Source organism: Podarcis muralis, chromosome 7 (assembly GCF_964188315.1).
Source record: "Podarcis muralis chromosome 7, rPodMur119.hap1.1, whole genome shotgun sequence".
NCBI classification, from domain to species: domain Eukaryota; kingdom Metazoa; phylum Chordata; class Lepidosauria; order Squamata; family Lacertidae; genus Podarcis; species Podarcis muralis.
In genome coordinates this window covers 41,516,255-41,647,149 of record NC_135661.1, presented here as the reverse complement: position 1 = coordinate 41,647,149, position 130,895 = coordinate 41,516,255, and the positions used below count along the sequence as shown (strand labels likewise).

Here is a 130,895-nt window from a genome sequence, read left to right as displayed (position 1 = left end):
CATTGTTCCCAATATTGTTAGTCTCTGCAATGTTGTATGCAAGCAGAGGCATACCTAGGCTCCCTTGTGCCCTGTATTGGTGCCCCCTCGTCCCCCCACACCAGCAACTAGATTCCTCCAAGGCACCCAGAGAAGCTTGTGCACCTTGCCTGGCAGCCCAGAGCAGTGGAGGAATGGTCCGCAAAATGTGCAGAAGGACTGGTGGGCTCTAGCCACACCATGCCTGAGTGGAGGGATATGGTTTTTGCACCCCTACAGGACCTGTGCCCTTGGCTTGGCAGGTGCAAACCTGGCCAACCCCTAGATGCAAGTTATATTCTTTTTTTTATTGCCACGTCTTAATAGGCAGCTTCTCTTTTTTTATTTTTTTCCCCTCCCTAAATATATTTGGCAGTAATAATTCTTCTGAAGAAGCATTAATGTTTCTTCTGGGTCAGAGATCTGGCAATAAATAGAGTGAAACTTTAAGCCTCCCATGAGGCAGCAGAGACCTTTTATTAAAGAAGGCCATCTAGCAGTTCTTGATTTTATACTCTGTGGAAGAATTTAAAGGTTCCTATAAGTTAAAATTAAATCCTCACGAGGGTGGATCTTTCTTGTTCAAGGATGAGTGCATGTGGAATTCATTACTATAAAAGAGTCTTGAGGCATCTTTAAGATAAACAGATTTATTGTGGTGAAAACTATGCAGTTTACAATCTGGTTAGCTATGTCTACTCAGAAGTTGTTGGCATCTGTCTGTCTCAAGAGACAATGGAGTGTGCCTCCGGGTGTGAAATCAACCCACTGTGTTAGCAGCACCAAAGTGACTTATTCAGGGTGCAAGCCTGGGCAGTGTGTATAGAGGTCCTGGGCTGCCCAGAAGACAAAAACCCCATTTCAGCCTCGCCTATGTGGTCCAAAGGAAAGCAGAGCAATACGTTTGGTACTAGTTTGGCTGCATGAGTTGCCATAAGTGTACAAGGAGCCATCCAACTGTTTTTGGGACTCTACTCCGGAATTGTGTAGGTTTAATCTTTAGCCTTTTATTGTCCCAAATATATCCTGAAAGACAGGGTTTGAGACTCATTGGCTACCCACACATAGTTTAGGTAGCCAGAATGTAACAAGGACTGAGAGATTGGGGGGGGGGGGGGCTCATGTAATCTCACTGTAAACATGCGGTACAGTGACAATAAAGTATATTTTCTATTAAGCCATTTCCTGGGGTGTGGCCGCTGTTTTATGCAGACAGTTTCTAGGAGCCATAGGTGTCAGCTGAGTGCAAGGTTGACAAACTACCCCAGAGGAAACAAGACATGTCCCCCTGCAAAAGTACTACCCCTCCCCTAACACCCCACTTAGAAGTACTATTTAATTCAATGAGCCTTACTTGCAACCCTAACCCCGCTTCATCCCATGCATTATGTGCTACCTCCAGTTAACCAATCTACATAGATTATCAGTAGATAATACAAAATGTAAACTGTGAGGCCAAATGGTTGTGAAATGCAGTAGTCTGATAATTTTATGTAAAGCTTAAATGTATTTAAGATGCTAAACATTCCTAGCAGAAATAATAAATGATACTCCAATCTTCCTAGCTTTATTGTACTAATTTAACATTGTAGTGTGAGCTTTGTTGCCAACTCAGTTTTAAAAGTAGGTAGCTGCATATGGGAGAGGGAATGAACAAGAGAAGTGCCTGGATATGAATTTTTTTTCACAATGAACTGATGTCCTAAGATAAAACAGCTTTCTGCTTAAAACTTTGCCTTCTTTATAGCAATGTGAGATATTTATAAAACATGAGAGAAAACAGAGTAGACCTGGCATTCTTTAGAGGCAGACTATCTAACACCTTTGCAACAGATGACATGCAGCCCAATCCTATCCGTTTTTACTTGGAAATAATTTATGTTGGTTTAAATGTAAAGGTAAAGGTACCCCTGACTGTTAGGTCCACTCACGGACGACTCTGGGGTTGTGGTGCTCATCTTGCTCTATAGGCCGAGGGAGCCGGCATTTGTCCGCAGTCAGCTTCCGGGTGATGTGGCCAGCATGACTAAGCCACTTCTGGCAAACCAGAGCAGCGCACGGAAACGTGGTTTACCTTCCCGCCGGAGCGGTACCTATTTATCTACTTGCACTTTGACATGCTTTCAAACTGCTAGGTGGGCAGGAGCTTGGACCAAACAATGGGAGCTCACCCCGTCGCAGGGATTTGAACCACCCACCTTCTGATCGGCAAGCCCTAGGCTCACTGGTGTAGACCACAGCACCACCTGTGTCCCTGTTGGTTTAGTTTGGACTTATTGCCAAATAAAGATTGTAAACTTAAAAAAATCATTTTCTGTTAAATCTTCTCTAGTTGCTGTCAGCACAAAAGGCTTTTATTAAATATTTAACTGGAAGTCATCTTGTTATTTTAATAAGTCACTTTACCCTGATGTCACAGAATCATTCACTGTGTGACTCGTTGCTGTTTAGTCGTTTAGTCGTGTCCGACTCTTTGTGACCCCATGGACCAGAGCACAGAGGAGTATTAATGTATGGGAATTATGTTCTGCCAAACTGACTTTAGTTTATTTACTAACTAGTGTATATTGATAGTGAACATGGCTGAGAGTTCGTGAATAGGATTCTGTGGGGAAGTGGGTTCCCCCTTCTGCTTTTAATTGTCCATCTGTTACACTGTAATAATATACAGGTCTCCTCAGTAGTAAGATCTGTTGAGTTCAATGGAACTTGCTCACAGGTAATTGTACTGTATAAGATTGCAACCTTCCTCACTTGTAGCTCTAGTTGCACAACGTAAAGCACAATGTAGTTGACTGTGTTATTGATAGAGGCAAACAGGCTCCTGTGGCTAGGTAAGCATCTTGATGTCTATTTTCTAAGCAGGAGGCATTGATCGTGTGATGGTCTCCTATTTCAATCGCTATTCTTATGCCACCAAATTATGTACCTTGGTTGGTTTGGGTGCAGCAGACTTACAAGTGCTTATTCTGACTTGTCTGCTGTCTATAATCTCTGAGACCCTTACATTGCATGAGTGGCAGTGCCATGAAATTAAACATGAAGTTCAGGCACTGGCATGAGTAAGGGTTACATTTATTGTCAAACAGTAGCTTCCTTTTTGCCTGGTTGCATCTCATCCTATACAATGTGTACCTTTTATAAAGGAAAAAAAAAAGCATAATTAGGGACAGCTGTAGAAACTGGCATCTGCCTCACTCTTAATGATCTGCTTCAGATTTGAAGCCCATTAACTGTCCATAGTGCCTCTGTCATAAAATATGTCGATTAAAGTGGCCCCATATGAAGACAAGTCTTTAGGATTTAACTTTAATAATCAATATGTATTCTTTTATATTTACAATATGGCTTATATTTATAGCTTCACCTGTGAAATGTTTCACACGACTGTTGCAGGTAAATTATTCTCATGACCAACTCCGTCCAGCAGCAGTAAAATCACTTTCAAAACACTGCCCTTTCCCCACCAATATCTTCCAATGATGTCATAGCTGGAGAATATCCCAGTAATGCCAGCCTGGATCAGGCTATATCTGTGTTATCTGAATACTGGATATGTTCCCAAAAGAAACCTTATTACCATTCAAATGGCATTGAATTAAGTCACCTTTTTTCAAGGTTGCATTTCACATGTTCAAATAGTGGATGCTAATGCTTGCAATTATGTAATCCATGTAGTACATCTCCAGCTATATGAATTTGGAACTGTTGCTATTAAGCTTTGTTCTGGAGCCAAAACAGATAGTACTCATGAGATGTTAGAATTACAGGCCTAAGTCAGGACAAGGTAGAAGGCATTATGAGGAACCTGGGATAATTGAACCCTGTTTTGCTTAGGGTTTTGTCCCAATTGCTTTAGCATGCTTCACATATGCCAATGCCTCAATGTTATTTGGGGCTACCTGGACATCCAAAACTTGATTTTAGCACCACACACAAAAAGTGTTGTGATTGTGAATACTGCAGTTCATGAAAGGTAAAGGGCCCCTGACCATTAGGTCCAGTAGCAAAAGACGCTGGGGTTGTGGCGCTCATATTGTTTTACTGGCCAAGGGAGCCGACGTTTGTCCGCATACAGTTTTCCGGGTCATGTGGCCAGCATGACTAAGCCGCTTCTGGCGAAACCAGAGCAGTGCACGGAAATGCCATTTACGGTACCTATTTATCTACTTGCACTTTGATGTGCTTTCAAACTGCTAGGTTGGCAGGAGCTGGGACCGAGCAAAGGGAGCTCACCCTGTCACGGGGATTCAAACCGCTGACCTTCCGAACAGCAAGCCCAAGAGGCTCAGTGGTTTAGACCACTTGTTGACTAACAAAATTATTATTAAAAAAAAATCCTGTTTCTCTAGATAAATGTGTTGTGTATGCAAAAAAGTATTTGTCTGTTGAACTTCATATCTTCTAGTACTAGATATTTGTGGTGGAGGCAGAAGAGTCATATTTTTCAACTCACCTCCAGTCAAGTAACTTGCCATCCACCCCCATTGTTGGACCCCTAGCATTAGTAATGAAAAGGCACTTCTGTCATACCAGTTATAACTAAAGCATAACATGGAAACTAAAATAATCCTGTAATATTAAGGATGCTCACTTGAAAATAACCTCCAGCAAAACCAGTAAAATTTACTTATGAAAAAAAAAGGTGTGAATGCAAAATACACTATATTTTCCATAACTCTTAACATGTGAGGCAACACTCACATCCCCTTGTCCCCACCCAATGCACATCCATTCTGTTCCCCAACTTAATGGTTTTATTGTGCTCCCATATTTACCGTAATGTCTCACATTTCAGCAAATCACATCCCAATGTAGGGATGCAGATTTTGTCTGGCTACCAGAGTTTAATTGTAGCCACTTGAATTTCATGTCTATGAATGAAGCTGTTGGTCAGTTAAGCCAGTAATACTGACTTCTAATATGATACAAAAAGGTTATTTAGTAACAGACTCCTAGTTTGATTTGAAAGTTTACCCAGACACATCCCAGAGGAAGCCAGTTAACATCCTGGGTGTGTCTGTGACAAATATGGTCACTGAGATACTTCAGTGGGAGAAGTGAGAGTTTTGCAACACTATTGTTGTTTGGGAGTGATTGTTGCTATGTTATCCCTACAGAAAATAACTTGTTTAGGGAAGAAGAGTCTGACAGCTTTCTGCCAGTGAAATTGTGAAAGCCTCACAGCACTGCAGACCTGTTCTTCAAGCAAATTTAATGGTTTTAAATTTGTACACGGAAGCATACCATTAACTTGAAGGTGACATCAGTGATCTTATATCTCTATCAACAGCCTTGTTCTGTTGCTCAACTCTTAAGAAATGTCTCCTGCTTACCCAGCTTTTTTTTTAATAAAAAAATTGCAAATTTAATCTCTTGCTTTTTCTTCATTTGTTTTGGGGGCCCTGGAGGGATCGAAGGTGTGTGTGTGTGTGTGTGTGTTTTGTGTGCAGGTTCAATAGGAGCCTCTGAATGAAGCTAACACCCTTTTAATAGCCCACATGTGCCCTACATGCGAATTTAAAACATACTACGCCCAGTGTGGGAACCAGAATTAATATATGTGTTCTGTGATGCTGAACCTTCCCACTTCCTGTATTTAAAAAACCACCAATGTACTCTCTTAGTGTTGTTTGTTTTTCTAAAACTATTATAATTTTTCATTTTCTTCATACTTTATGATCCATTATCTGTTGTGCACTTTTAAACTTCTGACAGTGTGTGCATAAAACTATACATGCATGTCAATGTAATTATGATGACAAAGTAAATATGATGCATCATTAAAGCAAAGCTTGTGAATAGCAGTTATTGTGTCCAAGAAAATGAAGCAAGGTTTTGAAATCTGGTTCTCTGCTTTGCCACACACTTTTGATCTGAATGTACAAACCATGGCCTCTAGAAAGCTAGCTTTCAGCCTAGTTTCAGGATTAGAAAGCAGTGCCTGGCTGATGGAGTAGTTACTCGCCTTCACATAGCTATCTGTAATGTGTGCAGCAGCAAATTTCTAAAAGGCGGTGATATAGAGGATATAGTGTGTAGTCAGAAATCTATTTAAATCCAAGTACAGCAGCTTAATCGGTTTGTGTATATTTCATCAGTGCGGTGTCAAGTTCAAGTCACTGGGGAAATGCTGCTGCTATCCTAGTTCCACAAATAGGCAGCTGAAACCACCTTCCTTTCACAAATATAGCTGAAAAACAACTTCACGCTTATTGAGCTGAAAGCGTTACAGAGTCCTAAACTGTCAAAGATGCAGTAGGGGAACAGATTGCAGAAAGAATGTACGATTTTGTCCCTTCGGTTTTATTCTCATCCTCAGATGACTGGAATTTAATGTTAAGTCTTAAAAAACAGTAATAATGACGAGCGAAACAGCGATGTCCAGATATCTCCCTAGCTCCTCTCTCCCCCCTCCCCCCGGGTCAAAAAGAAGAAATGCAAGTTTTGAAAAGTGTGTCTGAGGGAAGGCGGCCGCACTTAAAAGAGTCATATTTCTGGGCCGAGCGTGGGCGAAGTTTGGGACCCGCGTTTCCCTCCAGCCGAATTTCCCATTAGGTGAGAACAGCCAGGCGCGGCCATCTTGGGAGCGGGCTACGCTGAGCGGCTGCCAGCTTTTAAGATGGCGGAAGCCGCCTCCTTTCCAGCCTCCGCTCGGCTTTCTCGCCAGGCCCCCGCCTGGATCTCACCGTCCGCACTGGGGAGCTGAACAGCTCGGTGCCTGGACCATGACCGGGGCGGTCTCCTTGCTGTTGCTGCTCCGGAGGAGCTGCCGCCGCGCTCTACGACTGGCGCCGCGGGCTTTCCCGGCGGCCGAGCTCCGGGCTCTGCAGAGCGGCTGGCCCAGGATCTGCACAGAGAGCGGTGGCGACGGCCTTCAGGTAAGGCTGGGGCGGTGAGGCACCGAGGTCTCTTAAAACTGCCTCATCACCCGGGAGGAAAGCCCCCCCCCCGGCCTGAATCCTCTAAACCTGCCAGCTCCTGGTGGTGACAGTCATGAGGGTTTTTTCTATTAATCACCCCCAGTTTCCACAGAACTTTCTGCAGCTGCACAACCAGCAAATGAGAGTGCAATCCTTTGCACATCTGTCCAAGAGAAAGCCTTATCAAGCTCAGTGGGACTTATTCCCAAGTAAGCGTGTATAGGATTGTAACCCCTGCCTTGGTAAAAAGTAGGATGTGGGTTGTACAGTACCGAAAAAGCGGGGGGGGGGGGGACAACGTGATATAGCGGAGAGTGTTCCTTTCGGACTTGGGTTCAAATGGTCTATCAGCCCTGAGATGCAATGGGTGACGTTAGGCCATTCACTCTCTTGCAGCCTAACCTACTTCACAGGGTTATTGAGAGGATAAAACGCTGGGTGTGGGGGAAGGATGGGATAGGAAATGATAAGGCTTTATTCATTTACATTTATATCCCACCTACCTTCCGTCATGGAACCTAAGGCAGTGCATGTTCATGCACAAAATAAATAATAATACCAAAAAAGTGTCTGCACCCAGAAAATTGGCGTATCAGGGGGAATCATTCTTACGTAAGCTTTTCCCTGACGTGCCAGTTTTGTAGATTGAGGGATTGGCTTCTTGCATCTTTGTTTAGAGCGCTTGTCTCTGACTGTTCAGAAATTAATCTCCTCCAGAATCAAAGTTTAACCATTTAAAAAATGCAGTCGTATAGCATGAAGCAAGAGTGTCAGGAGCAATCAAATAATAATAATAATAATGTATATGAAACATAATACCGTATCTCTAAGGGCATGAGCAATTAAAAAGATTCCAAAAATCATTGACTCCAAAAAGACAGCAGAGTTGGTGGCAATCAATAGTTTGCAGGTCTCACAGCGGAAAAAGCCCTATTGTGCTCACCATCCACCTTCTGGAGGTACATTCAACTATGCAACTCCTTGCCTGCAGCCATAAGTGATAGCCCTCACTCAGGCTTACCACCATGTCTAGGAACTAGGCTTGAGAGGACAGAGCCATGTCACATGCGTTTTGCCACTGATTCTTACAACATCTCTTGTAAATGTAATTAATTATTCCTATGCAGGATTGTAAGGTAGTTATTTTGCATTTAGTCTGGTATTGGGCATTCTAATATATACACCAGATATTCTCAGGAGGAGGAATTGGTAAACCCTGCTTTTGTGCTAACCACTCCTAGTGTGGCCTCCTGGCCTGTCAAAAAGTCCATCAAACTCCACCCTAGAAAGCCCCTGACTCCACCCATGACTTCATTCCCCGGTATCTATCCATGATTCCCTGTAACCCTGTAACCCTTGCACTGTTCTGTTTCCTCCTCAGAGCCTTCTGTCTCAAGTGCTTTCCCCCACACCTGGAAGACTTTTTCAGTCAGTAGCAAAAAGCCAGTTTATCCCCTTCCGACTCTGGACATTTCTGGGTGAGTAAAGAAAACTTGACAACAATAGTGCCTTTACTGGAACTCATTCCTGCCATGGCAGTGACCAAAATGTTGGCCATTGTTCTATTTCTTCCCCACCCCCAATTTTCTTGCAGTCTTAAGTGTATCGCTTCCTCAATTACTCAAAGCTGGGTGCACAAACAGAAGCCAAGTCTGAAGCCATTGAAATGCAAATGTTGAGCTCTGAATACATTGGTGAAATGAATCGCTTTTTCCAAAGTGTGAGGGTTACATGGGAAATCACACTAGGCAGCTAAGGGGTGGGCTTTTCTTGGGTCCCACCCATGTGTGACCAGACTCACCCCAAAGAGTTGTGCCTCAGGCTAGGCTCAGACATTGTTCCCCCCATCAGGCTTTCCTGATACTCCCTTTAAAATATATATATATATATATATATTTTAAACAACTAAGTGCAGTACAGCCATCTTCTCAGAAAAACTCTTCACAAAGTTCAAGAGGTCAAGACACAAAGGCCTTAGCAACTAATCCACACCTAATGACCCACCTAAGTGGTACTCAGGATATCACTCAAGAAATCACTCAAGATATCCCTCAAGTAATTAAGGAACAAAAGAAGAAAAGGCACACTAGCCTGGGAACTTCCTCTCTGCCCAGAACATTGGAGGCTATACACCACACCTCCTCAACAGTATTTATAGGAACTCAAACACTGAGATCCTGCTCTGTTCCAGTAACAAGAAGCCGAAAGCACCAGCCTGAAGATGACGAGTGAGACCTCGTCGAAACGTCGCCTAGACACCCCATCTTTTACACGGGAAGACACCCGAGGACACCAAAACCTGCATTCCTGTACCCGTGAAAATCTACGAAAGCAAATATCTCACCTCTACGGGGAGGAAACCTTCCAGCTGACAAGAACCTACGAGAAACTAGAAATCCGAAGAGCCACCATCTTATGTGATCTCTTGTTCCTACGCAACTGCCGAGACAACAACTTAATTCCCACATGCTTCCAACTTAAATTCCACTCCAAAACCCCAGCTACCGAAAGGATCCTGAAACGAACTGAACTATCCCTAATCAGAAACGAACTACACAAGAAAAGATACCTACTAAACCAAACCAACAAAGATATGCTCACTCTTCACCTCAAACTCTGTAACAAAATCCACCCTGCACTCTGGGACAAATGCAAACAACTAGCCGTCTGGAGAGCTGAAACGGAGACCTCACATAAGACAGACACACACACCAACAAACTCCACAAACTAGAGAAACGCCAGAAGCCCAGCCACCCTCCACAACAACCCATGAAACAAACAGTACATAACATATCAGACAGGATCCTCACCTCAACTGAAACCAAAGTACTCTCCAAAGGTTTCAACTTTGCAGTCGCCCCGAGACGCATCCCCACGGAAAACATCATATGCGGAGTCGAAGCTAGCCTAACCAAAATCAACCCAGATGAAGCCAATAAAATCAGACTTGAAGTCACCAACATCCTCTGCTCCAGCAAACCACCCAGAAGCAATTTACACAAAGAAGAACAGAAAGCACTCACCAACCTGAGGAAAGACAACAACATAATCATTCTCCCAGCAGACAAAGGTAATGCCACTGTTGTGATGAACACATCGGACTACCAAGCAAAACTATCAAATCTACTCCAAGACCCTACCTATCAACCTATAAAAACAGATCCCACCACCTATCTGGAAAAAACCACCAAATCCAAAATAAAAGCCTCTCCTATCAGTGAAGAAATCCAGCTAAGAATCATCCCCAGAGAAAAATCATCCAGATGCCCCAAACTCTACGGCCTCCCCAAGATACACAAAGAAGGAACACCACTCAGACCAATAGTCAGCTCCATAGGCTCACCTCTACAAAATCTCGCTAAATTTCTCGCCAAGCAACTTCAGCCCTATGCAGAATCCATCTCTTCACACGTTCCAAACTCCTTCCAGTTCATAGAAACAATAAAGAAGCAAAACCTACATCCCAATGACCTACTTGTGAGCTTCGATGTTGTATCTCTCTTCACACAAGTGCCCATTAATGAAGCCTTGACAGCCATTCAAAACAAATACAATCCCCCCGAATACATCTTGGACCTGACCAACCACTGCCTAACCAACACGTACTTCATCCACAATGGACAAAGATACAAACAGATAGAAGGAGCACCTATGGGATCACCCCTCTCACCGGTCATCGCAAACCTGTACATGGAACACTTTGAAACCAATGCTTTAGACAAGTCAGAACACAAACCCAAACTTTGGCTCAGATATGTTGACGACACCTTTGTAATTTGGCCACACGGGAAAGAAAAACTGGATAGCTTCCTCACACATCTCAACAGCCTACACCCCAAAATACAATTCACTATGGAAATAGAAGCCAACAACCAACTTCCCTTCCTTGACGTCCTAATCTACAAAAAACCTGATGGCTCCCTAGGACACACTATCTACCGGAAAAAAACACACACCAACCGCTACTTACATGCACAATCACACCACCACCCTGCACAAATAAACTCCGTAGCCAAGACTCTCATCTCCAGAACCAAACGCCTGGCTGACAAAGACCACCTGACAACTGAGTTACAGAATCTCTCAAATGTGTTAATTGCCAATGGATACCAGCAAAACAGGGTTATGAAGCTAATCCAAAAAGAAACACCCCCCAAAAACCAAGACACAGAAGAAAACAATGGCATGGCCCTCCTTCCTTATATCAAGGGCACTACAGATAAAATTAGCAAAATCCTCCATAAACACAATATCAAAACAGCCTTTTGCACCAACCAAAAAATAGCCAATATCCTCAGAAACCCCAAGGATAAAATCCAGTTGGAAAACCAAGGGGTCTATGAAATACCCTGCAAAGTCTGCCCAGCCACGTACATTGGACAAACAAACAGACGAATAAATGCACGTATTGCAGAACACAAGAATGCCGTCAAAAAAGAAGAAAAAACTTCCTCTCTTTTCCAACACATGAAAGAAACAGGACACGAAATTAATTTTGCAGATTCCAAATTGCTCTTTAACATGGAACATCACCACAAGAGAATAATCATGGAAGCCATCGAGATAGAGAAACACCCTCACAACATGAACAAGCGTGACGACACATCCCGCTTGCCAGACATCTGGAAATTAGCCCTCCCCACAAAAACTGACACCAGAGCCAGAGGCACACAGAACGCCATCACCAATCAACCACACCAGACCCAAACCCAGACCCTCTCCACAGATAAATTACAGACACCATCCAGTAGCCAAACCATGGTGGCACCTCCGGATGCTGCACCCCCCTGCAATCCCTACACAGATCTGGCTGGCACAGGCCACAAAACCACAGCTCGCCCCTATACACGAAGCCAAGCCAGAGCACAACTAAGTGCAGTACAGCCATCTTCTCAGAAAAACTCTTCACAAAGTTCAAGAGGTCAAGACACAAAGGCCTTAGCAACTAATCCACACCTAATGACCCACCTAAGTGGTACTCAGGATATCACTCAAGAAATCACTCAAGATATCCCTCAAGTAATTAAGGAACAAAAGAAGAAAAGGCACACTAGCCTGGGAACTTCCTCTCTGCCCAGAACATCGGAGGCTATACACCACACCTCCTCAACAGTATTTATAGGAACTCAAACACTGAGATCCTGCTCTGTTCCAGTAACAAGAAGCCGAAAGCACCAGCCTGAAGATGACGAGTGAGACCTCGTCGAAACGTCGCCTAGACACCCCATCTTTTACACGGGAAGACACCCGAGGACACCAAAACCTGCATTCCTGTACCCGTGAAAATCTACGAAAGCATATATATATATATATATATATATATATATATATTCCCCAAAATACAAAAACAAATATTTTGAAATTGCTAACAAGGCAATGTATATAACACATTTCCCCTCTTTATATGTATGTGAACATAAATGTAAGATCTATTTGCAACTTGGAGCTTTTTGTATGCTTCATCATAATATTACAGTTTATACTTTTCCATAATCTGAGGAAAAGCTTAGGATAAATGTTGCTGAATTTGTATATGAGATAAAATCATGCCACACTATATAAAAATCAAATATTTTGAGCTTTGCCTTAGCTAATTTAAGTTGGTAAATCAGTTTTTCTGCCATGGCTCTTTGCCACAGCTTAATGTGCCAAGTATTCAATGTAAACAGTTCAGCAGTTTTCCAATTTTTGGTTTTTGTCCTGTGATCAGCCATCAACAGATTTTATTAGTTCCTTAGATATCACTTTCTTGTCCATGCTGCTGGTTTATGTTTTGAGGAGAACTGGCCTACAAGATGTAAACTTTCCCTTGGTTGCTGTATCCTGTCATTACTTTCTTTTTCTCTTTTTCCCCCTAGCTGTTGCATGTCACAAGTTCAACCCCACCCATGAAAGATTTATTGTGCTAAGTCCACAGAAGCCTTGATTATTTATTAGAAGTATTTCACCCCACACTTTAGCTGAAAAAGCTTCTAAACCAGCTTTATATAAGATCAATAAAAACAGGACAGTCTGTCTGAAAACTGATAATTTGAAAGACACAACATGAAAGGAAGAGGGGATGGGAGGGAAAGAGGAAAATAACCAAACAGGCAGAAATCACAGAATTACATGATAGTTTTAATAATGGTGAGTTGGAATGGAAACAGCTGAGGGAGAGAAAGAGCCTCATGGAGACACCCTTCTTCCCATCACTCTTTGTGCTTCAGCCTGTCTGAAGGAATGTATGCTTCCAGGTAAAGCAGGGAGAAGTTCTGTGAAGCTGGGCTCTTAGCAGAGTTGACAATTAACAAATCACTTTGAGATCTAACTCAACAGACATTATCAATAAATTGTATAGGAAAGTTTGAGAAATTTAAACCTTGTTTATTACAAGCTGAGATGCTCAGAACTCTGACTGTAATCTGTTGACAGGTGGCACTGACTATTTTTCTACCTCTGGTTCTCATCGTAATGGCAGTGGTGGTGAAGGATCCAAAGGGAAATCTCCAGAAGAAGATGAGGGTAAGTACAAATAGCAGTTTTGCTCTGAAGCTTCCAGTCAGAAGTGACTACAGCAGAGGTGGAACACCTTTTTGGCTCCATGGACTGGGCCCTTATCAGCGTTGGTCTTATAGACCAAATTTGTCAGGTGATCTGACGGGGGGGGGGCAGGATACCCATTTGTCAATCACAGGACATCATTATTCTCTCACATGAATGCCAAGTGGGCGTATTAGCCCAGCTGTCAAAATTCCTCAGGAGGCTTTGTGAGTCTTTCCCCTCCCCCTGTGAAACTGGAGATTTAAAAGGGGAGCACAGGGAGACTTGCAAAGGCTTTAAGACTGTGTCCACACTCCCATCTCAGCCTCCAGAACTTGGTTGCAGTTCTTTTGAATATATACAGCTTTATGTATTTCAGGTATTAAAGCTGTTTAGAAGCCAATATTAAATGGATGCCTTATTTTGGAGCAGAAACTCTTCTACTGAGGCATGTGTTATTGATCCAGTTAAGTTTTTCAGAGTCTACACAGGCAATATTCTCAACCAATTTGCTTTTGCACAGATGTAACATTTTTGGAGTGACTTTCAGCTTGCTGCCTCAGTGGTTTTAGCATCGCTCCTGCTTTGGGTATCAAGTAACCATGCAAATATAATGAAGAAGGGGAAGCCTTCATCAGGGTGGAGAGAGCCATGCTGCTGGCAGGGAGGCAGTTAATATATTTTAACATTTAGCAGATGTTGGCTGTGTTAGAGGAGAGGGGAATACAGTGTTCATTGAAGAAGAAAGTTTTTTATTTTAATTAGAAAATGATATTGAAATATGCAGATGGGAAGGGATAGTCTTGCTAAATTATTTTTCTAAGGGGTACATGCATGTTTGTGTTTATCAGCTGCTTATTATTTACGTGCCTTTACCCTAAGGATCCAAGCAGGGTTGGAACAATTAAAAAAAGTAAATTAAAACAATTTAAAACAGCTTCCTAAAAATATACATCTCAGGGGTCAAGTCAGGGTAAAGAGTATTTTCCAAAAGCTGTATAATGAATATGTCAGACTTTCCTCCATGCAGATGCACCCATCATTTTACTAGGACATTTTAAAACCTTTGAAATTTCAGGGAAACTGTTATGAGGATGAAGAATATTGGCTCTGGTGATATTATATGTGGCACAATGAGGTGGTGAAGTGGACTGCACCACTTTAAAGTGCAAAGGGGTTCTTCCATTTTTGAATGCTCCTTTACATTAAAAATATGTCAATAAAGGCCAACACTGCAGGCAAAGGGATGGGATTATTGATGTATTGCAGTGTAATCTAGCTATGTCTACTCAGAAGTAAGACTTATTGAATTCAACAGGGCTTACTCATAGGTAAGTAGGGTTAGGATTGTAGCCCAAGTCTTCTGTTTTGCATAGAACTTTTACATGTGTGGGTTTTCAAAAACCATATCCCCTATCTGTGGGAAATATAGCAGCCCTATTCAGGTTTTATTGCTCCCCATGATTCACATTGTACAAGGACACAGCAGGGGCCCATTCGCTGACCCCACTGCATATCTGCAAAGAGGAAGCCTGCCAAATACCCATAGGCTCTCATTTTGAGTGTTAATCACACAATGAGAATAACACCTAAACAAGTTGAGCATTGCAGTTCACTCCACCACCTGATTCTGTTGCATGCCTAGATCTAGCCATGTGCACCTGAGTATTTAACCTTTGTCTCCCTTCTAGGGAGAGGGCATTGGCACTTGTCAGGGAAAAGCATTCTGAAGATTGGCAAGGCATTTGAGCAGAGTCTGTGTCAGGATTTGGGGGCCAGCAGGAGTATGCATGTGCCTCTTGCAGTGATAGTTCTGTCCCGCCACCCCCATCTCTCTGAAAATATTGCAGAGAGCTCCTTTAAAATTTCCTCTTCTGAGCTATAAAAAGATCACAAGGGCCTCCCACAGATGCTTAGCTTCAGAATAGCTTGCCCTCCCCCCCCTTCACACAACCTGCATTTTGAGGCTGAGCTGACCTGACAGTGCCCCCAAGTTTAACATCCCTCCCTTGGAGCTTTCAGCAGATTTCATAGATGAAGCTAAACAGCCGCAGTGGTGGCTGTATTCTGCCCCTCCTCTTTTTTCCTCCTTGATGTAATTTGACTCTGCATTTTAAAAAAGGGAAAGACATATCCTCCATAGAACAAGTGTGCATGTGTGCGTATCCCAGTGCTGAGAGACCAGAAGGGCTTCTGGGCAGGGAGCAGGCTTGCACTTTGGCTGCCTTGTGGCTGCAAACTCCTAGTGCTGCTCTCTTGGATAAAGGTGCTGGAAATGAGATGCTTCCTGCTCTTTCATGTGAGCCTGCAGTGCTGGTAAAAAGGCAAGAGGAAGCATCTCCTCCCATTGTTCCTTTGCTTTGAACACTAGCCCTTCCTTCTGCTCTGTGTGCAAAGTGCAACAGTAGATGAGTGTCTCTTGTGGTCCAGAAGGGGATAAACAAGCAGCTTGTTGCCACTGGACCCAGGTGGTTTCAAGCTAATTTCTTCTCCAGTAAACCCATACTCTGTATTCGAGGCTAATGATCTGCCATGTCAGATCTTAGTTTTTAGTTTCTGCCCCTTAGTATGCCACTTCACTGTATGCATTGTGTATTAAAAAGTGCTTAGACCTTTACAGTTCTTGCTGTACTTGCTAAAACAAAAGCCCTCTGAGGCGGTTGTTGCCATTCCCATTTTACAGATAGGTAACTGAGACAGTGTGTGTATGGGAGAGAAAGGAGGAGGGAGAGAGGCCAGGGCAGTAGTGGAACATGAATCTGAATCTGCAAAATCCAGGGCTAGTGTTGCATCCAGTGAGCCAAACTGCAGGATTCAGACGGAACAGGCAGTGTCAGGTTAGCAAGGAGATATCTAGATGCTGTAATGTGCTGGCTGTCACAATGCAGTCCCAGTTCACACCAGTCAGCAGTTACTTCAGAGCAGGAATAGGGCCTGTTTTCATCATGACCCTTCTCCCAACCTCTGAGGAGAAAAGACACCTTCCTTATACTATAGATTGAGCTATTTACTATGGAGAGTCTTACATTTGTTGCAAGGTCTTTCCAGGAGCTCCTACTATGAGTATGTTATGTTATGAGTATGTCCTTTCCAGTGCCTGAAAGGCTGCACAAAATAATATGCAGCAGTCATCTTGGCCAGGAGGTGTGGGTTTTTTTGACTTGACTTGTGTACACCATGACCTACTGAGCGCTACAGCCTTTCCCCGCTTGTAATGGATGGATAAGTTGACTTTGCGAGGTGGAATCCTCCTCTGTGTCTTTGGGGGAAAGATCATCCCAGCAGTAATTATTTACAAAGAGTCCTGTGGCCTGTCACTGCAGCCCCTGCAAGCTTTTAATCATGGAGTTCAGGTTTGGGGTTAATGGCAAATCATTTCTTCATGAAGGCTTTCTGAGGCTGGAATGGGTCCCACAGCTGCTGACAAGAAGTGTCTCTTCCAGCTAGTATATGACTTATTTATGGAATGATTAGTGTGACCACTCTGCAGTGTTGGGAGGTGAATGTGTGTGCTATTTTGCTAAAAGTGGGGTCCCTTTGCTGGTAGCCTGGCAGAGCTGGGTGGCAGAGGCTCTGAGCAACTGGCAAGGATGGATGGCAAAGGGGGGCAAAATGCAGAGCAGTGCAGGCAGATCTCTTCATCTGTTCCTCCTGCCGTTTTCTGGTGTACTTCTATGGCCAGCCGGCATCTCTCTGAATTTTCCCACAGCAGCCTCTGAGTTCTACCTCCACCTTATGAGAGAGGCCCAAGTGATGGGGGAAAGCCTTTTACAACTCTGATCAAAGAACACAGAGGGCACATCTGTTTGGATTGCCTCTGAAACCTAGGAGAGAGCAGTTCTTTATTAGGATTTCCTCTGTCAGTGAAAAGAGGTCATTGCTTGCAAAAAGAAGTTGATTAGACCAAGACGCTTTGCTGGTATGGGTCCTAAAAATTGTAGAGCTCTGAACCCCATGCCTGACAGTGCCGGGGGCTCTCAAGCCAGAAAATACTACTGCAATAGCTTTCCAGTTGTCTCCTAAGCCTATGGGGAGGTTAATGAACTTAGAGCTTTATATGTAGGGTATAATTTGTGGTAATCAAGATAAATGACATTAGTGTGTTGATGCTTTTTATGGACTGGACTTGGTAGGTTAAAGTTGGTGCAAGCTTTCATGATTCGCAGAACACCTCATCAGACAAAATATGTCTTTGGATCCTGGAAGCTCTTAGATGGCATTTTGGTTTTCTGAAAAAAACCTAGTAAGCTTGGGTGCTAAGTACCGGTAGATTTCCTCTTGGCCAAATGTGGGTGGATTTTTGTGTGCATATGCAGAAGTTCAGAAAAGCAGGTATTAAAGTTGTCCATACCTGTGATCAATAGAATCCCTTTTCCTTTTCCCTTTCCCTTTCCCTTTTCTTCTTTGATAAATTGTTTAATGCATCCTTAGTATACACCTGGAACCCAGAAAGTAATCTCACCCCATACTCTGTATGTTGTGGGAATCCTTCCCCCGAGTTAAGTTTCTGTGGGTTGTTGGGCTTTATTTTTATTTTTTACAATGTTGCTTTTTAAAAATTATTTGTTGGGCACTTGCTTGCAACTCCTGTGATAGATTTTCTCATTCTGCTGTAGCTGGGCCTTTCTGATATAACAAAGGACTGTGAGATGGTAGGAGAAGACAAAAGAGGTGTGGGCAGGGCATAGTTACTAAGATACTGGTGTTTGGTGAATGATGGCTTTATCTGAGAAACACTACTTTCCTCTAAGGGTGGGGGGGTCATTGGATAGTCAGGACAGAGCAAGCCATGAGTGAAATATGGTGCTGGATGTCTGATCAGGCAGCTCCAGCTTGGAATTGTGGATGAGGCTGGATCTCTGTACAGTGGGGTTTTTCTTTTTCTTTTTGCATCTGCTTTAACTGGTAGTGCTTGCTGATAAATGCCTTTGTTAACATAAATCTAATCTTGGCTACAGCAGATAGATTTTCCAACAAAACAGCCATGATTTATTTGGGAGGCTTCCTTAATGGCTCCGATGGATGATGCGCCATTGGCAGAGATGGGCAGCAGTTAGGCCATTCAGGTTGGATCAAAGAGCAAGGCAGGATAAAATGAGACTTAGAATCCAAAATAAGAAGAGCCTGTAGGATCAGGCCAGTGACCTGCAGATGCAGCCACCAAGATGGTTTTCTGCAATTTTAGGAATGCCCCTAGCTCTAGGACAGCAATGGAAAAACTTTTACGTGTGGGCCTATTCAGGCCTGCCAGGTCTTCTCCATTTGGCCCACAAGGCCATATTGGGGAAGCCACAGACACTTTCCCTACACCTGACATCATATATGTTGGCAGGCAAAGACAAGGCCAGGCCCGGAGAAGTTTGCACCTGCAAAGCCTTGTGTGCAGCACTTTACAAGCACCAGCAGGCGGCAGATCACTGAGCCTTCCATGCACAGTGCTATGCAAAAATGGGTCAAACGTGGCCTGTGTTGGGTGTAGGGAGATAAGTTCCCTATCCCTGCTCTAGGAATACTGTACAGTTGTCCTGGCTGAGGCTGATGGAATGTGGGAGTCCAAAGTCTCTGGAAGGCACTAGGTTGGAGAATCCTGCCTTAGAAGGGGCTTAGAATGCTGGAGAGATGGACTATACTTTCTAGTCTTGGCAGAAGTTGCAAGCTTTTGAGTGCTGCTACTGTGCAGTTTGCCTCCATTCATTTCAAAGGGTAGGAGCCCAATTCAGATCCCACATCCGTTTGAACCAAGTGCAAGTTATGCAGAGCAGTAGGACCGGGTGAAGGCTGAAGAGCTTTCTCTGCATGATTCAAACGGGTTTTGCAAATTGTTCAATTGGTGCAGAGCTGCATCATTCATTCTGTATTTGTGGTAGTGGTGTGACAGAAGGCATCTTGCCCATGTCTAGCCTAGCGTTATCTGGTTGAGTATTTAGGACCCTTTCTGAGAAAAAAATGGTTCCTCCTGCAGAATGTGAGCTGATTTGTACATGCTGTCTGGGCTGGCTCATGAGAGAGAACTGCTGAAACAGGCTAAATGTGGAAAGCTGGAGCTGGGTAGAGCAAATATTTGCTGGCTAATCGAATGCAAACTTCCCCTTTCCCTATGTGTGTTAATGTTGGAACTCCAGGTAGGCAGCTCCGTAAACATGCTCTGCTCCTGAGCTGTTGGCCTAGTTTGAAGCAGGCATTTTACACGCAGCTTTGCTGTGTGACCTTGCTCTTGGTCTCTCCTCATTCAGTCCCTGGAAAAGGGGGCTGTAATGTGATAGCACACTGCAAACCAGATGCTGCCTCTCCTAGCCCAGCTTAGCTTTCCTAGGAAAATGAAATGTGGAACAAAAAACAGACTGTGTGGGGGTCTGTGGCTTGGGGCATAATCAATCTGCTCTCCAGCTCGTAATGCTAATCTTGATGTGTTCTTATGTTTCCTCTCTCAAGAGGAAAAGAGACGCCGGGAGAGGGAGGACCAGATGTACCGGGAGCGCTTGAGGACCCTCTTTCTCATTGCCATCATCATGAGCCTGCTAAACTCCTTGAGCACCAGTGGAGGCAACATATCCTGGAATGACTTTGTAAATGAGATGCTGGCGAAAGGGGAAGTGCAGCGAGTTCAAGTGGTGCCGGAGAGCGACATTGTGGAAATCTACTTACATCCAGGGGCAGTTGTGTTTGGACGGCCTGTGAGTGTCTTTTTCAGCAAGATCAGTCCTTAAAGTATTGCAAAGTAGGTTAAGCAAAGACTTCTCCATTTGGCCAACTTTGATTGATATGGGAATGTAGGCTTCAGGATTGGTATTAGAAATTCCGCACACATTTAAGTTTCACAGATTTCTCTTGGTGTTGTGCCTGCCAAACAGTTGTGTGAACCTCCAAATGCTTCCATAGTTCTTCACCAGCCCCTAAACTGGCCTGTTGTCTTGGTCGACTCAGAGGTGGTTCTTTGAAAAATAATCTTGTTTTTCCCTAATCTGCTTCTTCTCCTCATAAGCAGAAAGCTGTCAAACTTCTGTGAAGTATTCCTATATGGATATCAATATTAAGAATGCTTTTCTGATTGTTTTCATTTATCTGTTCATCTCCTTGTTCAGACAAGGAAGATAACATAATATCTATGCTGAATTTTTAGGTAATTCAAGTTAAGGGTGGGAAGACTTCAGACTTGCAGGATCTACTCTTGTTTTGTTACTAGAACCTTGAGGTCCCCCAAATGAGCTTTGGGTGGAAGGATGATGCACACTTAGAATTCAGACCATGGTACCTCTGAGCACTTGCCTAGCCCCAGAACTTGTTATTTGTACTAGAATTGAACTTGCAGGAGTTTCACACACAAATCAAATTATGGTTTTCCAATATGTGCTTTGTTTCAGCAGCTTCATTTTAGTTGAGAGTTAGGCTTTTCGGTTTTGCTATTTTTATTTTTAAATTGGAATAAGAAATCTTTGCTAATCAGCTTAAGGTCACCCAGAGTTCACCTAGTAGATCCTGAAACATCTTCTGCCCATCCCTGCGTTAAATGATTTGAGGAACAGAGAAATCTCTCACTGACTTCAGTGGAGACCTTTAAGGGAAAGCAGCTGAAGTTGCCTATGTAGAATCTAAATGAAACTATCACAGTGAATTTCATTGTCTTGGTTTTAAATGCAAAGTTTAAGCATAAGTCATCCTGATGACTTTCATAAACTGTTTGTTGGAAAACTCCACATATTTATAATACAGTATTAGTATTTTGTGAGCAGTTTTTTTGCTTTTTCTGGAACAATTTGCATACTATCCTGAACATGCTTGATCTTGGCTGATCCCAGAAGCTAAGCAGGGTCAGGCCTTGTTAGTCCTTGAATGGGACACTGCCTGGGAATACTGGGTTTTGATTCCTGCACTGAAGAGGGTTGGACTAGATGACCCTCAGGGTCCCTTCCAGCTCTACGATTCTATGATTTCTTCTGACCAGAGTACTCTCAAAGTGGCTAACAATAAAGAAATATCCAATAATAAATGCAATTCAAAACCAAAAGACACAAATAGCATGACAGATAATGAAAACATCTAACTTTAATATGCAGCCCTGTTTAGGGAAGTTTTTAATGACTGATGTTTTAATGTATTTTTAATCTTTTATTGGAAGCCGCCCAGCCAGATGGGCAGGGTATAAATAATAATAATAATAATAATAATAATAATAATAATAATAATAATAATAATAGGCTTGCATGAGAAAAACTGTCTTCTCTTGATGGAGGAGGTTTAAAAGAGAGCATTCCAAACTTTCCACAGCAGAGTGTTCCAGAATGTGGGTACAGCCACAGGAAAAATCCTCTTGTGTGTCCTGACTAACTTAGCATCTGCCCCATGTGAGGCTGCAGTGGGTGGCCCTTCCATTAGATTCAAAATAACTTATTATAATACAATAAAATAATTCTGTACTGATTACTGGTACCCATAACAATAGCAGTTGCCACAAACAGTGAAACTTGCATGGCCTTGTGAGTTTTCCAGGTTGAGAGAGAAGGCAGCTAATATCGGTAAGAATGGGTTGCCTGTTGATTACTTAAGCCTCTCCTCTGACTCGTAGCAAAGTGCACCTTTGTCTGTGCTTAAGCCAACCTGAGATTTTGGCAAGCTTAAGAGGTCACGTAGCTTTTAATTCCTTGCCCAGCAGCCACTTTTCATCCCCCTTGGAATTCCCCCACCTACTCACACATGACAGGTTGTGGCCCTGAGCAGTTTTTTTTCCACCTGTGCAATTCCCAGTTGATCAATGTCCTGAATCTGGCCTCAGCGTTGTTAACGTTGCTTTTGTGTGTCTCCAGAGGCTTGCCCTGATGTACAGAATGCAGGTAGCGAACATTGACAAGTTTGAGGAGAAGCTGCGGGCAGCTGAGGAAGAGCTGAGCATTGACCTGAAGGACAGGATCCCCGTTTCCTACAAGCGCACTGGCTTCTTTGGAAAGTATGACATATTTAGAAGAAAGCTCCTCCACCATTGCAAGGCACTGTCTGCCCCACCCTCCATTTCTTGCCTTCCTCTCTCCACCCCACCATGCCCACTGTGCTTCTTCCTCTTGCTTGCCGTGGCTGTGTGTACAGTGTCTCCAAGCAGCCTTCCCTGACCTGACACTTTTCAGATGCTTTGGACTACAACTGCCATTAGGCTCAGCTAACAGAACTGTGCTGGCTTGGGCTGGCAGGAGTTGTAGTCCAAACTATCAGGAGGGTGCCAGCTTGGCAAAGCATGTCCTGAAAAGACTTGGTGGCCTAGATTGGGACACCAGCAGCCACCACCAACCACAAATGTGTGAAACGCATGACACACACCACTTCCTGCGTTTAGCCAGCTAGGAGGTGACTTTGCCTGCTTCGGAACTTAATTGTATGACTTAGCTCTGTGAGATTTTCCATGGGAATAGCAAGGGAAGGGGCTGTGGATTGGGGCAACCACAACCCAGCCTAAGCACCATAGACTTACAAAAGTATTTTCTTGTGAAAAGTGTGCCAATCAATTTTCCCAGTGAATACTGCAGGGTGGCTTGGTGAACATGGCAGTGATCATAGTGTGGGGGATCCAATGGAGATAATGCCTTAACAGCCTGAGTGAGCCTCCCACACGGTATTATCTTTGGCTTATAAAAATAAACTCCCGAGCGTTTGCCCATTAAGACAACAGCCGACTGTACCTTTGGCGGACACTGACTCATAGGCCCCATGCTGAGCAGAAATGTTTTGCTAATCAAACCCCAAATGTCAATGTGAAGCAAGTGCTCCCATTAAACGTATGGACTTTGTTATGCAGAACCCCACATCCTTTGTCACAAGGATTTTGCAAAGGCTAAAGCTGTTAATACTGATGTAAAGTCAGAATGGGAATTGATGCTGAGAACAGGAGGAGGGCAGAAGCTTCTAAAGATGCAGGAATGCTGGCTTGGAACGTTTGTTTCTCCTTAATGATGGCAAGAGCCAGCTCTTCTTGTGGTCTTCTTTCTGCTGCTGCAGCAGCTTTTATCCACAAAAAAACGATTTATGGAATCTTGTCATCTCTGGCTGACGAGCTTCTCTTGTAATAAGAATGGAAGGAGGCCTATAAACCATTCTGTTCCAGGGCCAGGTTTGGCTTTCTGAGGAGACTATGAAAAGAGTTTCATGGGCAAAACATTTCTGGGTTTGTGGGGAGGAAGGTTTTTTATTCACTCTCTCCATTGTGCTTTACTTTCAGAGCTGACAGGCAAACTAAATTATTGACTGACTTACATAGGAAGCTGCCTTAAACTGAGTCGAGTCACACCATTGGTCTGACTGGCAGCGTCTCTCCAGGGTTTTAGGCAGGGGTCTTTCCCAGTCCTACCTATAGTTGTCAGGAATTGAAACCTGGGACCTTCTGCATACAAAACAGATGCTCAGCCACTGAACTATGACACTTCCAGGAGCCAGGATGAAGAACGTCCGAAGTCCTCTCCATGGATCCCTTCAACATGAGCTACTGGCTGCAGATCGATTGATGCTTTCTTCCACCATTACCTTATTTTCCATTTGGAATGTAAACTTTGTAGAAGCTACCCTTGTGCTGCTTTCACTGTTGAATCTGTGCCTTAACCACCACATGTAATTATTTTTGGTGGGTATTTTAAAAAAATAACTTTTGCTTTAATCACTTGGCAATCTTGCATTGTGAAAGGTTGGTTATTTACCTGAAAGTTGCAGTCATTGAGAGTTGTGACTTGAATGAGGATGGTATTAAATCCTTTGGCCACCTCTAGCACTCCCAGCAGCCCACCACTTTCCCTACCTATGCCCACTGAATCTCAGACACCTGAGGACATTGTCCTACATGCTGGCCTTGAGGCCTGCTTTCCACGACAGTCGCTCAGAGGAGCTGGTCTGAAGCACTTCCTTGACTTGGGGAAGGGCCTTAGCTCATTGGTAGAGCAACTGCTTTGCATATGGAAAATTGTAGGTTCAGTCCCCACTGGTGTCTCCAGGTAGGGCTGGAAATGACCCTGCCTGAAATACTGGAGAGATGTTCCCAGTCAGTGGAGACAATTGAGCTAGATGGGCCAGTAGACTCTGAGTAAGGCAGCTTCCTAGGTTTCCCTATGTTTCAATGGAGCAATCTACCCAGAGTCAGAGACAACACATATTCTCTGTTAGCGACATTTGTTTGGAACCCCCCCAAGCTTTATTGAAATTAATGCCAGCTGCACATTAATGCTTGAGAGTGAGAGCACAGAAGATGCCCCTTTACACTGCCCCCAAAGCTCATTGGGCTCTTAACCTGTTCTTTGATTTAAACAGGCTCCTTTCCCTCCCCCCAAAAAAGCTGTACTCCAGATGTTACAAGACTACAGCTCCCATCATCCCTAACCTGGCTGATGGGAATTGCAGCTGAAGCGCCACAGCTTTCCTGTCCCTGCGTCTTGAAACATTGCCATAGCTGCACTCCTGTCTCACAAATACAGTACTGGCTATATTTTTGTCCGTTCATAACCGATACAGCAGTTGCTTAGGTCTGACCCTGGTTTGCTGTTGTCTTTGCAGCGTCCTCTATGCCCTGGGGATGGCTGCTGTGGGTGTTGGCATCCTGTGGTACATCTTTCGCCTGGCCGGGATGGCAGGAAGGGAAGGAGGCTTCAGTGCCTTTGTAAGTAGTTCTCCCTCCTGCTTTGTTTTGGGTGGGCCTGGCTTCTTCTTCCCTCCCCCAGCAAAGTCAACAGCGGATGAGAATTAAGCTGTGCCAAAGGCTGGGCGGCCCTGTGCTATGTCTTGCTGCTTTTCCTATCAGCTGACGGAACTTTACAGTATTTGGCCTCATGGGTGGGGTGGTGGAGGGGGGGGCGTCCTCTGTCCCTCTAGGCTGGGAAGGCTGAGCTCAGGGAATCTGCAGGGCAGTTCTCTGCTGTTTTCAGGGCTCACTAATGACTTGCAGCTGGGAATGGCATTTCTTTTGCTTTTGTCTTGCCAGCAAATCTCGCATGCAGCAGCGAACACAAATCCCTTGCTTTTAGCAAAATAACTTTTTTCAGTCTTTAAAGCTGCCTAAGCTTTTTGGACTGTGCTGTGAGCTGGCCTTCATACCTCCTGTCACATGCCTCCCTCCCAGCATCAGCCAAACCCCTGCCGCTCGGTCAGCTGAGGGGAAGGATGGTGATTTCTGTCTGCCTGCCTGCCTGCCTGCTTGGGAGGGGCTGGGGGAGGTGGCAGTGGGCTGAAAAAAATGTTCTGCAGTTCAGTAGCCCAGCCAGCTCTGCCCTACTCCCTTTACTTCATAGCTGTGGAAGTTCCCAAGGCTCCCTCTGTACTTCCTTTAGGTGGGTGATACCCCTGGCACTTTTATTGATGCACTTCCAAGCTTGTGGCCTGCTGTAAGCTTAGTTGAAAAGCCAACATTAGTAGCTGTTTTCAGCAAAGGATAATGAGCAGTTATGCAGAGGCTGTTTAGCTAAATTGTTGTTTTGTCTGTCGCTGTGGTTTAATGGAGGCTAGAATGCAGTGCCTGTTGCTTTTGAGGTCCCTGTTGTTCTGTTCGCCCTCTTCTCCCCCTGCCACCATAAAAAAAAAGCCCCACCACCAAATCTCTTGCATAAGCAACATTCTGAAAGCCAGGGAATTGAGTGGATCATGCTGCCATTTTGGTGGAGTGGTCGCCAGCCCGGCTAGCGAAACTAAAATTACAAGAGAGGAGTTCTAGAGAGCTCCTTCCATCTGATTTCTCTGTCTGTAGATAGAGGGTGGCGGCAGCAATTGTTTGAGGCATCCCTCCAGCTTGCTACTAACATTAAAACCTATATCAAGATAGCAGCTGAGTGAGTGGAACCACAGCCCTACTTACCTAAAGCAGAAAATAGAACAGAAAGGCAAATAAATGGTCTGCCCTGTGGAGGATGGCACATGGGCCCTGCCAAATGCAGCGCGAGCACTTCATTGCTCAGTGAACTGCTCTTCCTCCAAGCTCATAAGAATCAGGGCTTTGTATAACCCCTGCTTTTCCTTATTCGGCCATATCTTTCTCTCTCTCTCTCTCTCTCTCCCCTCCACCCTGCCCACCCCTCAACAGAGTCAGCTGAAGATGGCCCGCTTCACTATTGTGCATGGGAAATCTGGGAAAGGGATCAGCTTCAAGGATGTAGCAGGAATGCATGAGGCCAAAATGGAGGTCAAGGAATTTGTGGATTATCTGAAGGTAAGACAAGTGCTGGCAAGTGCAGCTGGGAAGTTGGGAATGGGAAGGATTGAGTGGGCAATGCTGTGAATCCAGTAATGCAAGTGTGCGGAACCTTTGGCCCTCCAGGGGTTTCGGCACTACAACTCCCATCATCTGTTGGCTATGCTTGCTTGATTTACCCTGTGAGTGGGACCTTTTATTTGTAGCGTATTTGTTTTTTTGGTCACACTTGCCCCAGGATTCTTGGGGATGGGGTATCCTTTTTCAAATAGCACTCTTTTCATTATGCCTTTTCCATCACACTATTAGCTATAGGCCTCATGAGTAGTAGTGGGCCTGCTTCTTTGTGGTGCAGGGGCAGAGGGCCCGTCTCTGAGCAAGGGGTGTGGTGCGGCTGAATGGGCAACCATCTTGTCTTCCCAGCCACTAAGGGACATGAGGGGGTGTTTCTTTTTGCATGCTGTCATACATGTGGGAAAGAACATCCGTGGAAGTTTGTGATTTGCTTCCTCCAAGAGAAGATGCAGAATGAGTATGCAGCTTAAAGAAAGTTTTTTTCTCCTCCCACTCCTAGAGCCCAGATCGTTACCTACAGCTTGGTGCTAAAGTTCCCAAAGGTGCCCTGTTGCTTGGACCACCAGGCTGTGGCAAGACCTTGTTGGCAAAAGCTGTTGCTACTGAGGCCCAGGTGCCATTCCTGGCGATAGCTGGCTCTGAGTTTGTGGAGGTGATAGGAGGTAAGTCCTGGGGCGGGGAGGCTGGATTCACTTAGAGGTGGTGTGTGTGTTTTTATTTTTTTTAATCTTTGCTTCTTCAGCAGTCAGCTTTGATTTATTTAACAGAGCCAGCTAGGTGTGAGGCATTGTACAGAAGGAATGTGGTCCTTGCAATCTGTTTCTGTGGAGCAGAACTTGACTCGGGGCTCTCAACCCCCAGGAAGGCGGCCTGAGCAAGATTCCAGGCATCCACTCAAGGGGAAACGCAGTAGCTGAATAGGGATGGTGTATATCTGGGTAGATGTAAACACCTTCCCTCCCTAGCCCACTACAGTTTCCTTTCCACAGTTGATCAAAAGGCAGAGGGGTCTCTCTCCTTGGTGAGAGCTGGAAGGAGGACTCTGTGGGAGCCTGCTCAGCTTTCCCCTGAAACAAGCAAACAAACAAAAAGTGTGTTCCTGTGGGCTTAATGAAAATGTGGCTTACCAGGAAGAAAGCTTTGTTCTCAGTTAGTTTATTTGTAGGAAACTTTGAAGCCCTCTCACAGAGACTGTTGCTTGTGTCCTGGGGCAGTACGGCATTTTCACTGACTGATCTAATACATGCATACATACATACATACATACAAATACACACAAACACACACACACACAGACAGAGAGAGAGAGAGAGAGTTCCCCTCTTGACACCAATTCTGCTGCTCTTCCTTTCTTCCACTCTGCTCAACTTCTGACCCTGGAACTTTCTAACCTAGTCCAGTCAAAGGCACCCTGGAAAAAAAGTTGGGGGCTTCTTGTTTCCTGGTCTGCTGTTAGGCAGCAAATATCCTCCTAGTTCAATTTGGTTTCTTGTTGCTGCTGCGATCTTTGCTCGCACCTGAAACCAGGCAGCCCTCTGATAACCTACAACATAATAGCATATTTGAGCCCTGCTGGATCAGGCCAATGGCTCATCTAGTTCAGTATCCTGTTCTCACAGTGACCAACTAAATGCCTATAGGAAGCCTGCAAGTGGGATTCAAGCACCAGAGCACCTATGATTTCCAGCTACTTTTATTAGCAACAAGGGCACTGTAGGCCTGTTGGACAAAGCACAACCAGCAGCCTTGGGACATATTTAAGATTCACCCTGGCAGAAGCTTGCGAGGGCCCAGATTCAGGAAGCAGAGCATGAAGCTATTTATTAGAATGGATTTGTTCTCTCGTCTCCTTCCCCCCTCCCCCTGCTCCCTTCTGTAGGACTTGGGGCTGCTCGCGTGCGGAGCCTCTTCAAAGAAGCCCGAGCCCGTGCACCCTGCATCGTCTACATTGATGAAATCGATGCTGTGGGGAAGAAACGCTCCACAAACATGTCTGGCTTCTCCAACACAGAGGAAGAGCAAACCTTAAACCAGCTGCTAGTAGAAATGGATGGTCAGTAGCTTAGGCGCATTCTCCAGTCTTGCTTTCTTCCTTGGCTTGTGGTCAGAAATATTTCCCCTTTCTCCACTCCAGGAGGAAAACTCTCCTCCTACTGTTGCCATGGTATTACTCACAGAAGATGGCAGCTCAAGCATGCCCCCCCCGCTCCCTGCCTTTCTCCCCCTTTTTTCCTTCATTGCTAAGCTTCTCTCTGTTGCCCAAGTACTCCCAGATTCTCCAAAGAGTTCCAAACTCTCCTTGTCACATTTGATGTTGCCATCCCCCCCCCCCCCACTCTCCAGTTTGACTTCGGCCTGCATCCAGAAAGGGAGGGTCACAGTTGTAGGTTACAGGCAGGCCACTCCAAATAAGATTAGTTAGATGTGGTAAGCAATGATATAACTCTAATAAATGCATAAAATTTTTCCCAAGATGGGTAAGTTTAAAGCCTGTTTACTTGGAAAAGAAAGATTGGATGCAGAGGGGCAGAAGCAGATACAGTTAGTTCCTTCTGCTCTTGTCTTTCTGCCTTCAGTCCTTCAGCCAGTGCAATCCCACCCCCACCCCCTGGTAAGGAAGAGCAAAACTTTGGCCACTCCCACTGCTCTCTTCTCCCAGCTCTGCCTATTGTCTTTCGGACCTGGCAGCAAGACGCAAGAGAGATTCTCGTTTGGTTGCTAGGTTTCTTTTGGTTGCTTATTGCATGCCTTGTGTGTTACTGCTATCACTGGGTCTCTTGGTAGGGACTCAAGGTATTGAGACTGGACCCATTGGTGGGTTCTTAAAACTCTCTGAAATGTACCACCTGGCTGGTTTTCCGCTTGTGTGCACAAGTGTGTGCACGTCTGTGTCTGTAGCTCTAGAATTTCCTGTTCCCTAAGCTCTATTGGGGAAAATATTTTCAGGTACTCCCTAGGGCAGGGATAGGGAACCTGTGGTCCTCCAGATTATGTTGGACACTAACTGCCATCAGTCCTAGCCAGTAATGGACAGACATGATATCCAGCAACATCTGGAGCTCCACAGGATCCCCAACCCAGCCTGAAATAAGTACAACATTTAGGGGGAGGCCGATGCTAAGAAGCACCAAGTGGTGCAGGAAAGGTGGCCCAAGACTTCAAGCCTTAGCTAGCCTTTTGCTTCAGCTGGTGTCTGTCTGGGAGAAGGCCTCTTCAGAAGTGCCTTGGCTGGGAGCCAGCCGAAGCTTCTTCTGGCCCAAGCATAGCAGTCTGCAGTGTGCTTGACAGACCCAGCCAGCGCCTTGCTTTGTCTCTAATATTGATGCAGCCACTCTGTACTGCTAGTGTAGCTGAAACTAGATGAGTGAGGTTGAAACGATGTGCTTTTAAAAGAGTCTCTGCTAAAGCACGAAAGCACCCTCTTTTGCTTCATGCTGGCTGATCAGAATGAACCGAGCTGAACTAAGGAACATGAGGAAAGCAGCTCCTGTGAGGAACAGTTGAAAGAGCCAAGTATGTTCAGCTTGGGGAAGGGAAGGTTGGGGGAAGACATGATCGCAGTCTTAAAATATAGGAAGGGCTGTCATTCAGGAGAGCATGGAGCAGACTTGCTCTCTTTTCCTCCAAGGGTGAGGAGGTCTAGAACGAATGGGCAAAAAGTACAGAGATGCAGTTTTTAGCTGAACTTTAGGAGAAAGTTCTGAATGGCAAGAGCTGTTTGACAACAGAACAGACTCTGCCTTGGGAGGTGGCAGACTGTCCTTCTCTGGGCATATTGAATTACAGCCTGGGTGGTCACCTGTCAGGGATGTTGTGCTTGCATTCTGCATTGCAGGTCCTGGATTGAGCCAGAGGGGGACTAGTCGACCTCTAAGGTCCCTTCCATCACAAAGATTATATGAAGAGTGTGTGTATGTGCGCGCATGCTCACATGCAATGTTAACTCTGCCATACAGCTTTGAACATGATTGGTCCATTCTCCATGCACATACTGATCTTGGGCTCTACTAAATCTTGGATTTGAGCCTTGCTTTTCCCAAAAATTGAATAATCTTCCACCAGATGGTCAGAAGCCTCCCTGCTCTCAGCTAAAGTGTGCAAGCAGTCGACCACTCTTCATCCCGGAATAGAAGGTTGCTTGCTTTGTTAAATTTGCCATACTTTTGGGTGGAAACAGAAGTGTATGCATATCCCAGTAGGTTGAGAGAGCCTGGGTAGTTGTGTAACAGGGAGAGCACCTGTCAGATCCAGAATTGCTTCCTTTCATTCTGCCCTTTGTGCCCTGGGAGTGGGGGAGGCAGCTCCTCTCCGGGAGTCTTGTTGCCTTAATCACTCTCCGTTGCCAGTTCAGTCATGTTGAAGCTAGGGGTGTTGATTTGGGGGAGGGCGGAGAATAGATTGACAAGGGGTCACAGGATTATAAAAGGCTCAGTCTGGAGCCTTGCACTCCCAGGCCTTGTTCTGATGGTGTGTCTTTGGCGAGCACTGGAAAGCTTGTTGTGTTTGGTGATGGATCTGCTGGTTGTCTGATCTATTTTGGGAGCACTTCTTCCCAGGAGCAAAGCAGCTAATGTTCTGCTTGCACTAATCTTGCCATAGGAATGAAGCTGCTTAGCCCACGTGACTGACTCCCAGCGCCTCTATTTCCTTCCTTCTTGCCTTGCAAAATACCCTGACAGACTGATGCACAGTTGTGCTTTGTTGTCTTCTGGAATTTGCCTCCACAGCATCCTGCAAGGAGGCAGAAGTGAGGCTCATTAGGTAGCAGCATGCAGTAGGAGAGTGGACCTCTGGGTTATCTGGAGGATAAATCCCTTGGGTGAGCTATTGTGCTCATCTCTTGGGCAGCGTGGGGAGACTATGCCCCTGCTGCCCCCACTCTAAGGCAGCAGTGTGTGCTTCTGCAGTTCAAGCAAGGAAGAAGCCTAGCTATATCTGCCTCATGCCAAGAGCTTCCTGTGTAGCTTTGTATTTGGCTGGCTGCATTGCCCCACAGCTGTGGTCATGCCATTTAAAGATGGCAGTTCTGGCAAATGCACGCTGCCGCTAAAATGTTATCTTCAGTATACTGACAACTGCTAGAATGCAAACTGTTAACATAATTGTGAGAGAAGTTGCATCAATGGTTGTATGAGTGCGGGTCACATTTGAGTCTAGCGGGCTTCAGTGTCTTCTGCAATTCAGGGATTGGAATTGTAAGGACAGGACAACTAAAAATATATATTTCTGTGTGTTCTTAGTTGTATAAAATGTGCAATAAACCATTTAAAGGAGGAAATTGTGTCCAGATCTCTAGCGTTCTGGCATTTATATAATCCACATGAGTCAATTTTCGCTAGATAGGTCCATGAGCACCTGCTTGATTGCAGCCTCTCCTTTCCCCGCCCACGACCTTGCATATTAAAGCATGTTTGTGTACCTCTCATGCAGGGAAATGTCTCTCTCTGGAGCTTCTTGCACAGGTGGCACATTCCATTCACTTCTGCTCTTCACATTTTTCTCTGTTGCAGGCATGGGGACCACCGATCATGTCATAGTGCTAGCATCCACCAACCGGGCAGATATCTTGGACAATGCTCTCATGAGACCTGGGAGGCTTGACCGCCACATTTTTATTGATCTGCCTACTCTGCAGGTATTATTTGGACCCACCTCTGCTGTGACTCTTGGATTCTGTGGTTAAGGTATTGGGCAGTGGATAGTGGACACTTTTCTTCTTTAGTATTTGACTCACAAGTGGTGCACTCAATCCCAGGAACTGGATTCACTCCATTGTTGGTTTTCTGCTATAAGGGTGTTTCTGTTGCTTCCTGTTGGAGCTCTAGCAGAATCTCGGCTTTGTGAATGGTGCGTTCAGATTGCAGGCCTACATGAGCTCAGTAAACCTATAAAACCAGGTCTGCTGGGTTTATGTTGACCCACAATTGGAAGAGCACGAACCATAAAGTTCAGTAGTCAGTGTCAATTGGACAGTCAGGAACTGTGAGGTTTTCCACACAAGGTTACTTAAAACAACAACAACAACAACAACAACAACTTTTGTGCTAAGGAAAGGAACTGGTTATGCAAGAGGCACCTTTACTCCAGTAATAGTTCTCAGAACACGACCCTTGTGCCTTTGCTGTGGTGCTTTTAAGCAAAGGACCAAATGCTTTCAATCAGATTTGTGTGTGTAGATGGATGCAGATTCACACGGTATGAATTTTTGCATTTAGAACTCTTAAGGCAGGCTTGGCCTGACTTCAGTCTTGCGTGGTCTGCTTTTTAAAAAAACACACACACAACTGAAATCTCTGTGGTTCAAGCATGTGGTTTTTTTAAAAAAAAACACCACAGAGCTTAAAATAGCTCACTGCTTGCATCCCTAGGTATTTGACTGCTAGCCAGGTAGAAAAGAGTCTTGCGTGTTTCCAGAAGACATTTGGGGCTTCTTGTGATCTCAGTAGGCAGAGTTAAGTGCACGCAGTGGGAAGCATAGAAAACAGCCCAAAGAAAAGGAACCTCCTTGTCCTCCTCCTCCTCTCCCCTCCATTAATCCTATGTAAGGTTTCCTTCTCTCCCCACTGCCCTCCCCGGAACAGCTCATAAATGGCTGCATCCGCTTGGGCGGTAAGCAGGACCTAAATTGAGATGAGGGTTTTCCTTTTTAAACAGCACCAGCATCCCCTCCTCCCATCTGGGGCTTCGCTATCCTCCTGCTCCTCCAGGTTTTCGCTTAAAATACCTCAAATGCCTGATACGATCTGGCACCGGAAAAGTGAGCTGTGCAGCTGCCTTGAAGGAGGAAGGAGAAGGAAATCCTGGCAGCTGAGCCCACTGCTTTAATCAGGACCGCCTGGACCAGCTGAATGAGTCACTTGCTGGCTTGTAGCCAGCTAGATCTGGCCCCCTCACCCCAATTGCAAATTGCCTCTCTTCATTCAAGGAGAGGGGAGCATCTGCAAAGCCCCAATTCTCTCTCCCTCTCCCTCTGTCCGTCTCCCCACCCCCCACCCCCGCCCGCTCAGTCATGGCAAGTGCTATGATGATAGAAACATTAAGGAATAAATCAAAATTAATAGGAGGGGGGTATAGTGAGAGGAATGACCTTTGGATGGAAGAGCCAATGACTTCTTGCAATGACTTCTTTACATCTGTCCTGCATTTGAAAGAAGCCGTGGAAATATCCAGAGCCTGGAAAGATAGGCAAGCAAGAGAGACTCTGCCCCCTGGTGGTTTTGCCTTGTAATAATCATGGCTTTGCCAAGCCTGGCATCTTCCGTTGAGTAGAGATTCCTTCTTTCAGAAATCCTGCTTCTGAAGCCTTGTTGGGGTGGCAATCTACTCCAGATCCTCTTCAGGCCTCTCTCAAAAGGCATCTTGATTTGAGCCTACAACAGGGGTAGCAGCCCTGCCTCGTATTGCTGGTCTGCAACTTGCGTCATAAACCATTGCCTCTGCTGGCTGAGGCTGGCAGGAACATCTGGAGGGCACTCTGTTCACTACCACTTGCCTACAGTCTGTATTTTCAATAGAAACTACTCAGGTTCTGTGGGGCAGCGTGCATTTTTCTACACACACGGGCACACAGGCTTTTAAAAATGCTTTAAAAAATCTTATATTTTTAGACTATGTTGTGGACTCCTGTCCTTTTGCCTTGCCACTTCTCTCTCTCCTTTCAGTTGCTTTATCCCAAGCTAAGGAGGATGCTCAGTGTTCTCAAGCCAAAGCCCACGTCCTAGTGAGACTACCCACTACACCACACTGGCTCCAATAGTTTTTGGATGGTTTATGCATGTTTTGACATAGGGATGATAGCAATCTTCTGTAAAGTCTAGAGAAGCAGTTGCAGGGGTGGCTGAAGGTCTACCTGGTCCATCATTCTTTGCAAGAATAAGTAATAAACAAATAAGAATAAATAAGCAGGAAGGCTGTGAACCTGGGACTCCCTTCTACCCACCCTTCTGCTTTTAGAGGACAAGGTGATGTCAGCATCTTCCTTTCTTCTTATGCCCATTTGTGCCCTTCAGCATCAGCTGCACCATGCAAAACTGCTCTGTCTTGTTCCTTGCAGGAGAGGCGGGAGATCTTTGAGCAGCACCTGAAGGGCCTGAAGCTGTCTCAGGCTGGCACTTTTTATTCCCAGCGCTTGGCTGAGCTCACTCCGGGGTTCAGTGGTATGTAAGAGCAGCTGTTTGTCTGGTTTTCCTTTGTTTTGTTGTTGTTGCTGTTTGCATCCAGCCACATGTTAGCAATCTCTGTAGCGCACTTTGGTCATGTATGGCTTGGCTACCTTCCACCCGGCTGCTTCCTTCCAATGCTGCTGTGTGTGATATGAAAGAAAAGAGGGCCAAAGCCCCCCCCCCCCCCCCGGTGCTGTAGTTATGCTGGATGGAAATTGACACACAGACTAGTACCTAGCCTGGTTGTGCTAAATCCATGAATCAGCCAGTTTTCCAGCATTTTTGTTAGTTTTTCTTCCAATAGAGGTAGTAAAAAACAATTCGTGCTTGGCGTGTGTGACCCAGATTTTTGTGGGGTTGGAGCTGCTGCTTCTGGTTGTGCCTGCTGGAAACTTAGTAGCTGGAAAATCAGTGCAATTATCTGGGGAAATGTTTCTGCAGTCTAAAATATTTTAACTGAGCAGTTCAGCATTAGATTAGCTTGAGAGAAACGGGTAGGACATTCCTGCTTTCCTGAGCCTCTAGTCCATCTCCGAGCTCAGAACAAAGCTGTGAATTTCCTGTTTGTGGAGTATCCTCTGTGAGTTCCCCGCTGGTGGCCCCCGCTCTGCCTCTTCCGTGATTCCTTTGAGCAGCCCCCACACCACCCACATGCTCAAAACTCAGAACAGATGTGCCTTCTCCTCCCTGGAGAAACTTGTGTGATTGTGGTCAGAAGAGCCCCAGCGGGCAATGCCAAGCCCAGGCCACCCTCTCCTAAGCCCAGTTTGAGACGGCGCTTGATTAACTCATTGCTGTCTACCATGAAGCCTCTCCTTGAGGGTCACCTTGTGGTTTTGAATCTAGCATACGGAGCACAACAGCGAGAGGCTTGCAAGATCCTGCTTATTTCTGCTTTGCATAACAGCCCCTTCCCCCCTCACTTCCTGATTTCCCCTCCTTTGTACTCTGCTTTTTAAAAACTCTTATTTGCAGAACCACTTTTTTTATTACAGTAAACTGTGACAAAGGGAAGCTGATTGAAAAGAAATTCATAGAAAGCACTAATGGTTGCCAGTAGTACCCCTAAAAAGATGTGGCAACATTCTTGACAACAGGAAGTCCAATTCAGGGAAAATAACAGAGTTAGAGATCAAGTATGTTACGTAGCCAGAGTGATAAAAAAGGGATATATTGTGCCAACAACTACATAATAAATACACTGTTAAACCTTTCAAGCCTGGAATGTCGGCTCTGCCTCTCATTACCTTGACTAAAACAAAACAATCTAGTTTTTTAAAACATGTCATAGAAGCAGCTTAAAGAAGCAGCTCTGTCAGATACTAAAAATGCCCACACTTTATCAAGCAATGCTACTGAGGTTTGATACTGTTCTGTGATTTAGGGGGAAAAAGTTGCCACTGTAAACAAGTGGGCTACAAGAGTCGAAGCAGGTACACATAGCTTCTTTACATAACCTAACAATGCCACAGGGGTGTAATGTGGGGGCATTGCATGTAATGGATTTGAAAAGTTGCAGAATCTTAACCCCAAACGAGCAGCAATTTAGGGCATCACATTCAGGTATTGAAGAGGAATCTCTTGATGCAAGTGGAGAGCAGTTAACATTCAGGTGGCATTGGACATCAGGCAAGGTGGTGCCAGCACCTCAAAGGCTGCACTGCTTCATCTTCTTTTCTTGCAACCTAAGAAAAACTGGTGGCTAAAGACAGGAGGACGTTGTTGCTGTAATTATTGTTATTAAAATTGTATACCAGCCTCCCTAGGGAGCCTAGGTTGGCAGACACACAATCAAAGCATTAAAAAAATGCTCCAGTATAGACACAGTCAGGGAAAAGCCTCCACTTAAAAGGCTTGTTGGAAGAGGAAAGTCTTCAGTTGGGTAGAACTGGGCCCAACCTGGGGTTTGGGAGGATGGTACATCATTCTCAGGGTCCAACTGGTCATATTTTGAGGTGTTGGGAAGGAAATTTCATCCCCTCCTCATAATGGCAAGTGGTGACTTGGGCAATTTCTTCCCCTACTCCTTCCGAATTGGTGTTACAGGTTGGCTCGTTTGCTTGATTCTCCTGGAGTCACTACCTACCCTTCAGGTGCATCCTTGGGTGCAGAGTGCTGTATCATTTTTATACACCCTCTTTGAGTTCCATGGAGGATCATTGCTTGGGAGAGCATGTTGGGCTTGATAGTTACCTGCTCTGTTCCCGCTCCCTGATCCCAAGAAAACCCAATGAGTGTATGTTGCTCTGTCTACAGGAGCAGACATAGCCAACATCTGTAATGAGGCTGCTCTCCACGCAGCAAGGGAGGGGCATAAGTCCATCGACACATTCAATTTTGAGTACGCTGTGGAGAGAGTCATTGCAGGTAAGGTTTCTTTTTGGGTGATATGTTGGTCAGTTTTCTTGTCTACGGTAAAGTGTCACATGATAAGGGGTTTTGCCATCATCGCCAGTTTAACACAGCCAAGCTGCCAGTGGACAGCTGCAGGGTGGAGGAACATAAATGGAGTGGTGTGAATCAGGTCTGCTTAATTACAGACCACGAAGAAGCCTCTCTGTTTGGGTGTATATGTTTTACAATACCTCGGCTTTGCTGGCCTTAATGGGGGCTTTCCATGTATTGTTAGGGTCTTGCTTTGTGCATAGCCACAATCTCTGAAGACTGCCTGGTGAGTGGCAGGAGATTTTTGTGTGTTGATTTTTATCAAGGGATACATTGCTGGAATCCAACCTTTGCCTATATATTTCAGCAGTTGCCTTCTCCAGAGAGAAATCTTAAGGGCTTGCCCTATCCTACATGGACCATTTATATACTCCTGTAGGGCCAGAGTTTAATAGGCTGTTTAAAAGTGGTATCAGGGTCTGAAGGATGAATTGACAGACCTGTGTTATTGCAACTATCAATGCAATAAAGAATTGTTGCTGGCTCTCTTAGGCCTTGGATCATGATAACGGAGAGTTCTCTGACTTACAGCTGAGTATAGTGCATAAGGGGCAGAGAAAGCCTTTTCCCTTCTCAGCCTTGCAGATTAAAATAGTGGTGCACCTTAGTAGCATATCCTGGGAAATGGAATTTATGTCCTCCGTCTGCCCCACAGGGACCGCTAAAAAGAGCAAAATCCTGTCGCCGGAGGAGCGGAGAGTTGTGGCATTTCATGAGTCAGGTCACACACTTGTAGGCTGGCTGTTGGAGCACACAGAGGCAGCGATGAAGGTAGATTTGCTCTCTGCCCTGAGCTTGGGACATGGGACATGGTAATCAAGAGCAGCTGATGCCTCTTGAACTCATTCTCTGCAATACAAGTTGGGCCTCTCCTTTTTTCTTTTCTTCCCTTCCCACTATCTCACAGGTTTCCATCGCTCCTCGCACCAATGCTGCCTTGGGCTTCACCCAGATCCTGCCAAAGGACCAATACCTCCTTACCAAGGACCAGCTCTTTGAGCGGATGTGCATGGCCCTGGGAGGGAGAGTTTCAGAAGCCATCACCTTTAATAAAGTCACCACAGGTGAGGAAGCCAAATATGTGCTTCATCTTGTTGACCTCCTGTCTCAGTTGTGCTGCAGGCTTCTCTTTGTTAAATGTCCTTCCACTGTGCTTGAGCAATGAAGCCAATGAGCTTGCATAGACATTTCCCCCCCAGAATAGGAGGGGGGTATCTTGACACTTCTGATGCATGTAGCACCACCCCTTAAGTTCTTTTTTATCCATTGCTTACTCCAGGGGCACAAGATGACCTGAGGAAGGTCACCAAGATAGCCTATTCAATGGTGAAGCAATATGGGATGGTGCCCAATGTTGGATACTTGTCCTTCCCAGAAAAGGAAAGTACCCCAGGGATAGGACGTCGTCCCTTCAGCCACGGACTCCAGCAAATTATGGACCATGTAAGTTCTCTTCATGGATATAAAGCTCCAACAAAAATGCTTGCCTGTTCACAGGTTTTAAAGGGCCTTGAAGCAGAGCCGTTTTGTTATGTTCCAGTTTCCCAGGGAGAATAAGGCTAATTATCTGAGACTGTAACCACTAGCCCAGAGGAATTTGCAGTGTGAATGCCACTTTTCGAAGGAGAGGGCTTTGTTGCCCAGGTTGGCTTGTGTTGACCCTTGTAAACAGGATGCAAACAAGATTAGCTTGGCACTGCAAAGTGTGTGTGGTTATAGAGAAGGAGGCCAACCGCCAATTCTGAAGTCTAGCTGAACACCATCCCATGTCTTCCTGTACATTTTTGTTGCTGCTAGCAGCATCTTTGCTGTGCTTTTCAGTTGCTTCAAGGGTTCTAGTCTTGGATAGGTCCCAGTCCTAAGGGGATGATGCTGGTAGAATTCTAAACCAATAAAGACCCACAACTTATTAAGTCACTGCCTTCCTTCCCCAAAGTGGTCCCACACAATAAAAGCCGCTCATTGAATTGACTTATGGCAAGTGCTAGAAAAAGGTTAGGACTAATCACTTGAAGGAAGCATATAAACAGAACTGGAGGGGAATAGTTAGGCTGAACATTGCCTAGTCCTACTTTAAATGTGAGATGTGCCATCACACTCTGCACCCAACTAAGCTGTTCTTTACCTATGAGCTGTTCTTCATTAGGATCTCTGGGGCTCTGTGACTTTGCTGAAGGGGCATGAACTGCAGCTCAGAATCTTCATCTCTCTTGGCTCAGCCTTGTTGCTATAACTCCTCCTCTGGTTTTTGTTTCCCTTCTAGGAAGCAAAGATGCTGGTGGCCCAAGCCTACAGGCACACAGAGAAACTGCTGTTAGAGAATCGGGACAAACTGAAAGCAGTAAGGCTTGCAGAACACCAGAGGGATTCAGATTGAATTGGGGGTGGGGGTGACTGGGAAGCGGGAGTGATCCAAACTCAGAACCCTGCTCTGCTATTGAAAGTTCAGTGGCTGGCCATGGGCAAGTTGCTTCTCTTTAGCCTAGCTACAGGGTAGCTTGTGAGGCTTCAAAAAGTGCTTTGAGCAACTTGGCAGGGGAGGACTGGTTTTTTTAAAACAAGGTAGCAGCTACTCTGCTGAGAGCCAACTAAGAGAACAAAATGGACTATGGATAAGATGATTCCTCTGCAGAGTCTTAGATACTGTTTTGGTTGCTACTTGTATTGGGAAGCACAGCAGCCCTTTTCCTTGGCTGATAGTGGCAAGAAGCAGTGGGTTGTGGCGCATTTCAGCTCCTTGTGATGCCAGGAATGTGAAGGGAGAAACTCTTAGAGCTGCAGGGTAGGAGGCCTGATGTAACATTCCTCAAATGGCCCCACATGTGCACCCTTGTCCCTTTCTTTGTACATTCACACCACTGCCATACTTTTTTCTTTCATAGCTACATACACAATACTTCTCTTAATAGTTATCTTTGCTCTATGCAATGGCACCTGGCATGGGAGAAGAGAGGTCTATGTAGAATGCAAGTTCTTTCCTGCATGTGATAAACTGTCCTCAAACTGTTGCTTCCTTTTAAGATCGGGGGGGGGGGGAATCCTTTGAATGGAATGTGGTGTCCTAAAGCAGGTGCAGGAAACCTGTGGCGCTCCAAATGTTGGATTACAACACCCATCATCCCTGACCTTTGGCCATGCTGGCTTCAGGGACAGATGGGAGTTGGAGTCCAGCAACGTCTGAAAGATCTTAGGTTTCCATCCCTGTCCTTGAGAGTGCTTTCCTTGAGGTGAGTTGGTCCTTGCTTCAGCCAGTGGATGGCTGAGCCCCAGTGTATCCTATTTCCATGGCCTGTGTGTGCATGCAAATGCTTACCATCTGTCACCTTTTCTGTGTCTAGCTGGCCGATGCCCTGCTGGAGAAAGAAGTCATCAACTACGATGACATAGAAGCCTTGATTGGGCCTCCTCCACATGGGCCCAAGAAAATGATTAGCCCTCAGAGCTGGATTGAGGCCGAGAGGGACAAACAAGATACGGGAGATGAAGAGGCACCTCAGTCACCCCAGAGCCGAGAGGAGGAGGAAGAGTTTGACCAGAGACCAGTTTGAAAATGGCCAAGTGAGAGAAGGGACTGAGCAGCTTCCTTTCTGAACTAGAGGCGCAAAGAGAGTTATTTCATGCCTGTGTGTAGGCTGCTCTGCTCATATTTTGTGATGGGCTGTGAGCAGGGTCCAGCTTCCCCTGCTCTAAAAATGATCAAGCTGTGGTTGATGTATGTGTATGGGCTCATCAAGGCTCATTGGGAAGGGTCCCAGTGCCTCTGGGTCACCAGGTTACAGTTATGGGAATGTGTGTGGTCAGTCTGGGCAGAACCAGCCATTGTGTCCCAGTCCTCCCACAAAAGCAGCTGCTGTGCTCTGCTTCGTCTTCTTCTTTTTTCTGGTGCCACACACTGCAACCCTCCTTTGACATGACAGCAATAGCTGCATCACTAGCATCCGGAGTTTAATGCTTCTCCCCAGAACCAACAACACAAATATTTCCCTGATTTTTACACATTTCTCTTGAGGTGTAGAAAGTCTGATATGGACAATGGAGATGTAGATTTCCTTTGACCTATGTCACCATGATATAGGTCCTTTGACCTATGTAACTCTGGCCACAAAGATAGGGGCAGGCACAACCTCTGAATGCTGGTGGGGCTCCCTGGAGTGACTTGGAAGGGAGAGATAATTCTCAAGCCTTTCAGAAAGTACTCTGGCTGGCTGGTAGCTTGTGGTTCTTACACACAGGCCTTTAGACTGAATGTGTCTCTAAAGCAGCTTGTAACAGGAGTTGGGTGGGGGGAGGGATAGACAATTTCCTGCTGTACAATAACAGCTGAAGGGAGGTGGAGTGGAGAGAGAAAAGGGCTAGCTGCATTTTCAAACACACTCCATAGATTATTTCCATGAGGACTATTGTCTGTATCCTTATACAACCCTTGTCCAGATTTTCCTCCACTCCTGCCAATATTTAATTGGCAGTTCTCAAAACTGCCTCTTTTCTGAGACTACCCTCGTGCATAGATGGGATGAGCGTGCACACATTTGCTCTCTGAATTGCCTCAACGTGAAGAGAGTTTGCTATTTAGAACTGCAGCTATCAAAATCCCTGGAGATATGATCCTCCTGAATATGTATTTCAACATGTGATATTGCACTACGACATAAAAGAAAACCAAGCATTTCAGCACTGGTCTGTAAACAGTCCCTTTCTCCATCTCCCCCAGTGGGCCTTGAAAGAAAAGTCATTGGTGATCTGTGTGTACCACCTAGTGGTCTATTGACAAATTTGTACCAAATTGCTGTATATCTGTGACAATATCTGTGGGGCAATATGCCAAGTTTCTGAATCACAGTGGCAGTAATTTAGCCCATTTCCCTCCAAGAGGGAGCCAGACTCGCCAGACTCACTGGCAGTAGCTAAGCTTTAGCACAAGGGTGGTTAATGCTTTGGCTCATGGAATTGCAGAGGTGAAAGGGATCCCAAGGGCCATCTAGTCCAGCCCCCTGCAATGCAGGAATGTTAGCTAAATCATACATGACAGATGGCCATCTCGCATCTGCTTAAAAACCTCTATCTATAGTGGCATCATATTGAAAGAAATTCTGGAGCAAGAAAGTCATGTTAAATTTAATTGTGCTGGGTCTTGGCATCTGAAATGGCTGGTATGTCTTTCCAGGTGGGTATTTCTCAAGAAAATGAAATTTGAAAATTGTTCAATTGAAGAAGTTGTCACTGGGGGAGGGATGGTGAGAGAGCCACAAGTGTTCCCCACCTTGATTTTTCCACTTTTCTTATCTTTCCAAGAGTTCCTGCTCAATGTATTTATAAACCATGACCTAGCACAAACTGCAATAAATCTCTATCATCTCAGCTGCTTGTACCTTTGCCATCTATTAAAAAATGAAATAAACTTTTACAGAACTCAAATACCACTCACTTGTCATTTATCGTCATTCTCAATGGGTATGAGTCATCATTTAAACTGTTCTATTACTGCAAATACAATCTATGGCATTAATACGTGCCATTTTCAGTATATGCAACTCACTGTAGTCTGTTCAATGAAGTGCAGTGTGTTCTCTTGCTTAAAATGCCACTAGTGGGGAGTCTCCTATACCTGATGTGATAAAAAATTCTCATTGGCCAAGCTATGCCAGTGCTCAATAGTGCCTGGCTGTTGGGGAGCAGGATGCTGAACTATCTTTATCAGAACCTACAGAGCTTTTCTTAAGTGTGTCACACTGTTATTCGGGCTACAGTGTTATGCATGCACTATTGCTTGTAAGCCCTTTTAAGCTCAGTAAGACTTTAGATATGTGTGCATCAGTTCAGGCTACTGTAGGCTCAGGTTACTGTAGATGCTATCCGTGACATTAATATGTGCCATTTTCAACATGTACAATTCACTGCAGTCTGTTCCTTTTAGTGGCAATAGGGGAGAATCTCCTAGATTTGGCCCAACAGAGAATCTTATTGGCCACAGTTAAGGCAGTGCTCATAGTGCCTGGCCACTGGGGAGCAAGGTATTGAACTCTGATTTATCAGATCCTGCAGAACTTTTATTAAGTTTGTCACAATGCAATTGGGGTTACAATTCTAAGGACATTAGAACAGCATGCTGGATTTTGTCCAGAATTCTGTATTCTGAGTGGCTAACCAGATGCCAATGGGACACCAGTAAGCAGGACTTGCGCACTATAAAAGTGGTATGTTGGGTTTCCTGTGTAACGAGCACATTTCTTCAGAAATAGAAGGGGACTTGCAAAGCCTGCAGTTCTCTTCATTACTTCCATGGCTGGTTTCAGAGTAAACCTTGCCAGTTTCAGACAACCCTGAAAGGCAAACAGGCATACTGAGGGGGATGGCAGCCAACTGAGCATCATCCAGCCACCTCCACTGCCTTCTGCCTGGCAACTTCGTCCCTCACTTCAGCCTGCCAACTTCCACTGGCTTCCACCCATGAATATCCACTGGTTCATGTATTCACCCTGTGCCAGGAGGGCGGCTTCCAGAACCCCCTGAATGCACCCAGACACACACCATTCACCTCAACCAGTTTACATCCACAAACATCAGCCTGCTCCAGCCTTTCAGCATCCACTGGCTTCTGAATGCATACCTTAGCAGCTTCCACCCAGCAAACCTGCCAACTTCCACCAAGTCCATCACCAGACACCAGTCAGCTGCTGCTTTCTGTCGGCCACTTCACCTCCATGTGGAAGGAGGTCACCCAGTGCTGAATGATACAGCTGTTGCCTACCATGTTCTCTTCAGGAAGGTTTATGCCTTGGTTCTCCCCTTGGCCCATCTTTATATCCAGTCAGTGGCTATGTGCTTTTGGGACATGGGTGGTGCTGTGATCTAAACCACTGAGCCTCTTGGGCTTCCAGTCACATAGTCGGAGGTTCAAATCCGAGCAACGGGGTGAGCTCCCGTTGCTCTGTCCCAGCTCCTGCCAGCCTAGCAGTTCGAAAGCAAGCCAGTGCCAGTAGATAGACAGGTACTGCTGTGGTGGGAAGGTAAATGGCATTTTCGTGTGCTCTGGCACTCATCATGATCCTCCACCCACCAGCAGCTGTTTAGTCATGCTGGTCACACGACCTGGAAAGCTGTCTGTGGACAAACGTCAGCTCCCTTGGCCTGAAAAGTGAGATGAGCACCGCAACCCCATAGTCGCCTTTGACTGGACTTAACCATCCAGGGCTCCTTTACCTTCTTCTACCTTTGCTTTTGCGGGAGGTGAGTTCTTGTGCTTTTGAGCCAACCCAGGCAGTAGCTGGTGAGGCATCATCATCACCTCCCCACCCCTCACAATGGTGAGTGCAGTTTCAGCAGTAGTTTGTTCCTTTGCATTACCTATGCCCTCATGTGCTGATACCAAGGAAAGACACATTATAAACCTGTTGGGAGAGGGGCATTTTTCAGCCCCATGGCTGCATTTTCCTCTGGCCAACCTTTAGGGACTACATCCCGATGGTGGGTGGGGTCAAATACCAAACGGAAAGGAACAGTAAATGAGACTCTTTGAATAGGAGACTCCCTTCCCACGCCCCTCCATCCATTACGAGCCGGCAGAATTGAACGGCCGCGGTACCTTTAAGATGGGCGCCATCTTTGTTACTGGCAAGACAATGTGTTGGACATAGCGGCTGACGCCAGTGAGGGTAATTCTCTCTCCCTGATTGGCCGCGGACGGAGCGTTTCGCGTTTCCTGAACCGGGTCACGCACGGCGGCTCAGATATCCCAGAGTTCCTGGCGAGAGTTCTTTCTTTTTCCGGCCGGCCATTTTCTCTCCCGGGAGGTGAGTTCTCGTGCTGGGGGAGGCCTGGTTGGCTATCCGCCTTCATCCGTTGTCTGCGCGGGGATGGGGGACTCCGGGGGCGGACTCCGGGGTTCTAGAGGGTCTTGTGGACGTTACGGAAAGGTTATGGGGTCCCGGTGGGGAGACTGATGGGCTCTTGCCTGGTTGTTAGAGGCGATCCTTTGCGCTCCATGGAGCTTCTGGATCAGCCTCGTTATTTAGAAAGGCCCAGCCAGAGCTCAGAAGTGGAGCACACAGGCTTTGCACGCAGGCGGGCCCAAGCCCAGCCTCTGGCGCCTCGGTTAGGACGGCTAGCGGCCTTCGAGGGGCTGGTGTCACCAGAGCATCCAGTGGTGGGTAAGTGAAGCCAGCGTCCCGGGGGCACCCGTAGCTCATTCATATATCGTGGTACCAGGTTCTGTCTCTGGCCAAGAGTTATTGCACCAATCAATAGGATTTGTAGCCCTGTTAGTCAATCTACAGCTACAGTATTTCGGAGTGATATTGGCTAGTGAAGAACGACCTATTACAACTCATTAACTGTAGTAGTTTTGGCTAAAATGCAATGTCCTGAAGAAGTGCAGGGCATTTGTTTTGCTGGGTGCTTTCGTGTTCATTGAGGATTTTATTATTGACTCTGCAAAAATGGTTTCCCCTTTATGGGATTTAGTCAAGTGTAGCTCCCTCGGCCTGTAAAGCGAGATGAGCGCCGCAACCCCAGAGTCGTCTGCGACTGGACCCAACTGTCAGAGGTCCTTTACCTTTACCATTGTATCCCTGAATGCTAATGAGCTTTTGAACGTTTTAAACAAGCAGTTTTAAAGCCACCAGCTTTTTCTTATTCATAGTGAAATAAACCATTATTCTTAAGCTTAACAGGGTTTGAGTCAGCATGAGGTAGGTTCCTGTGTGGGGATGGAGTCTAGTTTAGTGGGTGTAACGCAGACTTTGCCTGCAGAAGGCCACAGGTTTAAGCTGTTGGATAGCAGGACGAGGAAGATTTTGAAGCCAGCCAGATCAGTCAGTACAGTATTGGGCTCAGTGGAGCAATGTGCAGAATCTGAATGAAGGCAGCCTTGTAAGTTTGGCTGATATGACCCTATATTTTACCATTCAGATAGGGCATTGGCAAGAGGCTCCAAGTTAGATCTTTAGTATCATTAAAAAAAATGAAGTCTGTATCCTTCATACAATGTGACAAGTCAGTCACATTCAGAATGAGACATTACTTTGAATAGGAAGTATGGGGTTGAGGGATAAGACAAGAGTGAGGGGAGGAAGGGGGGGGGAGAGATATTTAGTATCTTGAATGCCTTGCTAGGGAAGACTCAGTTTTAGTCTGAACTAATAGCCTGATCCTGTGTATTTCATATGTAAGGGAGGGCCCCATAGTTCAACAGGAGTATATGTAGAAGGTTCATTCTCTGGGATCTCCTGTTGAAGGGTTTTGAACCTGGAAGGGCTGCTGCCAATCACTGTAGCCAGGACCAGCCAAAATTAAGCAAGTAGGTAGCTCCTTATGTTATTGTAAGGTCTCTTGCAGAAGAGATGCTGCAGAGTTGCATGTTTGATACTGTTAAACAGAGTGTGGGATATTTGATGAATGGATCAAAGTTCTTCCTAATAAAAGTAAAAGGTTTCCTGCATCATAACTGCATTCTGCCTGCAAGTTTCCAACCTTTGGCACAATTAGGAATCCAAATGCTAGGTCTCCATTGGGCTTAGAAGGGCATGACATTATGTGTCTCCAGTATACTTCACAGAACTGTTGCAAGGATAAATAATATTTTGTATGCTGAAAAGAGATGTTAAAATGGAAATCATAAGGAGTCTAATCCATACTGTTTGTATTTTCAGGGACATAAGGAGCCATGGCGCCCAGCCGGAATGGCATGATCTTGAATCCCCATTTTCACAAAGACTGGCAAAGACGAGTGGCCACATGGTTTAATCAGCCTGCTAGGAAGATCCGCAGGTGAGGTCTGCTGAGCACCTTGCATTTTGTGTTCTTTGTGTCCAGTGCTCAGCTAACATACAGCTGTCTGGATAATGCAAAGGGCAAGCAAATGTGAGCCTTGCCATTTTTGGCTTTCTGCAAGACACTTGTTTAGTTCTTCAGCCAGATGATGAAAATTCTCCGGAATCTCTGTACCACATTGATGACCCTTTGAACCCATATAAGCTGATGGCTGTAGCTTTTTTTATTTCTATCTACTCAGTTAAAGGATTGAAAACGGAACTGTCTTAATGCCTTTATATAAATCTCTGGTGTTACTGCAGTTTAAATACTGTCTGTAGTTCTGATTTCCACATCTCAAAAATGATATTGTTCAGCTGGAAAAGGTGCAGAAAAGGGCAACCAAAATGATTAAGGGGTTGGAGCAACTCCTATAAGGAAAAATTAGATTTGCAACTTGTAGTTTGTGGTGGGAGCGAAGGTGAGTAAGGAGGGACATAAGAGGCATAAAATTATGCATGATTTGGAAAAAAGAAGTCATGTTTTTTTCTCACATAATACTAGAATTCCAGGTCTTCCAGTAAAGCATACAAAAGGAGCATAGCTTCACACATCACATTGCTCAAACTATGGAATTTATTTGCACAAGAGTGGTGCTAGGATTTGATGAATTCATGGAAGATAAGGCTATCAGTGGCTCCTAGTTATGGCTAGTTCTGCCTCCAGAGGCAGTATGCTTCTGAATAACAGCTGCCAGGAATTACATGAAGCAGTTGCACTGGGGACCTGCTTGCAGGCTTCTTTTAGGTGTCTGATTGGCCAGGTTGCTGGACTAAGTGGGTCTTTGGTCTGATCCAGCAGGACTTCCTTTGTTCTTATGCTTTCCTTATGCCTCCTTCCTTTGCAACCAATCCCAAGTTTATCTGTAAGGGGAGCTCAGTAAGGGTTATATTTGGAGAGAGAACAGGTTTAACATAGCCCTTTTGTACTTCTTTCTGCACCCAGGAGGAAGACCCGTCAGGCGAAGGCCCGTCGTATTGCTCCACGTCCGGTATCTGGACCAATCAGGCCAATTGTGAGGTGCCCCACTGTACGTTACCACACAAAAGTCCGTGCTGGTAGAGGATTCAGCTTGGAGGAGCTGAGAGTAAGTAAAAAAGCATAGGTGTCTCTTAACACATGAGTGCCTGCCTCTGAAATACAGTTTGTTTTGGCTTGTGGCATATGATATGTCAGCTAAGACATATAGGAATCTGATGTGTTTTGTACAGTGGTTGGTGGGGCTTCCATATAACCAAAAAACTTCATTGAATCAGATTTCTTGGAGGATTAGTTTTTGTATTTATAGTGGAAGTTCTTGAATTAAACAGATGGAGAGTTTTATAGCGATAGTACAGCTAATCCCTGTTCCTTCAGAGTGGGTTATACGAGGATCCTTAGGCAGTTAAAAATTAAAACCCACACCCTTCTGTTGTCTGTTTCTAATTGCTTAAAGGACAAGAGTTTAGCCTTACATATTTTTATTCGGTATTTTGGTGGAGATTTCTTTTTAGGTACTGGAGAAAAATTGTTTGGCCAGGTACATTAGCATCCTACCAGAAGGTCTCTCTTTGTTGCCCTTGCAAGCCACTTGCCATTTCTCTGAGAGCCTTTCAATCAGACGATGGCTCTGTCCCTGGAATCTCAGTACTGTGATTACTTACGTTTTGAAGCTTTCCTTCTCTTTGTAAAAAAAATAATTATTAAAGAGTTTCAAAACAAATATTTTGTTAATACATTAACAGAAAAACAAAGAAAACATAGGGCAACAACAATTTTTGAAAACATTGCTATACTATTATATAAAGTATCAATATTGTTAAGTAGACAAGTAAGAAGTTTTCCAGCTGATGACTGTTCTGCCGCCATAGCAGGTACAGGGCTGGCAATGTACAAGTTGCTTTTACTTGTGGCTTAGGTTAATATGCTTTCCCTAGATGGCTGGCATCAACAAGAAGTTTGCCCAGACAATTGGTATCTCAGTGGACCCCAGGCGCCGGAACAGGTCAACAGAAGCCCTGCAAGCAAATGTGCAGCGGCTGAAGGAATACCGCTCTAAGATCATTCTCTTTCCCCGGAAACCTTCTGCCCCTAAGAAGGGCGACAGTGCAGTAAGTATATAGGGGAGAATTTCAGGGGAAGTAGGTGTTGCAGGAGAAGGGAGCTTTATTTCTAATAAGTCTGGTGGGGCGAAAGCTGTGCTGCAAAGCACACTATAAAGCTCCCAAGGACACAACTTCCAAGGAGTACTTGATTATGACTGGGGCACAAAAAAGCTCGCATCCAGTATAAGAGGCAGAAACACTACCTGCTTTCCATTGCTGGTGGTCATATGCTACTTCAGCCACAACATCACAAGTTTATTCCAATATAGCCACCCAAAGACAAGGCCACCCCCAATCCCCTCACCACCAAGGAAATGTGACAAGCAAATAGATAGATAACCCCCACAAGTGACGCTGACACAAAACCACTAAGTAGAAGCATTACCACCCCACTCACCACCCCCTCCCCCTCTTTTCTTCCCAACCCAATACTGCATGCAACACTAATGTCTCACAACAAATGAAACTGATCTGTAGAAAAGGCAACTTGAAAAAAAAGAGGATGCATGTATATTTGTAAACTAAGAAATCTTTAATAAAAAATATTTTTAAAAAAAGTTTGTTCCAGGGCCCTCTTCCTTAGTTGCTATGATTCTCAAAGTGTGTACATACATCTTTAAAGACCTTGCAGTTACCTGTATTGGAGAGAGAGCAGAAGTGTTGAGGAAAATTGAAATGACAGCAATATAAGGCTAAACTGGAAATTTTGGAAAATTGAAATGACAGCAATATAAGGCTAAACTGGAAATTTTGGTATTCTTCTTCTTCAACTCTGCCTAACCTTGCCCCTACAGTAAGATTTTTAGAGGCTCCCTCAGCACTTGTATGACATAATCCAAGCTAGGTTTTTTTTCTTGCTGTCCGAAAAAGGGAGGTGGAATAAATAGTTAAGTTAATTCCTGAACATTTTCTTCTCTCCACAGGCTGAAGAGCTCAAGATGGCCACACAGCTCTCTGGACCAGTTATGCCCATCAAAAATGTAAGTGACTTCCATAGATCTTTCCTCTGAAATTTATAGACTTTATAATGGGAAATTTCCTGCTTCCAACTTCAGTGAAATGGTCTCTTGAGAGCGGCTGTGTTTCCTGGGTGTCAAATGATGTTCTGTGACTTAACAAAAAGGAGCAGCTTCAATGTTGAGTTGGCTACTTCTCATTCACTCAAGCATAGTTATGTCCTTGGAATCTTGCAAAACACAAGTTTGCAATCAATATTGAAGGTTGTTGGTTGGTTTTTAGAGTAAGTTGCACACGAAATCTGAATAAGTGAATGGTGGTAGTTGCGATGCTACTGAATTTCTAACAGAAATGGAATATTAAGCAGTCAAGTAGGTGGTTAGCCTTGTGGAGTCCTGCTGGGGATGGTTCTCTTCTAAAGGCCTTACTTCTCACAGTGCCTCTGGGAAGCCCAGCAGCAGCAGGGCTTAAAGAAAACAGCCCTCTGCTCTTGCTTGTCCTCCAGCAAGAGGTACTCAGTGCTGTATTTCTGGATATGGGCGTTCAATTTATTTATTTTTGTTTTGTTTTATTTTATTGAAATAAGGTGACTGCCCTGGAAATCCAGTATATTGAGGGGCAGTATGTAAATGTAAAATAAACTAGTATAAAACTACAGCTAGAAGCCACTGACTGTCTCCTACCACATGAATTTGTCTCATCTCCTTTGAAAGCCACCTGATCCAGTGACTATTGTCACACCTTGTGGCAGTGGGTTCTACAAGTTAATTAGTCATTGAGTAGAAAAGGACCTCTTGTCTATCTTGAACCTACAGCCAGCCAGTTTAATTGGGTGACCCATGAGCTCTAGAATTATGAAAGAGGGAAGCTAGCTACTGTGCTTCTCCCCACCCCCTGAAAAGTCCCAAATATTTTAGTCTTCCCACATAATAGAAGATGGGTCATTTTGGTTGCCTTTCCTGACTCTTACGTCCTTTTTGAGACTGACTGGCCATAACTCTTCCTCTTATTCCAAAAGTGGATATCCTCTATGTTTATATTCAAGGCCTTATGCTGCTGACCATCTTCATTTTCGGTCCCTCTAATTGATCACTAGATTCTGCTAGTGATGCAGAAAATATTTTCTGCCTCATTTTGGCAGTGAATTTTTCCTGTGCCTGGACTAGCCATGAGGGTTCCAACTCCACTGTCAGTATGTCTCTGAACTCCAGTTGCTCAGAATCACAAGTGAGAGAGGGTGCTGTTATGCTTAGGTTCTCCTTGTAGGCTTCACATTAGGGCATCCAGTTGGCCGCTGTGAGAACAAGATGCATGACTAAATGGGACATTGGCCTGATCCAGCAGGCTCTTCTGGTGTTCTGAGTGCTGCTACAGAAAGGGGCTGTCTGCATACATATTACATATATTGAGCACATTTTGTCGCGAAAAGAATTCTGAGCACTGCAGTTTGTTGAGGGTTGCTAGGAATTGTAACTCTGGGGGATAAATTACACTGCCCAGAATTCTTTGAAGGAATGAATGTGATTTGGGTGTGCTTTAAAGGTAAACTGTATATACAGCCTGTGACTTAAAAGTGTTAGAATGAGCCGTAGTATGGGTGAATTTTGAATCAGAAATTGGAAGAAAGCAGCAGCTTTTTGGTGTGTGCTGATTGTCTGGTTCTTTCCTTAGGTCTACAAAAAAGAGAAAGCCCGAGTTATATCGGAGGAAGAGAAGAATTTCAAGGCTTTTGCCAGCCTGCGCATGGCCCGGGCAAATGCTCGGCTCTTTGGCATCCGGGCTAAGCGAGCCAAGGAAGCAGCAGAGCAGGATGTGGAAAAGAAGAAATAAACTCTTTGTTCGGAGCACCTCAATAAAAGATAGATTTGGAACTATGTGGTGCTTGTTTTAGAGATGTGGGGAAGAGCAACATGGGCTGGGAATCCTGGCACTTGAGCAGAGCCCCTTTACCATCTCCATCTCATGCCCACTCATTTTTTGTGGGCGCTCCAGTAGTTTGGCAAGGAGGCTGGTACCTCTTGGGTTTTCAGTATTGAAGCAGCCTGGGGAATGGAAGGCAGTGCTAGTTGGATCCCATTTTATATTTTTAACCCCCTGGTTGGGGGATGAAAGGGGCGACCTACCATTCCTTGCTCACTTAGGTTCCCTTTTGGCAGATAGAGAGCTGGGTAATTTGGGTATTTAGTAGAATAGAAGGTGATAAATGCAAGTTCCTCATATATGTATGGGGAAGAACCATAGCTCAGTGGTAGAGCATCAGGTTTTGGATGCAGAGGGTCCCAGGTCAAGCCCCTGTAGGGCTGGGAATGTTGCCCATCTGAAACTCCATGGAGCTGCTGCCTGTCAGTGCAGACATTACCAAGCTAGATGAACCAATGCTCTGACTTGGTACAAGATGGCTTCTTAAATTTTTTTACTCTGAATCTTGCAAGGGATTCACCGGAGATACCTGATTCTTACCACAGTGCCATTTTGGTGTCAACTACTTACTGGATTAATGTAGACCAGGCGTGGTGTTTTCTGAGAGCAAAAGTGAAGACCAAACAAGCCACCAGAGAATCCGATGCAGTTATTTTCCAGGAATACACTTTCCAGGAATGTACTCTTTACTGTCCGGATGAACTGCCTTTTCACCTCCACTGCATCCCATTGAGGAAATGAATGAGAAGTACTTAGTCGATTAATAGAAGCTGGGCTTGGTTGATCACTCAGCTCTGCTGGAAAAATTGAGTGTGTGTTTAATGTGAAGTGCAGAGGATCCTATTTACAATAACTAGAGGGTATCTATGGGAGTGGATGGGAACCACAAGTCTGGTTTAGTTTTACTAGCCAAGCCATAAATTTAGCGTCGCCACTAATCTACCCATCCCCATAGGTCATCTGGAGATGAGATTAATTCTCTTGACATGCTACAGATCTGGAGCAGGTAAAGTTACAAATCCCCCCTCATGCTTCAGCAGTCCATTCTGTGAAATTTTGTGGACACAGAGCAGGTAGGTGTCACATGTTGCTCTGAAGAAGGGCTGACTTGGGAATGAGGTATAGGTGTATGCACACATTAGCTGGCATCCTCCTGTCTCTAGAGACGATTGAGTGTGCCTTCGGGGGTGAAGTCAAACCACTGTGTTGGCACTGAAGTGACCCCTGGGGCACAAACCTGGACAGTGTGTATGGAGGTCCTGGGCTGCCCAGATGACAAGATCCAGCAATATACCTGACACCAGCTTGGCAGCAGGAGTTGCTGGAAGGAGGTATACAAGATGCCATCCAACTGTCTTGACTCTATTCCAGATTTTTGTAGGGTTTGCTCCTTAGCCTTTTCCCCCTGAAGATAACTCCACAAAGCAGCAGAGGTTTAGGACCAGAGTTTTCCTTCTTGATGAGCTACCTTCACAGGTTGACATGCCCCATCTGCCCCTCACTTCCCTGTACAGCGTGCGCAGAAACCACCTTCTTGACTGTTGGATCCACTATTAGTTTTGTTTCACTCAATCCACCGGAGCCTGTCTGCATGCAGAGAAAGTCCCTAACTTTCTGAGGGTTTGAGACCCATCAACTGCCCTCACCTGGTTTAGCTGGCCGGTTGAAACTGGCAGCTGCTATAGGTGAGAGCTGAGTACATGGTGGGGACCGAAGGTGGACAAACTACCCCAGAAGGAGCACAATGTGTCACCTACCAGAGGTTCTGCCCCTCCCTTAATGCTCCATACACTCCATGTGTGCATTGCTCCAATAGTATATTTGGGAGGACACAAATGCATCTCTTGTTTGGCTCAGGGAGATTTCACAGCTTGGAGTGGTGCTTTTTGTTCTGCAGTGGGAGCTTGCACATGAAGTCTCTGTACTGTTTGAAATCCTGCCAAACTTTAAGTGTGGTTTCGTTCAACCTCTTCATACTAGGCTTGCATGTGAGGATGGAAGCTGAGGAAATCTAATTTTAACTAATTTCTAAGTACAGGTTCAGTCCTCTGTGTCTCCACATATGATCATGTACCGGGTGCTGGGGGTAAACTGCTTGACAGTCCAGGACAGCCATTGCAAATCTGCTTCTTGCAACTGAGAAAATGGGTTCTGGCCCATGAATGCTTGTGCCAAAATAACTGATTTCATATGTAGCTATCACGTTTCTTGTTTTGACCACTGTGAGAGAATTCATTTTTAACTAACAAGTTTAATAAATCTGCCTCTCAAAGCCCATGCCAATGCCCTGGAGGTTCTTCTTTTTTGAAGAGGGAGGGGTGCACATCTGGACCATCTCCATCCCTTGCCTGAGTTGTTAACTAACCCAAAGGAGAAATCCTCTCCACGGCATTTTTTTCAAAGAGAGACATGCAGGTACATGTTGGTTCCACTTGGTGGCAGTAAGCCCTCAATTTAGCAGTAAGTTTAACACTCAAGTTGTTGAAAGTAACAGAGTTTTGTTTCCAGGATTTCCTCTTTACAACCTATAACCCACATGGAAGTACCTTGGAGACTCCTGTCTTGAGGAGCTGACCTTTGTGATTAGATTTGATCTCTCCTTTGGTACCTTTCCCTCACACCCTGCCTCTTTAGTTTCTCAGCTCAGCTTCGGAAGGGTAATTAATGACCAGGGCCATCCGACTCAAGATGCCACAAGGTGGCAGTGCAGAAACTAGACTTTGTTTAGGTATCACTTTCTCCAGTGCTTCACAAGGTGAGTTGTTGCAGTTGCTGAAATTCTTCTTCCTTTGCAATACCTACTGAGAGAGCGAGAAATAGAATCAGAGTTGGAAGGGACCATGAGGGTCATCTAGTGCACTGTCTGCAATGCAAGAATCTTTTGCCCAACATGGGGTTCAAACCCATGACCCCAGGATTAAGAATCTCATACTCTTATGTCTCCATGGCGACTCTTGGCTCGTTGCTTCTAACATGGAAATGCTGCTAGTGTGGATGGCAGTCTGAGAACTGGTGACTTCCTGATTCAGCCTTAAAACTCCTGGGAAAAACAAAGGGTTTGGGGAAAGCCCATAGCACAATGGCAGGACATCTGCATGACCTGCAGAAGATCCCAAGTTCAATGCCCAGCGAGATTGATCCATGGGTCTGACTCCATATCATGCAGCTTCCTGTGTTCCTGAGGCTAGGCCATGGGCCCCTCCAGCACATAGGGTAAGAGTTTCAATGAGTGAAAAGACCATTTTTGAAAGGCAGGGCTGCAGTAGATCAATCCATCTGAGCTGTTCCACAATAAAAGAGCAAGAGAAGGGCAGAAAAGATGAGACATTGGCACTAGCCAATCTGACGTTGGCATAAAGCCCTCCTCAGCCTGTGAATACCTCTGCATCTCTCTCTTCTCCTCCACCCTCACCCTGCTCTTTACATTTAATATCGTTTATTTGTTTTCATTTATTTTTAAAATTATAAACCCCCTTGGGTGCCTTGACAAAAATGCGGTAAAGAAATACAATTAATGCCCCTGCATGCTGCCGTGGCTGGATCCCTCCTCCATTCTAGAAGGAACTTAATTTCTGCGGAGACCAGGACATCAGAGCTCCTTGGACAATGAAGTTTAGCATGCCTTCTACTCTATCAAGCAAATTTCAAGGGAAACTCTGTGTTCCAGAGACTTCACCAGGAAGCAGCCAGCATTGCAAATTGTTCTCATTAGAGGCAGGAAATGCTGCCCGCTTTGCGTGTTCAGCCAGCGCAGCTTCTCTTTTGCTGGGCTCTGGTCCTAGGCAGACTCTTGGGCACCTGCCAGGGCTGGAAGCACAGATGGGAAGGGGCTACTCTGAGTAATGTTCCTGCTTTGCAGAAGCCGCTGCCTCCGAGTGCAGGCAGTGACTTCCGTCCTAGCGCGTGCGGCAACGAGCGCTGCCCTTTCCATGTTCATTGTGACGCATGGCCTCACACAAGACAAAATGTGGAAGGTGGAAGGGTGATGCTTTCTCTGCCAGTGGTCCAAGGTGCTTCTCAAATCATGGGATGATTTCAGCTTTCCTCTAGGTTCTATTTCCTGCTCCTCCCCTACCCGGTCCTCACCATACAGCTCTGCTTTTATCAGTCTACTTGTTCCCCATGTTTGGTGCCCAGCAGCGAAAATGAGAAGGCAGCAGTCAGGTTCAGAGGGTCAGGTAAGGACATAAGAGGAACCCTTCCAGATCAAATCTCAGGCTTATCTAGTCCAGCATCCTGACCTCACACTGGCCTATCAGAAAACCCACAAGCTCTTCCCACTTGTTCTTCCCAAGTAACTGCTAATGAGAAGCATACTGCCTCCTACACTTGAGATCAAACATAGCCATTGTGTCTAGTAGTCACTGATAGCCCTCTCCTCCATGAATCTGTTTTGTTTTTTAAAACAGGAGCTGAGATCGGCCCACTCCTATGGAGCTGTCAGGAGCAAACTGGGAAGGAAATTGACAGATGGAGATCCCCACCCTTTGGCCCTGCTGAGGATGCTCTTTCTTCTGGGCTGCCCTGCTATGAGCAGAATCTTCCCCAGAGCTGTCAGTCATCTTGCAGGCACAGGGAAGCTGCTAACATGCGCTGTGAACTAGAAAGAGACCCTGGTAGAGGAACAGGAGTCATAGTGATCTCACCCAGCTTGATCAAACCCTGGGTACTGGCAAGTTGTGAGGGAGACACGCTTGCCTGCTTGGCAGAGGCCTCATGGAGCTTGATGAGGGTACAGGGGGCAGCTGCTTTTGCCAGGGGGCTCCTAATCCTCGGGGCCTGCAGAAGGAAACATTGTTAAGCAGCCACAGTGTGAGTTTCCCAGCCTTTGGTATCAGCTGCTATCTCCAAAATCACTACCTCTCCATGGAGTGATGGTGACTTGGAGCAGGCGAATGTGCCTCTTGCTTGTCTGGATGGAGGACAGAGCAGGATATGTGAGTGTGCATAGAAACCAGCCTGCCATAGAAAGGTAAACTTTGCATTTGTTGCTCCGTCCACTTTTGCATCTGGTCCTGCCCTCCACTGGCATCTGGCATCTGGTGGGCAACCCAAAACGAAATGTGGCTTTGGGGCTGACAAATTCCCTACCCTGCATTAGATGGTGGATAAGACTTGCTTTAGGGACGCGGGTGGTGCTGTGGGTTAAACCACAGAGCCTAGGACTTGCCAATCAGAAGGCCGGCGGTTCGAATCCCCGTGACGGGGTGAGCTCCCGTTGCTCGGTCCCTGCTCCTGTCAACCTAGCAGTTTGAAAGCACATCAAAGTGCAAGTTGATAATTAGGTACCTCTCCGGCAGGAAGGTAAACGGCATTTCCGTGCGCTGCTCTGGTTCGCCAGAAGCGGCTTAGTCATGCTGGCCACATGACCCGGAAGCTGTACGCTGGCTCCCTCGGCCAATAAAGTGAGATGAGTGCCGCAACCCCAGAGTCGGCCATGACTGGACCTAATGGTCAGGGGTCCCTTTACCACCTTTAAGACTTGCTTTAGTTTCCTTATATACGTCAGCAGTAGTTCTGAGGAGAGGGTGAGAGTAAGCCCTGAAAGCAAGAGCCAGACTTCATTTTCCCTCTGAAATCAACCCATGTTTGTACCTCTGCATATAAATTAGCGTATGCAAATATCATGCAGATTTATGCCCTGGGCTTGTGCCCTGAGCAACCCCCCTGGTGGGTAGATGATCCACTTTGTATGCAGAAGGTCCAGGGTTCAATCCCTGGCATCTCTAGGAGGGGCTGAGAATGTGCCCTGCCTGAAACCCTGGAGAAGCCACCGCTTACTAGTTTAGATAATATTCGGCAATGCTTTGACTTGATAAGAAGGCAGCTTGCTGCATTCGGAGAAACCAAGATCTTGGATCATATCGTATAAAAATGGCTGTAGAGAAGGACAGCCTTTCATCTGTGGGTGAGCGTTGCTTATTGAGAAGGGGAAGCCCTTGATTTCCCCAGTGTCTCCAGGCCAGGCTGGGCTGCCTAGTGCCCCCCCCCTCCCCAAGGACTCCTGTTGATATTAATTCAGCATGTGATGGAGCCGAGTCTCTTCCCCTCCCCTTCTCCTTTTGGCTCCCAGGCACTTGTTAACACTCATTTAATTAGCAAATACCGACCTTTTGACTGAGCGGCTTAATTAGCCTGACTCTCTGGCAGCTACTTGGCCCAGGCAGCTGAACCTGGGCTGCTGTGCGAGGGGGAAGGAAGGAGGCCTCTTGGCTCCGTGGACCACAAAAAGTCACTGACTGGGCCAGAGGGGACGGGGCTGAGCATTCTGCCTGATTCACACAGTCAGTTTGGATGTGCTCGAGTCAAACGTCTCTTTGCTTTTTCCGGGGAGTCTTTGACACATCTTGCCCCAGTTTGGTGAAGACATCACTAGGAGGCTCTCAGGACTGAAGAGTCAAGCAGTGGTTTAAGATACGGTGTATTAATTTAGGAGACTCCTGTGGCTCCAAGTGCTTCCAGAGTTTGGTTTCCTTCAAATGAATCACAGAATGACAGAATTTCAGAGTTGCAAGGGACCTGAGGGTCATCTAGTCCAACCCATGCAATGCAGGAACCTCAACTAAAGCATCCATGACAGATGACCACCCAACCTTTGCTTAAAAACCTCCAAGGAAGGAGAAGAAGAAGAAGAGTTTGGATTGGATATCCCACTTTATCACTACCCTAAGGAGTCTCAAAGCGGCTAACATTCTCCTTTCCCTTCCTCCCCCACAACAAACACTCTGTGAGGTGAGTGGGGCTGAGAGACTTCAGAGAAGTGTGACTAGCCCAAGGTCACCCAGCAGCTGCATGTGGAGAGGCGGGGAATCGAACCCGGTTCACCAGATAACGAGTCCACCGCTATTAACTACTACACCACTCATCACCTTCCAAGGGAGTCCATTCCACCGTCAAACAGCTCTTACTGTCAGAAAGTTCTCCCTGATGTTGAGTCCGAATCTCCTTTCTTGTAACTTGGGTTCGAGTCCTGCTCTCTGGAGCAGCATGAAGGAGGCTGTGAATGAGCAGAAACTAACCTACTCTGCAAATATAAAACTTAAACAAACTGGTCTGCCCTTCTTTGCTTCTGCCCCCCCCCCCCCACGGGCATATTGGCCTGAAGAGAATGTGAACCTCTGCCTTCCCCAACCTGGTGCCCTCCAGCTGTTTTGGACCATAACTTCCATTGGGCTGAGCCAACTGCGGCTCATGGGAGTTGTATTCCAAAACACCTGAAGGCCACTCTAGGTGCTGCCTCAGAGGGCTCTGGATAGTGGGCATTGTGGCTTCTGCCTTCACAGCCAGCACTGGGCTCTGCTCTCTTTTCTACTGCACCTATATTGCTGTCTCCTCCTCCTCCTCTCCTCCTCCTGCCATGGCCACTAATGCCCCCCCTCTTGCAACCTGGAAGGAAGGGTGGATGTGTGCAAAAGGCAAGGACCCCATGAGGGGAGGTGTACCCACTCTGCATATGCTCTGTGAGCCTCCCTTTTGTAGTGGGAGAGGAAGCTGCGTTGCCAGGTTGCCGCTGCTGAGTTAGAGAGATAGAGCCAGCCGCCAGCTTTTCCAGGAGGGGTCTCCTCACCACTGTTCCAAGGACGCCGTGTGTCTCCAGCGGCATGTGCCTCCACGTGGTTACGTTCAGGGACAGGCTCACGGTGGAAAGAGGAGGGCATGTTAGAGGTGCCTGTTGCACAAAGTGGGTGGGAGGCGAGAGCGGATGTGTAGACATTTCTGGGAAGAACTTGTGAATTAAAAAATGACCTTCAGATGTTGGAGTATTCGGCGGCAAACAATAAAAATGAAATTGCAGGCTGAGAAAAACCTACAAGGGGGGGGGGCAGAGAGTGAATGTACAACAAACATGAAGAGGAGGAGAATTAGTGCTGACGAATGAGTCATCAACGATTTGTTGCTGCTGAACAGATAAATACTTCGGGACGTGGCTGAAATCCGTCAATAGTGGGACTTGCCTGTCAATTCAAAGCCCTCTTCCAAACATTAAGGCAGCATCGCAGAATTAATCCCACGGTGCTTTTATTGAATCCGCTGAGTGTTCAGCCAGGCAGGTTTTCAGCTCTCCGATGTTTTCAGCGCCACAGCAATGAGCACATTTTGTATTCTCGATATATTTTTAACCCGTCCATGCCAAACGGCTGCCAGCCATCTGTATAGTCTAGATCAGAGACAAGAACGCAGGAAGCTGCCTCCTACTGTGTCAGGCCATCGGAGCATCTAGCTTAGTATTGTCTGCACTGACTGGCAACAGTTTTCCGGGATTGCAAACTGGGCTCATTCCAAGCCCTAGCTGGAGATGTCAAGGATTCAACCTGTGACCTTCTGCATGCAAGGCAGATGCCCTAACCACTGAGCTATGGCCCTTTTCCAGCCCAGGGGCCATATTTGCTCATGGATAACCAGCCTGGGGCCACATGCCAGGGGTGGGTGGGAGGGCAGTCAAAATGGAGACACAAGTGGGTGAAGCAATAAACAAGGCTCTTAGCCAGTCAGAGGTTTCCATTCACACCCCTCTCCTCCCAGGCAAGTGGGAGGCAAAAGCACTCAAGGAAAGTGGGGCTTGGACCAGGTGAGCGGTGTGGCCTAGAATGGGGACGTGGTCAGGAGAGGACCCTGAGACCGGGAGGACCGCAACTGAGATTCCCTTGGCCCAGATTTCCATGTTTGAAAGGCCAGGTTAAAAACAATAGATGTTCTGTTCTTCAACTCACTTCTCTGCTCCTCCAGACATGAACAGAAACATTAAGACTGTCTGCGAGCCTGTGCAAATTTAAGCAAAAAGGATGCCTGGGTGAAAATGTCTGTGAAGCATTTATGATACACAGTTTACTGAATTTATTTGCATTACCTCTTTTCAGACCAGCTAGGTTCCCAAAGCATTTTTTTCTAAATAAATAAATAAATAAATAAATAAATAAATAAATAAATAAATAGTGCGTTCACCCTCCGATCAGGAAAATCCCATGTGTCAGCACAATCCTAACAATGTCTACTCAAGGTATAAACTCTTGTTGGTTTTGGTTGGTAGGTTGGTAGTTAGATGATATAGATAGATGATAGATAGATAGATAGATAGATAGATAGATAGATAGATGATAGATGTTAGATGTTAGATGTTAGATGATAGATAGATAGATAGATAGATAGATAGAGATAGAATGTAAGTCCTGTTTAATGCTGTATTCGGTGAAGCTTCCTCTAAGGTAAGTGTGTGTGGTATTTTTAGTGTGTGTGTGTGTGTGAGAGAGAGAGAGAGAGGGGGGGGGGGGAGAGAAACTGACTGAAGAAGCCTCCTTCTCCAAAGTGCTGACCTGTGTCCCAGGCAATTATCCATGTTGAAAAACAAGAGGCAGCAGGAGGGTAATTTTTCCTGCATTGATTTTCCTTCTGCTAATTACAGCCATTTGTTATAATTAACCTGCCTGCCGGCTCTCTCTGGACATGGAGCTGTATGGCTGCAGTGGCTACCTTGGCCCAGCAAGAGGAAACAGCTCTTTCTTTCTGATGGGGGCAAGAGGAGTGTAGCCCCTCACAGTCCCAATGGAGCAAGGATGACAGCCCCTCATTGATAACACAGGGAAGAAGAGGCTCAGATCAAAGGATCTGGGGTGCCAGCTTTGGTTAAAAACAACCCCTTTCTCCTCCAATCTCCTGCCAGCTGGAAAGCAGCTGCTGCAGCTCAGTGGCAGAGCATCCCTTCTGCATGCAGGCAGTCCCAGGTTCTACCCCCTGGCTTCTGCAGGCGCAGCTGGGAAAAGACCCTCCTGGAAACCCTGGAGATCTGCTGCAGTTAGCATACTATGGGGAACTCCAATCAGCTCCAGCTAATATGGCTCATGACCAGGGATGATGGGAGCTGCAGTTCAGCATCACCTCGAGGTTGACCTGGAGTTTCCAGGTTTGTCTGGCTCCCTCCAGGGGGCAGATGGGGGGCTTGGATCTCCATGTGGGGGAGAGTGCCTTAAAAAAAATGTTTTCTATTAAGCTGGACCTGGGATCAACCCACTTTAGCTAAGGCTTCTATCAACTTCCAGCCAGTAGCATATCTGCTAATTTGTTAGACTGTGCTTTTTGTTTGAACGACATGCTCTTGACGACTGTGGCCAATGTTTACTGCATCATGCTTAATGACGTCACCCTCCATGACATCACTGGGGATCATCCCAGTGACATCACCAGAGCCCACACCTAGGTTTCAAGCTTGAGCCCTGAAATCTCAGGGTCTGGGATGCTCCTGACCTGGCAACCCTACCTGGAGGGACAAAGGTTCCTCACAACTGGTGTAGACCATATTGAGCCAGATGAACCTAGTGGTCTGACTTGGTAGAAGGCGGTTTGCTATGATCCTATTTAAGCCATCCCTTTATTCAGAACCAGGAGGAATGGAATCTTAGTTCTGTGGTGCAGCACATGCTTTGGGTGCAGAAGGCCTCAGATCCCATCTCCAGCAGCTCTAAGTAGGGCTGGGTGGGTGGGTGGACCCTGTCTGAAACCCTGGAGACCCACTGCCTGTTAGTGTAGACAAACCTGAGCTAGGGGAACCAGTCGTCTGACTCAGTAGTAAGGCAAGCTTCAGTATATTCAGCCCCTCCGGGAAGGGAAGGGTGGCTTGACTGGCACAGCAAGGTCTCCACATAGCGCACCAGCTCTTGCCTTGGAAAAGCAGGCTTCGCTTGAGACGCAGAGTGGGTGCTGACCAGGTCATGTAGTAATGCAACTTCCTTGGGAGTATGTAAGAAAGCTGCTTTGGATCAGATGAAATGTTGCTTGCTCAAATGCCACGGCAGCAGCCCATGTGCGTGTGAGCTGAGGCAGCCGCCTGAGTAATCAGCAAGCGGCACGTGGAAGAGCAAGATTTTACAGAGATTTTCAAAAGGGAGAAAAACAAAACACCACCGCACACATGTAGGGATTTTCATGCTGATGAGAGTTCTGGAATAACAAAGTTCCATCTTGAATCAGAGCGATTCAAGGATGATGCAACCAAGGGGGGAGCATTTAGGGTAGAGGCAGTAACTCACTGGTAGAGCACATTCTGTGCATGCAGGGAAAAAACAAAAAACAAGCCAGGTTTTATTCCCAGGATTTCAAGTTGCAGGACTGGGACAAACCTCTCTCAGTCATGAAGACCCTGGGCTGGGCCTTTTAAACCTTCCTGGTGTCCTTCATGCCACCCTACAGATGTAGATGTCTATTAATTGTTGTTGTTGTTTATCATATACATTTATATACCACCTTTCTCCTCCAAGGATCTTGAGGCAATGTGCATAGTCCTCCCCATTTTAATCCTCGCAACAACCCTGTGAGGTAGGTTAGGCAACTGACTGGCCCAAGGTCACTCAGCGAGCTACATAGCTGAGTGGGGATTAAAACTCTGGTCTGCCCCATCATAGTCTAACACTCTAACCATTATACCACACTGGCAATGTGGCCTTTAGAAAACCCACCCACCCATCCACCCACTGTCAGGGGCTGGACTAAGGAGGAATGGTGGGAACCGCCCCCCCTTCCTGCACCTTGCTGAGAAGTGGAGGACAGTATAGATTTAGAACAGTGGTTTGCAGAAGGTCATAGTTCCGAGGCTGCAGAGGGGAGGAGCTGGGAAATATTGGGAGAGCAGCAGGAAAAAGAAGCACCAGGGGAGAGACAGCTAACAGACTCAGTGTCTCTTGAAAGCATTCCTGACTCGCTCCCCTCTCCCAGAACAAGGCGTGCCTTGAGAGTAATAGAACAGAAAACTCAGAGGCAGAAAACACAGATCAGCTGGCGTAGGGGTGACGTAGAATAGGAGGGACTGAAGGGATGGTAATTTACTTGGAGCAATGCCATTAACTAAGAGAGACCACATTCCTTCATCTCTCTCTGTGAATATTGAATAAACTACCTGGTAAGAACTCTTCTTGTTTTTCTGCTTCTTGGCATCCCACCATGAGAGGGATAGGATTGCCTGAAACCTTGATACCCACACATCACAACTGGTGCCCACAGACTCCCAAGTGTGCCCCCGCACCAAAATCAGGTGATGTAAGAATACTTGCACTGACAGATCGGAAGCTATCTTTTGCTGGGTCAGACCATTGATCCTACACTGATTGGCTCTCCAGACTTTCAGACTGGGGTATTTCCTAGCCCTAGCTAGAGATGCTGAGGATTGAATCTGGGACCTCCTACATGCAAGGTTGATGTTATACCGCTGAGCTATGATGGCCCTTCCTCTAAAGGGGCAGAGGAAAGATGAGCAGCAGACATCTGGGGCCCATCCGTAGAAGAGCACAGACTGGGGTGGGGTTAATGAGAAGGTTGGCAGCATCTGTCTGTCTCGGGAGACACTGGAAGACATTGGACTTCACCCTTCAGAGGTGAAATCAAAATGTTGGAGAGCTACAGTGCCTGCTGTGGCTGTAGAGACCAATATGGGAAAGACATTGGTCATTGTGTGGGTTGCTTTGTAGCTGAGTGCCTACTGGGCTGAAAGAGAACAGAGGGAAAACGGACTGGTTGTGGGGGAATCCCAGGGTGCTTTCATATAGAGGTGGTGACTTTATTTTACATTGGGAGCAATCATGAGATCTAAGCTTTTAGAAGGAGCGCTTTACACTATGTCTTTGGGGAAGCGTTGCCTCAATATTGCAAGAAATTGTGGCCACAGATAAGACACAAACCATCAGACCTGCAGCACCTCCTATGCTCGCTTCACCAAGGATGAATGGCAGCAATAAGAAAGGACGACTAATGAAAAGCATCCATCTGCTGCCATCTGCCCCCAGCAATGGGAGCATCAGTGGCCGGGTGCAGCCTTCAGCACCCAACGCCAAGGCATTTATCCTGGCAGGGCAAGGATCTCTGGGCTGCTGCATCTCCTTTCTGCATGAGCAAGAACCTGGCATCCAGTGGGCTGTTGCCCACAAAAGCTTAAGCTACAATAAATTTCTTCTAGGCAAATTGTTCTTCAAACAGTCTGTGTGGTTTCTCGTTCTTGCAGACTTGCTGGCTGCTTGCTTGCTTGGTTTCTTAACCCCTGAATTCAGGAGATGGACGTGACCTAGTGGCCACCTAATCCAGCACCCCCGGAACACAACTGGGCTGCCCCACACTTCAGCCCACTCAGAATCCTCCCAGATCAGCACATAGGCAATCCAGACTCAGGTCAGCCAACATGCTGCATAATGCATAGATCAGATTGACCACAGAAAAGGGCTGTTGTCAGTAGGGAGTGATAGAGTATCTGCTTTGCATGAAGAAGGTTCCCAGCATCTCCAAAGACCCCAGCCGAAGAGACTCTGGGGGAGGCATTACTAGTTAGTAGGCTATACTGGGCTAGGTGGATCAATGGTCTGTAACTGGTTTAAAACTGCTTCATATGACTAAATAAGAACCCAAGAAGAACCCTGAAAGACCAGGTCAATGGCCCATCTAGTCCAGCATCATGTTCTCACAGCGGCCAACCAGATCTCTATATGAAGCCCACAAACAGGACATGAATACAACAGATCCCCAGCAGCTGGTATTCAGAAGCACACTGCATCCAATAGTGGATGTAGAATATAGCCATTGTGGCTAGTAGCCATTCATAGCCTTACCCTCTATGCATGTGTCTAATCCTCTTTTAAAGCTTTTCAAATTGGTGGCTTGGAGTTAGCTGGACATTCAGAAGAATTACATTCCCTGGGCTTTAAGTGCTGCCTGGGTGATGATACCTGCCTCTCCAAATCTTCTACAGATCCAGAGCTGTTGTGCTCATGTTCTGCTTATGAGCTTCCCATAGGCATGTGGTTGACCTCTGTGTGAACAGGCTGCAATCTCAGTGCGTTAGCAGTGGATTTGTACTGGGCTGCGTTCACACATCATTTCTCCCTCTGAGTTCTTCTGCGATGCTTCCCCATTATTGCCATCTGGAGAGGCACTCTTGCACCCTAGCACTGCTCAGCAAAAGCAGGACAACACTCACCCACCCTGGGATATTTGTATGATGAAAAGTTACAAGATTTCAGCAGGGTGTTCCAAGATATGCACCAACTGGAAAGAAAGTGGCATGTCCACCATTAAACTTTTCCAGGTGTAAACGGTGTTAAAAGTGGACTTGTGGATAACCACTTTGATACCTCGAAAGAAAAGATTTTGATTCCCTCGAAAGAAAGGACTTTGATTCCATCGAAAGAAAGGATGCCTGGAGGAGCCTAAGGGTTCTCTGCCAAGAATTCTCTCCCAGAAATGGAATAACTCATAGCCACTGTTTGTTGGTGACTATTTGGAAGGTGCTTCCAGAGGCCCACGGGGATTATGCATTGCCCAGGCTAGGAGGTCTGAATCACCAGCATTGGTTAGGATTAAAACAAAGAATTCAGAAATGAGATGCTGCTGAGCAAATGCTGGGAGGAAGCCAGACATGCTCTCAGATAGAGAAAGTGTACATCACTGCGTCATGATTATGGATGAGAGCCACAGGCATGGTTGACTCAGTAGGGCTGCCTATTCTTCAGAATGAGAACTTTCTCTCTGTCACCTGAACCTTCCTGCCCATGGCTCACACTGGTCAAATTTCTGTAAAGACGTAAAAATGTGTCATTTATTCTCTTGAGTTCTGAGTATGTTGATTTATAGAATGGGTGAACTGGGATGGATTGCCCCTTCTATTCCAAAGGGGTTAGGGCAGCCTTTGCCAACCTGGGGCCCTAAGGACATATCATAACCTGGATGCAGTAAGCCATAAACGTTAAGAAATGCTGTACAGCATACACTTATTTTCTCTTGTCTTGGTGAAATCTGGGCTGGGATATTGTATTCCTTGCCACTTTGCAAGGAAGAGTTTCTAGGCATCTCCAGATAGTCATTATTTCACAGAAGGTCTTCAAGCACATCGGGGAACTTTAGAGTCACACAATTGAAGGTGTTTAAAGGACTCTATTGCCGTAGCTCAACATCTTGACTAAAAACAACAATTCACATTTCAATTTTGTACTGATTTGATCTGTGTTTTAATTAGAACAACTTTAAGTGCTTTTTAAAATGGTTTTGTTGATTTTTAGCCACATTCTAGCTTTAATTTTATTTGCACTCTGCTTGGAGAGCTCTTTGACTAAGCAGCTTTTGAAATGTCTAAGTAAATAAATATGCTAGTAGTTGTGGAAAAGAGCAAAGTTCAAGCTTCTGTTTGCATCTGACCCCCCTCCCCAACTGATGCCAATATTCATTGCTTCTTTTTGACCTTATTCCTTTCCTACCCTACACCTTCTTTCATAATCCTTTTGCTTGTTTTACCATAAATTGGATTCCAACTGCTGTGTAACCAAAAGAATGTCAGAGAGATGAACTGCTGTAATCCTGCATGAATCTACCAATAATGATTAATATTTTTAGCACTTATGTAGTGCTTTAGGTTGTTCAAAGTACTCTGCATAGGTTAGAATAGTAATCCTTTGCATACAACAGCCCTGCAATGTGAACCTGTATAATTATCCCTCCATCCACCTGTATTTCAAATCACTGTATCAGAAGCCAGGAGTCTACATAAGCAGATTAAATATTACAGACAGATTCCAAAGGAATTGGGAGCCCAAGAAAACTGAGGCAAAGGGAAAGAACGACCATAGAAAGGTGAGGTAGAATTCCTAGTTAATGCCAATGGGGTTTATCATTTGATTGTTTGAGGGGCTGGCTGGGGTCCAGCAATATGGCAATAACTGGATGAGATTCCAGGTTTCCTGGGATGAACATACAACCCAGATCTAACCCAGGGTCTCTCGGCTGTTGTCCCTGTCTTTCAAAGTGTGTCAGCTATGGTATACCTAGGGAGAAGAATATATATTTCAGATTCTCTGAGTTGCTCATTTTCCCAATCTCCACTATTCCACATCAGTTTGCATTCTTCTTCTTCTTCTTCTTCTTCTTCTTCTTCTTCTTCGTTTTTTAAAAAAAGCTCATGAAAATTCATCAACATTTTAGTGTAAATTTCTCCATGTACACAGACACACACACACACACACACAATCTTATCTAACACATGCATTTGCAAAGCAATCTCCCCCTAATAAAATACATTTTTGGATGCTGTTTTCGCTAATATATGCATTTATATGCATCTGTTTCACCGCTTGAGATCTGCATTGTAACATTCTGAGAAGTGTGTATTTTGAAGGATGGCTGTGTTTTGGCTTGTGTGTTCCTTCAGGAAGTCTGAATTAGTCAGAATCACTTTTACATGCAAAGTGAACCTGATTTATTTCCCCCTTTACTTCTTGTGCCTCTTCATCAGGCACCATCCTGGCTGATGGTGGCAGAGCCCAGCAGAGGGCAGTGGCAGCTTAGTACAAGAAACAGCAGGGAGACCCTTGGGGAGAGAGATAGAGAACAGCCCAGTGCTTACCATGTCCTCTCACACCCACCTGGCTCCATCAACTTATTGGTGCCTAGCAGGAAATCATATGGCATCCTAATTTAGTTTCATCTCCGGGGATCAAATAAGCAATATTATGGCATTAGCTGGGATTTATCCCGCCACAACCATCACCTTTGCAAGATGGATGAGTTGTTCTGAGCACGTTCAGAGCATCCCTCCCTCACCTTCTGAACAACACTTGGGATTGGAGAAGTTCATGGAGGATAAGCCTATCAATGGCTATGTTCCACCTCCACAGTCAGAGGGCACAGTCAGAGCAGACTCTCATACCCTCCAACATTTCTCTGATGAAAACAGGGATTAATAATAATAATAATAATAATACTCCACTGACTGGGTTGCCCCAGCTATGCTGGGAGGCTTCCAACACATATAAAAGCATTTTAAAACATTAACCATTAAAAAAACTTCCCTATACTGGGCTGCCATCAGAGGTCTTCTAAAGGTTATATAGCTACTTATCTCCTTGGCTTGGGGGTGGCATAACTCCATTCCTGCTAACATTTCTCTGATGAAAGTAGGGATGTCTTAAGGAAAAGTGGGACATTCTGAGAACAAATCAGAAACATGGAGGGCTTCTGTAAATCTAGGACTTTCCCTGCAAAATAGGGACACTTGGAGGGTCTGGACTCCTCTTATGTTGTTAACCGCAGCCAGTCCCCACATTTCTAGAGTTAGGAAGCCTGGTTCCTTGCCAAGCAGATCTGCCCACCCACACAATTTCACAAGATTAGCACCACTCCAGCAGCACCGGCAGTGCGGCTTCCTAATTGTGGATGTCTTTGGGGGGCCTTCCTGCCCGCCTCCAGCCAACCCCTCCTGCTCTGATTTCTGTCTGTTGTCTTACTTGCTTGGCGGCCTCACGAGAACCTTTGGAGCTCCTGCATCCAACTTGTTGTTCCTGCTGAGGATCAAAGGGCCTAGAGATAAGGTTAATCTTCAGTTCATGCACTGGAAAAGGGTCCTGTTGGTTGGAGCGGCTCTTGTTTCCTAGACTCTCTGTGAGATTCTAAGTGGAACAAGACCTGCAATCAGTTGCCACTTGGCCCATTACTGAGGAGCAGAGGCAAGGAATCAGGCCCTCCAGGTCTCTCTCTCTCTGTGGCCCTCAGAATGTTCCCCAAACCACACCCCCTCCCCAACCACACCCCTTCTGACCAAGCCACGCCCCTCACCAGCCCCTCTTCACAACCTCCTCCTCCTCCAGTGTTTTGCCTGGCCTTGAACTCTGACAATGCATCCTGGGCTGGATGGAGGATAGAGGAACTGTGCAGGTGTGGGTAGAAACTAGCCTCCCACATTCAAGTTACACACATTGCTCCACCTACTGCTGGCATATGGTCCTCCAAGGGTTGCCCAGAAGCAAATGATCTCCCACCGTGTTAAGGAGGGTAGAACACTGACTTTCCATGTTGATGGCCTGGAATTTGTTCCCCAGCATCTGCTGGCAGAGCAAAGCCCCCTTCCTTGAAACCCTGTGGAGCCGCTGCCACTCAGTGTAGACAATGCTGGTCTAGATGGAGCAGCAGTCTGACTCAGTATATAGCTGCCCCTTATGTACCTATGAGAGCACAGCATACTGTTTTGCTCTCTTTTAGACGTGAGCCCTTGAGATCCTCTGTAATGGAATTCCCTGCCCCTTCACAATTCCTTCCTGCACTCCAAGGAACATGGGATACTGAGTCAGCCCATTTGTCCACCCAGTTCAGTATACTCTGCACTGACTGGCAGCATTTAAGGTAGAAAATCTTAACGTAGAGAATCTTTAAGGTAGAGAATCTTTCCCAGCCCTACCTAGAGATGCCAGGAATTGAACTGGGACCTTGTGCATGCAAAGTAGATGTCCTTGCATCAGAGCATGTCAGCTCCCAGCTTTCTGCATGGAGGCGCACGTGGACCCCAGCATGTGGACCCCACAAAGTTGCCTCATGCTGTGTACCTTGCTGAACCAAGAGGCAGGTGTCCTAGTTCTGCCAGCAGTGAGGGGATTAGCTCCTGCTGTGGCCTCCATCAACAGGCTCATCCAGAGCATTTGCACTGCAAAATCTTTGAAATATTGGCTAATTCCATCATCCCCCCACATCTTTCTTGCACCCTCCTTTCCTTCCCAGAAACAGAGTGGACAAGTGTGTATGCACATAAGAATGGTGTGCACTCCCATGAACATGCAAAAGGGTTGGTATGCGGACAGGTTTCTTGCAAGGAGACAGATTGAAAATGTGAATAGCCCTATTGCAGAGCTGTTGTTAAGACACTGCTCTTGAGTTCAGTGATAGGGCAGGCCAGCTTATGCCCCAGGGGCAGCAGTTGGAATCACATGCAACTGTTGCTTGCAGGTTGCCAGCCCTGCAGTGCTGGCTGCCATGTTGCAAAGTGATAACTCTGCACATGCACTCACTGGGCTCCCTTTGTCTGGAAGAAGCGCTGGCTTTGCAGCCCTGTGCAAATGAAACAAAGGCACATGGGATGGTCCCCAGTACCAAGTCATACCATTGGTCCCTCTAGCTCCGTAGTGTATATACTGACTGGAAGTGACTTTCAGGCAAGGGTCATCCCCAGCCCCACCCGGAGATGCAAGAGATTGAAACTGGGAGCTTGTGTGTGCAAAGTAGATGCTCTACCACGGAGCTACAGTCCTCCTGCTAACTTGTTGCTGCAGAATTGGCAGGCTTGGCGCACCATTCTGCCTACCTGTGTGGCCTAAAGCTCTAACCAGCTGGAGGGAGGCGGGTATCACTTCCTATGGCAGAGATACTGGTGCCAGCAAATTTTCAGCAAAATTCTTCAATGCAAAAACAAACAACATCTGGTGCTATTTTCTTCAAAGCAGCTAATTGCTACAAGATTTTATGGCTTTAAAGAGGGACGGGTCTCTCAATGGCTGCTATCCATGATGACTAGAACCTCCCTGTTCAAAGGCAGTCTACCTCTGCCCTGCTGCCCTGCTTGTGTGCTTCCCAGAGGCATCTGGCTGCTCACTTTGGGGGAAAGGATGCTGGACCGGATATGCCTTTGGTCCCACCCAGCAGAGATACTTTTACGTTCCGAACACATAGTGCTGGAAAACAGCCTTGCTTCCTCAGTCTGCAGCTTGGAAGAGGGCTCTGGACAGAGACGGCCACCCCAGAAAAATTCCCAGGAAGTCTGTTGACAAAGAAAACAACTATATAGGAGCCCCCAGGCAGAAGAGATCAAAGCTGGCGCATTGCCCAGAATGATCACAGGATGGCAAATTATTTTTCACAGAGACAGGTGTGAAGCTTTTGAGGCAGGCTCCCGCCAAATTAGCAGCTGAAAATCGAAGGCGGGGAAAATTAGGAGGCGCCAGGTCTGCAAGCAGAGGTGTGATTCTGTCCCTGGCATGAAAGAAGGAGGGAAACTGAGGCAGAGACATCACTGAGACTCCAACATTGAGCAAAATGGAAAGGCGGGAAGTTGGCCAAGGACTGCAAGAGATAGTTCACCTCAGCAACTGAGCTGTAGAAAGAGGGCCGGTTAGAGAAGCCGATATGATCTGATATTCCCTCTTTCCTCTAAGGAGCTAAAAAAGAAGAAGGTGACAGACAGGGGTCTCCTCCCCATTTATCTTCACAAGCAGCTTGTAAGGTAGATGAGGCAGTATTTCCCCCCTCTGAGTTATAACCCCAACAACCCCGGGAGATAGATTAAGCTGCTGGCTAGCCTGAGGTCAGCCTGTACACTTTCGTGGCTGAGTGGGGATTTGAACCCCAGCTTCTCAGGTCCTAGCCTGACACTCTAACCGTTGCACCACACTGGCTCTGACAGGTTAGCCAGCATGCCATGCATTGAGCTCTTTGTGCTTGAAGCCAGGCTGATCCACCTGGAAATGAAAGGGTGGATTTGGTGGTGGAGGAAGGTTATTGTTTCAATAGATTTTTGTTTTGTTTTGCGGTGAATGGGGTGTTAGGGGAGGGGTAGTACCTCTGGTGGGGGACACGTCATGCTCCTTCCGGTATAGTTTGTCCACCTTTGGTGCCCACTCTGCACTCAGCTCTCACCTGTGGCTCCTAGAAGCTGTCAGCATGCAACAGCAGCCACACCCTGCGAAATGGCTTTGGCTGGCCAGCTAAACCAGGTGAGGGTAGCCAATGGATCTCAAACATAGGAGCCCACCCAAAAGTTGATGGGCACTGCCATTCAAATGGTGTTCACATGATTGATTGTGTGGGGCTTATCTCTCCCCCTCCCATATTTTATTCACGTCAGCACCCCTGGTCTCAAATCCTTGGTGAGTTAGGGACTTTCACTGCATGTGAAAACAAGCTCCAGTGGACTGAGTGGAGGAGACCATTAGTGGGTCCAATGGTCAAGAAGAGGGAAGATGTAGAGGGAAGTGAGGGGCAGATGGGGCTCGTCAATCTGGGAAGGGAGCCCTTCTAAGAGAAGGAAAACTCTGATATTTAACCTCCGCTATCTGGAATGGAGTCCTTAAGACAGTTGGATAGCACCTTATACTGGCAAGTCCTGCAGCCAAGCTGGTGCCAAATGCATTGCTCTGCTTTCCTTTGGACATCAGTGAGGCAGAGAGGGGGTTCTTGTCATCTGGGCAACCCAGGACCTCCATACACATTGCGCATCGCAGGAGGTCACATTGGTGCTGCAAACAAGATGATTTTGGAGAGAGGAGGAAGATGATGATTCTAAATGGCGTTTTTAGTTGTGAGTTCTAGGGCCAGCACGTGCCATGAGGCTGCATCAATTCATCTGGAGGGAAAGGTTGAGTGCTGTGGGAGGCATTGGCCCCACCGTTAAGGGCACTGAGAACAAGCAGCACAAGCAGAATTTCCCACCACCACCAGGCCAGATTTTGCAAAACTCTGAGCATTGCTGAGATTGGGGGAGAGCGTGCATTTAATTTGCGGTAACCTGTTTGCAGGTCAGGATGGACGTGTGATAAAAATGGGAAAGAGGGGAGGCTCTGGTTTCAGGCAAAGGACCTAACCCTCCTCGGAGACAGAGACCCCTATCCTGAGCGTTCAGAGGTGGCTGGTGCCCATTGGAGCTGGCAAGGCGGAAGGCAAGGAGCCAAACAGCAAGAGGCTCCAGAACCAATGACAGGCAACTCACCCTAATTTTGCCCCCATCCTCCTCCTCCTCCCTCCTCCTCCCTGCTAAGTTCTACAAGCGCAACTCTTGATATTCAAGAGGGGGAGGAAACTGGCAGGCGGTCCACCCCCTGGATTGGATAAGTAAGAAGGCAGGCAGGTGGGAGCTGGCTAAGGGCAGGTTGGTGGGACAGCGCCCCAATCTTTCCACTTCGAGGACTGAGCAGTCCCCCCTCTCCACCCGCGACTGAGAAGAGAGCCGGCGCTGAAGCAGTTAATCCCTGCGCTGTTGCTGTCGTCGAGTCTGGCTCTCGGAGCTCCGCAGGAGAGAGCGGGCGCAGGCAGGCAGAGCGCGGATCTTGGCGCTGGCAGAAGAGGCGCAGCAGCGAGCGAGCGCTGCTGGCAGGCGGACAGAGGGACGCGCGCTGTGGCTAAAGCCGGTGAGTAGGGGAGCGAAGGCGCCAGGCGGCGGGTGGGCTGCCCCGGGGTGGGCAGCGGGCCAGCGCCAGGGAGGTCAGCGCCTTTGCCGGCAACTTTGGCAGGACGAGCTCCGGACGCGGCGGGGCAGCCGACGCTGCCAGCCAGCCTCCCCACCGCCGAGCTCCAGATCCGCGCAGGGAAAGGGATGCTCTCTAACTACTCCGGAAGGAGACACGTGAACGCTAAACGTGTGGATGCGTGAACCGAAATTCCAGAGAGGTGGCGTTGAACATGAGCACAGGGGCATTACACCCATGCCTGCCTTTTTCTTTTTTTGGTACGTGGGAAGAGCCCGCAAACTTTATGCAGGTGTGTTTGTGGCAGCATGGGCGTCATCTCTGTGCCTGAGCAGTTGTGTTAGCCTGATAGAAGTGTGCATGCAGGAAATTGTTTGTGTATGAGTGTGCATTTGGGGTGCAGGCACCAGTGAGTGTGTAAATGCACACCTGGAGGATACTCCCTGCACTACTTTTTTAGACAGCAATGTTTATGTGTCAGCAAAACTGTATTTGCACCATAATACGTGAATGACAGAGCGTTGGTAAGAAGATACCTACACTGTCTTCCTGATAGGCTTAGAAGGAGCAAAAGGAAGCACACCAGTGTTTGCACATCAAGGTGTTCATTCTTGGATGTGTGTGAATAAAACCTCTGAGGAAAATGACATGCAACAGCCAGGAAATGGGTGCATATGCAAGGAAATACACACTTCTGCCTGAACATTTATTTACCATTTGGGTGGCAAGGAGGTTAATTCATAGCCTGATTGTTGCTGTATTATACATGTTAAGTAACTTTGATTTTATGCTTGTATCTCACAAAACATGCATTTCTCTTTCTGGACAATAACAAAAACAGCTAACAAGCTTATTAACTGCCCATGCATGTGGGAATGTTTACGGAAGTGTGCATCTATAATCAACGGCGTTTACACTGAGGAGTGTGCCCCCACATGTGCATGCATATGGGACTGCATGCTTCTGAGCATCTCCATGCACTGGCAAATGTGGGTTGTATGTTTTGCGGGGGGGGGGGGGGGAGAAACATGCATCAAAAAGTCTCCTCACCAATCCCAGGCACTGACAAGCCGAGGCACCAGCTGTGTGCAATTAAGTAAGCGCTTGGCCACAGGAACGCCCCCAACTTCCTCCCCTTTGGGGGGACCCCCTGCTGTGCTTTCCATTTGCTATAGGGTGTGTGTGTGCAGGGTCAAGAATTTGGAACTTCCCAGAGCCCAGGAAATAGTTGCCAGAGAAAGTGCTGAGCTCTGCTCCGACAGAATGGGCAGAAAGAAAAGCCACAAGGATGACATGGTCCCATGACAAGGTCCCATGACACCTAATACTATTTTCTATATGAAGTCGCTGGTGTGCCAAACGCCACAATGACAGTCCACTGCACTGCCGGTTCTGGTTTGGGGCCTCGGCAGCAAGCTTGCAACAAGGCTTCCCAGGTTAGAGAGAATCTCCAGGAACCGTTCAACCCCAAACACCAGGTGGACTCTGAAGAAAACAGGCTTCTCTTCTGTCTTCTCCAGTTTATGGGGAAAGCCTCTAAAGATGTCGCCCTGTTCACCCTGCTGCTCCACCAACCTCCAGTGAAGGGGAGAGAGAGAGAGGGAGGGAGAGCTCTCAGTTGACATGACCCAGAGTTCCAAAATGTCTGTGAGCAATTGGATGGCGATGGCTTAGGCAGAGACATCTGACACAGCTAACTGCCAGCATGCATAGTGGAGGGTTGGAATCTAGGTGCGCCATTCAGTGATAGGTGCTCACGACTTTCTGTTTTCAATTAAAGTGTGCATACGTGACAAACAGTTTGTGCAAATGTGTCGCATGGAGATGCAAGGCCTTGGCTACTTGTTGCTGGGGAACAACAGAGAGTCCTGCTACATCAGACCAAAGGATTTGGTTACAGCCAAGGTCTATCAGGTCACATGAGCAAAATACAAGCTGGTGCCCATCCAACCCCATTGGATGGAAGGGATGGTAGGGAAAGCACCTGCAGAAATCAAGTTGGTGATGGTTGGTGTAACTCCCCTTATAAGACACACAGAGAAACAGTGTGTCACAATTCTTAACAGATATCCAATGTTTTGTTTAGCATCTATCTTGAATTCCATCCAAATCAATCTACCACACCTTGCAACTTCCTTGAATTTAATCTACATCAAACTGGTCATTATATCCAGCATAAGAACTCTGCTGGATTGGGCCAAAGACTCATTTAGTCCAACATCCTGTTCTCACATCATCCAACCAAATACCTCTGGGAACCCACTAGCAATTCACAAGTGCAAGGAGCAATCTGGATCCAATAATCTGTTTAGAAAAATAGTGCATAATATCAATCCAATTGGTTTAGGATCTTGGTGCAGTAAAGAAAAACTATTCTAACTACTCCTTGTTATTATTTACTTATTTCTTCCCTATTTTTCATTTAGGGGAAGTGAATCTGACAAATTGAACTAAGGACCATATCCCAATTTGCCATTCAATAATTATCAGTGCTGAGCTACCAAAATTCTTGATGCCAGTAATAAGAAATATTTTAATTTGATATCCCAATCTGATCCTATTCCTTCCAGATACCCTAATAAAAACGTTACAGCAAAGAGTCTTGTGGTACATTAAAGACTAACAAATATACTATAATATAAACTTTTGTGCTGTACAATCTACCATCAGATGATTGTATGTTGAAGTGGACTGTAGCCCATGAAAGCTTATGTCACAATAAATTTGTGAGTCTTTAAGGTGTGATAAAACACCTGGTTGCTTTTGTTGCAAGAAACTATCATGACTATCTTTCTGGAGAGGAATTATAGAATCTGCTGAGATTCCCAAACCTGTTACTTCTTTGATTTTTTCCTCCTTTGTTTTTGTGTTCATAACTCCCGTATAAATGGACAATTCCACTAGGTAGATGGCGTAGCAGTTTTTTTGACAATTACCATAGCGGCACTCCAAAGACAAATGAGAAGATACATGTTTCAGGCCTCTGTGGAGTGATAGACCATTTGGCAAATATTTCATAATAATTGTCAGTTAAGCTAATGTTTGGTATGACTGGTCTGACATGGATCAGAGCTCCACTGCATCCTCACATTTTGAAAGGTTGCAAGAGAGACTCTGCTCTTGCACTCAGTTGTGATGATTCAGAACGCTCACGTAAATTGACTTCACCGTCTCCGACTCAATCTCAGCCCTTAGTCATGATGCTTATGCGGAGCATCCAAATTCAAGGGCAGTCTACCTTTGGATACAAGTTGTTGGAGAACAACAGCCAGCGACCACTATGCCTTCATGCCTTGTGTGCTTCCTCAAAGCATCATGCTCCCAACCCCGCATGAAAACACGATTCTGGCCTAGATGGTCTAATCCAGCCCAGCTCTTCTTACATTATTAGATATCTCCTGATTTCTGAATGTTTGGGATGTGGCTTGTCAATTTACCTACCCTGTGTTTTTTATGTATCCTTTAGGCAGCTGCTTGAGTGACCTTGTCAGCACATTTCCCATGGCAAGGTAACCCTTTCTGCCAGTCTGTGAGCATCACACAAAGACCCCGGTGCTGCTGTGGATTGCGGTTTCCACTCGTGTCTAGAGATCCAGCCTTGCGTCAGATACAAGAAGACGTCAGGGTATCCTCTGGTAGATCTGCCTTGTGAAATACGTGCCCTGTCTCCTGTTGTGTCAACCCAAGATCCAGAAATCCAGGGGACTGCCAGGTTATTTCTGCTCTTGGTGACTTGGAAAAAGAGCCTCGTCTCTCTCTCCCACACTCCTGTCCTCCTCCCCAACCTGCCCTGTTATTGTCTGAAGTCCTGAATACCAGCAAAGGCCAGAAGACAGGGCCATCTCCTCCCCCAATCTCTCCAGGGAGGGCGCCAGGGCACATACGCACCCAGGCTAGATCTGTGCCAGCAACAAGGGAAGCTGAGTGGGATCTGGCATCCGGGTGAGAGGAAGAAGAAGGAGGCAGCAAAACACAACTTGTTAATTTGTAGGGAGAAGACAAACTCCTTTAATTAGCTCTGCTTGGCAGCAGCCAAGCAAACAAGAGGCAGTGCCTCCTTCAGGCTATGTTCCTCAAGCTACTGGGATTGCATTGACCACATAGACTGCAGACAAAACTCAGCAGTCCCTTGGTAAGTGGCGACGCCTCAGGGCTGAAGGTGAGCCAGGCTCCTTGGCTGTGCCGTAAGCCGCCCTGCAGCCAACCCATCATCACCGGAACCCAGATCTGGCCGTGGATGTTCCTGGGCACCCAAGCCCTTGAGCCACTCTTCTCTGCTGCCTCTGCTACCTGCAGCTGTTGCTGAGCGAGGGCCCTCCTCCCTGAGCAGGATGAACGAGTTACTGGACCCAACCTCCCAGGCCAACCTGGGCGTTGTCTCTGCCACCTGCGTCTCCAAGGTGGAGCTGCGGGTCAGCTGCAAGCACCTGCTTGACCGCGACACACTCAACAAGTCGGATCCCTGCGTGGTGCTCCTCATGCAGTCCCAAGGGCAGTGGATGGAGGTAGGCAACAGGCTCACGGGGAACGGAAGGTCGGAGTGGGGAGGCAGGCAAGGCGGGCTGGTGAGGGATGGGAGGATGGTGTTGCTAAGCAACCAGGTTGGTTTCACCTGCTGCCCTGCAACCATCTTCAGCAGGCGCAGAGCGGAGTGAACCAACTGCTGGTGCCGGAAGCACAAGGTGCCACTGCTGCAGGAGCCCTTCCCCTTCTCTCACTTCTTCTTCTAGGCATTATTTGAGGTATATCGGGCCCTATGCTATAGCTCACCATCTTTTAGCTCATCCTGGTCATGAAACTGACTCAGGGCACCCTCCTCCAATTTCCACCCATATAGAAGTGCAAGGGTGTATTTCTGAGAAGCGTTTTTGAGGGTGGTTCTGCTTTTATGGACCTGTAAAAGTCTGAGTATAAGCCTTTTCTAGACGGACTGGCTTTTGTGGACCAGGGTTGAGCTAGTGGAAGGGCAGGGCTTTCAAAATAATGATTTCAACTGTTGAACTGGATCTCACTGAGCTTCTAGGAAGGAGAGGCCTGAATGGGTTTTAGAATGAACGAGTGATTGAATGGATGGATGCAAACCTTTGCAATCCCCATTGCCTGGATGGTTTCACTTGGACAAGGCTCATGAGGAGAACATGGAAATTGGAAACTGGCCTGCCCCATTGAACTATAGAGCAGAAAGATGGGTTCAATGTTTGCTTCCAAAATGGCAGTTCCCAGGGTGTGGTGCTTGCCATGCAGTCGTGTTTCAGCCACCACATAGGCTTCTAATGGTTGAATTCCTGTCCATAGATGGGAACAATTGTAGGCTACTTCATAGGCGTGCGGTTTTGTGTGTGGGAGGATCAGAGGGCCACAAAGGGCTGGCTTTGGGGAAGAGGGGAGGTGGGACATAGCCCCACTTCCAATAGCCTTTCATTAATTGCCCAGGTGTCTTGGTTTTACAGTGCCCAGCACAAGTGATTTGGCGGAGATTCATCAGACAACTTTTATCATGTTCGAACTCTGATTGCCTGATTTGCGCTCAAGAAGGACTATTTCCCCCTCCCCACACACTATAAAGTTCAACTGTAGTAACTTAGGGCTGTCACTTGATTAAAGAAATCTTACTCAGTTAATCCTATGAGATTTAATTAATCTAGCAATTAAAACTGCATATATTTTCATGTGGGTAAAACCATATTCCTGAAGCAAAATGCAGACGTTTTTAGAGGAAGGATGCCTCTGTTATCTTTGCAATGCTTCCCCCCTTTTCTATGAGAGAGTAAAGGCTCTTTTAAGAGGGTACCTGTCATCTGCAGTTTTTACTATTTTGTGTGTGTGTGTCCATCCGTGTAATTTTAAAGCAGGAGCCTGGTTAACTGGGGGGCACTTTTTAGTAATAATAATAATAATAATGAAGCTAACTGATTGGTTAAAGATTGTAATAATAATAATAATAATAATAATAATAATAATAATAATATATTTATATCCCTCCCTCCCCAGCCAAAGCTGGGCTCAGAGCGGCTAACAACAGTAAAAATAGCACAGTTTACGTAAAATCACAATCAATTAATTGAAATACATTCTAAAATCAATTCATTCTACAATCAATTCAGAATCAAATTAATGGCAACCATTGGGCTAGAGTTCTTTGAGGATTACAGAAGGAGAGGGTCAGACTGTGCCTTGGCCAAAGGCCTGGTGGAACAGCTCTGTCTTGCAGGCCCTGCGGAAAGATGTCAAGTCCCGCAGGGCCCTAGTCTCTTGTGACAGAGCGTTCCACCAGATCGGGGCCATGGCCGAAAAAGCCTTGGCTCTGGTTGAGGCCAGCCTAACCTCCCTGTGGCCCAGGACCTCCAAGATGTTTTTATTTGAAGACCGTAAGGTCCTCCGTGGGACATACCAGGAGAGGCGGTCCCGTAGGTACGAGGGTCCTAGGCCGTATAGGGCTTTAAAGGTTAAAACCAGCACCTTAAACCTGATCCTGTACTCCACCGGGAGCCAGTGCAGCTGGTATAGCACTGGGTGAATGTGATCCCATGGCGAGGGATGTAGCTGTATTGTCTTCCTTCATAAATGCAGCTTGGCTCACTCTGGAGCTCTGAACTTGGCTGGCTCCAGCCTGTTTTGTGTTGGCTCTTAGCTTGCTATGGCAGACTGGACTGCATACACCTAATATGCAAAAACCTCTATCTGGCCCTGGGCACACCCCATTTCAGGCCACACCCCCTTTCTCCAGGCCACACCCATCACTGACCCTATTTTGGCCATGGAGATTTTTCTCTCTCTGGTTGTGGAGTGTTCCCATAAACACTGATAACGACCCTTGTTTACCAGGATGGAGGACCGAGAAGAATGTGTGAGTGTGTAGAAACTAGCCTCCTGTACAAAAGTAAAATCTGCATTTGTTGCTCTGCCTACTTTTGCCTGTGGCCCCACCCACCACTGGCATGCGGCCCTTGCTAGGCCACCCAGAAGGGAATGTGGCCTTCGGGTTGAAAAGGGTTCCTCCCCCATTGCATAGACCTATGCCACAGGTTGTGCCCTAAGGGAGTCAATTTGAGGATGGTCTTACCTTGCCGTGGTGGTGCTTGAATGTCAAACAGCTCCAGTATGTCTTTTTACCCCTTCCTATTCTCTGGCAAGGGACGCAGGTGGCGCTGTGGGTTAAACCACAGAACCTAGGACTTGCCGATCAGAAGGTCGACGGTTCGACTCCCCGTGACGGGGTGAGCTCCCGTTGCTCGGTCCCTGCTCCTGCCAACCTAGCAGTTCGAAAGCACATCCAAGTGCAAGTAGATAAATACCGTAGGTACCACTCCGGCGGGAAGGTAAACGGCATTTCCGTGCACTGCTCTGGTTCGCCAGAAGTGGCTTAGTCATTCTGGCCACATGACCCAGAAGCTGTACGCCGGCTCCCTCGGCCAGTAAAGCGAGATGAGCGCCGCAACCCCAGAGTCGGCCACGACTGGACCTAATGGTCAGGGGTCCCTTTACCTTTTTTATTCTCTGGCAACTCCCAGCCTAGAAGGGAATCCATTGGGAGATGCAGCAATGTAATGGAAGGGTCTTTCTGGAGATGCTACTCTCAAGCACATCTTTGGTGAGCGTTAATGCATCTCTGTCAATCTACTGAGTGCTTTGTAAGAGTTAAATACAAATGGATCCCTACTGAAAGCACTTAACTGATGCTGAAGGCAGGAGCACTTCTGGAGTAGCGTGTGCCAGGCATTCTTACCCTTAGCTTCAACTGATGCTGGTTCCTGCTGGCTGTGAACTGTCAAACTGGGAAGAGGATACTGGTCCCCTGCCAGCCTCAGTGGCTAATTTCTAAGATCAAGGCACTAGGGAGGCCCAAGTTTGCCCTGGACAGCATCCCTGGCCTTTGCTTCCCAATAGGAGATGACGGGCTGTGGCCACTCAGTAAGCAAAATGCATTTGCATCACAAACTCACCTTCTCATCTGCTTAATTATTTACAGGTTAAATGTGTCTGGTAATAAACCAGAGATAAAAAAGCAAACAGTTAAAAAGAGAGAGGAGATACCAATAAATGCTATTAAAATCTGGAACGTTTTCTATGCAAAGCTTGAAGAATGCACATTCATAGTGCTTTGATAAATGGGAATAGAAGAATCTGCATTTCTAATTAGTGGTTAGTGATGATAGTGACCTTAATTATTTCTTCAGCTGTTCACAATAATTTAAAATAATAATGATAAATAATCTTATAAATGAATAGAACTCTGTCCCCACAGAGGGGTGCATGGCCTCTATGCTATGGATTTTTAAACTGATTTAGAAACCATGCCTTTTTTTCTGCTTCCTTTTCATAAAGGCTTTCTTTGCAGAGCTGTTACAAAATTATAGCTCTGCTTAGCTGTTTTTGTTAGTCTTTGTAACTGTTTTAAGCTGGCCTTTTATAATAATTGTCAGTGCTGTTGCCGTTGATCGTTGATTATTAGTTTTTAAAAGATAGTATTTATTATTTATTTATTTATTTATTTCTGATAATGTGAGCCACCTTGGGACAGCAATGCCCCAAAATGCAGCATGTAAATAATTTAATTAATAAACGGTGTTATGGTTGGCATCTGTCCGTCTTGGGAGACAATAAAGAAGTGCACCTTTGGTGGTGAAGTCAAACTGCTGGAGAGTTACAGCACCTGCTGTGGCTGTAGAGATTGATAGGGGAAAGACATGTTTTGTTGCAGCTGGGACCGATGAAGGCGTCTGGTTGTGCTGCTGCAGATGCACCAAGGTGTTTCTTCTGTCTGTGTTCACCTCAGTAGTCATTCCTCTTCTTGTCACTGCTATGGCTGCACAACGTAGTGGGTAAGGTTCATTACAACTCCTAGAAGAGATGCAGTCCCTCCTTGCCCAGAGGACCACAACTGCATGAGACCTGGTGTGGGGAGCCTTGGGAAACTATAAATCCCATCAGCCCCAGCAAACATGGCCAATGGCCAGGGACAATGGGAGCCGCTGATCAGCAAAATCAGCAGGGCAAAAAGTCCACCAGACCTGCATTAGATGGACAAGCTGCCTAGAATTTTGAACCTCTGCTCCCTGATCCCAGAAGCGTGGAAAGTTGGTGGAGATTATTCAGTGAGGTGAAGGCAATGCCCTCTTGATGTGCTCTGAGGCACCCTTCTCCGTTATCAAGTCACATACCTCAGGATTAAGCCCTGACAAGGAGATGTTCTGGGACTAAACCATGATTACTTGTGGCTTCAATTCCAGGTCAGCTCTGAGGCATTTTCCTGCCTGAGCTAAGGGCAAAGTGGTCTGTACCCCCCACCACTCCCAAGCTGCATTCCAAGTAGATAAACCAATTGAATTGGCAGTTATATCTTATTCCAATACTGCACCTGAGGGCAGCAGGCAGGTTTAAGACTCCTGCAGACGATCTGCTTCCTCAGCATTCATCTTGATTTGCCAGCACAAAGCTTATGTGGAGGTTAGACTGTGTCCAGTCTTTACTGAAATGGCTAGCGGAGAGGTTATACAACCATAAGCATTCACCCTGATTTGCCCTGCATGGTCTTTACACGTCTTCCTGCGGATCATTCATTCACCATCCCACACTTCTCAGTGCATTTCCCTGCCCTTTTCTTAACCACAAATAAGCCGGTGTCTTTTCAAAAGGCGGATTTGTTTCACCGGGGCAACAGAGCACTGTAATCTGCTTGAAATGCACAAGCCTACAGTTCCAGCATGTGCTTGAATTCCTCCTGCAAAATGCTGACAGCCTGGCAGCGGACTTAGGGTGCAGAGGGCAGGCTGCATGGCACCCACAGCTTTATCCTCCGACACCTTCCCTGAGCTGCCTGCCCTGCTCCATCAGCCGCCTGAGGCAGCTGGCTCACTCTGCACAATCTTGATTATTCTCTCTTGGAATGTCTTGGGAAATGAGGTTGGTTTGGTTTGCCCTGCTGCTGACCCCCGGGAGGGGGGCTTCTGAGGAGTCACAGCAGTCAATTGCTGGGTCACGACACCTGCAAACCACTCTCTGCTCACTCCCTCACCTGGGCCTGTTGCCAACCACCTCCTGCCTGCAATCTTCCTTTCCTTCCTTTGTGCACTTGCAAAGGAGAGGGAGAACGCCTGGCTTTCTTGTTGCTCCCGGCTCTCAGGCTGATTCCCTCTCCTCACTTCCCGGCACATGGCTCTTTTGTAACAGTTTCAGGGTTAATTGCCTGTAGCTTCAGATGCTCATTAGATGTTGGCACTGAAGGTTTTCATCCTCTGCATGAATCGCTGAGCAGGCAGTGGCAATAGAGGCCAGGCAGGTGGGCTAGAAGAGATGGACAGCCAGTCCCTTGAAGCGTCCAAGGCCCTTTTCTGCATCAGGGACTTCTGGGGTTGGAGAAGATGCTTTGGCTACCCATTCCAGAGGATGGAGGCTGATGTGCTCAGGCTGATGGACCTTCTGGCTCAGCTTGCAGAGGGAATGACAAGAGCCACCAGGCACCCCGGGGCATCAGAGCAGGTTGCTGGCACAGGGCATAAGAGAAGCCTGGCTCCTGGGTAAAGCCAAAGGGGGCCCATCTAGTCCAGCATCCTGTCTCACTGCAGGGCCAAATATATTGTGAAATGAATGAAGCTTAAGCTTCAGAGCCCTTAATCCTGGAGGGGCCCCAGACGCTGAAAAATGTGGTGTCTAGTTAAGTCACACAACTCAAAACAACATCTTGAGGACACAAAGCTGGGAGAGGCTAAAGGATCATTTCCAGAGGGGTTGCAGCTATGGTAAGTCAGTTGCAATGAAGTGTCTTGTGGCACCTTGAAGAGGAATGTGTTTTTATGACTGCATAGACATTAATGGGCTTCATCAGATGCAGGAAGTGTAGCCCTTCCGTGCCACCCTATTCATTTGGGTCTGAATGGAGACCATGCCTTCCTTTCCCACTAGAGATGTTAATTCACTCAGCATTGCCAAGTGGATTGTTTCATCGCCTGTCTCTGCTGTTGTAAAGCATCACTCTGCTCATCTCACATTCATTCTGGCTCTAATTGAATTGTCACTATGTGCACCTTTTGAATTTCATTTTCATCTGGCACCACGACTTAGAGCCTTTGGCCCCCTTACAAACTAAGTGCGCTCTCTCTCTCTCTCTCTCTCTCTCTCTCTCTCTCTCTCTCTCTGTCTGCAACTGAGAATTATGCTTCATGCTTCTAATGAAGTGGACCCCGTAAAATCCATGATAAAATTTACTGTTCATCTTCAAGGTGCCATAAAACCTATTGGGAGTTTCCCCCTCCCGAAGGGCGTTCTTACTATATTTGCAGTGATTAGTAAGAATGCAGGTGAGGTTTGGGACTTGAGAGCTCCTGGAATTCCTTGAACTTTCATGTCCTTCTTGCCTCTCCAAAAGGGGTTTCTTGTTTGCTACTAATTTGTGTAGTACCCTGCTCACGTTCTGCAACTTCCATGGCATCTTGAATATGGAAAGGGGGAAATGTTTGGGGGATTCAACCCTATTAAAATTTGTTCAGTTGCTCACAGCTGCTACATCGGTCCCAAAGGATTCATTTTCATCCAGTGTGTGGTAAAGAGTTCTGTGATACCCAAAAGCTTGCACAAGAGAAATCTTTCCAACCCTGTGCATGCGCACATGTGTCCATGCATGCCAGTGCTGTATAGAGCTTCCTTCTTAGGGTGTCTCATTATCATAAAAGGTTGGGGTGTCAGGTGCAGTAATAACATGGCTAGCTCTGGGTGCTCTAATGTGCCTTGATTTGCAGCGGGGGGTTACCCTGCAAGGTTGGCCTAGCCCTGCAAGCCCAATTGACTCAAGATGGGATGGTGGGGAAGAGCCAAAGATGCTGGTGTAAATCAGTTCTGCGGGAATGTGATTCCCCCCCATTGGGAAGTCGGCAGTGGGCTCTTCGAGAGAGTAAGGGAGCTTGCTGGATGACAAAGGAGGCCTCCTGCCAACCTTGGGAGCAAGCAGGCCAAGCCCTCATGTGTTGCACAGCGATAGCATTCTTCCCACTAATTCTCTCTTCCCTTGCAATTTGCATGATGAATGAGGGCTGTTAAAGCTTTCTGGATTGCTCAACTGCAGGGATGCACACACACAGTCCTCAGCTGTCCCTTTTCCTGTGGGATCAGACTTTACTGCAGTGATAAGCATAGTTGCTCACAGTGCACTCTTCAGTCCTCTTAGCTAGGTCCCAAACAGATGTCATGCTATCAACAAAGTGAATTTGATCAAGGTTGCCAACTGACCAGGAAAAGAATTGCCCCAGCTGCTCCTGTGCCACTAACGTTGGCTGGATGAGATGAAGCTTTTATGGCATGGAGGTCAACGCCGTCTCCTGTTACAATCTGCACAAGAGCACATGAAGTTACCTTTTACCAAGGAAGATAACTGGTCCATCTAACCCAGTATTGTCTACACTGACGTGCAGTGGCTTTCCAGGGTTTCAGGTAGAAATCTCTCTCAGCCCTACCTAGAGATACTGGGAATGAACCTGGGACCTCCTGTATGCAAGGCATATGTTCTGCCATTGAGCTACAGTTCCTGCTCTTCAGATTAAGCTGTTTTTAAAGGCACAGGTGCCTTGGTAAAAAAAAGTTGGCAACTGCTAAGCTGTGGGTCCCCGGTGCAAGGTCAGGAGAGACATCAGTGGCTGATAGAAAGGAGCAGCAGGAGAAGAAGTGTTTTGGTCAAGGGCAGAAGAATGGAAGGTTGCCAACATGCTGGGTTTGTTCAACAGTTCTTAAAAATTAGCAAAAATCAGCTGTTCTGCCTCTACTCAATCCCTGCTTGTAGCAGCCATCAACCAACGTACTTGCCAACTTTTGAAAATTCAAAAGAAGGCAAATTAGCATGCAATCCTAGACATGCCTACTCAGATGTGTAAGCACCACTGAGTTCAATGAGACTTACTCCAAGGAAATTGTGTATACAGGATTACAGCCTACACACATTTTCCCGGAAGAAATCTGTCAATTTTCTCGTTTCTCCTTTTTTCCAATCCTAAATTCAGTTATCCACACTTACACATCAGTTTGCAATTCATTAATTTTTCTAAGTCACCCTGAAAATTCTGCAGCCATTGCTTTTGACTCTCAGGCATCCCTTGAAAACCTTTTTATGCCGACAGGCTCTTGTAGCAGTTTAACTATTACTTTTTATTCAGTCTCTTTGATAATTATCTGTATTTTTTTTAAATGTTGATTGCTGTTGTTAGCTTTATATCCCACCTTCCACTCAAAGAGCTCAAGGCGGAACAGTTGCTTCTTCTGCTCTCCATGTTATCCTCACAACAACCCTGTGAGGTAGGTTAGACTGAGAGACTGACTGGTCCAAGCTCACCCAAGAAGCATAATGGCGGGGATTTGAACTCTGGTCTCCCAGGTCCCAGTCCAATGTTCTAACCACTATGCCACACTAGCTCTCTTTATGTTTTAGTGTTGTACAGTGCCCAGATATTTTATGATATGATATAGTGGTATAGAAATACTCCATAAATGCTGGAGTGGTAACTCCAGGATTGCATGGTCTGAGAGCGCCTCGAAAATGCCACTATTTCGCAGGAAGGGGGGGGCGGTTGTGATGTGCATACTGGAACTTAATGTTTGTGCCATTGAAGCAGATGAAAAGGCTCTGTTGCCCTGGTGCCACAAATCTGCTTTTAAAAAGAACTGACATCTGTGGTTTGGAAGAGCAACTGGGAAATGCATTGAAACACGGGGGATGAACAAAGAGCTAACGGCAAGACATAGAAGCACCAAACTAGGATGGATGCAGGCCAAGCTAGGATGAAGGCAGGACGAAGGCTCATTGTCATAGAACTTCCCTGCAAACAAATAAGAATGAAAGCTCAGTAAAAACCAGCTATGTTCTCCCCCCCCCCCCAACTTAAATTTTTATTGGTTTTCATCAAACCAGCTATGTTCTAAGCTCCACTCAGGCTTTGTGCAAGCAAATCAGGATGAATGCTCAATAAAGGAGGAGGTCATCAGGAAGAACCCTAAGGACCACAGACCCACAGCAACACTGCAAGACATCCTGAGGTGAGGGCACCAGACAGCTGCCGTGAAGAATAAAACAATCCAGCCCTCCTTGAATAATATAGATCTTAAGATTTGCATTAATACAGATCACAATCCTCACGAAGCCTAATTGTGGGGTTGGGGTGTGTGTGTCTCTAAACAGCTCAATTTTACAGCAGCACGGCCTACGTTATTATCTCTTTTTTAGTGTGTGTCATTATCCGTCATTTGTAAGTTCTGGGTCATGCGTCACCTTCTTACCAGACTGACAAAGTTGCTGCACGAAAGCTCTGCTATGTTTTTTTTTAATGTCTGAGCTACCTAGCAGCTAAGGTTTAGCAGAATCACATAAATTCTGGTCTTGAATGGATCTCTGCTTCAGCCTCTCTTCGTTCTACAAGGCTTACTTTAAATAAGCTTAGTTTCAGAATAGTTTCCAGAGGGATGCCTAGCCCAAAACTGTGCCAAAAGGGGCAGGGGGGGGGACATAATTCAGTGGTAGGGCATTTGCTTTGCATGCAGATGATCGCTGGTTCAATTCCTGGCATCTCCAGGTAGGGCTGCATAGGAAACCTGAAATCCTGGAGAGCTGCTTCCAGTCAGTGTAGGCTAGGGATGGGGAACCTTTTTAACCCAAGGGCTCCACTCAGTCCTGGGCAATCTTCTAAGGGCCACATGCCAGCAGAAGGTGGAGCCAGAGACAAGCAAGATTAATGACCAGAGTCCAAGGGCACATTCCATCCAGGCAAAAAGCAAAAAAGGGCTGGTGGAGGTATAATTAGGGAGGGTGTATGACATGAGCCAAGTTCCAAGGGCCAGAGAGAGAGGCTTGGAGAGCTGCATTTGGCTCCCTGACTCACGGGTAGGCAATACTGAGCTAGCTGGACTGCTGATCTGACTCAGAGTAAGGCAGCTTCCTATGTTCCTCTGCTCAACCATTCTCTGTCCCAGCATGGCAGAAGGCAATAAGCAGCCTGGGCAGTCCCAGCCTCAGCAGAGAAGTGGTGCGTTGCAGAACGAGAGAAGCCAAAGTGAGCCAAGCCACCAACGAACTGCAGGGGAGCCAAACCTAGAAAAGCCTCCTAAAAGCTAGATTTTTATTTTTATTTTTTATTTCAGTTAAACACCCTTCTCAATCCCAAATATATGACAGGCCCTGAGCAAAATGTGGCCCACCCACCTGGTCATTCCAGAAGAAATTTAATTGGCAGCAAGCAACACCTCTCATGATTCTTTCCTTTGGTCTAGCAAGCTGAGCTCTGGAAAGCGGACTCTAATTGCCTACCACATTGTGAAAAATCCACAGTGAAGCGGAAATGGAGCCGAACAAAGGTTGAATTAAGGGAGCCGCTTTCAGAGGGAGGGAAAGCAGCCTGAAAGTTGTTTAGGAGGAGGAGGAGAGTTGTCCAGTCCTAACTTTCGCCATCCCCTTCTCTGGCAGAGGCCCAGTAAGCCAGACTCGGCCTCGATTCTGGGGAAGAGCTACTTTGAAATGTGACGACGAAGAGACAATTATAGCAGAGCCAGAGAGCATGTGACGCTTTTCATCTGAGATCGCAGCTTTGTGTTCTTTCGTATCAATAGATCCAAGGCAGCATATTCTGAAGCCTAATCCAGTAGATAATGAGCCAGCTATGCACACCCACTTCTTTGGGCAGTTGGATCCATATTGTTCGAAATGCACTGTCCATACCCTAATAAACGTGTCTGCCTTTGAGGTGCTACAGGAATCTTGGCTGGTTTCGCTGCAACAGGGCAGCACAGCTGCTGCCTCTCTGCAAAAGGTCTCGTGTCTTGTTTGAAAGCTTCCCAAGGGCATCAGGCTGGCCTCTGCCAGAGAACAAAGCTCTGGTCTAAGTGGATCTTTGGCCCAGCACAGCATGGAAAGCGTCCTGAAGATCACCCTGCGAAAGGGACAGGTCTGAGCAGTGCTGAGCATAGTGAAAGTCTCCCTTCCTGGAACAAGCCCGCTTGGCTGTTGCTGAGGCTAATTTATTGTCTGAAGCAGGCAGTGCAAACCCACTGTTTGCACTTAGATGGCATGGCGAAAATCAATATTGAAATGGGCTCTTGTATTTTCGAGGGAGCCCAGCCGTCTTGGCCAATATTAGCGGCCATGGAAAATCACTTTGGCCAGCATCCCAACGGCGCGCTTTGCCCTGACGTTGATAAAGTTACCATTTTGTGCTTTGTCGTTATTTAAAAATCATTACAGAAGTACAGCAATCTAGCAGTGATTTCTGCCTTCCTCTGGGAGCGTCCGATAGCTGCTCAGGCTTCCGTGGACAAAGGGTTATTGGCAGCTGGCACCGGGGCCAACTCCACAGCTCGGCACCTGTTGCTTGCTGTGCAACCAGGGCAGCCCTGAGGGTGGGAGAGGAAACAACCATTTACCTTTCCTGGTTGCTGGTTAGTGAAAGGCTGCCTTTACAGTGTAGATCAGGGATTCTCAGTTTGTGGGACTCAGACCCCAGGGGTCTTAGTAACCCAGCCAGGGAGTCCGTGGCACATATCCCTCAACTTTCTTGAGACATCCTGTTTTGGGGGGCTGTGCTCTTGCATGAGAGCATGGCACCCAAAAGCGTGCAAGATCATGGCCAGATACACATCTCATATGAGATTGCAATTCCCAAAAATGTGTGGTTTGAGGCAACATGCTCTTGTGTGGATCATCTGTAGCCTGGAAGACACACATCCCAGTTTTCTGCTGGGGCATGTTGGAGGGTAGGTTGGCACCATTCACATATCAAAAACTACCACAGAGACATCAACATTTTCAAAAGTAAGGAGTCCATGGCTTAGCTTTTGAAAGACAAGGGGTCTGCAGTACTTCACTCATTGGAAACCACTGGGATAGATCACCTATCTCTGTGCAACTGAAAATGGGCGGCTCATCCCAGCATCTTTGCAAAGATCTCTTTGTTTCCAGGCTACATGCCAGGGTAACGCCTGCCCCACTGCAGATAAACACATGCTCCAGAATCCACTAAAGGCAGAACACAATGGGGATAATATTCCAAAGTCTCATTTCCTGCAACTAGCACAGCCTCCTTCAAGCTGGGGCCCTCCTGATGTTTTGGCCAGTTGGGGCTGGTGGGTATTGTAGTCCAAAACATCTGGGAGGACCCAAGGTTGAGGGAGGCTCAACCCGTTCAAGGAAACTCAACCTCAGCCTCATTTTTTTGTTTCTCTCAAAGCCCCCTGCTGTTCAGCGCAACTGGACAAGCAGCTTTGAAGCGGCTGTCGCTTAGTGGGAAGAACTGAGCCAATCCATTAAACAGAAAATCCCAGCCAGCAGCTCCAGCTGGAGCATACATGATGGACAGGACTTGGAAGCTGTCCTTTCCGCTCTGACATGTCCAGTTTGGCCACTGACTCTTGGCATTAAACCCTCAGAGGAGGTCTTGAGGGATGGCGAGCGCTGCTCCAGGATGATCTTAGCTGTACGTTTGGAGGAGATTAGAGCTGACAGTTATTGCATCAAATTAATAAATCCCTGCTCATTAGGGGGGAGGTTTTTGGTGAAGTTTCCTGAGATGAAGGAGCTTTAGGGGAATCGATTGCCACGGAGCGTGCATCCCTCCGGCTGGCTCATTGAAACTCAAATGAAATCAGGATTTGGGGAAGCAAATGGAAGGGCCCTCCCTGCTGCTGCGTAATCAATATGGAAAGCAGAGAGGCATTGTGCCAGGCTAATCTTGTTCCCTTCCCTGCCAGGGTGAGAAAGAAAGTTCTCACTTTCAGGTGGGAAAGCAAGCAAGAGCACTTTCTTCCCTCCCCCAAAGGAAAAGGCTGCTGGTCTGAAAGGCTTTAATTCAGTTTGAGGAATTGGGAACAAATAAAAAAAGAAATCGCTTTTGGACAAACAGCACCAGGAGCGTCTCCTGCACAAGCTCATTGAGCGGAGAGGGATCTGTTCCATAGGGCCCCAGCACACCTGCACTCCTCCCATTCACCTGCCTCCTTCTCCAAGGCATGGCCAACTCTGTCATCGGCTCCTGCCGCAACCAACTGACACCATCTCCACTGCCACAGTGTGCCAGAACTGGAGAGCAGAGGCACTGAAAGTGGTGCCCGCAGAAGGAAAGCTGCAGATGGCTTGTGCAAGCCAGCCAAGCCACATTCCTGGGGAATGTCAATGCCAATCTGAATTGCTATGAAGCAGTGTCACCCTGGCACCCTCACTGGCACCCCAAGGGATGCTGTCATGCAGTTGCTGGTGCCAGCCCTGATGGAATATGGAGCTATAGTGGATTCTGATGCCATCATTGTGCTTGCGTGTGTTGGGACAGGGGCAGTGAAGGGATAGCAAGTGAAAGAAAGCTCAGGCTGCCTGGGATAGATTCATAGGAAGACACCTGATACTGAGTCAGGCCTTTGGTTTATCTAGCTCAGTATTATCTGCTACACTGACTAGCAGCAGCTCTCTACAATTTCATGAAGGGGTCTCTCCCACCCCTATGTGGAGATGCTGGCGACTGAACCTGGGACAGCCACTGATCCACCACTGCCTAGGGGGAGTTGTTGTTTACAGAGCACTACTCACATACTAGGAACAGAGGACCTGTGATCTACTCTAGACAAGAGAGAAAGGGGACAGCCACTGACCAAGTAAGCAGAAGGGCTAGGGAAGGGCCTCCTTTTTATTTTGCATTCCTGATTATTTGTGCTTATAATGGTATTGGGGTGGTCTCACGAGGTTCTGCTTCCCATACTGTTTGCACCTGCAAAAGTTTTTGGACTGCTTCATTTCCAGTCGGTGCATGTCCCATAACTTTCTGCTGACATCCGGCAACTTTCCATACCCCAAATGTTCTGGCTTTTTTTTTTTTTTTTGCCTCGCTTTTTGCAGCACTTTCACTCCAGATGGCCATGATGTGGTGACATTGGGGAATTATTACAGGATAACTCATCATTCAGACAGATGTGTGGATGGGTCCAGTTTGTACCCACCGCCAGCGAACTATGGTTGCATCAGTGTTGAAGTATACGCTGCAAAAAAAACCCAAGCACCAGTCTGGAGTGGCCCTCTTGACGCTGGTGGAGAGGCAGGGCAGGTACCTTCAGCTTGAGGCTGCCAGTCACCCTGACAATCTCCCCGCCCCCCAAAAAAACCTGGCACCCTCACAAAGCCTCCCCACAAAAACTGGGATCAGTGCCTGAGGAATGGCTCATTAGCATCTCATCTGCATTCACCACAGTAACGATTCCATTCCCCGAATGTTTAGGCAAAATTCTATTCCATTTCCATAAGAGTGTCAGTTTCTATCCCTTAAGAAGGTAGGTAGGAGGAGGAGAGGAAGGGAGGGAGCTGTGATGCTATCCGGGTGCCGCAAATAACCAGCCTCAAATAACCAGCCCTCTGGAGCTTGAGATAAAGGGCAGGAGAAGGCACTCACTCTTCCCTTCCCTTCCTACCATGAATATCGCAAGCGCAGATCCTTTCCTTCATCAGAATAATTCCACTGCTAATCCAGGAGAGAGAAAAAGAGAGAGAGAGAGAGAGAGAGAGAGAGAGAGAGAGACTCTGATATTGCTAATGTAGAGAACGCAGGGAACAGGGCCTGCAGATTTGCAGCATTTTCTCTGACATTTCATATTAATTATAAAAAAAAATTGGCTCCAGAATTCGTGTTCTTACTGGAAATAAGGCCTTTTAATTTAGGCTATAAAAGTCCACTGTCCATGTGTGTCTGTGTTTACAAAGCTGTTACTTCTGAAGAACTCTTGGTTGGGTGTTTTGGTTTTTTTAATTACTCATTTCTATTTTTTATATATTCAACATACTCATATGAGCCATCATGTGAGCTTTATTTTGTTTAAACCAAATGGTTGCATATAATTTAAAATGATAAAATAAAAAATACAAGGAAACTCAGTGTTAATATCTGCAGAAAGCAGCAAAGCAATAATATCCAGCAGAAATAACCAACTGGGGGAAAACAAAAACTGCATCAGTAACATGCTGGAAGTCCTGGACAAGCATAAAAACTCTCTGCCTAGCACTGGAAGACAGGGGACTTACAGGTAGGTCTCTGGAGAAGAACATGAAGCTCATCACTTAGCTGGTGAAGCCCTGAGTTTACTTTCAGTCACAGGAAGCTGCATTCTATTGAGTCAGGCTGATGGTCCATCTAGCTCAGTATTTGCTTGTCTTTAAGGTGCCACGGGACCTTAAGGGATACGGGTGGTGCTGTGGGTTAAACCACAGAGTCTAGGACTTGCCAATCAGAAGGTCGGCGGTTTGAATCCCCACAACGGGGTGAGCTCCCGTTGCTCGGTCTCTGCTCCTGCCAACCTAGCAGTTCGAAAGCACGTTAAAGTGCAAGTAGATAAATAGGTACCGCTCCAGCGGGAAGGTAAACGGCATTTCCGTGTGCTGCTCTAGTTCACCAGAAGCGGCTTAGTCATGCTGGCCACATGACCCGGAAGGTATACACCAGCTCCCTCGGCCAGTAAAATGAGATGAGCGCTGCAACCCCAGAGTCGGTCATGACTGGACCTAATGGTCAGGGGTCCCTTTACCTTTACCATTAAGGTGCCACAAGACTCTTAGCTGTTCTGAGTGGCAGCAGATTTCCACAGTTTCAGATGGAGTTTTCCTAGCCTCACCTCAGTTTTCATGATTTTGAATAAGAGCTGATTTCAATAGGAACATTGGAAGCTGCCTTCCAATCGTAACAAGCAGCAATCCACAGAAAAAACTGATTGGCATTTGCTTCAGTTCAGCAGTAAAGTGCAGGTTTTCCCAGGTAAGCTGCCAGGACAAATAATAATAATAAACACACTAACCCTAACCCTAAAGTCCACAGAGTTCTAAAGTCTGCACCTGTGCCTAGTAATGTGGCACAGAAGGAAGTCAGGATGAGTCCTGAGTCAGACCATTGGTCCATCTAACTCAGTATCGTCTTCATTGGCTAGCAGTGGCTCTCCAGAGTTTCAGACAGGGCATTTTTCTCTGCCCAAACTACAGGTGCCAGGGGTTTAAACTGGGTGTATGTGCTGTACCACTGTGTGACAGCCCTTTCTGAACTCAAAAATAATGCATACATACCCCTGTCCCTTTTGCATTCTGTTTTAATATGAACTAGAAGAACAAATGCTTTGGTGAGCTGGACTCAGTGATATTTCACCAACAAGGCATAGGGGAAGGAGGAAGTGATCAGAGTTGGGTCTGTCTTCACCACAGACTCTGTGTTCTGGCTCAGGGACACCAAATGGTGACTCCAGCATGCAGTGTTTCAACCTCCTCCCGCTACAGGCAGTTAATGGCACCAGTCTGCCTGCTTTGCCTGCTCAAGAAACTGGCATTACTCCGGGTGTAGTGACCCTGTCTCCTCTCCCCTTCTTTATAATGTCTACACTATGTTTAGGCTACAGTTCTGTGCACACTTAACTTGTCATTCAGCTCTGCAAAGTACACCAGTGGGACTCACTTCTGAGTAAGCAACATGCCTAGGATTGCACTGTGAATTTGCAAAACAGCCTACAGCCTTTGTTCTGTATTAACTCTCACAGCAACGCTGTGAGGTTTGCTGCTCTTGTTCTCAGAGACCACAAGTAGGTCAGTGGCAAAGGTGGTTGGACTTGGATCTGATGTCCACGGCTGGCTGGCCCAGGGCATTTTGCTGTCTCAGGCGAAATGGCACCTCCCCACTCCATGAAAAAATCTAACTGGCCTGGCAGCTGAATCTTATTTTGACACTGGTGATAGGATGGGGTCCTCTACTTGCACTGAGCACAGCAGACAGACTGCATGGTACATCCATCTGTGTTCAATTCCTGCCCCTCAAGATATGCCGCAAGAGGTAGTTGCCTCGCTCTGCCTAAGAATATGGCCAGCCCTGTGAGTGGCTCATTTCGAAGCTTTCTTTCCACTAACCCTGAACTTGATATTCCACTCATCTTGAATGTCTGTTTTTCCTTCCATGCGTTCCACAGGTGGACCGATCAGAGGTCATCAGAAGCAACCTGAACCCCATCTTTGCCAAGGTCTTCATGGTTGACTATTACTTTGAGGAGGTGCAGAAACTGCGGTTTGAGGTGTATGACATTCATGGCCACAGCAGCATTGGGACCCACGATGACGACTTCTTGGGCGGCATGGAATGCACAGTGGGCCAGGTAAGGAGGGGCAGGTGCCGCCACATGAGGTTGGCACAAACAGTGGTAGCAGAACAGAGCAGCTCTCCTTTGCTCCAAGTGAGAGAAAGAGAAAGAGCTGCATGGCCAATCTGGGAGCCAACAAAAAGGCCCAGTCCTAGTTCAGTATTGCATTGCATTGCATCTATATCCCACCTTTTCTCTAAGGTGCTCAAGATGGTATATGTGGTTCTCCCTGTCCTTGTTTAATCCTCACAACAACCCTGTGAGGTAGGCTGAGCTGAGAGGGAGTGACCAGCCCAAGGATATATTTTATCCGTCAGCACAGCAGTTTGTAACCAAATGAATGTGGACCAAAAAATTGCTAAGGATTGCTTGGATGAACTTGAATTGAGCTGTGCATTGAATGTGAACTGAACTAATCCATTTTGCAAAGGGACAAATGTGAACTGGATTCAGTTCCCTTTTAGATTTGCTGAAGCTGAGCTCAAACGAGTCCCTTTTTAAAATGGACTTTCCGAATTCTGCAAAGAGCTGCCATCCACTTTCCTGCTGTGGCTCGTCCATGGCGATTGCCCCTTAAAAGCAAGAAGCAGCATGCGGACTGGAGCTCTCCACTCTCTCTTGCCATGGGATAATTGCCAGCCATTGCCAGCCTCCTGTGGCTTTGCTGTGTGGCTCATGTGCAAAAGCACTGATGAGCACGTATCTTGAGGCTCTGAGCAGCTTCCACGGGTCTGCCTGCTGAGTCTCCCCCACGCCCAGCATGCTGCAGGATTCCCCCTCATTGTGCTTTTTTGTCAGGCAGAACCATTGTGTGACTCACCCATTTTGGTCCCTGAGCCAGTGTTGAGATCATTTCCCATTAAAAAAAACCATAAGAAGAGCCTGCTGCATCAGACCTATGGCCCATCTAGTCCAGCATCCTGTTCTCACAGTGGCCAACCAGCTGTTTGTGGGAAGACCACAAGCAGAAAGTGAGCGCAATAGCACTCTCCCCCTTTGTGATTCCCAGCAGCTGTTATTCAGAAGCATTACTGCCTCTGACAGGGAAGGTAGGGCATAATCACCAGGGTTAGTAGCCACTGATAACCCTCTCCTCCATGGATTTGTCCAATCCTCTTTTAAAACCATCCAAGTTGGTGACCACCGCAGCCTCCTGTGGGAGTGAGCTCCATAACTATGCATTGCATGTCTATGCTCTGGTAACCTCTAGGTTAGGTTCCTGAAACGTGTTATATGTGGGACTGCCTCAAGCTCCTTCCTGCACCCCAATATGCCAATAGACTCCAACACTCCTTCCAAATGAAGCAGTGCATCACATGGAGGGTGTAATAACGCATGAGGAATGGTATACTGGGGGCCCTGCAGAGCAGAGATAAAAGAGGTGACGCTTGCTAGTGAGCCAAGGCAAGTGTCACTGGGAAGGTGTCTTGTGGGATATACTTGCGCGATTGTTTGACCCCCATAGTGCCCACTTTATCACTTCAATCTGTTATAGATGCTGTATAATAGTCATTCCTCACTTGTACAAAAATTGAAATTCGTAGACTCACAGATTTGGAAGGCCTCCCGAGTGTCATCTAGTCCAACCCCATTTAACTAAGTCCTGCTCAAAATCCACCCATTGAAATTAATGAACCGAAGTAAGTCATGTCCATTAACTTCAATGGGTCTACTCCTGAGTAGGAGTGGTGTTGAATTCCAGTGTGGCAGCACCCACACTTTGGAACTCCCTGTCTATTGACATCAGGCAGGCACCTTCTCTATACTGCTTTCAACACCAACATTATTCTTGAGGCAAGCCTATCAACACAGATGTTGACGTGTTTTGATTTCTTTTTAACTTACTGTTCATCTCCATTATCTTTTAAAGGTTTTTGATTGATTGCTTTTAACAGATTTTTCGTGTTCATTTTAACATTTGTTGCGAAGCACCTTGAGTTTTATTACAACCAAGCAGCACAGAAAACACGGTCAAATAAACAAATCTTTTCTTTCTGCCCTCCTTTGCAGATTGTGGCCCAGAAGCGGGTGACCAAGCCTCTGTTCCTGAAGTACGGGAAGTATGCGGGCAAGTCCACCATTACGGTGAGCAGCTCAGTCACAGAAGCGGACATTTTATGACAGCCTTCTGGCCTCCATGACCTGAGGCACTGTGGGGATTATGGGTTTGTTTTGGTTTTGTTCTTGTTTTTATTAGGTATTTTATGTTTTTATTTTGTATTTTTATGCTGTGAACTGCCCGAGATTTTCAGGTGAAGGGTGATATACAAAGTTAATAAATAAAATGGCTTCTGACTGGCCTCCCTCTTGAACCTCCGCCCCACAACAGGTGACGTCTGAAGAGATTTCTGGGGACAATGGTTTTGTGGAACTGTTCTTTCGAGCGAAGAAGCTGGATGACAAGGTAACAGGGGCCACAAAGGACCCATCTCTCTCTCCCCCCCCCTTCTCTCTCTCTCTCTCTCTCTCTCTCTCTCTCTCTCTCTCTCTCTCTCACACACACACACACACACACACACACACACACACAGCAAGCAGCATGGTGGTTGAGCCTTCCCATTTTTAGCCACATTCTGTTGGGAGGTCTGGTTCTGGGCTCTTTATTGACGCACCCGTGGGCGGAGGGGAGCCAACAACATAATACATCTAATTAATTATTATTAAGCATATAAGAAGAACCCTGCTGGATCAGGCCAACTGGATGCCTGTGGGAAACCTGCAAGCATGGATTTCCAGCAGCTGATATTCAGAAGCATTACTGCCTCTGGCTGTGGAGGCAGAGCATAGCCATCACAGCTTGTATTCTTCGATAGCCCTCTCCTCCATGAAATAACAGCAGCAACAACAACAATAATAATAAATGACCTGGCATCAAGATCATGGGACTCAAACCCTCTCTCCCCACAGGATCTCTTCAGCAAATCAGATCCCTTTTTGGAGATCTACCGGATCAATGATGATGGGAGTGAGCAGCTGGTTCACCGCACAGAGGTAAGAGTGTACAGCAGAGACCAAAAGGTGTAATTCCCCAATACATTCACTCCTGGCCAGCTGACTGAGAACCCAGAGTGGAATAGAGAATGAGGGTTCAGATCCAGGTGTGTTGCTCCTTTATTCATCTTTGAGCTGGTCTTTCTAAAATCCTGGAGAAATGTTGGGGGCAAGCAGTGAGATCACCTCTTTTACACCTTCCTCAGGAACTAGAGGCAACTGGAATGTCCTGAATCATGTGTTTATTTACTGGAATTTCACAAGGGCCTTAGAGAGAGATACGTTGGTGGGGGGGAGCTCATGTCCACAGAAGCAGGCTATAAAAGCACTACTAGCCTTAAGAAAACCACAATAATACTACCACAAGGAGAGAGAAAACCAGAACTGTGCATTCTAAAGGGGTGAAAGCCACAACAGGGAAAGAAACCTGAAATGTAAATGTAGAAAGAGACTACAGTAGTTTACCCTTCACAGAGCTATAGTTCCCAGCAGCCTTAACAAACTACAGTTCCTAGGGTTCTTTGGGAGGATGCCATGCATTTCAAATGTATGGTATGGATGCAACCTCTGATGCAATCCAAGCCAGGAAGTCTTCAGGCAGTTTGGGGAAATGCTCAGGCTCTAGCTGAGGTGAGCCTCCGGGTGAAGGGAGTCAAGAATGGAGGCAGCCCCCTGAGAAGAGAAGTCCGCTCTGCAAGACTTTGCTGTCAGGAATCACCAGCCCTCTCCTGCCTGTGCTTTGCAGTTTGTCAAGAACAACCTGAGTCCCGTGTGGGAGCCATTTAAAGTCTCACTGAACTCCCTGTGCAGCTGTGAAGAGAAGCGGAAGCTGAGGGTAAGTCCAAAATGGGGAAGGGGGGGGAGCCTGTGACTGGACAGCACACTCAGCAGGGAGGCTGACCATGCCAATAGTGTAGGGATGAATTCAGAAGTGCAGGGTCACTTCATGATAGTCACAGCAACGCCCCCTTACTGCCATGCTCCCTTCTAAGAGTATACAAGCAATAATTTTTTAATTATAAAATAACAATCATTAGGGATGCATTGCAATGATCAGTGCAGATTTCCACGTGCTGCCTTCCAGCGAGATCTATTATTTAAGTTGATGGAAAATGCACAACTTGCGGATTTAACATATAGAATAAGTGAGCAAGAAGAACATACATTTAAAGAAGGCTGGAAAACGCTTCTTAAGTATATGGAAAATATCTGTGTACAGTTGAAAACGCTGGCAGCATAAAGATAAATTCAACAGAGTAAATAATTTTAGATGGATGTAATAGTGGAAAACCAATTGGCATGGTTATTGTAAAATATGCAGGGACGTAAGATATGCAAAATGAACCATGGAAAGAGAAGAATGGATGTCATTGGATTTGTTAAAGGGTATGTAAAATGTTTGTTTGAAATTGTAAAACAGAAATTTTATATATATATATATATATATATATATATATATATATATATATATATGTGAGAGATCTATTATTTTCTGTCCACATAAATGAGCAAATGATCTAGAGTGCTCTAATATCTAGTTGTGGTTTCCATGAAGTTTCATTGTACATAGCAGAACATGCACTTTCTCTTGAAAGGGAAACACCTTGTGTTTCAGTGTTCCAAAAGGCTTAGCTTTGGAGCATCCAGAACCATCACTACTCCAGCCTCCTCTGTGTTTTTCCTGTGTGCCTTCTCCAGAGTGACCCTAGGAGCCAATCCTTAGTGGCAGACTCACCTCCTTTCATTCTGATTGGCTCCAATCAGCACAAAGGGTGAGAAGGCTTCTTCTCAGTGCTCCCCTTTCATGCTGATGGGGCAGTTCTAGGATGCTGGAGACTGGAACTCTGCTGGGACCCTGCTGCAGAAATAGTAATGGATCTTTGACCCTTGCCTCCAACCCTGGACCATTCCACCACTGGGCCTTGCACCAGAAGGGGGCTTGCTCACCCTTTCCACGCACTAAGCATCTCTCTCTCTCTTTCTCTTTCTCTTTCTTTTTCTCTCTCCGCATTCAGTGCGTCGTATTTGACTATGACTCCCGGGGCAAACACGACTTCATCGGAGAATTTTACACCACCTTTGAGGAGATGCAGAAAGCGATGGGGGGCAACAAGGTTGGTGTGTGGAGAGGAGTGTGAGAGAGGCCCATGGGGCAGCCCACATCTGCTTGTAATGGACAAGGGTTCCCCCTCTCATTTAGGGGGCCCCTTGAGCAAGACATGCTCCACGGGGCCCCCTCTGCCAGTGAGCCAACCTCCTCCTTGCAGAAGGGCTCTTTTCAGTGGGGCCCTGCTGGGGTGGGGACCCTTGGCAGATGCCTAACCATGCCATCCCTTGGCACCAGCCCTTCCCACCCGCTTTCCCTTTCTTTGTTCTAGAGGACTTAGCGTGAGCATGCCCTGGGAAGGATGCCCCAAGGCTTGGCATACACACAGTCAGGTTTCCCTTTCATTCAGACCTTACCTGGTCCCAGCTGAACACAACATATGTCCAGTACCAGGTGTTGTGATCTCACTTGCTCAGACCCCCACTTGTCTTGTTGGAACTTGCAAGGGAGTCACCTGGAATGGGAAGGGAACACTTGCATTTCTCAGCAGTACATATCTCTCATAAGGGCACGGCGTACCTACTCACCTTGGCTTCTCCTCCCCAAATCAGATCCAGTGGGATTGTATGAATCCGAAGTACAAGCTGAAGAAGCGAAACTACAAGAACTCGGGTGTGGTCATTCTCTTAGACTTGAAGGTGAGTTGTGCGGTGGGGGAAATGTACACAGGATGGGACAGTTTTCCTCTGAGAGAAGAGGCTGCACAGTGCCTGGGGGAGGGGGAAATCTATATGAGTAGAGATAAAAGGGTAGCAAGACATCTTTGCAACCCAGCAGAAACACTGAGCCTTTTGCTGCTGGCTACCCCTTCACTTCACTTCACAGGGACGCGGGTGGCACTGTGGGTTAAACCACAGAACCTAGGACTTGCTGATCAAAAGGTCGGCGGTTTGAATCCCTGCGACGGGGTGAGCTCCTGCCAACCTAGCAGTTCGAAAGCACGTCAAAGTGCAAGTAGATCAATAGGTATCGCTCCGGCGGAAAGGTAAACGGCGTTTCTGTGCGCTGCTCTGGTTCGCCAGAAAAGGCTTTGTCATGCTGGCCACATGACCTGGAAACTGTACACTGGCTCCCTCGGCCAATAAAGCAAGATGAGCGCCACAACCCCAGAGTCGGTCACGACTGGACCTAATGGTCAGGGGTCCCTTTACCTTTACCTTTACCCCTTCACTCCCCCAGTCTGGCTGTGTCAGTTTGGTATCAGAGAGTAGGGATGAGGAAGAAACTTGAAACTTGATTCAGTTTGCATTAAAAGGCGGAACTGACCCCATTTACACTTTCCCAAACAGTAAGCAAACTAATTCATGGCCATCTTCAAAATTCGCAGTTCTGAGAATTTTGTAAAGTACTTCTCTAAACAAGTAAGGTGTTCATAAATATTGTACATCTAAAAGAGTAAAGCATGCATATAAATGCATATGATGGTGAAAGTAACATACAAATATGCATTACATATGGGGAATTTGCTTTGGAAAAATGTTTATGCTTGGCAAAACTGCATACAGGGTTATATATATTGGATGAAATTAACACTGAAATGCTGATGAAAACATTAAAAAACAACAACAACTAACCGATGTGAAATTGCAGAGAACTGAATTTAAGAGTGGAAAAAAATGAGAAATGGAGAGAAAGCAAGGTGGAGTATATTTGCCCATCTCTGACTGGGAATTTCTCCAAATCTTTCCCCTCTGGAATCTGGTGGGTTGCTGAGCTGTAAGCAAAGTCAGAGGGACGCGGGTGGCGCTGTGGGTAAAACCTCAGTGCCTAGGAATTGCCGATCGTATGGTTGGCGGTTCGAATCCCCGCGGCGGAGTGAGCTCCCATCATTCGGTCCCAGCTCCTGCCCACCTAGCAGTTCGAAAGCACTCTTAAGTGCAAGTAGATAAATAGGTACCGCTTTATAGCGGGAAGGTAAACGGCGTTTCCATGTGCTGCGCTGGTGCTGGCTCGCCAGCTGCAGCTTCGTCACGCTGGCCACGTGACCCGGAAGTGTCTTCGGACAGCGCCGGCTCACGGCCTCTAGAGCGAGATGAGCACGCAACCCTAGAGTCGGACACAACTGGCCCGTACAGGGCAGGGGTACCTTTTACCTTTACCTTTTAAGCAAAGCCAGGTCCTTATTGAATTCTCTCCCCACACACATTCAACCTGGATGTGCAGCCTTAATGGCTGCCTCCTCATGCCTGGAAGACTGCAGGAGGGAGGTGGATATGCCCACCCATGGCATTGGCTAACACGCTCTTTGTCTGAAAGATTCACAGGGTCTACTCCTTCCTGGATTACATCATGGGTGGTTGCCAGATCCACTTCACGGTGAGTAGCAACACTTGCCTTCCCCCGCTGCACAGTGAACCCCTTCTAGCCTCAATGGAACATCATAGGATGGTCTGGGTTTTTAAGGCAAGTCTTCTGATGAGTGTGTGTCTTTCACTGGAGCATTAGGGCAAATGGGGCACTGCCCCAACAACCTCAGTCTATGTTCAGCCATCCCCACCTGCCTGCCTTCTTACTTCCAACCAGTCCTATCAGATTCCTCCTCCTCAATTACAAGCGTTGTCCTTGTAGAATTCAGCAGGGAGAAGGAGGATGGGGACAAAACTAGAGCTAGTTGGCTCTGCCTGCCATTGGCTCTGGCGCCACCTACTGTTGGGCTCCCTCCCTTCTACCCTACCAGTCCCAATGGGCACCAGCACCGATGCTCAGCCTGGAGGAGAAAGATGGAAACAAAAGCAGAACGTGTTTGCTCTGCCTGTTGTTGGCTCTGGCTCCACCTACTGTTGGCCTCCCTGCCTTCCACCCTACCAGTCTAAATGGGCACCAGTGAGCCCTTTATATTTCCATATGTGAAGCAATAACACCCTGCCTTTTCACATGCAAGAAATCCGTGGGAGCCTGTCACTGTCCTGGATCGCCATGGTGGTTTGAAGTTTCAAAAGCATATTCCACACATTGCAGTAGAACAGAAATACAGAAAACCCTCCAAACACTGCATATGCTCAAAGGCTGCGTAGATCTCAGCAAAGATGCTAGGCTTGTCAACTCTCCTCCATATGGGGATGTCACTTCCCTGGTTGCTGTCGCTAACACTCTTGTAGGATACAGGCTTAGGGCATGCTATCTGCACACGTGTGCACACAAACAGCCCTTGCCTTGGCAGGCCAGCTTGTCACGTGCAAATCAACCACAGGCTTGGCCAGGCAGTTTTGCAAATGGAGGCTTCTTCAGTGATCCTCCCCCCGGCCTTGGTGAGCTGCCAGGTGGGCATGTGTGGGGAGCAGCTCCTTTTCCTCCTCGGGCTTTCACAGTCCCTGCTGCCAGGCCTTCACTGCAGCTTCGCACAGATTTTCCTCCCTTGAAAACAACCAGCGCCCAGATTGCGTTTTGAAAGAGCAACTCTCCTTCTTGGAGTGAGTCAGATCCTAGAACATTCAAGGAACAGATTGCTGGCTCTCAGCCTCTCCGCTCGCTGGGATACGAGCTGGGAACGATCCCAGGAATTAGAGGCTCACCATGTCTGGAGGTGCCAAGGCCTGTTGCTTGTTGGTGCCGCGACGCAGAGGCGAACAGCAGAGCAAGAACGGAATGGTAGCAGCAGGTGGCACAAAGCTGTGCTGTGCTTGGTGCTGCCCCTGGTGGGCAAAGCGGGAAAGCGCACCAAGATGGCACTCCTCCCTTTGAGTCCAGGTCTAGTGGCAAATGCCAGTTTTCAGGAGATATCAGGTTGGGATGGATCCATTCAGCTACTTAGCAAGGGGAGGAGAAGGAATCATAGAACTGTAGAGTCGGAAGGGATCCCAAAGGCCATCTAGTCCAACCCCCTGCAATGCAGGAATCACAACTAAAGAATCCCTGGCAGATGGCCATCCGACTTCTGCTTCAAAACCTCCCATGATGGAGAGTCCACCACTTCTGAGGCAGTCCATTCCACTGCCTAATAGCTGTTGCCATCAGTAAGTTCTTCCTAAAGTTTAGTTGGAATCTCCTTTCTTGTAATTAGAATCCATTGGTTCAAGTGCTACCCTCTGGAACAGCAGAAAACAAGTTTGCTTCATCTTCCAAGGAAGAGAAGAGGCTCATTGCTCTGGGCCCCTTTCACATCCATAGTCAGCAAATTGCTTGGCTAAATAGCAACCTTCTCCAACCTGGTGCCCTCAAGATGTTTCGGACAAGAACTACCATCAGGTCCAGCCAGGACAGCTGTGTTGTCTGGGGCTGCTGGGAGTTATAGGGTGCTTCACTGCTGTGTGGGAGGAATATAAGTGCCTACGAGGAAGCTTAAGTTTGGGCAGTGGATTAAAGCACCCTAACACAACAAATCCACTTTAGAAAAAGAAACCCTCTTTTCTCAATTAGGAAAGTCACAGGAAAATGCATTGAAAAGTGTGGAATGAATGAATGATCAATGGGAGATGCCTAACTGCTATGCGGGCAAATCAGGATGAATGCAAGACGAATGCTTTATGCCTCATTGGAAGGGAGCTCCTTGGTATAGTGGTTAGTGTTGGACCTGAGAGCATGGGCGTAGGCAAGATTTATGTGGGAGAGGGGCAGGAGTTGGACTGAGCTATCTGCAATGCAATCGGTAGTTAAGTATTTTTATTTATTTACTTGATGGGAGGCAGCTGTCCCGCCCCGCCCCCCGCTGGCTACGCCTATGCCTGGGAGATCAGGGTTCAAATCCCCGCTCGGTCATGAAGCTCAGTGGGTGACCTTGGGCCAGTCTCTCAGCCTAACCTACCTTGCAGGGTTGTTGTGGGGATTAAATGAGGAAGGGGAAGAACCATATCCACCACCCTGAGCTCCTTGGAGGAAAAGATGGGATATAAATGTGATAAATAAATTAAAAGTTCCCCGCAAAGAAATCTGAAGGAACGCTCAGTAAGGACTGGATCTATTCTATATTCCGTGTCAGCTTTGCGCGAACAAGTCAAGATGAAAGCTCAATAAATGGGAGTCATCTGCTGAGCTGATAGGCAGAAACATCGGCTGGCCGGGTGTGCATGCTGCGCTGGGAAGGCTCTGCCAGATATTTCAGGGCTGCTCCAAACTCTCCTTGTAAAACTGCTAAGCACTGCAGCTGGAGATAGAGCGAGGATCTTAGCAGAGCTTCCTGGGTCTGCCTTGTTGAGTGGGAGGCGGCCATCGTCAAGGCTACCACCTTCAAGCCTACCACTTTGGGATCTATCTGCCGCCTGCTAACTCGCTTCTGGTTTTTGACGGGTCTATTCTCATAAACCTGCAAACGGCACGTCTGCATCACTGCATGAACGGTTTATTTCAACCCAATAAACACACTTGGAGCGCCTGTTCTTTTCTCGGCTGAGAGAGGTGTGAAAGCGGAGAGCAAGTGGGAGAATGAGGCGGCTGCTTTGTTAAGGCAAATACAAATTGTTGTGACTTTCCTATCAGGCACCTGTGAGAAGGGCGATCTGTGCGGGTTGCCCTGAGGCAGTTCCTGGCTAGACAAAAGTCTTGTCACAAGAGTGTCAGTTGTTGCAGGCATTTTGTTTCCATGGGAACTAATTGTTAGAACATTTTCTGGGTGTGTGCGCAAAAGACAGAACTCCCCACCCGCAGCAAAGGGATGTTTTAATCTAGGTGTCTGTGTTGTAAAAGAAGAACAGACTGTAGTTTGAGTGAATCTGAGAGAAAGAAGCAGGGAGATGCTCTTGTAAGCATCTTAGTGTGTTGCCTGTCTGCAATGAGATCTGATGTGGGGACCGTGGACTTTGGCATGTTTAAACCAAAACTAGAGGATCTGTAACATATCAGGGTAGTTGGAATCCCACAATCCCCAATCACCCTGGCAGACCATCACAAATGAAAACATGAATTGCTGTTTGTTCCGATTCAGCGTTAAATAGCGTGTTTTCCTGGGGAAAGTGGGCGGGGGGGGGGGGACAAAACTCGGACATGGAACTTTAAAGGAAGGAAACGTGTGGCAAAAGGTAAGTGCGGATGTGAGGTTATCCAAGAGGATAATTTGGATAACCAGTGGAGGATCCTCCTGTGTTATATTTCCTCTCTGCTCTTCTGCCTTTCCAGGTGGCCATTGACTTCACAGCTTCCAACGGAGACCCCCGAAACAGCTGCTCCCTCCACTACATCAACCCCTACCAGCCCAATGAATACCTGAAGGCGTTGGTAGCCGTGGGGGAGATTTGCCAAGACTATGACAGGTGACCGGATGTGTCTAGGCTCCTACTCTTGCTTCCTGACCAGACCTAAGCTCCCTTACCTCTTACTCACCAGCCCTGCCTAAGAACATCTGGGCTGGGGCGGGGCAGAGAGAGTAGGGCATGAACAGTCGCAACATTCATGTGTTGGGGGGGGGGGAGACTGGGGGCTTGGAGCTCACAAGTCTGCCTCCTCTTTCAGCCAAGCTTGTAGAAGGAGGATGATTTTGGACTCCAGCTCCCATCAGCCCCAGACAGCATGGCCAGGGTTCAGGGATGATGGGAGTTGTAGTCTGGCAGCACCTGGAGAGCCACCAGTTCTCTACTCCTGCTGTAGCATATTCATCAACGTACTTGGTATACCAGAGTCACCCCCTGAAATGAACACAACTGTGTCTTGAAGAACATGGTCAGGACCAAATGAGATGTGGTCTTAGATGCATCTTCAGTTAATTATTTTATTGCTTTATATCCTGCCTTGCATCCATTATGGAACTTAAGGTAGTGTACAGGTAGTTTCCAGGTGTTCATCCATCCAGACACTGACCAGACACAGACCTTCTTAGCTTAAGGAACATGGGGGTGGCCTCTAGTGCCTTTGGACTATACCCTTTGCCTTTAATGTGCACACTTTTTAAAATAATGCAGAGAGTTGATGGGTGGGTGGGGCTGATCATTTTTCAGATCCGAACAGGTGAGAAGAGGAGTTTAGCCCTTTCCTCATCTGCTGACGCGTGTGGCATTGTGGTCTAAACCACTGAGCCTCTTGGGCTTGCTGATCGGAAGGTTGGCTGTTTGAATCCATGCAACGGTGGTGAGCTCCTGTTGCTCTGTCCCAGCTTTTGCCAGCCTAGCAGTTTGAAAGCACACTACTGCAAGTAGATAAATAGGAACTCCTGTGGCGGGAAGGTAAACGGCGTTTCCATGAGCTCTGGCTTCCATCACAGTGTTCCATTGCGGCAGAAGTGGTTTAGTCATGATGGTCACATGGAAAGCTGTCTGTGGACAAATGCCAGCTCCCTCGGCCTGAAAAGTGAGATGAGCACCAAACCCCATAGTCGCCTTTCACTGGACTTAACCATCCAGGGGGTCCTTTACCTTTTTTTTACTTTTACACCTGCTGTACTTCTAACAAAAGTTCCAGGTTCCATCCCAATGCAACTAGCTGCTCTGGGGAAAGCCATTTTCATCAAGCTAAACTCTCCTTCCAAACCTGCTGCACTTCTGATAATTATCGCCCTCCCCCTAGAAGCTATTGAGTGCATTTACAAAAATGCACATTAAATGAAGATGCATTTAATGGTTGCATCCTCAGTGCTAGAACAGTTGCACAAACAACCATTGTGTCTGCTTGGGCTGATAATATTTCATCCCCAGCAACAAGGGAAAATGGTGCACGGACATCATCTCTGCACCACAATAATGATGGATGATGGGGAAAACCTCTCACATGGTGAGGCTGGATGTCCTGGGCTTTCCCTGACCATCTTCCAGAAGTGGGTGGGTGGAGGAACAGGAGAGAGGTCACTGGTCACATCTGCACCATACATTTAAAGCCACCACACATGGCTTCCTCCAATGAATCATGGGTGCTGTAGTCCACTACTCACGGAGCTATAGTTCCCAGCACCCTTAACTAAGTACAGTTCCCAGGATAGCTTGGGGAAAGCCATCTGCTTAAAATATATGGTGTGGGTGTTACAATGTGAATGTGACCTTGGTTTCCTGGGGCGCCTCTTCATGCGTTTACGGTGCCAAACCAAGAATGCAGGGAAACCATTCCAGTGCACACCCTAAGACCATGCACTCTGCTTCTCCACAGTGATAAGAAATTCTCCGCCTTAGGCTTTGGAGCCAGAATCCCACCCAACTACGAAGTAAGTGAAGGACCATCTGGGAAATGATGGGGCTGGGAGGGCAAAAAGGCCCCTGGACAGGGTTGGAAATAAGGGAGGATGGGGAGGGATCAGTGCCAGAGGAGGGTGCAAGAAGGAGGGGCTGGTGTTGTGGGTGCCTTTCATATACATGCTGATGTTTGTCTTTCCTGTCCTGGGCAGATCTCCCATGATTTTGCCATTAACTTCAACCCAAATGATGATGAGTGTGAAGGTAAGAAGCTGACCAGGGTTGCTTCGGAGTCTTCATTCCATCAAACGCACCCCAAGCCAATGCCTGAGTCTATCACCCCCCCCAACCCCTGAGTCCATCAGGACTGTACTTGTACCTGGATTGGCACTTCCAGGTCTGTTTTCAGGAAAGGGCCATAGCTCAGCAGGAAGAGCCTTGGCTTTGCTTGCAAAAAAATCTCAAGTTCAATCCCTAGAAGCATCTCCAGCTGGGACTGGAAAATGTTCCTGCTTGAAACCCTGGAGATTGCCTTATCACAGTGCTCCACTGAAGGCAATGGCTTCTGGCTACCCCTAACCCCAGCCTTTCCCTCTTTGTGCTAGGAATCCAAGGTGTGGTGGAGTCCTATCAGAACTGCTTGCCCAAGATACAGCTCTACGGGCCAACCAATGTGGCGCCAATCATTTCCAAGGTAGCCAGAGTCGCAGCGGATGAGGAGAAGACAAAGGAAGCCTCCGTAAGTGGGCCACCAAGCCTGGGGCTGCAGCTCGGTTGTGGAGTGCCTGCTTTGCATGCAGAAGGCTCCAGGTTCCATCCATGGCATCTCCAGGCAGGGCTGGGAGAGTCTCCTGCCCAAGACCCTGAAGAGCTGCTGCCAGTTAAAGTGTCAGCAGTACTAGGCTAGGTGGACAGTGGCTTCCTAGGTTCCCTGCATTTTCTCACCATAGCTCGGTAGCAGAGCATCTGCTTTGTATCCAGAAAGTACCATGTTCAATCCTGGCATCTCCAGGAAGGGCTGGGGAAGTATCCTTTCTGAAACCCTGGAGAGTTGCTGTCAGTCAGCACAGACAGCACTGAGCTCCCTGGTCCTTCCTCTGCCTTGGTATAAGGCAGCGTCCTATGTTCTGGGACGGTTAGGATGGCAAGTCTGCTCTCACCCCAGAATTTCAAGGATTTGTGTGTGAGCTGGAATTTGGATGCTTCATAGCCCTGCTCCCTCACCCCGTCCTGCTTGATGGAAATCTACCGAGTGCTGGGGCTGGGGGATTCACATTCTGGAGGGTTTGCTTGGGCCATTTGCATGCATGCACGAAAGCCCTGGACAGGCTAAAGGGACTTTAACTAAATTCTCCTTCATTATTTACACACACCAAGTACTCTGGGACCCAGGGACATGCCAGTTTGGATTCTTCAGGGATCATGTCAGCTCTTTGCTCGCTAAATGTCTGAAAGCTTTGCTGCTGAGCCCATCAATTAGTGACAGTAGTTAATGTGGCGTTACGGGCCTGAGCTTCAGGTGGGTGGGTGGGGGCTGGAAATTGCATTTCCTTGACTTGGTTTGAGCTGTGCATGAAGGATGCCAACCTGAGGGGACTTTCTTTGGGGTGGGGGTAAGCAGAGACTGTTGTGGGCTCAGTGTATGTGATGACAGGGAAAAGCAAGCATGGGGATGTGAACCCCTGCAGTTGTTGCTGGACTCCAGCTCCCAGCAGTCATCAGAGCCAATGTCTAAGGATGATAGGAATTGTAGGCCAGCAATTTCCAGAGGGCATAGGGACCCTCTGTGCTGGTGACCTCAAGGCTTTTATTGGTACCTTGAAAGCTGCATCTCCTCTTTGGTCTTTGTGCTGCACTGTCCGTTGTGGGCAGCCTGCTGGATGCTTATGGGAAGAGGCCAGAAACCATCTTAGTTGTGAGTCCTGGGGGACCTGCTCCCTGCCTTGCAGGCCTCCCACCTGGCCTGGGAGGGTGGGGCCAAGACTGACTCCAGCTACAAAAGTTGAGGCTGCAGAACAGACTCTTGAGCTGGGGTAATATTTAGGGGTTTTTGTTATGGACATTGTTCAGCATGTAATTTTTATTCATTGTTCATGACTACTATTGTTATTTTTGTGATTATATAATTTTATTTTATTTTATTTTATTTTATTTTATTTTATTTTATTTATTTATTTATTTATTTATTTTAGAAGTTGTAAGCCACCTTGAACATGGTTTTAACTTTGGAAAAGTGGCATTCAAATAAAATGCATCTTGTATGAGGAACTGTGGTCCAAATTCCCGCAATGAACCTTGGAGATCCTTTTGGGGCTGGACCTTTTCCTGGTTCCCTTTTCCCTGACCCCTTATCCTTTCTCTCTCTCTCTCTCTCTCTCTCTGCAGCAATATTTCATCCTGCTGATCCTGACAGACGGGGTCGTGAGTGACATGGGAGACACGCGGGAGGCCATCGTCCGGGCCTCCTACCTGCCCATGTCCATCATCATCGTAGGCGTGGGCAACGCCGATTTCACTGACATGCAGGTCTTGGATGGGGATGATGGCATCCTGCGCTCCCCCAAAGGCGAGCCCGTCCTGCGTGACATCGTGCAGTTTGTCCCCTTCCGAGAGTTCAAGAATGTAAGTTGCCCTGCAATGCAGACACACTTGCATCTTCCCCCTAGTTTCTCCCGCTCTCTTAGGACAGACTTGTTTTCTCTGGTGTTGCATGCATCTCTTACACATTCTAAACCCAGAGTTACAGGATCACAGGGTTGGAAGGTACCCTCTTCTTAACACATCTGATACTAATTCCTCTTAGTACCAGCCTGGCTGGAATGTGTCCTTGAACTCTGATCATGCCTCTCGGTTGCCTGGGTGGAGGACAGAGCAGGTGTTTGTGAGCGTTTGTAGAAACTAGTCTACTGATTTTTATTTCAGGAAGCTTACCTAGGCATATGATATAGTTCTGCCTACTTGTATTTAACATTTTGCTGTGTTTATGTGTGCATTATCAATAATTGTTTTATGCACACCACTTAGAGTGTTTTTTAAAAAGAGAAATATCTCACTTTATAAAGAAATTATAAACAAAGCTGGTTCTAAATCCATTTACAATATACACGTTATACTTATAGTATCATAACACAAATTGCAGTATAAAATCTCCATTTCGGGGAGGAAATCTACTCTATCCAGTAAATAGACTTAGTTATGAGATACAACGAACAGAGACACCCCCTTTTTAGATAAATTAATGAATAACATTTGGCAAGCTATTTAATTCCACTTCCATTATATTTCACAGACTTAAATGTCTCCCCACAATGGTCATGGTTTACTGAGTTCACAGTTTTTTATTAAGTGGTTTATCCATTCCACCCCCCTAAATCAAAAATAAATAAATATGATTGGGTTGTAAAAATGAAGAAAGAAATTAGTTTTCTCTACAAAGGTAAAAAAACCATTTATTGCTCTGCCTGCTTTTGCCCTCGAACTGAAAAGGGGTCCCCCAACCCCTGATTTTGCAACTGAAGAGCACAATGGTGCAGGAAGAGTGATCTAGGCCACTGGCATAGACTGTGACTTGCAGTGTCTCCCCTGAAACCCTCCCAGCCCTGAAACATGAGGGGGTGGAGAGGGCTGTGTAGGGGCAGGGCAGGACAGGCCTGCTGGGGGTTTTCTCTTTCACTTTGCCTGTTTTCTCACTCCACAGCATGTCGGAAAGGAAAATCCATAGTTGGGTATTTCTGGCAGCCGGAGGCACAAGACACTTGGCCATTGCGAAGGCCTAATTGGGCTTGATTGTCAGTAATTTAGGCCTCGGGAGACAAGCTGTCTGTTGCTGAGCCCGAGTGAGCTGTGAGGCGAGATTAACCCTCTGGGCCCTGGCGCCAAGAGCGCCGAGAAGTGACAGGCGCTATTAGTCGAGAGAGAGGCAGACGCGGACCTTCTCTGCGGGAAGGAGGAGGGAGACAACTTGCCCTTCCTCAGAATGCCCTCATCCTGGCAACATTCCCAGTTCTGCTCAGGAGGAGGAAGGGAAGCAGCAAAGCAGGGGCTTTTCTTCTGTGGAGTGGGGGACCTTGCAAGGCTATGAGGTCTCTGCATTAGGGATTTTTGGGGAGGGCTGTGACGCAGTGGCAGAGCACCTGCTGTGCATGCAGAAAGTTCCAAGTTAAATCCCCATCATCTCCAAAAAGAGTTGGGAGGGACCCATGTCTGAAGCCCTGGAGAACCACTGCCAGTCAGTGCAGACTAACTGGGCCCAGGATAGGTCCCCGTTTAGTTCGTTCAGTCATTCACTACAAGCTGCATCTACCTGCCCCCACCTGATGTGGCATCAGGTCTGGGGAGGATACAGCTACAAATGAACAATGAGGAGCTTAATGTGACCTCCCAATTGTTCCTTTGCTAGCTGGGCTCCCAGCTGATCAGCACTGGCAGGGAGCTATGTTGGGATGGCCTGTACTAGGGAGCTCCCCACTGGGAAATCCCTAGTGCAGCCAAGATGGCTGGAGGAAGCAGTTTGGAGCAGAGGAAGCAGTATGGATTCAAAAAGGACTTCAGAGGAGCTGTCTATAAACCACATCTTTGAAGGCAAGCTCCAGACCCAGTCAGCTGATTGACACGGGAAGTGCATCTTAAAAGGAAGTTGCTATATCTGCCAAGCAGCTGGTGGCGGCCACCTCTTTTGAACTGTGGCAGGTGGCAGTCACCTGTTGTCATGGTAGCACCAGGTGATTGACAGGTAGGCAGTCCTGCTCACCTGTTAAAGTTCACCTAGAGGGGCAGAATGGGTGAAAATCAGGAATCTTGCCTGCTGGTTGAATACAGTTTTCCACTCTGGTTGTGTAGCCAACACTGAGCTATGGCCTGGCTGTTTCCTAGGTTCCTAATCCTAAAGTGACTGCGTGCAGCAACATGTCCTTCCAAATGGCCATTGAAATGCATTTTGATGTCAGCATCAATTCTAGATATGGGAAAGAGACCACTAACCTTTTCCTTCCTCTTCCTTCCAGGCCTCCCCGACTGCCCTGGCCAAATGTGTGTTGGCAGAGGTGCCCAAGCAGGTTGTGGAATATTACAGCTACAAGGCCTTACCTCCCCGATGCCCCAAAGGCAGCACCCCTGACCCGACTCTGAACTCACCCTCACCCCAGTGACAAGGGCCCCCACCCCTTTGAGCCTCAGCCACATTGTCTGTCTTCCCTCCATCTGCCAGTTCCTTCCCCCAGTGAAGTAGAAGAGAGAGAGAGAGAGAGAGAGAGAGAGAGAGAGAGAAAAGGGAGCCCAAGCCAGTGCCAGGGAGGATAGAAGGTTCCCGGGTCCTGCAACAAACTTCAGCCACCAAAAAAGGAGAGGAGAAGGCCAGCCTGTCACCACCACCACCACATCCCTCACATGCCCTTCTCCCAGTGGCACAATAAGAGATCAGAGCTGGCCCCTTGGAAGCGAGTGAGTTCTAGGAGGACCCATCTCTCCCAAGGGGAAGAAAAGGGCCTCCACTACCCCAGGCAGAACACACAGTGTGACAAATTCCCTTGTGAATGTGGTTTGGCCCAGGAGATACCTAAAGCACAACCAGAGAAAACCCACTTCTGTCTCACCTATGGAAAAGGGGAGAGAGGGCGTTGGGTGGGCAACTGGCATTCCCCTTGTTGGCCATTTGGAGATGGGAGACTGAGGGCAGGGAAGGATGCAGAAAGCTTAGTGGGTGGGGGCGGAATGAGTAGCTTTGTCCCCATATCATTCACGCACACACACGCGCGCGCGCACACACACACACACACACACACACACACACACCATTGCCCAAAGAAGGTAGTTCTGACCTTGTTTACTTCTGTTTCCCATCCACCCCTCACCCCCAGGGTGAATAAGCCTCCCTCTTCTTGGATGAAACTGTGGCAAGGGAGTCTGCAGCTCCCATTTGCTTCCATGGAGAGGCCTGGTGGAAGTGGATGAGCTAGTGAAGCAGAGAGGATAGTGGAAGGGGAGAGAGGGAACAGAGGAGAGGAAATGCCCCCCTTTGTGCTGCTGGAGTTGGTGCTACCTTTCCCCCTTGGCTGCTGGTGTGTGTTGCTGTAATAATGCCAGCTGCCCCCCCCCCCCTGGTTTAAGAAAGATGAGAGGAGCCAAGGCAGAGTCCCTGCAAGAACTGTTTCAACACCTTGTCCGTTGCCATGTCAACTGCAGAAAACCAACCCCAAACCATCCTTGATTCTCTTGAGTGACCAGCTGGAGTCCCTCAACTTTCCCTTGATGCCCAGCACCATGGGGGGGGGGGCGTTGACATTGGGGGTATGGCTCTCCCTCTGCATGGCATGCAGGGTGTGGCCTCAGTGGACAGCTGGAGCCAGCCTTCCACAACCTCCAGATGTTTTGGAGTGCACTTCCCATCATTGTTGACCATTAGCCATGCTGGCTGGGACTAATGGGAATTGTAGTCCAAAATGTCTGGAGAAATACGTGGCTAAGGAAGACTGGCTTAAGAGGGTCCCCAGATACATTGCTATTGCACTTATGTCCATTTCACCATCCCATCCTGTGCATGAAGTTCATTGGGTTCCTGTGGAGGCACCATGCCCAGCTCTGCCTACTCCTCCACATGGTACGTGGTTGTCTTTCACTATGATGTTGTTGTTTGCCTAAGGTTTGCATGACAGATCTACTTGATGTACCAAAAGAGGCAGCCAAATAAAAGGATATGTTCTGTTCCCCCTTGTTCTCTGCACTTTTTCTGATGTGGAAAGTTAAAATGTGCCCCAAAGTAAGGCTACTGAACAGTAGTGGTGTTGGGACCAATTCACAGGAGCTGAGAGGAGCAGCAGCTCAATAAGAGCTGCTGGATCAGGCTAATGCCCTGTCAAGTCCAGCATCCTGTTCTCAAAGTGGCCAAGCATGTGCCTGTGGGAAATCTGCAAGCAGAACCCAAGCGCAAGAGCATCCCCTTCCACCCATATGGTTTCCAACAACTGCCTCCAGCCAGGGAGGCAGAGCATAGCCCTCATGGCTACTAGATGGAGTTGTTCCTGGAAGCAGTGATTTTTGGGAGGGTGCCCACATAGTAGCCAGGTGTCACCCCAGAGGCATCTTCCCAGCATGCCTTGCAATGATGCAAATAATTGGTGGGGCAAACACCTTGGCTTATTCAGCACAGCATTTTCGTGACAGCAAAATACCATGGCATGTCTGGGCAGTTTAGTAATTGAATTTGCAACAGGAGGTGGCCAGTACGGACATATCTACACAGTGGGCATTTTAGCCTTGGCAAGCCTAAGAAATTGTGTTAAATGTCACAACTGGCTCCACTTTAAAGAAGCAACAGAAAAGGTCCAGTGACTGGAAATTCCCACTGAAATAAATGTGCTTTCCATATGCATACGTGTGTGAGTGTGCAGAATTACACCCCTGCTGTGTTATTATGCCGGTTGTTCCATGTCCAACTGGGGTATTGCTTTTTTTGGGTCTAATCAGGCTCTGAATCTCACTGCAACATTAAAAAAATATATATCAAAAAAATCCTGGTCCTATGTTTCCCGACAGTTACGCATACAAGACATGTCTGGTTGGAGACCAGTGATGCCAATTAGAGATGAAAAGCAGCGACCTCTTAATAGGATCTGAGGCCACAGTCTATTTTACAAATAAAGTGGTGGGAAGCCTAAAAGGCAACCCAGCTTGAAACCACTGATGCTTCTCTCCGATCAGCCTTTCCTTTTTTTGAAGTTCAGCCACATAGGAACAGACAGAGGTCTGTTTGCACAGTGTTGGCAGCTATAGAGAGCCCGATATCAAAGCCAGAGATTTGATTTCCTTTCTTTGAATGTTTGAAATGGCAGGATTTATTCATTTAATATATATTTTTGTAAAAGCTTGAATCACCTTCTATAGAGTTAAAGCCAGACTTTTCTACCTTAGTTTGACTCAGGGCTCCCAGGGTATGCTGGTTGGAAGCCGTGGCATATGCTAGAAGGACAGGGTCATGTCCAGAACTGGAAAGTTATGCAGGATCGCAACAGGCAAGGCCAGGCCTTTCAGGACCTTGGACAGATCACTGTGGCCATACTGGCTCCAGCTCACCTAAGGAGAGCTGTTGCCACAGAAGTATGCTGAGGCCGTCTGAAGGAGGACTGGTCAAGCTGTTTACCCCCACCTCCCCGAAGAGCTCCCTGTGTTTCTGCAGTTACGGGGTTTTTTATGGAGTAGAGGCAGTGAGAATTGCATCTGGTGTATGTTCCAGGTCTGAGGAGCCCAGCAAAGCCACATTCTAGACTACAGTGGGGGAGGACTCCTCCCACTCTGAATCTTCCCCTAAGCCAGGGGGATAGAGGCCAGAGAACATGACAAGGCTGCAACATGGTGCTCAGTCCCTAGGGCCACCTTTTTTACCTAATCGCCAGAAAATGTGCCTGTATGAGTAATGCACTCCAAAGCCAAACTGTACCCACATTTCACCTACAGCATCATCTGTGCTCCCTCCTTTAGGATGATTGTAATGCAGGGAAAGGAAAAAGTCTGGTTGTGGGGATGCCAGAGCCGAAAAGTAGTGGATCCCAGTGTGGTGAATCAGAGCCTCTCTCAGACTAACCTTATCTTACCAGATTATGCAATGGGGGACCTGAAAACCACATACGATGCCTTAAGATCCTTCAAGGAAAAGTGGACTTTAATGTAATAAATTAATTAAAGCAGAGAATGACGCACGCACACCCAATGTCTTCAGCCAGTAATAGAAATGTGAAAGGGGACAGACACCAAGCATCTGGAGAATGGGGAGACAGAGACGCCTCACAAAGAAGCCTTGCAATGTATCCTGGTGACAAAGTGCTGAGCTCACTTGCTGCCTTCTCTTCTGCCCTCTTTCTTGAGCACATGTACAGCCCAGCATCAACCAGTAGAAGTTGGTCCACTAGGGAGAATGAGGTACTATCCCACCAGTCTCAATCTTCCTGCAGCCAGGCCCCACCTGCATGCCTTCTTACTTACAACTGGTCCAGGAATTGGCACTGCCTGCCAGCTTCCTCCTCCCTAGTCCCAGTCTTGTAGAACTCATTAGGGAGGAGGAGGAGGATGGGGACAAACTAGAAGTAGCTGGCTCTACCTGTCCTTGGGTTGGCTACACCTGCTGTTGATCTCCCTCCCTTCTGCCCTAACTGTCCCAGTGGGCATCTACCACAATCGGCAACAAGGTTGGTCTACTGGTCATGGAGATATTCTTGGAGTTGGATCTCAGTGGGAAGAGGAGTATTGAAAATTAAGAAACAAGTTGCAACAACATTATTTCTCTTACTTCCCATGGATTTTCCCATGGAGTCCATCATCCAAGCTCAGAAGCAGGTTACTTTGGTTAGCATATTCAAGGCTTCTGAGATCTATTGTTATGTAAAATAATGCATGGGCTCTCTGTTCCCAGAGGGATAACAAGAGGAAAAATAGAAAGACTAATAACTAGAAGAATCAAAGCTGGCTTGTAGAAAGCCTAAAAAAAGTTCTTTCTGGACCCATTTTGATTGACTAAATCACACCTGATAGCAACATGATAAATCAGGCTTCCTCAACCTCGGCCCTCCAGATGTTTTGAGACTACAATTCCCATAATCCCTGGCCACTGGTCCTGCTAGCTAGGGATCATGGGAGTTGTAGGCCAAAAACATCTGGAGGGCCGAGGTTGAGGAAGCCTGTGATAGATGGTTTCTCCCCTTTCTATTAGACTAGGGACAACCACAGTAGTATTCCGCAATTCCCATCAGCTTCAGCTAACATGGCCAATGGTCAGGCATGATGGGAGTTGCAACCCAGCAACATATGTGGGCACTACATTGACTACCCCATCTTAGACAAATTAGGCCAGTTAGGTGGGAAAACTTCTTAGTGGCTCTTGATTAGTCACTGGTAAGGACAATAATCAGGATGCTCTGCCTTCCAGTAGGAATTTGGTTGGTTGGCAGAAAACAGTGAACAGATGCATGATCAATAAAGCCAAGTCACTGCAAGTTTTTGTTTGTGTTTATCAGTCACATTGTGGGGTAAGCTCAATTCAGGGTAAGTCTCCACACCGAAAGAATGCCTGTTCAGCTCACAGAGAATTACTGAGCAGAAATCTGGAAAGGAAAACACAAAGATGTCCCAAAGCAATTTTGGTCATGGAAGTATCATAAATCTATGTATTTATGACTATCCAAACCACAATCTATTTCTGCCATTGAGCCACCCAACACTCTCCTCAGCTTGGACTCTAGATAGAAAGCTGAGCTCCAATCTTCAGGGAAAGAGGTGAGGGGGAAGACCTTGTGCCAAGGTTTGTGAAACCCTGCCATTTCCTTTTTAGGGACCAGAATAGTCTACCTGCCCTTCCCCCAAGTCTCAACTGGATCATGAGAAGACCAAATGAATGCTTTGAGCATCAAATGCATAAAGCTCAGGGGTGGGCAAACTTCAGACTTATGGAATCTTCCTTTATTTCTTTAATAAGACCAACTAATCATAGCCTGGGACAAATGATACAGGCTTAGACTTAAAGAGCACTGAGCCCAGGAATTTATTTTGAGTACCAAAACAGAGCTCACCATCCTTCCACAAAAATGCCTACTCCTGCTTACTCCAAGCTTAATTTTAGCAGTATACCGTAATTTAGAGCTGCTTTTGGTAAACAAATGGGAGTCATAAATCATTGCTGATCTACTGGAAATCACTCAGAGATTTGTCGGTAGTCCCCAATCTAACTTCTTCTCATCCTTGTGATAGATGGTGTGGAGTCAAGATGACACACATGTGTTCTTTCCCACATGGGGAAGAGTCTCTTTGCAAAGTTGACTAGTCCTTTCTGAAACCTCCCCTGCCTGCTCCCTCAAGAAGAGATGCAATCTGGGAAGGACTTCCCCACATTCCTATGCTATGTAAGTAGCCATGTGCATTTGCCAGGAAGGAAGGGAGATTCAAGAGAGGGAGAAAAAATAACTGCAAAGGGAGCGGTGTGGGAAGATGCCATAAGAACATAAGAAGAGCCCTGTGGACCAGGGCACTTGCCTATCTAGCCCAACATCCTGTTCTCACAGTGGCCACTCAGAATGCTTGTGGGCAGCCCTCAGGCAGGACTCTAGCTCAAGAGCGTTCTCCCCTCCTGTGGTTTCCAGCAACTGGCATTGAGAAGCATTACTGTCTCTGGCTGTGAAACAGACCACCAAATTGTGTATCATCAAGAGTGCAGCTTGGTTGCCTATTATTTCTCTTGCTTTCTTCGATAAACCTTTCCTGGTGGATGTCCCTAGATGACCATCTTCATTTCCGGTTTCAGTGCACACCATGCCAGTCTGTGAACAGAATATCCTGTACATTCCTCCTTTTGATTGCAGCCACCCTGATGGGGCTGCACTTGGGCACAGAGGGAACGGAGCTCTAATCCAATCACCATTTCAGTGTCATTAAAAGGCCGTTTCACAGCATTTGCAATAAATACTCCAGCAAATAATAGACGCTTTAACACTCAAGGGGAAAATTTAACATAATCTGAAGAGAGGCAGCTTCAAAGCCTATGTGTCCCATAATAAGAAAAATCAGAAAAACAGAGGGAAGAGAGGAGGGAAGATTTGCGCAATACACTCTGGGCAGCTGCAATAGCTTAACTTGGTCAGCCTGACCTATTTAGCCTTTTCAGGACATTGGGCAGCATCTACAATCAGGGCTCATGGCAATTCAGTACCATGGACAGGGGGAATACTGCAACCAGTTCCTTTAATTAATCAAAACCACACACAATTTGTATGTAGCCCAGAGGACCCATTACTGGGCTTGTTTGTTTTTTGCCAATATCTCTCTACTAGGGCCAACTAAAATACCATAAAGTATGAGCAAGATTTTGAGTTTTCTGGAACTCTTCTTCAGGCCGGAGATTAAGCAAAACATTAAGCCTAAAGAAGAATTGAGAACATAAAAAGAGACCCACAGTGACCAACCAGATGCCTGTGGGAAGCCCACAGTAGCACTCCCCAACTCATGACCCCCAGCAACTGATATTCAGAGGCATACTGAAAGCAATATATATTGCCTTATCCTTTGTGATTTTGTCTAAACTCATTTAAGAACCATCCAAGATGACAGCCATCACTGCAACTTGTGGCCTGGATTCCATAGCTTAACTGGTGAAAGTACTTCTTTTTATCTGTCCCAAATCTCCCAACTTTCAGCTTCACTTCTTATATTTAAGGGGGGAAACTGCTTTCTTTCCACACTATGCGTATTGTTTACACCTCTGTCATATCCCTACTTTTTAGTCCGTTTTCCAAACTAAAAAGACTCAAATGTTGCAGAGGTGCTCCATCTCCTTGATCGTTGCCTGTTACCCTTTTCTGCTGGGCTTTTTGTGTATCACCTTACATTTGCTTGCATTGAACTTCACTTGCCATTTTAATGCCCATTCTCCCAGACTGAAGAGATCCTTTCAGAGCTCTTAGTTATCCTAACAACAACAACAACAACATTTTATTTATACCCCACCCTCCCCAGCCAAACTGGGCTCAGGGTGGCTAACATCAAAATATATAATACACTAAAACATAAAATCCAGAAATCAACTGAAATACAGCTTAAAATCAGATTAAAATCATTATAGTTTTACAGCCCTATATAATTTGGTGTCATCAGCAAACTCAGCCACCTCACTGCTCATCCCTAACTCCAGATCATTTATGAAGGCAAAAAGCATGAATCCCAATATAATGATGATAATAATAATTAATATTCCATTATGATTACAAATTCTTCACCATAAGGTTCCACGGAAGGTTACAACATTAAAATACAATATTTAAAACCAGTTTAAACCAGCTTTCAATATAGATCATTGAGGGACCCCACTTTCTTGTGAGAACTACCCATTTATTTTGACTTGCTGCTTTCAGCTATTTAACCAGTTATTGACCCATAAGATAACCCATCGTCTTATCCCAAAACTGCTAAGCTTACTCAGGAGTGTCTGAAAAACTCAAACTTGCTTGCTCAGTACTTTGTGACATTTTAATTGGCCCTCATAAAGGGAATACATGACTGTAGATTTTGGATTTCCCTCCAAAGTGATGTTTTCTTCCATGAGAATTATTTCTGTGTAGGAAGGTGTGTGTGTGTGTAGAAACACTATTTCTGGAAAAATCCAGGAAGTATCTGCCAGGAGGAAGCTCAGTTGTTGCCAATTACTGTCCATAGCTAATGCTTGGAAAAGCCATGTGGGTTTTGTATTCTGACTACATTTTCCCACATGTATTAATGTGGCCATATTATTGTTGGTGTAAAGCAGAGTCCCGTGCCCAGCGGAAGGATGAGGAGTACGTACTACATACTCTATATTGCTTTATTTACAGTTCAAAGCTGGTATATTACAGAAAGACATCTTGCCTCTGCCGGAGCAGAGAATGCATCCTCTCTCCTCGACAGCTTGGAGAGAATCACACAGTGAAAAACAGGAAACCAGTGTACGTCACATCCAGTCTCCCTTTCCCGTGAGAAACTCCAACAGTACAGACTGTGGAATGTAAACACCTGTCTCGTGACAAGCCCTTTCGCTGCACAGTGAAGGAAAGCAGAAACCAACATCCTCCCCCTTTCTGTGAACATCACTGGGCAGCGTGTTCGTACAACATCAGTACAAACCCAACTTCTGCACATAGGTACAGTGTTGATCCCTTGATACAATCTTGGACAATGCATCAGCAGGAATTTCATTACCTGGCATATAGGACACCGTTACAAGTCCCTTCTGAATACATTCCCTAGCATGCTGCAACTTTAATTGCAAGTGCTTCGTGCTTTGCTTACAACCTTCAGACTTCAGCAAAGCCAAACATGCTTTGTCGTCCTGGTAAACCTGGATTGGACATTTGACAGGAATTTTCATATCTTTGCACAATTGTATCAACCATTCACAATCCTTAAGTGAATAAGACAGTGCATTCAGTTCAGCTTCACAAGTACTTAAGCTAACTGTTGTTTGCTTCTTGCATGACCAATCAAACAGACCTTGATTGTACATGTAGCAAACTCCAGACGTACTTTTCCTGTCTGTAGTGTCACTTCCAAAACTTGCATCTGCAAATATTTCAAGACCACCAGACTTCTGATTGTTAAATCTCAGTCTGTAATGCATAGTGCCTTTCAAATACCGCGCTATGCGTTTCAGAGCTTTCCAATCCTTGACACTAGGATTGTTGACTTGTCTGCTTAGCAAATTACAGCTAACAGCAATGTCTGGTCTTGAACATCTGGCAATGAAGTTTAGCTTGCCTAGCACACTCCTGTACAGTGTAGTGTCAGAAAATGCTTCTTCAGTGTCATCTACCTGATAACCTGTTGTCATCGGTGTGTCTACAGGGTTAGCATCCATCAGGTTTAGTTTGCTTAACACATCAGCAATTTTCCGTGACTGGTGTACTAGAATGTTACCATCTTGATCTCTCTCTATTTCCAGAGATAGGTAGTTGTTTACCTCACCAAGATCTTTCATGTCAAAGTGCTCTTTCAGTTGAGCTAGGGCGTTATTGTACATTGCGACATCTTTCCAAAAGAATAATAAATCATCAACATAAAACAAACAGTACAGTTTCTTTTGCCCCTCCTCTTTGACAAATACACATGGATCAGCTTTCCCTTGTCGAAAACCTAGAGAAAACAATACTTCAGTGAGTTTTGTGTGCCAACACCGTGCACTTTGTTTGAGACCATAAAGGGATTTCTTCAGAGCACAAACAAATCCCTGTTTTACCTGTACGCCATCAGGTGGAAGCATATAAAGTGATTCATCTAGAGATCCGTACAGAAAAGCTGTATTAATATCATGGTGACTAATGTGTAGATTTTCCTCTGCAGCTAGCTTGAGCATAAGCCTAATGCTTTCATATCTCACTGTGGGTGAGTAGGTCTCGTGATAGTCTTCACCTGGTACCTGTGCAAAACCTCTGGCTACCAATCTGGCTTTGTGTCTGACTATCTTGCCATTTTGATCTGTCTTCGCTTTGAAGACCCATTTGCTTCCAAGCAGTTTCATTCCTGGAACTACTGGAACTAGCTCCCATGTTTTGTTCCTTTCTAAGGAATCAAGCTCAGCCTTCATGGCATTTAACCATGGCTCAGCTTCCTTTGAATCCAAACCCTGGATTTCTTGGAAACTTGAAGGTTCAAATACCTTCTTGGAGCTTTTAACAGCTGTCACTGCTATCGTAGCAAACTCATCAGCAAATCTCTTTGGAGGTCTGCCTTTTGTGGCTCTTTGTGACCTACGAATTAGCCTTAAGTCTTCAGCACTCTCCTCTTCCTTCTTAGGAGAAAAACGTCCTATTGTGAACAATGGTTCCTCCAATTCTTCTCGATCAGAGCATTCAGAGGGTCGCATAGAGGCTTTCGCACTCTTGAAATCCTCTGAATCACCCGATTCAGTTTCAGATTCAGACTCAGAACCTTCATCAGTGGGTGTGGGTTGTTGTGGTTGCTTTTGACTATCCTCAGTCTCATCACCGTCATCAGGATAACATTGGAAAATTCCCACATTCTCCCCCCACTTTGCATTGTACTCAACACTTCTCGTGAGCTTAATTGTCTTAGAGTCAGTCATCATTATTCTGTATGATCCTTTCTGATAACCTAGAAAGATACCATGCAATCCACGCTTGTCTAACTTGGAGTTTTGTGGTGAATGAACCCACATGTCAGAACCAAAAATTTTCATGTGTTTGATGTATGGCTTCTTGCCAAACATCTTCTCATAGGGGGTACAACCAATCGCTGAAGATAACCTGCGATTGTAACTGTAAACAAAACACGAGAGAGATTCGGCCCAATAACTCTCTGGAAGATTGGCATCATGCAGCAAGGTTTTTAACCCTTGTAGCAATGTCTGATTTGCCCGTTCCGCAAGTCCATTCTGCCATGGCGAGCGAGGACTAGACAAATCGTGTTGAATTCCTTTCTCAGTCAGAAAAGCTTCAAACTGCTGAGAAGTGAATTCTCCCCCGCGATCACTGAAAAGAGTCTTTATCTTCTTACCATGCACATTTTCCAACCAAGCACAGAATTCCTTGAACCTAGGAAAAGCCTCTGATTTCTGCTTGAGATTGTACACAAAAATATACCTCGAAAATGCGTCAATGAGAACCATGAAGTACCTATTTCCACCCAAAGAGGGCGCTAGTGGTCCAACCAAATCAGCATGAACAACCTGGTATGGTTCCGTAGCTTGCCTACTAGACACCTTACCTTTCGCAGCCATTTTCACCTTGTTTGCTGCGCATGCCTTGCACTTCATGTGGTACCTGCAGGGTTTAATAGTCATACCTTCAACCAAGGCAGGCATTTTAGATACTGCCTCAAAATGCAAATGACCAAATTTTCGATGAAAATCATGAATACATTCTGCATGCAAACTTTTGTTAGAACCTGCAATGCAACAAGTGTCATCCTGCACAACATCATCATAATACAAAACAAACAAACGATCAACATATTCAGCATACAATACATAGTCATTTTTCTTTGTGATGATGCACTTCTTGTTCTTGAAGGAAACGTCAATGTTCCGCTCATTTAGCTGTCCAACGCTGAGAAGATTATGTTTGGCGTCTGGCACGTAAAGGACATTCTGTATCGATAAGTCCAAACTGTGAAGAACAACAGTTCCGTAGCCTTTACTGGGAATAGTGTGGTCATCCGCCTGGTGAATCGCACCTTCCTGCGGTGTAAAAGACACAAACAGTCTCTTGTCGTTGCACATGTGGTGGGTTGCCGCTGAATCAACAACGAAGAAAGATCTAGACGTCTTCTGGACCTCTGCAACCTTTGGAGTGAAGCGTGAAACCATAGCTTTGTGCTGCGTTGTCCTAGACACTGGACCTTTGCCTTTGCCTCGGCCTTTTCCGCGCGATGAGCTTTCGCTGCGCTGCTCTGTCTTGGCCCTGGGATATTTGCATTCCCTCTTCATATGGCCTAGACGTCCACACGAGTAGCATTTCACTGCCTTCAAAGCTTTGGCGCCATCTGGTGGTTCCACTGCACTATGGGATGACGTCTGTGAAGACTCCCCCTTGCCCATGCAGCTAGCACCCCGGCGATCTGCTTCATTCTGAATCACGGCAGTAACAAAGTCCACTGTCAGCTGAGCTGTTGGCTGCACAGCAATCTGGGTTGCAACAGACTCCCAACCTGAACCCAAAGATTGTAGTATCATGAAAGAATACACAGCCTCTGGAAAGTTGAGTCCTCTCTGTTGCAGCTCATGTCTCAGATTTTGCATCTCCATCAGATGTAAACGCACATCTCCACCTTCAGCAAGAGCCATATTATGCAGCTTGTTAAAGTAAAACATAGTAGATCCAGCTTCTGTCCTTAAGTGAGCCTCTCTCAAAGAGTCCCAAATTTCTCTGGCTGAGGTCTTATCACGCAATAGACAGAGCTCTTCTGGGGATACTATCAATGTAAGAGTTCCCCTTGCTTTGGAATCTTTAGCTGCCCATTCATCTGTAACTGGAGCTGGGGGGGTGTCTGTAATCACCTCAAACAAACCCTCTTTCCGCAGAATTGCCTCTGCATACAGAACCCAGTCCGCATAATTTTTCTTGTTGAGCTTAGGAATCCCACAAGCATCCTGAAGGGCCATCATGACTCTGGCATTAGCCTTCAGCGTCATATATGCTGCTTTAAATCTTGCTGCGTCACTGCTGCAGCTGCTTTGTTCCAAAAGCGCTTTTAAAAGTTACTTTCGATTTCCCCAGCATAGTAGCTTGTGCCTGGGAGCCTTTTGCCTATTCCCGGCAAAACGGCTTTAAAAGTTCAAAGTCCAGCCATAAAGCCATTAACTGGAAGCTGGCAGGCTGCCCGGAGCAGTAGCACATACCTCATCAATCAAGTTTACGCGCAGAGCAGATTCCGATCCGATCTGTCCCTCTGCATTCCGATGCTTTGCCGGCACTCCGACTCGACTTCTGGGCCCATAACCACGTGTTGGTGTAAAGCAGAGTCCCGTGCCCAGCGGAAGGATGAGGAGTACGTACTACATACTCTATATTGCTTTATTTACAGTTCAAAGCTGGTATATTACAGAAAGACATCTTGCCTCTGCCGGAGCAGAGAATGCATCCTCTCTCCTCGACAGCTTGGAGAGAATCACACAGTGAAAAACAGGAAACCAGTGTACGTCACATCCAGTCTCCCTTTCCCGTGAGAAACTCCAACAGTACAGACTGTGGAATGTAAACACCTGTCTCGTGACAAGCCCTTTCGCTGCACAGTGAAGGAAAGCAGAAACCAACAATTATATGGCTTCTTGCAGAGGAATGTGAGCATTTGCCCTCAACAGTTTCCTGGATCCATGCTCTCCCTCACCACATATTCTCTTTCCTTCTCTTTCATAAAGGGATAGAACACTATTCTCCCTTCTTCCATTTGTTACATACAATCATAAGAGGAGCCCTAACGGATCAGACTAAAAGTCCTTTTCATCCAGCATCCTCTTTTCCACATCTGGTGGCCAACCAGATGCCTCTAAGAAGCCCATAGACAGGGCATGAAAAGCAATTGTCCCATTGTTGCTCCCCAGCAACTGGTATTCAGTGGTATACTGCCTCTGAACATGGAGGTTCCATTTAGCTATCAGGGCTTACTAGGCTTTGATAAGACCTCTCCTCCTCCCCTTCCACTAATTTCTCAAATCCTCTTACAGCTCCCTGAACTAGCGGCCATCACAACACCTAATGACAGCAGATCCTCTATATTAACTGCACATTGTTTTAGAAGGAAAATTTCTCCCAACTGATTATAGTTATGCTTCACTGGAGGTATTTAAGCAGAGGTTGGACAGGGCACCAGTCAGGGATGCTGTAGCTGCATCCTGCACTGAACAGTGGGGTGGATTGGAGGACCTCAAAGGTCCCTTCCATTCTGTGATACAGCCTTCCTTCAACTTGAACATATTTTTATTTCAGCAAGTAATGCAATGCAGTCATGGAAAGTAAAGTCACACATACACACTCCTAAGCTCCCTGCAAATCGGCCTTAGAGTTTGGACATTCAGTATCAGTGCAATTATCACTCGCCCCCACCTGACCGCCCCCCTTCCACACTCATCCACACCCACAAAAGAGACGGGCTTTCGTTACAAAAACAGCTCTATTCAACAGGGACAAAGTGATTATTTCTGACTGTCGGGATAATTGCTCAAATTGTTCTAACAATAAATGGGGCTTGAAGTGAGATGCATTCATGCTGACAAGGATGAAGTTTGATGGGAAAACACCTGCTGCAGAGAAGAGCTCGCGTGAACCCGAGACTCCAGCAAAACTGCTGGAATCGGCTATTTCCCTCCTCACTACACTGAACTGTTCAAGTGAGCCGTCTCTGCCATGATTTGCCAACTGCTGCTGGAAGCAGGCCTGGCTCCACAGGAGGCTGCTGGCTTCACCAGTGCATAGATGCCCCATTTTGACAATTGAGCAGCTCTGAGGATGCCTTTCACACTTATCGCCATGCATAGGCTAAGCCCCCAGATCTCTTAATAGGCAAATGTGCCAAGGAAAGACAAGCTGTCCACAAAGTAAGGGAAACTGGGAGGAAAAGAGGGTCACTCTATACCTAGAGAATGCAAAGACAGAGGGCAAACAAGTCCCTTCCAACTCTACAGTTCTATGGTTCTAAGTCTGAATAGCCACATTGGCTCCAGAAAATAGCAAACAGAGCACAAAGCAATGACATAGTAGGATTGTTTGGACCAACTGGTGTTCACAGCACAGGGATCTCTGCACAACCGTAGCAGAAATGAGAACAGCACATGATTAGGAGAATAGCCAACAAGGCAAGGGCACTTTCAGAAGGTTGCTATTTTGGGGCAAATTCAGGTTGCACAATTGTTGTTGATTGGGCGATATGGAGCAACAAATCATCTTCCCCAAAAGTTCAGACTTTTTGAAATAAGGAAAGTGAGCGGGAAACGCACTGGAAGGTGTGGAGACACATTGCTTCAGTGCAACTTCATCTAACTTCCCCACAAACCAATCAAGAGGCAGGTCATCCGGAAGCACCTGACTTCACAAAAACAAAACCCTTACAAGCTCACCTAAGGCCATTTGGCTTTGTGCATATGGATGCAGCCTCTGACCTAACAGTTACCCACCTAGCATAAGATGCGGCCCGCAGTTGACCTGCACATTCCCATCCGCCCTGTGCAAATCTATACACATCCTTCTATCCTCTGAGCTCTCTCTACATTTGGGAAGAAGCTGAGCATTATTCCCATCAACCATTTTGCCCCAGCCACATGCCACCTCTCGTGGATCAATCTGCTACAGATTTCTTATTTATAGCTCCTGATTCATCTCCCTATAAAGAGGGATAATAGACGTCGCCATAGTAACTCCTGTGCCTGATGAATTTCATGCTGGTGCCTGTCCCTCTGCTTGAAGCAGATGTTTCTTGAGCGAGGAGAAACTGGAGACTCCCTCAGAGACCTCCGTCACAGGAGAGTGGGCCACCCCACCAGCTAGCTCACTTTCCTCCTGCGGCTGCTCCAGTTCCATTGTTGCTCTTACTCAGTCCTGTGACCCAGCAAAGGTGCTTGTCTGTCTTCATTAGCCACTATTTCGCCCCACTACCACCATGCTGTGGATCTCTCTCCTCCTCCTCCTCCTCCTCCTCTTCTCACCTGGATGGTGCTGTCCTTAAACAGAGCAACCTTGGGGAAGCCACTGGGTGTGGAAGAAGAGCATATTCTGTATCTGTTGGTTGGTAGTTCTGTATTGCAAGCTCAATGATTCTGGGCCAAAGACCAGCCATATAGCTGCACATTTCTTCTCTTTCTGAAAGGCTGAATTGTACTTGTTATGTTGGTGTAGTGGTGAAAGTGTCAGACTAGGGCAAGGGAGGCCTGGGTTCATATTTGCACTTAAGCTATGCAGCTCACTGGATGACCTCAGTTACTATCTCAGCCCAGCCTGCTTCACGGTGTTGCTGTGAGGATGAATAATAATAATAATAATAATAATAATAATAATAATAATAATAATAATAAAATTTATTTATATCCCGCCCTCCCCAGCTGAAGCTGGGCTCAGAGCAGCTAACAACAGTAAAACGGTGGAGGAGGAAGGAAAAACAACTGGGAGCTCATTGGAAGACATGTGCAATAAAAATATCATAAATGCATTTGGGTACGTACTTTTCTCTCCTTCTAGTTCCCCAATAATGAGCCTGGTAAAATCAATGAATGCTGTTTTTCTTGAGTCAAGTTATTACCTATTTACACTTTTGCAACAATTACTCATCAGTTCTCTTTCCTTTTCTGACCCACAGCATTTTCCTCCCTGAAGCAAAAGACAAGATGGCAGGCAACCCCCACCCCATCCCACTCCACTCACAGAAGATGACAGGAATGTCAGCTGAATCTTGCTTCAATACACCTCCCCAACACACCAGAAGGCAGCATGCCAGTTCAGGGGATGCAAGCAGGGCACACGGCACACCCAGATCTATGTTCCAACAGAGGGGAAAGGCTGGGGGACTCAGGAGGAACAGCCGCTACCTCTCAGCACCTGCTGCCTGAAGCAATTGTCTAACTGTGCCCAATGGTAGGGATGGCCCTGTTTCTAATTGTGCAGATGCCTCAGCAGAGGAGGCCGGTTTTTCCTTTGAGCAGGGCACA

The 130,895-nt window shown here is 46.6% G+C and overlaps 3 protein-coding genes and 1 non-coding gene across 5 annotated transcripts; all 4 read left to right on the top strand.

The window, feature by feature from the left end:
* The first annotated feature begins 6,605 nt into the window (after positions 1–6,605).
* Positions 6,606–42,710, top strand: SPG7 (SPG7 matrix AAA peptidase subunit, paraplegin). Its single transcript, XM_028740006.2, has 17 exons — positions 6,606–6,899; positions 8,323–8,419; positions 13,357–13,446; positions 19,897–20,138; positions 22,266–22,405; positions 24,985–25,087; positions 26,501–26,626; positions 27,183–27,345; positions 28,563–28,736; positions 32,194–32,318; positions 34,737–34,839; positions 37,102–37,212; positions 37,946–38,061; positions 38,198–38,354; positions 38,570–38,733; positions 39,554–39,631; positions 40,629–42,710. The coding sequence occupies exons 1-17, from the start codon at positions 6,747–6,749 to the stop codon at positions 40,836–40,838; spliced, it is 2,352 nt and encodes a 783-aa protein (XP_028595839.2). The 5' UTR covers positions 6,606–6,746; the 3' UTR covers positions 40,839–42,710.
* A 2,246-nt stretch (positions 42,711–44,956) lies between these two features.
* RPL13 (ribosomal protein L13) lies at positions 44,957–52,009 on the top strand. The gene is made up of 6 exons (XM_028740007.2): positions 44,957–45,080; positions 46,938–47,055; positions 48,043–48,184; positions 49,014–49,187; positions 50,105–50,161; positions 51,810–52,009. Exons 2-6 carry the CDS (start codon positions 46,952–46,954, stop codon positions 51,966–51,968), a joined length of 636 nt encoding a protein of 211 aa, XP_028595840.1. The 5' UTR covers positions 44,957–45,080; positions 46,938–46,951; the 3' UTR covers positions 51,969–52,009.
* Positions 47,205–47,286, top strand: LOC114603666 (small nucleolar RNA MBII-202). The gene has a single exon (XR_003708138.2). It is a non-coding gene; the product is annotated as a small nucleolar RNA MBII-202 (small nucleolar RNA).
* A 21,581-nt stretch (positions 52,010–73,590) lies between the features above and the next one.
* On the top strand, positions 73,591–115,944 carry CPNE7 (copine 7). 2 transcript variants are annotated; one of them, XM_028740010.2, is made up of 16 exons: positions 73,591–73,960; positions 77,484–78,522; positions 95,954–96,136; positions 98,132–98,206; positions 98,451–98,525; positions 99,029–99,112; positions 99,858–99,947; positions 101,128–101,226; positions 101,771–101,857; positions 103,476–103,535; positions 107,268–107,401; positions 109,221–109,275; positions 109,456–109,507; positions 109,849–109,982; positions 111,629–111,865; positions 114,247–115,944. In XM_028740010.2, the coding sequence occupies exons 2-16, from the start codon at positions 78,349–78,351 to the stop codon at positions 114,388–114,390; spliced, it is 1,683 nt and encodes a 560-aa protein (XP_028595843.1). In that variant the 5' UTR covers positions 73,591–73,960; positions 77,484–78,348; the 3' UTR covers positions 114,391–115,944. The 2 variants fall into 2 exon arrangements, with proteins under 2 accessions (XP_028595843.1, XP_028595846.1); XM_028740013.2 differs by lacking the exons at positions 73,591–73,960; positions 77,484–78,522 and adding an exon at positions 95,832–95,858.
* Positions 115,945–130,895: the final 14,951 nt, after the last annotated feature.

Coding starts and splice junctions, on each gene's coding strand:
- SPG7 (XM_028740006.2), top strand. CDS start 6,747: ATGACCGGGGCGGTCTCCTTGCTGTTGCTGCTCCGGAGGAGCTGCCGC. Junction 26,627..27,182: donor AATTTGTGGATTATCTGAAG/GTAAGACAAGTG, acceptor TCCCACTCCTAG/AGCCCAGATCGTTACCTACA. Junction 34,840..37,101: donor GCTCACTCCGGGGTTCAGTG/GTATGTAAGAGC, acceptor CTCTGTCTACAG/GAGCAGACATAGCCAACATC.
- RPL13 (XM_028740007.2), top strand. CDS start 46,952: ATGGCGCCCAGCCGGAATGGCATGATCTTGAATCCCCATTTTCACAAA. Junction 48,185..49,013: donor TCAGCTTGGAGGAGCTGAGA/GTAAGTAAAAAA, acceptor TGCTTTCCCTAG/ATGGCTGGCATCAACAAGAA. Junction 49,188..50,104: donor CTAAGAAGGGCGACAGTGCA/GTAAGTATATAG, acceptor TTCTCTCCACAG/GCTGAAGAGCTCAAGATGGC.
- CPNE7 (XM_028740010.2), top strand. CDS start 78,349: ATGAACGAGTTACTGGACCCAACCTCCCAGGCCAACCTGGGCGTTGTC. Junction 98,526..99,028: donor CGAAGAAGCTGGATGACAAG/GTAACAGGGGCC, acceptor CTCTCCCCACAG/GATCTCTTCAGCAAATCAGA. Junction 99,113..99,857: donor AGCTGGTTCACCGCACAGAG/GTAAGAGTGTAC, acceptor TGTGCTTTGCAG/TTTGTCAAGAACAACCTGAG.